Below are 144179 nucleotides of genomic sequence, written 5' to 3' on the forward strand. Positions count from 1 at the left end.
TAATCTTAGTTTATCTAGCTACATATGGAGTGCCTGATAAAAATGAGATGAGTAATGAGTATGCTTCAACTATTTGAATAACTTAGAGAACTGATATGTTTTTAAATTGGACATATTTTTTTAGCTTGGCATCTGTGTTTTAAACTTGATTTATATTACATTTTAGCATAATTTTTAGTTAGCAGGTTTATATTCTTGAAATGAATCGTGGATGGTTAGGTGAAACTGATGGAAGTAGTTCCATTGGTCCCCTTGTCAGTAGAATTAATATTGTTGTAGAAAAATGTATCATTAATATTTATAGTTCCTAAATTCTCTTCATATCCTAGTTATTTTTGTTTGAAATTGTGAACTGATGACCTCCAGAAATTCTGGCAGTATTCCCAGTTTTTATCCTTCTGAATTTGTTTACATGTACAGGTCTTAAAAGATACTTATAAGTAAAATAGAGACTATTTTATGTTGCTTCTCAGTTGCCTGTGACATTTAGAAAATGTACCTTGGGATTACTACTAAAGAGCGAACACTTTTAGAAATTTGTTTTGTTTACTTAGATTTTCTTTCTTTTGTTTATGTATTATAGATCCATCAAGGAAACCAACAGAGGGAAGTTTGCATCGCCAATCTCAGTCAGACCCAGTCTCCTGCTTTGGCCCTCTGATGGCAGTTGGCATTTCGCTGTGAAACTTGCCAAGCTGGACGCCACAGTTTTGAACGACTACTCTTTGGCAGCTGTTGTGCCCTCTCCTGAGACAACTAATCATGCAGTCCTAGCCTGTAGTACAGGCATTCATGAAGAGCACTATGTAAGTGAAGCTGTGGAAAACAATGTGTCAGACTGCAGGGAATACAGAGATGCTGGCACCATTACTGGTATGTAATAATTTTGACCTTTCTGTCTTAGTATTGACAACCTGTCATCTGCAATGTCATTTGGGAGGAGTTTAAACCTTTGAGTCCCAAAGAAGCGAACAGAGACTTTGGTACTGTGGATACAGCCACTTATATTTTACATCTGTGTCCCTTTTGGGTAGTTAAAACCTCCATAGAGGAGGCATTGAGTGGATCTATCAGTGGTAAATGCCAGTTTGATATTACAGAGGGAGGGGTTCCTTTGCCTCTGAAAGGCCCCCCCCACATCAAGAGACGATTTCTATATCCCTCTGACCTGCAAAAAAATATGAATATCCAACCTTCCTATGCCCCAGATTTTCTCATTTCAATATTGCCATCTCATGGGGCAGGGAAAGCATAACGTTTTGGTCGCTGCTCTCTGGAACAACTTTCCCACAAATATATCATTTAAAAGATCTGGCTCTTTCCAGAGTAGTTTGGGTCTAGAGTTCCTTGTTGGCTGCTTTAAATCATTTCATTCAGGACTTTGTTTTGCTCATCTGGGATGTGTGTGTGTGTGTGTGTGTTATATATAAAATTGTATTTTTCCTTAAATGTTTTACACTGCCTAGAATCACCTTGGTTGATAAGGCAGATAAATACATGCGTGACATAAAGTGGGCAATACAGCACTAATTATTATACTATATTTTGTAAATATAAAATGAACTGTATTAATTTTTAACCTGACACAAGAAGATCTTTTCTTGTAGTCTTAAGATATAAGGTTGTCCTTATGATCTGAGAACATCTCATGAACACTTAGATATAAATTTTAGGTTTAGCTGGAGGACTAATATAAGCAAAATCTGTCATTGGCTGGTATACTCATACCACAGAAACCTATGTACATCAGCTTTTAGATTACATGTTGAAAATACATGCTTAGTATATGGGAAACAGTGAGCAGTTTCAAGGATAGTGATTAGAATGTGCTGCTGATAATATCTGCAATGAAAATATTTTTAAATCCATAATCTGTATAATATTGGTAGAATCCATATGTAAGTATTTTGTGGTACTTCAGGTCCAAGAAACTAGCACAACACAGGTAGTTGATCAGGATGGTGTGTTTATTGCTACTTGCCTGTTGACAAGAATCTTGCCAGACTAATTTACTCAGTAAGGAAACCACTAGTCAAATTCTGCCAGTTTTAGGGAGGATTTGCTTTCCGTTGCTTCCTCCCTCTTAATGATTCCAGGATAATCATTCTTTTCATTCCACCCTCACTTCAGCTCCAGATTCCACCATACAATGCAATTCAATGACTAAAGGTCAGATATAACATAAAAATAAGGCAAATGGGTATAAACACAGGTATTGGGTTTTCCTAATAGCCAAACTTTTGCAAAAAAAAGTAGTTCTTTTTCAAAGGCATGTCTAATGCAGATCTATCAAAACATGGAACCTTGCTGGCATATATACCACTTTTTTTACTCTACTTCCTGAAGGAAATATTGCAGAAGTTGTCATTTTGCAAGAACTGACAGGAATGTAAGAAGCCCCAAAATGTTAGGGATTATTTAGGAATTTATAGCAAAAATGTAAAAAGCATAGAGAATGGACTTGAAAGGAGGAAGAGCTGCTGTTAAAGCAGTGATCAAGCGAAGAAAATAAGTTGAAAAGATTTATCAGATAAACTCTCCCCTAGTTCACATAATTGTTCCATTGATTAATTGTTCTTACACCAACCCAGTGCTACCCTCAATGTGATGTCCCGTTGCCTGGAAGCGGTACAGATTTGGATGGGAAAGAACAGGCTCCGGCTCAACCCGGCCAAGACTGAGTGGCTTTACGTACCGACATCTCGTTTAGTCCAAGAGGTTCCATCTTTGACTATAGGAGGAGAGATGTTACCTCCCATTGATAGAGCACGCAATCTGGGCGTCCTCCTAGATTCACGACTCAGTTTTGAAGATCATATTGGAGTCGTGGCTAGGGGGGCATTTGCACAGATTCGCCTTATATACCAATTGCGCCCCTTTTTGGACCGAGATGCCCTACGTACAGTCACCCACGCACTCGTTACCTCCCGTATAGATTACTGTAATGCTCTCTACATGGGGCTGCCCTTGAAGACCACCCGGAGACTTCAGCTGGTGCAGAATGCAGCTGCACGGGTTGTGATGGGAGCACCCCGATACTCCCATATTACACCCCTCCTGCGTGAGCTGCATTGGCTACCAGTTGCCCTCCGGGTGAGATTTAAGGTGCTGGTACTTACCTTTAAAGCCCTACATGGCTTAGGCCCGGGATACTTGCAGGACCATCTGCTGCCGGGAACGAATTCCCATCTCCCAGTACGCTCACACAGAGAAGGCCTCCTCAGGGTACCGTCGGCTAGACAATGTTGGCTGGCGACCCCAAGGGGAAGGGCCTTCTCTGTGGGAGCGCCAGCCCTGTGGAACCAGCTCCCCCCTGAGCTTCGGATGGCCCCAGATCTCCAGTCCTTTCGCCGCGGCCTCAAAACACTCCTTTTCCACCTGGCTGACCTGGACTGACAGGGATTTTAATTATGTTTACAATTTTTAACTCTAATTTTTAATTTATTTTAATTTTTAATTTTAATTTATTGTACAGAGGCCTTTAATTTTAATTTTATCTTAATTTCTGTGTTTATTGTATGTTATTGTTGTTAGCCGCCCTGAGTCCTTCAGGAGATAGGGCGGCATATAAGTCCCATTAATAAATAAATAAATAAAATCTTAGTCCATTTTGTTAAGCTGCCTAAAGTTTATATTTGGGCAGGTATGAGATTATGCAGGTATGTCTGGTCTGATAAAATTATGTTCAGAATTGATAGAGATTGGGTATGCATATCTCCATTTAATACGATAGTGTTCTTTTCCTTTAAATTATATTTTATCTTGACAGATAGCAACATATAGATACTTTTTACTGCCAACAGCCCCATCCCCCCAAAAATTGAATAGGCAGTGTTAAAAATATATGTATTTAATACATTAATAAGCAGGAAATAATATTGATTATCCTGATGAATAGAAAGCAAATTATTTTTTACTTTTTAGATTCAACTTCCCAAATTTGGAAGCAATAAGTTTCAAAGAAATAGAACTGAATGAGATTAAATTAAGATCCATTTATTTGTACAAGGTATCAGATCATCAGAAACAGCATAAATAACAAATCACATTATCTTTACAAAAATTACATATCAATATAAAAGACACTAACCCAATCCCAGTTTGTATATGGTAGTTTTTCAATGGCATTTTCCTATTAAATATGTTCCTTTCTTGATAAAATGTAATTGTTGTTTTAACCATTAACCATTTAGTCGTGTCCAACTCTTGTTGAATTTATAGGCAAGTGCTCTCCATGCTACCCTGTATAAGTTGGATGTTCAACTTTGTATTTGATGTTATCAAGCCAGTGTATTCTTTGCTTTCCCCTTCTTCTTGTTCCTAGCATCATTGCCTTCTCCAATGAATTTGCACACATACATAGCCAAAATAAATTAGATGTAATCTTATGATTTTAGCTTCTAGTGATGTGTCTAATTTTATGCAATTTCCATGTTATAAGCAATTATTTATGCCAGTACCACAGTTCAGAGGCATCAATTTTTCTTCAATTAGCCATTCTTAAAGTCCAACTCTCATATCCATATATCATTATAGGAAAAAAACTATTGTTCTAACTAACTTACTATTTGTATTCATATCAATATCTTTGCTTTTCAAGATCTTATTCATGTTAATCATGAATATCCTGCATTTAATTTCAGGACTACCTTCATGAACAGTTTTGGATCCAAAGAAGATAAAGTCTCAAACTAATTCAATTTCTTCCTTGTTGATTTTAAAACATCTCATGTCTGTCTGCAGCTGCTGTCATTATCTTTGTTTTCATGTTAAGACTCAATCCTACTTTTTCACCTTGGTCCTTAATTTTCCAGGTCATTTGTTCCAAGTCTTCCTTATTTTCAGCTATTTTCAGCTACAAAAATATAATTACAGTTTGCATAATTTACATTGTATACATTGTATGAAATCAGTCATAATCCTACAGTTCTGAATGCCATTGTTAAGGCATAGAATTATATACAGGTGAAACTCGAAAAATTAAAATATCGTGCAAAAGTTCATTTATTTCAGTAATGCAACTTAAAAGGGGAAACTAATATATGAGATAGACTCATTACATGCAAAGCAAGATAGTTCAAGCCGTGATTTGTCACAGTTGTGATGATTATGGCATACAGCTCATGAAAACCCCAAATCCACAATCTCAGAAAATTAGAATAGTGTAAAAAGGTGCAATATTCTAGGCTCAAAGTGTCCCACTCTAATCAGCTAATTAAGCCATAACACCTCCAAAGGGTTCCTGAGCCTTTCAATGGTCTCTCAGTCTTGTTCAGTAGGAATCACAATCATGGGGAAGACTGCTGACCTGACAGTTGTGCAGAAAACCATCATGGACACCCTCCATAAGGAGGGAAAGCCTCAAAAGGTAATTGCAAAAGAAGTTGGATGTTCCCAAAGTGCTGTATCAAAGCACATTAATAGAAAGTTATGTGGAAGGGAACAGTGTGGAAGAAAAAGGTGCACAAGCAGCAGGGATGACCGCAGCCTGGAAAGGATTGTCAGGAAAAGGCCATTCAGAAGTGTTGGGGACTTTCACAAGGAGTGGACTGAGGCTGGAATTAGTGCTTCAAGAGCCACCACACACAGACGGATCCTGGACATGGGCTTCAAATGTCGTATTCCTCTTGTCAAACTGCTCCTGAACTACAAACAACGGCAGAAGCGTCTTACCTGGGCTAAAGAAAAACAGACCTGGTCTGTTGCTCAGTGGTCCGAAGTCCTCTTTTCTGATGAGAGCAACTTTTGCATCTCATTTGGAAACCAAGGACCCAGAGTCTGGAGGAAGAATGGAGAGGCACACACTGCAAGATGCTTGAAGTCCAGTGTGAAGTTTCCACAGTCTGTGTTGATTTGGGGAGCCATGTCATCAGCTGGTGTTGGTCCACTGTGCTTCATTAAGTCCAGGGTCAATGCAGCCGTCTACCAGGAGATTTTGGAGCACTTCATGCTTCCTTCCGCAGATGAGCTTTATGGGGATGCTGACTTCTTTTTCCAGCAGGACCTGGCACCTGCCCACACTGCCAAAAGCACCAAAACCTGGTTCAATGACCGTGGGATTACTGTGCTTGATTGGCCAGCAAACTCGCCTGACCTGAACCCCATAGAGAATCTGTGGGGCATTGCCAAGAGAAAGATGAGAGACATGAGACCGAACAATGCAGAAGAGCTGAAGGCCGCTATTGAAGCATCCTGGTCTTCCATAATACCTCAGCAATGCCACAGGCTGATACCTTCCATGCCACGCTGCATTGAGGCAGTAATTGCTGCAAAAGGGGCCCAAACCAAGTACTGAGTACATATGCATGCTTTTACTTTTCAGAGGTCCGATATTGTTCTATGTACACTCCTTGTTTTATTGATTGCATGTACTATTCTAATTTTCTGAGATTGTGGATTTGGGGTTTTCGTGAGCTGTACGCCATAATCATCACAATTATGACAAATCACGGCTTGAACTATCTTGCTTTGCATGTAATGAGTATCTCATATATTAGTTTCCCCTTTTAAGTTGCATTACTGAAATAAATGAACTTTTGCACGATATTCTAATTTTTCGAGTTTCACCTGTGTATATATATTTATATATTTATAATAGCAGTTGCAAAGTGTACAAGACTTTCATTTTCTTGTTCTTTTAAGATTGCACAGGAAGTTGAATGGTATAGCAGCTTATACTCATAAAAAGTCTGGAAGTGAGTACTACTAGTGTGTTTTGTTGAAAGCACAGAGATATGGGATTATTTATGTATGTTTGTCGTATTCGCATTTATTTTGCTTGTGAAACATTAAATAGTAGTAGATGGTTTCCCACAAACATTAAAGCTGTGCAGAGGCCTGGATTTAAATGGTGGTGCACATGCAGCCCTAGTCAGAAATATCTGAGATCTGAGAGATGTGCATTCTCCTGAGATCATGTGGCTGCTGCAGAGAACTCGGGAGAAAGCTGAGACTACTTTAAAGATAAAGAAACTGAATTTGTCATTCTCACAAGAAATTATATATGCTCTGGGCATGTTGTAACAAAACTGTTCTTGTGAGTCATTTTTTTTTTAAAAAATTCCCTTGAGGTCAGGAAAAAATTAACTTAAACTGTTCCGGTTTGTGTGCAAGAACAGCTCAGCTCTTCAAATATGATCTCTTAATAATGTTCCATAGAATGAAATGTAGGTATCTTCCTTATTTCATGCTCTAACAATTGAAAAATAAGAAATTGTTCCCATAACATATATCCATAAATACACTTTTTTCTTCTACAAAATAGGCAACAAATCCATAAAAGGTACAAAAACCCCCCACTTATTTAGGGCCATTATATAGAATGGGATATTTGTAGCAAATAAGCCAGAGGGATAGATTTTACATGTTTAACATAAAGATCTTGTTAAATAATTGAAATCTGTTTCTGTATGAAGTTACTCTTCTCTCCCCCCCCCCATATTCAGGTAATATTCTATATTATTTATTTGCAAAATCTGAAGAGAGAAACTTTTATACCTGCTGCAAAGATCCTAACTCAATCAATCTGATTGTTACTGGCTTTCCTTAAGTGCTATTTCCCCCTTCTATCAGTTCAATATATTTTTTGTTTTTTTTCCCTTCTACATACTGCTATTATTGTCTTCACAGTTTTTGAACTAACCTCCTTGCTGTCCTCAAATCAGTCAGTTTTGTCCTCTTGAACACGCTGCCTTGCAATCAATAGTTCCACATGAAGAAAACTGTTAATAGATATTACCACTTCGTATTGCTGAAGGTCAAACTCTGTGATTGTTGCCATTTTGGTTAGTATTTGCTTGCACGAATTTCACTTTCTTTTTTTTTTCAAAATCAAAATTTCTTTAATTGCTTCCTGTCTTTTTAGAAAACTTTTCCTATCTTATTACCTTAGTAGAGCTTCCTTTGCCCCATATCTCTGCTTCATATTATAGAATTAGAATCAAATTTAAGAAAATGTTTGTTAACTGTATTTATAATAGGTAAGGGAAATCTGCATACCTTTTTCTTGTTATTCAGAGAATCTTATTTTTTCAGCTGCTTATTAATTTTCTGTGGTTTGGAATTCCTTCTGTGGAACTTCTTAGAGCAGAGGTCCCAAACCTATGGGCTGTGGCCCACTACCTGGCCGTGGTCTCTTGGCTACCGGGCCGCATGAGTGGCTGGTTAGTGCACCCCCTGCCCTTGCGTCAGCACTAGCCGAACTGTGAACTTCTGTGTTAGAGCATCTTCTAGGTAACGTCTTTTATCACGTGGCAAGTGTTTGAGGTTATAGTTTAATAACAGTTGGGACCAGAATTTCCAGTGCTAAACAAGTCAAGTGAGTTATGCCTGATTTACAGTATGGGTTTTTTAAAACCACAATTGTTAAGCAAATCAATGCAGTTAAGCCAATCCAGCTTCCTCCCATTGACTTTGCTTGTTGAAAGTGGAATGGAAAGGTCTCAAATGGTGATCAGATGAATCCAGGAGACTCCAACCATCATAAATACATACTGGTTGCCAAGCACTGGAAATTTCATCATGTGATTATAGGGATACTGCGATGGTCATAAGTGTGAGAACTAGTTATAAGTCACTTTCTTCAGTGCTGTTATAACTTTGAAGAATGGTTTTAAGTCAAGGTACCTATAAATATCTACCCCAGGTATATGCTCTTAAAAATTAAAACAAAGCAGGAACAAAGAAATATCAAATATATGCAGCCAGGGTGTTACAGTATTTGGGTAAGAGTTTATAGGAGCTCTGCTGAAAAGCTACTGCTTCTTTTGAGCTTAAATGGACTCCAGAAGATGGTAGAGGACAGGAAGGCCTGGAGGAACGTTGTCGATATGGTCGCGATGGGTCGGACACGACTTCGCAGCTAACAACAACAAGGTTGGAAAGTAAATGACATAGAGCATATGTCCCTTGACATAACCTTCCAACTCATTTAGACAGATACAAGTTTCTTACTAATTTAGGAGCAGAATATGGATTATACTAACAATTATATATTACTGTGGTCTGATTACTTTGTGATCAAATTGTATCTTAGACCTCTGCAAGGGATGAGACCCTATTAAAATGGTCTGCTTCCAGAACCAAATAGACCAGGGTTTCTTAATAACTTGATGAGCAGTATTGTTGCACATCTGGGCAGTCTCCAGAACACAGAGCAAGCTATGTTGCTAGATGAAATCGCCTTTGAAAGGTTTCTACTCCGACCCTAATCCTAAGCAACTCTTTTTTTTCCTGAGGGGGAGTATGAAGAATCAGAAAAGATGCTAGTTGGGAAGATGAGTAGGACAGTATCTTGAGTTTCAATTTATCCTGAGCTTGCAAAACAGGGAAAAGAGGGTATCATCGTCTTTACTACTGGAGACGATGCTACCTGTGAATTAGATTTCTGACGTACTCACCTCCTTCAAGTTGCTAGACAAGTCATTTGCTACTGGATACTATAGATGGTGAATGCTTCTTTTCAGATGCTCTGCAACCAGCCTTGATGAGGGTGGTTTTACCCCCTCTCTTGAAGAGGCCATATCCTGCTCTGACAGTATTTGATAAATTTCATCCAGTCTTCCTTCTTCTTTAGGAAAAGTTGTTGAGAAGGTAATTAGGACTTAATTGCAGAAGATTCTAGAGGAAACAAATAACCTTGACCTTTTTCAATCAGTATTCAGACTTGGACATGGATGGAAATAGCATTGGTTGCTTAGTGGATTGCCTTTATTTAGCCTTGATAAGGAGGCAAGAGAAATGAAATACTTTCTGAGTGCTGGAAAAGTCAAAAGAAAGGGGGGGGGAGAAAAGAAAGAAAAAGGCTGAGAAGTGTCCCATCGTTGTCTTTAAAAAGAGATAGTGGTTTTGGGCAGACCTTAAGATTCTGTCAATATACCCTACATAATAAAGTAGCATTCCTGAAATTTCTACAATGTCTTGTTTTTTGACCTGATGGTATCTTGAAGGATTCATTGTATGGGGAGAGTATGTGAGATAATAGGAGATCTATTCAGCATCATGGTGGCATTTTGTACTATAGTATGCTTCTGGATTACCTACAAGGATTAGCCACTGGGAGAATTATTTTGCAGTAATTTTATTCCAATCTGGGTAAGTACTTCCAGATTCTAATTATGGGACATGAATGTCAAGTCTTTAATTGCTTCAGTCAAGGTTCCACTGATTCCTTTTCTGTACAATATGATCACAGAGATCATGGTTCCCAAAAAATCCTCCATCAGGGAGGTGAATGACTTTTGACTGGATGTTATGACATCTGTAGTTATGAAGACCTTTGAGAAGTTAGCGCTGACCCACCTGAAAATCATCACAGATCCACTGTTTGAACCCTTGCAGTTTACCTACCGAGCAATAGATTGGCTGATAATGCTGTGAACATGGCACTGCACTACATTTTGCAACATCTTGAATCTCCAGGGTATGCACGGGTCCTTTCTATAGACTTCCACTTGGCATTCAGTACCATCATTCCAGAAACTCTTCACTCTAAACTGATTCATCTAGCTGTGCCTGTCCATACTTGTAGGTAGATTACTAGCTTTTTGACAGACAGGAAGCAACAAGTGAAGCTAGGGAAAATCAGATAGAGCATCCAGACAATTAGCACAGTTGCCTGTCAGGATTGTCTGCTCTCTCCATTTCTCTTCTTTCTATATACCAATGACTGCATCTCTAAGGATTCTTCTGTTAAAGTACTTAAATTTCCAGATTATAAGTCATTGGTCTCATTTGAGACAGTGATGAGTCTGTGTATAGATGGGAGGTTGAACAATAGGCTCTGTGATGCAGCTGGAACAGTCTAGAGCTGAACATGTTTAGAACTGTGTAGAGATGAGAGTGGATTTTAGGAGGATCCCTTTCTATTCTACCATCTCTTACTAAATTTGGGGTTCTATAATCTCCCATAATTTGAAATGGTCACCTAACATTAGAACCATCATCAAAAAGGAACAATAAAGAATGTTCTTCCTGTGTTAACCTAGAAAGTTCAGACTGCCCCAGAAGCTTTTGATACAGTTCTACAGAGGAATTATTGAATCTGTCATTTGTACTTCTATAACTGTTTGGTTTGATATAGCAACCAAATTGGACAGGTACAGACTCCAAGGACAGTTAGGATGCAGACAAAACAATTGCAACCAGCCTGCCTTCTCTAGAAGATATGTATGGAATAAAACTATTATGGTTCATCAGACAGTCATCAGACAGTCAGTCCATCTATTGAGTCATTTCCAAGGACCCGAGAAAAGCAGATCTGGATGTTTGTATGATATTGTTGCAGCTGCCTTTTGCAATTAACTGATGGTAAATTTTTCGATGCCAATGGTGTTCAAGTGGTGCTCCAGTTCTTTTAGGATTGCACCCAATGTGCCTATTGCAATTGATACTACTTTTGCTTGCTTTTACCACATAGTTTCTTTTTGTATGCCTTTGCATTTTGTTATCTTCTCCAGTTCTTTCTCTTCTCTTCTATTCTATTATCTCCAGGTACTGTCACATCCACTATCTCAATTTTTTTGTCTTTCTTATCAACAATTGTTAAGTTGGGGTGTTATGTGGCAGGTGCCTGTCTGTTTGAATTCTAAAGTCCCAGAGCAATTTAGCTTCTTCATTTTCTATGGCTTTCTCTATTTTATGATGCCACCAGTTCTTGCTTGTAGACAAATGATATTTCTTGCAGATCTTCCAGTGCACCATTGTTGCTACTTTGTCATGCTGTTGCTTGTAGTCAGTCTGTGTGATCTTCTTGCAGCAGCTTACCAGATGATATACTGTCTCTTCAGCTTCTTTGCAGAGGTAATACTTACTGTCTGTTGCTGTCTTCTCCATTCTGGCTTTGTATGTGTTTGTTTTTAATGCTTGTCTTGTGCAGCCAGAATTAGTCCCTTGGTTTCTTTTTTCAACTTTCCTGCTCTTAGCTATTGCCAGGTCTTGTTATTATTTGTTTTCTTGCTTTTTTTAATGTACTGACCATGTAGTGCTTTGTCTTCCCATGTCTCCATTTGGCTTTATAGGCCAGTTTGATCTCTCCAGTAGTCAGTAAGCTTTCCTGGCATACTAACATCAGTGCATCTTCTTCATTGCCCTTCAGATATTCTTCCAAAGCCCTTTTTTTCTTCTTCAACCATATGATGTACATTCCATGCTCACCTATTTTCCTTGGTAGGTAGAGTCTGTAAATGTTGTTGCAGGGATGAAGGGCATGATTTATTATCATTATTTTTCTAGTTTTCCTATCCATGGCTTTTAGTTCTGCTTGAGTCCAGTCCACTATTCCAGCTGTGTATTTAATGACTGGAATTGTCCAGGTGTTGATTACCTTGATGGTATTTCTTCCATTGAGTTTGGGCTCTGCTTCACTCTCTTTATGTATGCATCTCTAGTTTTTTTTCTTGACTTCAGTGTGCTTGATGTTGTCAGCTTGAAGGATATCCAGGTATTTGTAGTAATTATCTTCATCCAGACTCTTGAGATTGTTTTCATAGGGCATCTTGATTCCTTCAGTTTTCACTATTTTCCCCTGTTTGATGGTGAATGTGGAGTTTGTCCAATCCAAACTCCATTGCAATATCTTGGCTGACTATACGGCAGCATTTTTATTTCAGATGGTGTTTTTCCCTATAGTTTCAGTTTGTCCATGTAAAGGAGGTAGGACCCAGATTGTTGGGGGCAATTAAGCTGACTTTGTAATAATGCCGCTTGGGGTGTGTGTGTGTGAAAGCCCTAATAAGCAGGCATATACATAGAATGAAGGCTACTGCTAAGTTTGTAAGCCGCCCTGAGTCTTTGGAGAAGGGCGGGATATAAATGGAATTAAAATAAAATAAAAATAATCTGGCAATTGTTTTTGATGTTTGATAGCCATGGCCCGAGTTATTCAGTATGGTTAACAGAGGAGTCAGTGCAAGGACAAATAGTGTTGATAGTGAATCTCTTTGAAATATTGCTCTCGATATTAACCTCTCTCAGTATTTCACCATTGTCCTGCAACTGTGTCTTCCATTGTGCCATCAGTCTTTGTACAAAGCTTCTGATATTTCTTCTGACTCCTGTTATTTCTAGGCACTTGATTATCAGCCATGTGGCAGGGAGTCGAATGTCCTTTTGCAGTCATTCTATGCTACATTCAGGTTGGTCTTCCTTCTCTTTCAGTTTTCCAAAATCATCTTGTCAAATAGGACTTGATCTTTTGTTCCTTTGAAATTGGGGCAGTTTCTGCTCAAATGGAAAGAACTTGTTTTCAACTATATGCATTTGGACTATATCATCTACCTTACCACTTAGCAATTTGATTAGATAGGTTCTACCAGATGTTAGCCACTCTTTAACTTCATCTCCTTGTACTATGTTGTTAAACTGCTTGACAACGAGTGGGTATAGAACAGTTAGATGTTTTAACCAAAATCCATGCAGTTCATCTTCACTTGGTCTCCCTCCCCCAAGCAGAAACCAGCTCTGTAGAAATGCAGATGTAAATAATCCATTCAGGAAGGTTGTAGCCCTCCAGCTAGAAGCTTAGGAAGACAAAGACATCCAAAATCTACATACCCCACCCAAACTCTAGGACAGGACATAATAGGATTAACCCACAGATGCCAAAGAGGCACACTCAAACTCAGGTCAAAGTACATGACACAGGAAATACAAAGCCTCAAACAGGAACAGGAAACAACTCCAAACAAAAGCCCAAGAGGGTATAAAACCCACTCCCTACTACGTGTGCTTACTCTTTTCTTCCAGAGCCATCTTTCTGTCTGGCTCTCCTCTTCAATAAACTGTAACCTTTCTAAAGCAGTTGCCATGTTGTTTATTCCCGGCTTGGACTGAGCCATGATGAAAACTTTTCCTTCAACAATTCCAATAGCTTTTTCTTAACAAAATAAAATGGGTTTTGTTTTTGAGAGTTCCTTGATCTCAACAACAAACACCTTCCTGTTGACAGCAAGGAATTGTTTTATAACTAGACTACACTTTCCAAAAGAATAAATAAAGTAGGAATTCTACTGAGCAAACAAAAATGAAGAGTTTTCATGAAAGTAAAATTCTGCTAGCATGATAGGACTTTGAGAGGAGTTCTGTTTGCATCATCATTGTCATAATTATCTGCAAACCTCATAACTGAGATTGTATATTAATACAGTCATACAATATTCAGCCTTATGTTTAATGTTTTGTGACAAAATGACATTAAATTTATCTAAAAAGTAATTTTTTCCTTAGTATGGAAAATAGAAAGAAATGAAACTTCTTTTAATCTGGTTCTTTCCTACTTCTTTTATGTCATGGTTTAGAACTTCTCAGATCTCATTATTAAATTGAGGGACAATCAAGTTAGAGATAAGGATATAGCACCGTGGTGGCAAACCTATGGCACAAGTGCCACACGTGGCATGCAGAGCCCTCTCTGTGGGCATGCACGCTGTCGCCCCAGTCCTAGACCTTCAGCTGGGTTTTATAAAACATTTTCGCTTTAGGCCTCCACCGCTGTGTGCCCCCCCCAAAAGGTTCAATCAATCAATTTCAACTTCTTGCAGGGGAAAAAAAGATTCACAAAGTTGGAATTGATTGATTGAACTTTTTAGTCTCACCTAGTCTGCCGTTACCACCGCAGTCACACCCACACAATGTCACGTCCACCCCGCACCTGACAATACATAAGTGGATTTTGGGTTGCAGTTTGGGCTCTAAAAGGTTCACCATCACTGATATAGCACCATCTAGTGTTCTTTGGTTCTTGGTGGGATTATACAGTTGTAGCAGAAAGATTGACAAGTTTACAAGTTTTCATTTGTGTAAATGTATCCATAAATCACCAAAAAAATAAAAGCATTCTCTATCAATACAGTATGTGATAATCATGCTTATTTCATCTTGACATTCTTGAAGATCATCTTTATAATGGGATCAAACAAATTGTTAGGCATTCAGAGCTATATTTTAACATTTACATCAGGCTTTATATCATAATACATTTGTGGATCTTTGAAAGATCAGCTTTTACCTGGAGATTAATTTTAGTTTCTTCCCTTTGTGAAGACATTTAATCTTTTTCATACACCTTCAATGTTGTTTTGCAATTTGATTTCACTGTTTAGTTAGGCAGTTGAATAGATTCATTGTTACACTTACATGCTTTCTTTTTATGAACAGCGTATTTGCTTTTTCAGCAATTCCACCATCTGCCTGGACAGCGTGGGCTGTAGAACCAGTGATGGAAAACAAAAGGCTTTAGTCTTTGGTAGTATTGCAATTTATTTTGTTTTGTTTTTCAGCGGATGGTGAATATGAAAAACATATTCTTTTTGCCACAGAGAAATGGTGCTCAGAAAAGTCTTCCATTCCTTTTCTGAATATGATATTTTATTATATTTCTTTCTGGTCAGAGTAAAATTAAGTGTACAGTAGTACTCCAAGCAAAACTCTGATCTGCCATAACTCACCTATTTCATTTTCTGGAAGTGTTTATGGGGTCCCTACGATGATCAGACATTTCTAAAATTAATGTTAATTGGAGCCTGGCATTTGGCTTTGTAGCATGGCAGCTCCCCATTTAATTTAAGAGGCAGAGATCATGGCAGGCACCAATTAAAGTATATCAGGACTTAGGGACACCACTCTAGCGACACTTTTTTAATATATTAAAAAGCAACATGCTTCTTCATTTTCTTAAGTTCTCCATCATAAAGTGCATCATGACAGTGCATTATCAGTAAATCATGCTAAGAAAGAATTGTCAAAGCATCCAAAATCCCAGACTTGTAACATTGGTTAGCTATGTACCAGTGGAGCTTAAAAAATCTTATTATATAGATGAAACAATTTATTTGGGCAGTATATTATGGGTTCACTGCTACCCTTGTTACTTGGCACAGTCTTCCTCAGTTTCCTGATAATGAGAGTGGCTATGTCATCAGTTAAAACAAGATGGACGCATCAAGTTTCAAATATATTGAAAGAGAAGCTAACTACTGATGGTATTTTTGTTTCTGCATCTTTATTAGCAAACCTGAGAGTTTTTGCTTCACTACTAAAATAACTAGGTTGGTTTGGGGTGCAGTACACCTTGGTATAGTGAGATAGAAGAGCACAAATTGTATAATTGTTTATCACTGAAGTGGTTTGAACTGGTCCTGTCTCAGATTGTATTCTGTATCTACTATTTATGGAGGTTTTGGCCACTAGGAGGAGCCAAAAACAGGCAATCACTTTGCAAGGATTTATTCTAGCTGTTTTTGGGCAATCTCTTTGCAAGTTGTGCTTTGCTTGCCTTTTCACATTCTGAGTTCTTTCGTAGATTTCTTTACCTCATGGTTTCTCTTTTTTCTTCCTTCCTGAGTTTTAATCTCTCTTCCCTTTTTGTTCTGCTTGTCCCCAAAGCTTGTAGTTCTTGTTTTCATTATTCTCTATTCTCCATCCTCTTTCCTCCAAGTTATTGCCAGATCAGTAGATCAGTGTGTCAAATATCCAAGATATGCAGAGCAGTATAGATCTACTCAGAGGTAAGTCCTAATCAGCGGGGTTTATTCCCAGATAAGTAGATATGGCATTAGAGCTGAAGAAATGAAGAGGTAGGCAAGAACTGGATTAGCATTATGAGTGGTGTAACAGGATTGCTTAAATTCTTGGCTGGGTAGGTGGCATCTAGACTTTCCCTGAGACAGCAAAATGCCTGTCAAAATAGCATTGCTTTCTTCTGCCTAATGAGAAGAAGTTGTTTTACCTCGAAGCAAGATGATTTCTAGGAATTGTTTGGCTTGGTCATTTGCACCAAAAAGGTATCTTGAGATAGTACCTTAATTCATGCTTGCCCCCCCCCCCCGGCATTTAGAATACAATTTTATCCTAGACAGCTATTTTTTATTTGATTTGGATGATAACAAAGTTCCTGAGCTCCGGATGGCACTAATTAGTTCTCCTGAATTAATATTAATAGAAAGAGATCTTCAGTGGGAAGGTAAGATTTTCTTCAAAATATTTTTTTTTCTAAAACTGCTCGTTCTTTGTTAAGATGACTTAATAATTTCTGAAATATTTAAGGTATTGTTGAATAATTTTCAACTCTTCATGACTTGGTAGATATCATTTCACCAGGATTACCTGCCAGTAATTCCTTCTTTGAATTATTGCAAGCCTATTTGTATCACCAATGATCATATTTTGTGTTTTATGAAATGACATCCGTTTGCCCTCAATTCAGTTTTCCCAGTCATCAAGATCTTCTCCAGTGATTCTTGCTTGCATGGTGCTTCCAGAATATTTTAAGTTTTAATTTCATTATTAGTGTTTCCAATAGGCAATCTGATTTTATATAATATGAAAGAATATGTTCTTGTGGCCTTCTGTTAAGTTATTTGTAATGGTCTTCTCTAAGACTACAATTTAATTACATCCACTATTGCAATATTTTATAACGTAGAAAGGTTAGAATGCTATTTATAGTTATACTTACTATAAACTTATATTTTACTGTTTTCAAACAATTATTTGTATAGGATTTTCCAATGATATTCCACTTTCTGTGCAACAACATTAAATACTGAATTGGGAGTAAGCTTTGTGTTGATAAACTAACGTTTTCCTTGTCAGACAACTTAGAACAATTATAATGTAATAATAATGCAATGACCATAATATCTTTATTATGGCAGATGTTATGGATAACAATTGTCATACGCCTTAGCCTGTATAGCAGACATGTCAAACTCGTGACGGTGCGTGACGTATTGCGACTTTTTCCCCACTGCTGGCAAAAGGGTGGGTGTGGTTTCAGTATGATGTATCTGGCCCATGGGCCGACAGTTTGACATGCCTGCTGTATAGTGAATTCTCAGAACTTATCCAAAACATCCAGAGGGTACCTGCCTCTGCAGATGTTTTCTGCCTCTGTTTTAGATATTCTTCAATTAATATTCAGATTTTACTAAATATTGGAGGAGATAAACCCTTTCAACTTGGATTTTTGGTATAAATTCTTAATTTAATGGAAACTATCCTATTAGCATTTTTATAGCAGGGAAAAAGTATGAATGATAATTTCATTTAAAATGTGTATGATTATTATTGAGAATTAATCTGCCTCACAACAGTAGCAACCCAGGCAGATTGTTTTGTCACATCTCATAAAATTTGGTTGTTATTAGAAGGCCATAATTTTGTACCTTAGTTTTTTTTTCTTCACAAAGACACAGAATGTATTGTTTATATTTATGTGCAATATTTAATAATATTCCCTCCAGTTGCCTTTTAGTTGTTGAAACTAAGGGATCAGTAAATTAATTGCCACTCATACAGAAACAATCTATAAGAAATCTTATCTTCAGTGTACTGGACCTGTTAGTGCTAAGGTGCCTTTTTGTAATGGTATTGGATCCCAAAATACATTCTGTTTTTAATAGTTTAAATTACAGTAATTGTTTTTTCTTCTTCTTCGTTTCCTTGCAAAGCCTGGTACAGTAATAGTATTTCTACACTAGAAGCCTGATCTGTTTCTCAAAACTGTTCATCTACTTTGGGGTGTTTTTTTTAAAAAAGATACAGTCTTAGTTCTTTGGAAGTGCCAAAGATAGTATCAAAGAGTGTACGCCAAATTCACTAAAAATTTCTATTATACTCTAGTGAAAATCATGTGGGAATTTTAATGCTCAACTTATGACCATAGTTGGGATCAGAATTTAAGTTGCTGCATCATGAAGTTAGTAACCATGTGATTAAATCCAAGTTTATGATCATTTTTACATGGCCATTAAGTGAATCACCCAGTCTTTGAATCTGCTTATCCTATTGACTTCGCTTATTAGAAGCCCTCAGGGAAAGTTGCAAATAACGATCAGTTGATCATAGGCCAAGTACCCAAATTGCGATCACGAAACCATGGGGTGATATGATGATAACTTTAAGGATAAGTTTAAGTCACTTTTTTGAGACCATTGTAATTTTGAGCCACTGTTAAACTAATAGTCATCAGTCCTGGCCCACCTGTACATATAGCTTCAAGCATGATGGAAAATATTGGACTGGATTTGGTTCATAGAATTGAAAGTATATTTTTTTGTAAAAATTACATCAATATCCAAAATTGGTTCCTAAAGTTATTCAATAGTTCTCTTTCTGCATTTCCAGCTTAAACAATTGAGACTTTAGACAACCAGTCACACATTTGGTCATTTTTTTTTCACACGTAATATAGGCTTGCACTATTTTCTCTTCCTCATGATCTTCAGGTAAAGGCTCCTCCTCCTCCTCCTTCTTCTCCTTGGCCCTCTCCTTTCCTCTCCTCTCCTCTCCTCTCCTCTCCTCTCCTCGCCTCTCCTCTCCTCTCCGAAGCTGGCAGGAAATTGCAAGTTCAAGCCAATGGGCAAGTGAATGAGTATGGGGTCAATGAAAATCAGGAAGGATGTGCAGGAAGTTCTGTGTGATTCAGGAAGGGCAAATGGGAGTGTAGGTCATGAAGGGTACACAAAGATGTGGCATGGGTAAGAAAAGGTGGACAGGGTCCATGAAAGATACCATGTGAGTTGGGAAGAAGGTGTGAGGGTGTAACACAAGTCCAGAAGGGTGGCAGGGGTGTGAAAGAAACATGTTAGAGGAAGACTTATGTAACTAGGTTGGGCTAGCCCGGTAGCACAAGGATGCAAGAAAGATTCTGCATTGATTAGGACAGGCATACAGGGGATGCTGCAGGGGTGCACAAAAGATCAGCGTGATGTGAGCACAGAGAAGTTTAATAGATAATGTTGGTGGAGGAGACTTACCTGAACAACTTGGAATCTTCCATACTGGCTTTCCCAATGTTGACACTCGTTACCAGCTTCCGCAATGAAGTCCTTTTTTGAAAAAAAACTTATAGGATGTTGATAGTGAGTTTCGGCAATCACAATCAAGTTTAGATTTGCTACCAGCTTCCCCTTTGACCTGTAGGAAACTGGTGGGGAACATTATAAATGAAGATCATGGAATCATGACAGTCCTGAAACAGCAGTGGTGCTGAAATGGCCACAACTTTCCAAAATTTCAATCCCAATGAAGTAACAGGTCCCATATTTTGGACACACTCTGTTACCCTATGATGTACTGTTTCACTCAATTGAAAATTACAAACTAGCAGACACAATAGGCTTAGTACTACATAGGCAGAAGGAAAACCTGTATGGAATTAGTTTGAATTACAGCTAGTCCTCAATTTACGACCACAATTAAAAGTAAAAATTTAGTTGCCAAGTGATGTAGTCATTAAGTAAATCATTTGACCAGACTTGATTTTATAATCATTTTTATCAATGTTCATTAACTGAGTCACATGGTCATTAAGCAAATCCAGCTTCCCCCATCAAGTTTGCCCTTTGGAAGCCAACTGGAAAGATTGTAAATGTGATCACATAACCTGAAGATGCTGTGGCCATCATAAATGTGAGTCATTTGCCAAGAGCCTGAATTTTGACTACATAACCATTGTAAGTCACTTTTTTCAAAGTTGTAACTTTGGATTGTCCTTAAATAAATAATTGTACATTGAGGGCTACCTGTACTTTCAGTAGAATTTCTAATAGTTAATCTAACAAAGCTAATGAGTAAAATGTCTTGGCACATCACAGTTATGATAAAACCTTTCCTTTTTGAGGTATATCTGACTCACATGATGGCAAGGTTACTAATGACAAACAGCATTGCTTTGTCATAAAGGATGAAACTGACACTGCCCTAACATACTTAGGATAGTGTTGATAAGAGCCATGAATTGGGATAAAGATGCAACTAAGCATCAAAAGGTAAGAATTTTATTGGGGCATTTTACATTAATGGTTGATTTATGCAACCAAAAATAGAACAATATTTATCTTTTTATCCTTTGTAAGTGAAATAGATTGCAAAATTTAAGGACAAAATTTTTATCACAGGATAATTGGAAAGCACAATGTAGTAAGAAAAAGTACATACAAATTATACTACAGCATGTAAAAAGGTACAAGTTCAGGATTATAATCACCATAATCCCCAGCCATCATAGCCAGTGGTTGATTTAATTGGCGTTATAGCCTAGCACACCTGGAAGGCAGCATGTTTCCTATCTCTAGTTTCCATTCTCAGAATTATTGTGATATATTTTATCATATATATGCTTTCATATCTGTGTGGCCAAGAACATTAGGGGTTTCCCAATATTTTTCTGTAATTCATATGAAGTCTATTCTGGATGTCTTGGTTGATGTTTTCTCACCCCTAATTTTCAATAATGGTTAGGCTTGTGGTTTCTAGTTTTTAGATATTCATTCTGGGTCAGCTGGAAATATAATTGTGATTTGCAGATCAATAATAATTGGCTTTGATAGCCAGGTGTGGTTAGTTGTTTTTTTTCCTAGCAAAAAACAAGATTTGACATTTGGTACTGGTAAAATGAAACTATTTGATATAAATTCAAGCATGTTTATATTTTAAACAAGTGTTTCACGTTTATTGCTAAGACAATAGAAAAGTAAAAAAAAACCCATAGCAATTATTTCAACTTTTGATTTTACTACATTGTTTATCCTAAAAACAAAGCAGGAAGTTTTGTGACCATTAAGAATTAATGCAAGTTATAGTTAATGTAATTAAATGTAGTTTTTCACTGAAATACTTCAAATGAACACAGTGCTAGATTTCAGGCTGTGTCTGATTTTCATAATAGACTTCTTCATATGAACTTTATTCCAAGTGTGTGTGTGTGCGTGTGCATGTGTGTGTATGGATGGATGGATAGATAGATAATTGGCATTGTAACAAGTTGAGTTCACAAGAATAAATTTATGTGTGAGTACATTGCAAGCATATTTTCATAAAATGTATTACTTTCTATGTTTTTTCTAAAGATACTAGAATTTATTGAATAAAACATTACTTAGCTGGATTGTACTAAATTTAAAATGCACTTTTTAAAAATATAACACATTTGTGTCTTGTTTTTCCCCTCCTCTTAGATGTGTGCAATAGTACTGATCTTCCCGAAGTTGAAATCATTAGTCTGCTGGAAGAGCAGCTCCCCCATTACAAGCTAAGAGCTGATACAATCTATGGTTATGACTATGACGATTGGCTTCATACTCCTCTCATTTCTCCTGATGTGAATATTGACTTAACAACTGAGCAGATAGAAGAGACATTGAAATACTTCCGTAAGTCCAGATATGTTCATTAGTATTCAAATAATTCAGTTATCTTTGAATAATCTTTTTTTCCCAGATTCTGTGCAAGGATTACATTATAAGTAGAACCATTTAAAATGTGCCTTTTTTAACAGCATTTTGTTGCAAGTGGCATAATTTCCATCTAATAAAAATAATTAGAATGTATCTTGCATATTTCAATTTTTAATCTAGGGTTTTTTTAAAATCAAGCTTTAATAAGATAAATACTATCACCATCCTGTATGACAAGATCTGAAATCAAATAATTTCTTCTGATATTATTATCTTCCTTGTTTTTATAATTAAAATGTATGATAAGGCTGTGTAAAACATTTGAAAGAAGTACTTTCTAGAGTACATTAGGATGAACAAAACCCAGCTCTTTGAAATACTCAGACATGCTCTTTGGAAGTTTTGCAGTCAGGGGCACAATTCATAAAACATTCATAGGTGGAGATAGGTGCTTCTCATCGCTTTGCTGATTTAAGGACCCAGAAATAGGAAGAAATCAAAGAGCATCCTTCATAATTACTCCTTCACAGGTTAATTTAGCACCAAAAATTAACTGGTACAATAGCTATTTATTTTATTCAGACTGTATGTATGACTCTATGCTATTAAATCAGTGGAACACATAATTCTTATATAAAGATTAATCACAAGTACTTTGGGGCTGTTAGTTTTAACCAGGAACAACCTATGACTTTACTGACAAATCTTCATCTACTTACTCTCGTATAAGTATAACATTTTGAGTGCCTTATGCACTATATTAAGCATTGTCCCTTTGTGGCCTCTGACCCGGTGCAAGTCCCGACTCGCTCCTTGGTTCTCCAAGGACCTGTGGGAGATGAAACGCCAGAGAAGGGGCCTAGAGAGCATTTGGAGAACCAGTCGGTCTGAATCTGACCGAACACAGTTAAGAACCTTTTCTAGATCTTATCTTGTGGCAATGAGGGTGGCAAAGCGCGCCTACTTCACCACCCTCATTGCATCCGCAGATAACCGCCCAGCCGCCCTATTTAGAGTGGTCCGCTCCCTTTTAAATCAAGAGACGGGAGAGGACCCCCTACATGGACGGGCTGAGGAATTTAGCAAATATCTGGTGGACAAAATTGCTCAGATTTGGGCTGGTCTGGACTCTGACTAGGCAGTATCTGACGAGAGGAAAACGATGAATTCGGCCGAGTACATTTGGGAAGAGTTCGATCCTGTGACTCCGGATGAAGTGGACAAGATCATGGGGAAACTAAGTGCCGCCACATGTTTGTTGGACCCGTGTCCCTCCTGACTAGTCTATGCATCTCGGGAGGTTACACGAGGCTGGCTCCTAGCAGTTATCAATGCCTCACTGAGTGAGGGGTACTTCCCTGCCGCCTTGAAAGAGGCGGTGGTAAGGCCCCTCCTCAAGAAACCGGCATTGGACCCAGCTGTTTTAAACAACTTCCGTCCTGTCTCCAACCTTCGCTTCCTTGCGAAGGTCGTTGAGAGCGTGGTGGCACGACAGCTCCCTTTGAACCTGGAAGAAGCTGAATATCTAGATCCGTACCAATCGGGTTTCAGACCCGGGCAATTGGTCGCACTGGTGAATGATCTCTGGCGGGCCCGAGATAGAGGTTATTCCTCTGTCCTGGTCCTATTAGATCTCTCAGCGGCTTTTGATACCATCGACCATGGTATCTTACTGCGTCGTCTTGAGGGGCTGGGAGCGGGAGGCACTGTTCTGCGGTGGTTCTCCTCCTACCTCTCGGACCGTTCGCAGACGGTGTTGGCAGGAGGGCAGAGGTCAAGCCCTAGGCCTCTTAGTTGTGGGGTGCCTCAGGGATCGGTGTTCTCGCCCCTCCTGTTCAACATCTATATGAAGCCGCTGGGAGAGATCATCCGTGGCTTCGGGGTGAAATGTCATCAATATGCTGATGATACCCAGTTATTCATCTCCACCCCGAACCAACCCAGTGATGCCCTCGATGTGATGTCCCGTTGCCTGGAAGCGGTACAGATTTGGATGGGAGAAAACAGGCTTCGACTCAACCCGGCCAAGACTGAGTGGCTGTACATACCGTCATCTCGTTTAGTCCAAGAGGTTCCATCTTTGACTATAGGAGGAGAGGTGTTACCTCCCATTGATAGAGCACGCAATCTGGGCGTCCTCCTAGATTCATGACTCAGTTTTGAAGATCATATTGGAGTCGTGGCTAGGGGGGCATTTGCACAGATTCGCCTTATATACCAATTGCGCCCCTTTCTGGACCGAGATGCCCTACGTACAGTCACCCACGCACTCGTTACCTCCCGTATAGATTACTGTAATGCTCTCTACATGGGGCTGCCCTTGAAGACCACCCGGAGGCTTCAGCTGGTGCAGAATGCAGCTGCACGGGTTGTGATGGGAGCACCCCGATATTCCCATATTACACCCCTCCTGCGTGAGCTGCATTGGCTACCAGTTGCCCTCCGGGTGAGATTTAAGGTGCTGGTACTTACCTTTAAAGCCCTACATGGCTTAGGCCCGGGATACTTGCAGGACCATCTGCTGCCGGGAACAAATTCCCATCGTCCACTACGCTCACACAGAGAAGGCCTCCTCAGGGTACCGTCAGCTAGGCAATGTTGGCTGGTGACCTCCAGGGGGAGGGCCTTCTCTGTGGGAGCGCCAGCCCTATGGAATCAGCTCCCCCCTGAGCTTCGGATGGCCCAAAATCTCTTATCCTTTCGCCGCGGCCTCAAAACACTCCTTTTCCACCAGGCTGACCTGGACTGACAGGCATTTTAATTAATTATATTTAGAATTTTTAATTTATTTTTCAGTTTTTAATTTTAATTTATTGCACAGATGATTTTAATTTTATTTTTATCTTGATTTCTGTACTTATTATATGTTTTGTTGTTAGCCGCCCTGAGTCCTTCGGGAGATAGGGCAGGATATAAATCCCATAAATAAATAAGTAAGTAAGTAAGTAAGTAAGTAAGTAAGTAAATAAATAAATCTAAGTGAACGAAGAGGGTATAGCAAATGTGCATTCTTGTTCCACTCCTTTTTTTAAAATTTGTGTATTGACTCTAGTTGAACATTTAATGATTTGGCACACTAATCCCCAAGGCTGATAAAAGTCTTGTAGTGCAGATTTATGTGGCAGAATACTTTTAGGTGAATATTCTGAAGACATTCCATGTCTGAAGATGAATCTTACGCATGATTCATCAAATCTCCTCAACTCTTTTCATGGAAGAGATTGGTTATCTTGACTTATTAAATAACATACAAAGTTCAGCTCCTGCTATAAAACTTTACAGTTGCTGTAGATCAGAAGTCCCTAACCTTTTTGACTTTGCAGACCAGCTGGGCAGGTGAGGGGATGGTTCCATGCATGTGATGGACAAGCCCCGCCTGCATATATCTCCATTTGCACGATTGCTCATGTAAATGGAGCACATTTGCCTGCTGCTCGCGCAGGTAGGGATGCTCACGTGTGTGCATGCCTGCCACTTCTGTGGCTTTGTTCTGAAAGGATCAAAACCCAGTAGTGAGTTGCAGGCTTGGGGTTGGGGATCCCTGCTGTAGATAGGTGAGAAAATTATCTATGAATATTCAACAGCCAATGCACACAACAACTTTAAAAGGCAAATAGATAAATATAATATAATATAGGTGGTCCTCGACCGACAACAGTTAGAGTTTAACCATTTTTACACTTAGGGCCTTTGCATCATCACCATGTCATATGACCAAAATTCAGATGCTTGGCAACTGGTTCCTATTTATGATGGCTACAGTGTCCAGAGGTCATGTTATCACCTTTTCTGACCTTCTGAGAATGAAAGTCAGTGGAGAAGCCAGATTAATTTAACAACTTTGTTACTAACTTTACAACTGCAGTAATTAATTTAACAATTCTGGCAAGAAGTCATAAAATGGGGCAAAACAATTATCTGATTTAGCAACAGAGGTTTTGAGCTCAATTGTAGTCATAAGTCGAGGACTATCTGTATAGAATTTTGGCTGTAAATCATGACAGTTGTAAGTCAAGGTAGCCACACAACTGCACCTAATTTTATAATCATTTTTACAGTAGTATTAAGTCCAAATCTATTACCCTAAATGGGTGTTTTTTGCCAGAAATTGGCAAAACACTAACAAATTGTGGTTGTATGACCGTAGGGCATTACAACTAGTAGTTGATGGTTGCCAGGTATCTGAAATGCAGTAATGTGGGGTGGGGGCAGTGCAACATTTTGGGATAGCTAGAAGTGCTTTATGGCTCATAAAGGCTATTGCAACTTTTAAATGACCCTTTATAAGTTGAGCACTACCTATAGTAAATTTTCAAGAGTGGATATATTTGCCTTCTCAAAATTGTTACTTCATATTTTAGCAATGTATAAAATGTATTTACAAAACCAGGTTGTATTATTTATTGAATTTATTTGCAGCCCATCTTGTAGCAAATGACTGGGTAGATTAGACTATTGCTAGGAGTATCACTTTCTATTACAAACAATTTCTTTGCAGAATAATAATAATAATAATAATAATAATAATAATAATAATAATAATAATAATAATAATAATAATAATAATAATAATAATAATAAAGTTGGAAGAGACCTTGGAGGTCATCTAGTCCAACCTCCTGCTCAGGCAGGAAACCTTATACCATTTCAGGCAAATGGCTGTCCAGTCTCTTCTTAAAAACCTCCAGTGTTGGAGCATTCACCACTTCTGGAGGCAGGTTGTTCCACTGGTTAATTGTTCTAACTGTCAGGAAGTTTCTCCTTAGTTCTAGGTTGCTTCTCTCCTTGACTAGTTTCCATCCATTGCTTCTTGTCCTGCTTTCAGGTGCTTTGGAGAATAGCTTGACTCCCTCTTTGTGGTAGCCCCTGAGATATTGGAACACTGCTATCATGTCACCCCTCACCCTTCTCTTCATTAAACTACACATACCCAATTCCAGCAACCGTTCCCTATATGTTTTAGCCTCCAGCCCTCTAATCATCTTGGTTGCTCTTCTCTGTACCCTTTCTAGAGTCTTGACATCTTTTTTACATCATGGTGACCAAAACTGGATGCAGTATTCCAGGTGTGGCCTTACCAAAGCATTGTAAAGTGGTATTAGTACTTCACGTGATCTTGATTCTATCCCTCTGTTAATGCAGCCTAGCACTGTGTTGGCTTTTTTGGCAGCTGCAGCACACTGCTGGCTCATATTGAAGTGATTGTCTACTAAGACTCCGAGATCCCTCTCACAGTTACTACTATTGAGCAAGGTACCACCTATACTATACCTATGCATTTGATTTTTCCTGCCTAAATGTAGAACCTTACTTTTTTCACCATTGAATTTCATTTTGTTAGATAGCGCCCAGTGTTCGAGTCTGTCCAGATCCTTCTGTATCTTAAGCCTATCTTCTGGAGTATTGGCTATTCCTGCCAGCTTGGTGTCGTCTGCAAATTTGATGAGTTCCCCATCTATCCCCTCATCCAAATCATTAATGAAGATATTGAAGAGCACTGGGCCCAGAACAGAGCCCTGGGGCACCCCACTACACACTTCCTTCCATGTAGATGTGGTTCCATTGAGGACCACACGCTGAGTACGGCCTGTCAGCCAGCTACAAATCCATCTGGTGGTAATGCTATGTAACCCACATTTTTCTATCTTATAAAGTAGTAGGTTGTGATCTACTTTATCAAATGCCTTACTGAAGTCCAAGTAAATTATATCTACAGCATTCCTCTGGTCTACTAGTTTTTTCACTTGGTCAAAGAATGTAATAAGATTTGTCTGGCATGATCTGTTTTTGACAAACCCATGTTGACTTTTAGTGATGACTTTGTTTGCATCAAGGTGTTCGCTGATTTGTTGTTTGATTATCTTTTCCAGAATCTTCCCAGGTATTGAGGTCAGGCTGATAGGTCTGTAGTTTCCTGGATATATTTTTTTCCCTTTTTTGAAGATGGGAACTACATCAGCTCTCTTCCAGTCCTCTGGTAGTTCCCCAGTGCTCCAGGATCTTTGAAAAAATATAGTTCAGTGGTTCTGAGATCACGTCTGCCAGTTCCTTGAGAACCTTGGGGTGTAATCCATCTGGTCCTGGTGATTTGAACTCGTCTAGGCTGGACAGGTGCTCACTTACCATTTTCTTGCCTATCTTAACTTGCGTTTCTATTCTGTTTTTTATGGCACTGGTTTGGGTAGGTTGGACTGTTTTTTCCCTTTGTGTAAAGACAGATGCAAAAAACGAATTAAATAGTTCTGCTTTCTCCCTATTGCTTGTCACCCTCTTGCCACTTTCCCCCACTAATGGACCAATCATTTCCTTAACTTTTTTCTTGTTTTTTATATGTTGAAAGAAGCTTTTTTTGTTATTTTTGACTTTGGTCGCAAGCCTTAGTTCATTTTGAGCCTTAGCTTTCCTCACTTCATCTTTGCAGGCACGGGCTATTTGCTGATATTCTGACTTAGTTATGTGCCCCTCTTTCCAATTCTTGTACTTGTCCTTTTTATCTTTCAATTTATCAGAGAGTTCTTTATGCACCCATGCTGCTTTCTTTTGAGAGCTGTTATTTTTCTTCTTTGTTGGTATTGTACTAGACTGGGCCTTTATTATCTCACTTTTCAAAATTTCCCAAGCTTCTTGAGTTGTTTTCCCCTTTAGGATTCTCATCCATGGAATTCTTCCCATGGTCTCTCTAAGTTTATTGAAATTAGCTCTTTTAAAGTCCAAGACTCTAGTTTGGCTGTGTTCTATTGCTTGTGCCTCCAGAATGTTGAATTCCAATATTGCATGATCACTTCCCCCCAAGGTTCCTGTGGCTTCGACACCTTCTATAATTTCATCTCTGTTTGTGAGAATTAAATCCAATATGGCTAATCCCCTAGTTCCCTTCTCTACTTTTTGGGAGAGAAAGTTGTCTGCTAGGTTTGACAGGAATCTGTTTGATCTTCCACCTGGTGCAGAGTTTGTCTCCCAGTTGATATCAGGGTAATTAGAGTCCCCCATTACTATTGTGATGTGCTTCTTACATACCTTAGTTAGCTGACTAGCAAAAAGTTCATCTATTTCCTCTGCTTGGTTGGGCGGCCTATAGTTTACACCTATGGCAATGTCATTTGTTCCTAATCAAAACACATAAAAGGTTTTCTTAGCAATGTTGTTGTTGTTGTTGCGAAGTCGTGTCCGACCCATCGTGACCCCATGGACAATGTTCCTCCAGGCCTTCCTGTCCTCTACCATCTTCTGGAGTCCATTTAAGCTCACGCCTACTGCTTCAGTGACTCCATCCAGCCACCTCATTCTTTGTCGTCCCCTTCTTCTCTTGCCCTCAACCTTTCCCAGCATTAGGCTCTTCTCCAGTGAGTCCTTCCTTCTCATTAGGTGTTACTTAGCAATATTCTTTCTTAAAAGGTCTTTGCATCATAATCTGGCTTAACACTGAATAAGTAATGATCAATTGTGAAAAAACCTTATAGTTAATAGTATAACATCATAAAGGTATAGAGGCTGTGGAGAACTGAACACAACACTATTAATATTAAAGTATCATATTTTAGTTACGAAAAGTAGAATATTTAATTATGAGACATCAATTTAATCATGTGAAAAAATAGTGTATTGTATGGATTGAAAATCTCTTGAATGTGCTTGTTCAAAAAAAGGGAGATTCACTTTCTTGGTAGGTGCTACTATTTTTATTTCTTTAATTGTATAAATGTAGTGCATATCCTAGATCATTCTTTGTAAAATAAAATTAAAGAAAAATGCAAGCTTAGCTATTGTACAGTCAAAATGATCTTAGAATGGAACATCCAGATTCAATGCTTTATTTAAAAGAAAGGTATAAAGTATTTCCAAGATGCTGGGAAGATTGCCAAAAATGTATTCATATAGCTGTTTCCAGAACATTTTGAAGTTTCATCCCAATAAACATATGTATGTGCAAAACATTCTATGCACTGACTGTCATGTACAAGACTTCATCATGCAATTGACCTGATTTTATGACATTTTTTGTGGCATTTATTAAGCAAATAATCATGGTATTAAGTAAAGCCATGGTCACCATTGAATATTATTTTTATTTTGCTGGAAACCAGGGGTAAGATGCCTGTTTTTAGCAAAAAAATAAAATAAAATCATAAATTGCAATCATGTAACTATGGAATGCTGCAAACAGCCATAAATGTGGGGTAGTGTCAGAATCCATTTATATCACATTCATATATGCAGGGCTTTTTTTCTCATAGAACGCTCAGAACGGAGTTCCGGCACCTTTTTTGGATGGAACCTTGTAGGGTAGGCAAGGCGGGTTGTATGACATGTGTGAGTTCCGGCACCTTTTTCTTTTACAAAAAAAGCACTGCATATATGTATGTTTAAAACATCCCCCCCCCTATGGATTCTGCCATCTCCTGAGGAAGGAGGAGCATATGTGGATTCAGCCTGCCTTAGGTTATTTCAAAGGCCAAGGGAACCTTTTGAACTGGGGGGAACAAAAGGGAGGGTTAGAGAAGAAGGCATCTGGCTTGTGTCTTCTTTTAATTCTGGAGAGGAAGAAAGCAATAACCATAAAGATTCGAAGTTCCTTTTTTTCCCCACGAAAGGGATGACATGAAGTAGAAGGATGGGGGATGACCAAATGGGGTTGAGGGAAGGGGGGTTGAACCGGGTACCCTTTATAAAATTTCAATTTGTAAAACAATACTAAGTCCTGTCTTGTATTCCCACAACCAAGCATGTCCTAGTAAAGATTCCTTTTGCACTAGAACTGACTCCAAGAGTTTTTGTTTTTCTAAGACGTGGATGGGTGTGGGTCCTGACAGGTAGTTCCTGAATACCCAAAATGAGATCACATGTCTGTGGGGAGGGAGTCTGCATCAGAACTTTGGATCCAAGTTGTAAGTAGTCCTTGGGCAGCCCATTGTAACTTTAGTGGTTGCTAATCAGCCAGTCATAACTTGAGCTCTACCTGCAGTGGTGCGTGATGGGGCTAAGAAAAGAAAGCTGAAGAAAGGACCTGGAAAGGGAGGGATGAGCAAGACAGTTGAATCCTAAAGATACTAATAAAATTTTCTCACTTCCTATATTCAGATATAGAAAATCACGTATTATAAAAGGTCTAGAGTTAGCAAGTGGTCTGTATTAGTAATTTACCTATATTAAATAGCAAAAATTTTGTATTCTAGAAATTAATATGTATGCATGCTGAGAAATTATTTTACCAAATGTGTTTTAGTTTAAGAAGATTTTATTTAAAAAAAATTGTGCCTGAAAATGACTCACAAAATGACAGGAGAAGGTAGGTAAATATAAATACTAATTTATATAAATTCAATATAATATAAATTATAAATTTATGTACAGTTTATAAATAAATATAAATTTAAATATATAAATTCCTCTTATGTCAATATAAATTCCTTGTTAATACCACATTATTGCCCAATAGCCTTTTAAAGAAAAATGATATATATATATTATGTGGCAAATAGCAATTATTTATGGAAATATGGATGTCACAGGTTTATTTCAGATTAATTCTTTGTGTCATCTATACAGTTTTTAAAAGTTGTGTGTATTTGTAGAAGATCTATTCTTTAGTAAATATGAACTACTCTTTAAAATCAACTATGCTTATTTTAACTGCACTGAAGTTGATTGTGACATGGCTTTAAGAATACCTCACACTAATTTTTAAGATGCTATAAAGATATTGCATACCAAAATAAAGTATAATTTATCACGACTTCCCTAAATGGATTAACTTTAGATGTGCAGATCAGAATATACTTCTACAATCAATACATGCATATTTAAAAGTGATTTTGATGAGATTGACTTTCTGATGTTCCTCAATATAAGCTTCTCTTTATATTTGTATATGTAATTTTTCCAATAATACTAATCTATTAGTATAGTAGCTTACATTGTCTTTTTTTCTAAAGAATATATAGAAAAGTCAAGGTAATATTTGACAATGCTCATGTTTTAATATTTTAGTTATAGGAGATTCCAGTGTAAAATTTGAGGTAATTATGATTGGAAAACATACATTCATTGAAGTTTAAGCTTAGAATTTAAGCTTTAGAATTTTGTGAACATAGGAAATGAGCATGTTTATTCATTTCCCATGTGTACAAAATTCTAAATAATTGTTTGTTAAATTCCAATCTCTTTTCTATAAAATCAATACAAATTTGTATATTTAGCAGGATTTAGAAAGAATGATGGCAAGCAGTATGGAGAGAGATCAATGTTTTAAGTTATACAAAATGGCTGTGGCTTGCTGCAAACATTTCTATGCTTGTCATAGAGGTCAGATATTTGGAAGGTGGATCATTGGTTTGCAGAATAAGCACATAAGCGCTTAAGCATTAAAGAGCTTAAAGGGGTTACGTATATTATTTTTTCTTAAGAATGTAGACATTTAGATGTATCATAAGGCATTTGCAGAGTTTCGTTCATCTAATTTGGGCTGTGGGGGTTATATTAGGGCTGCATTTTAATCATATCTTTTATAAATATTTATGCTGCTGCTTAATGTAAGAATATTTTTCTTATGGAAATGAAGGGCGTTTTTCTGGGTATTGCTCTCTTTAGTTAAATATCCTTTGCTAGCAGTCACAAGCAGCAGTGTGTATTTCCACCCTCCATCTCTGCATCTCGTTCAGAATCAGCCAGTCTCCATGGCAACCTATTAGACTGAAAGAGATGTGAGGAGCAGAATGGAAAAGAAATGAGTTAGAAACCCCAAGTGGTGGTGTGTGCTTCCAACGTCAGCGTCTAAGCCTTCTGATTGGATGATTTTGTTAGTTCCCACCCCCACAGCTTCTCTATAGAGCTTCTGTATTAGAATAACCTGGTGCAGCAGCTTCAACAGCCTCTCCCTTTTGAAGTTACATTTTCTTTTAATTTTTAATTTCTACATTGATTCCTCTTTCTGGTAGAGGATGTTTGTCATATTGTTAGTAATCCCAGAGTTCCTTTTCAACATGGTGATCGGTAAAAGCAAGCAGGCATGGCTGTATTTCACTTGACCTCTGTGATATTCCTGTAAAACCTCTTTCAATGGTGCCTAAGGAGAACAGACTATGCAGAAATTCATTGAAGCAGACTACTACGAGCTGGACTGGTATTATGAAGAATGTACAGATGGTAATTACATAATTTTGTAATAATTCTGTTTTATACTTGTGATCTAAGCTTATCTATCATTGTAGCAGGAGAACCGAAAGAAATAGTGAAGTGATATTGTAGTTAAAGTTGACAGATTTTAGCATTTCTTGGCATAAGTTTGAAAGATGCTATAGGAAATTGTAATTAGGACTTTTGGCCAGTGGGAGTGGCAGCAGAAGATTGGTACTAGACAGTCTTTTGGGGAAAAGGAAATTGCTTATGAAATACTTATTGTGTATGGCTGTTGGTAGAGCTTATACTTAAATCCATTTCTTTTGCTGAGAAGAGTATATTTTAAAAAAACTGGCTAATCATCACATATTATTGTGTAAAATGGAAATCTCTCTCTCTCTCTCTCTCTCTCTCTCTCTCTCTCTCTCTCTCTCTCTCTGTGTGTGTGTGTGTGTGTGTGTGTGTGTGTGTGTGTGCTCGCGCATCTGAATATATAGATTGGGAGTTAACATCTCAGTTTGGGATTAAAAACTTTATTGAAGGAAATAGAACAGTTCCAGCTAAATTATCAGAAGGTTAAATTTAAGAAGTCTGTCTCTGTCACAAGCATCTCTCGAACTTTCTGTTTTCTGCCACATTGGTAATTCTGCTTTCTGGTAAAGCAGGATGTGATCACCAGTCTCATGATAAAGCAGAGTGCAAGGAGGGTTAACGAAAACTGCGCCGCATGTCTTGCGGGAAATTCAAATCTTCTAATTTGGCCTCAGAAAAGAAACCCAAAATGAATCAGAATTCTGAATAATATTTCCTGTCATAGCTTTATTCAATTCAAGTGTTCCTCTTTATAAATAAGAGAGATGAATTTATAGGGGAGCAAAAGAGATGTAGCCATTATTATGAATTTAGCATAAAATATAAATTTTAATATTAGGATTTAGAAGGATTAGGATAAAATGGAAAATAAATACAGAAATGATACACTCTTTGAATACTCTTCTGAATTTGACAGTGTTTATTACATGCAAGGATAACAGTGGTGACTGACATGTAATTTGGGAAATGCTTATTTAAGATAACAGTTGTTTATTGTATGATTTTCTGGTTTATCAGAATGATCTATTTCTGGCTTAATTGAATGATATAGCACTTTAGGTTGGATGGTCCAATGTAGAATATAAAGAAAAAGACAAGTTTCTACTTCCTTATTTAGCTTTAAGCCACACATAGAAAAATAACATTGATAGTGAAGAAATTTTAGTAGGATTCCATATTGCTTGTGTTAATCTGATAAAGAAATCAAATGTTTACTTCTTGACTAGATTTTTCTTTAAGCAACATTTACCATTTTAATTGCTGATATGCTGGACATTTTAGATTTTTTTGATGCTTTAATACTTTGTATACTTCTGTTTTTTCTGTATTCAATACTGCGTGGCCTTGTGAAAGAAAATAGGATAGAATGTTAAATAAAAAAACAAGATATTTGCATCCAAATCTGTTAAGTATTCAAAATTAGAGAGAACATCACTGATTGTATTAGTTTTCTGATAAAAGAAATACACCCAGACATCATGCAACTTTTAACCAATAAATAGTAGCTTAACTCTGGGAAGAAAAAGGATTGATATTGACCATCTAACCAAAAAAAAAGAAAGAAAAAAAAAAGAAAAGAACCAAGTGCTGTAAGAAGTCAAGCAAAGTGAGCAAAACAGGGAAGTATTACTTTGCTCATGGAGACTTCTTGAGTTACTGTATTCTCTATGGAATTTAGTAGCTGATACAGAGCAGTGAGGAATTGTTCCAGCCAGAGGAAGTTGTGCCATCCTGGAAATGAAAGGCAAAATAGAAGGAAGGAACAAAAAGTTCATGACGTCTTAACATAGTATATGGGTTGGTAGTCTCCAGCCATCTCAATTTCAGCCATATACGTATGTACACAGCTGTCATGAAGTATGTAGCCCCTAAACTATTTGTATCTGTAAATATGTTATATATTGGAAGTAGACTTATAATGAATAAAGTTACAGTATATAAAAGGTTATTTTAGATCAGTTACCAAAGTTTGTCTTTCCCCAAAGAGAGCGATCTTTGATCTGGCATGTATACAACCTCCATACATAGCTTTTTAAAACAATAGTGGTTTTTTCTTAGGCTCTCCCCCGTCCCCTAGCAACTCCAAAATACCATTTTGGAGTCAAATCCAAAAGAATACAAAAGTCTAACACTGATTCTAAAGTATGTATAAATATACCGTGGATGAAAATTTTACCATTATCTATAATAAAAAATATCCAGTCATGTTTATAATAAAGGCATAAATTGCATGTTTCTAAAATAGGATCCTGACAAATCCTAGTTAACTCTGAATTTTCAATGGGAACGTATAGTGGGAAAAGGTGGTAAGGTAAGATGTTAAGGGAAAAAGAATACATATTAATTTATTACTGGGTTCCTAGGTTGAAAATTTAAAACAAATGTTCATAGCCAATATTCTCAGCCTATGAGTAAACCTGAAATTCCCAAATTTCACATTTTCCTAGTTCCATTTGTTTCTGTCTATTAGCAACCAGTAGTATAAAGATTATGCAATAGATTGCAAAATAATTTCATGCCTCACTTCAAGGTATAGCATTCTTTGTACCTATGTTTACTTCCTGGTATAGTTGCTATGAAACCTATAGGAAACTACCATTTTTATCTATAGTAGGGAGGATTCTAACAATTTAACTTTTAAATTTTAAAAAAAATCTGCTTTAAAGGGACAAAATTTTTAAGTTCAATTCTATTATGAGAAACATTCAAAGAAAGAGGATTGTAATTTGCTGCTATTTATATTATATGGATAATCTCTAGTAATGAATAAGATATTCTTATGATCTCCTCCCCTGTTCTGTATTTTGCCTCTCCTTTCATGATGATCATAGCATACAGGTTATCCAGCCATACCACTTGAAGAATGTTAAACAAGAAGATTGATTTCTTCTGTATGGAAACCTCATTTGGTTGTACTGCAGATATTGGGATGTTTACCTATTTTATAGCATTATTTTACAAGATCTTACTTGATGATGATTTTTAGCAATGTCACTGAAAGAATCCATATATCAGGATGACAGCTTTGATTCCAGTTGTAACAATGAATGTAAACACAGAAGTTATGAGAACCTTGATTTCTTGGAAGAAGGTATTTTGCCTTGTCTATTATTTTCATAAGAATGCATAAAAATCAGTTGTGTGGTAGTAACACACCATTGATAGATGCCACTGGTTTGTCATTTTAATGGTTTAGCATAGTAAACGTAAATAATATTTTCACTTTTCTTCATTTGATAACTTAAAAGTTCATTCTATCAGTGAAATGCTACTTTATTCTCTTGCAACACAGGGTTAATGTTGTCAGATTTAAGAAAAAATATATAATTTATATATATATGTTTAGTATTAATAGGAAATATCCCAAAGTAGACCAAAACCATTGTAATAACCAGCTACTATATTCTTTATAGTTCCTTGAACTTGAGATGCAGAAGGAAAAAAGAGAAATAAGGAACTATAGAAGCATATCAGAAAGTTCCTTTTCCCTTGAGGAGGTGCAAAATGAGATGGAATTTATACTCTTCTTAGAATACACTTTTTTTTAGTAAGCTCTAATCATTTTGATGTTGTTGTTGCTTCCCAGCAAAGATATGACTTTGTAGTTGTGGGTTGTAGTTCTGCTCAGTGATATTCCCTTAGCAATGTTGTTTAAGTTGCCATCAGATTGTTCTAAAGAGCTACTCTTGAAAGTTTTTTCCCTGTGTGACTTTGTAATTAACACTGCAAAAGGACAATTAAATTCTGTAATGCATAGCTGTTTCAGCAAATAACCATTCTGTGGCAGAATTGTTTCCCCAGCTAAACAAAATAATGACTTGAAAATTACTGCAAAATTTAAATAATTAAGGAACATTAAAGCAAATTTCTAAAGAACTGTTATTTGTTTTTATAATAGCGTATGGCATTTAAAAACGTTATTCCATAGTCTGCTATTGTTGGAAATCGATAATTGATAAATAATCTGATTTTTTTTCTGAACACTTTTTTTGGGGGGTAAATAGTTACTTCTAATTAATGACTGAGATGAGTGTTATCTTCCTTGCACATTCTTGTGGATTTTTGGCACTTTTTAAAGCTTTGATTGTGTTTTCAGCTCAGTTTGGAAAGATCTGAAAAATATACTGCTGGAAGACTCTTCTAAGGATATTACATCTTGTTTCTCTTCTTCTTGTTCCCCATCTGTGAATTTCATAGCTAATATTTTCTTCCTATATTTCTTTTAGGGTTGTTTTTTTTTCCTATTTCTGCAGGTTAGGTTTCTCCCCTGTCTGACTGCAGTCTCCCTAAATTGTCTGGATAGCCTGTTATTACTACATAAAAATTGAACCTTAGAGGTTAAATGTGTTTGTTATATTATACGATTGACAGTATATGATAAAATAGAGCTTCTTATGTTTTAGAAAAAAACTTCCTCACTTGTCTTAAAGGAAAGAAAGGGACCATTTTTAAAAATCTAAATGGTCAGAGCTATTGTTGTGATTCAGGGTCAGCCTGTGGGTTCGGCAGTTGGGTCAGACGATTCAGAGGAGGAGGGGGGGTGTTGGAGAGGTTGCTGAGGGGGTTGGAGAGCTTGCTGATGAGAGCCCTCAGCCAGGCCCCTCCCACCTGGTCACAACGCAGACCCAGCTGTGTGAGCCTGACAGCGTGGATGAAGATGACCCACAGCTGGCCCTGTTCAAGGATGCCCGATGCAGGAGGCAGTCAATCAGGAATAAACAGAGGAAGGCAATGGGGCACCTCGGAAGGAGGCAGAGAGAAACCACTCGCTGAACTGTGTAAAAGGGGAATGCGTGGGAGGGCTGGTTTGCTGAAGACAACCGCTTGAATAGCTCCTGTTTCATGGTTCGTGTCTTGTTCTGTTTGCTTTTGTGTCCATAAATTTGGCAGACTTAGTTCCAGCCTCTTGCCTTCTTGTAAAAGGGGTTGTCCCTGCCTTTTCTGCAGGGCCGGTAGCAGGCTGGTACAGAACAGCTATAGCTTCCCCACCTCCATAAACAAACACACCAACAAACAAATGCAAAACTGAGAGAGAAGAAAATAACTCAAGCTGGACAAGTTTGCTTGGTACTTTATTATGAAAATTAATAAAATTATGTGAGAGGCCATTAAAATACTTTCTAAAACAAAAAGACTGATAGTCCTTAGTTCAATCATTATACCCTCTTATAAATATATTTTGTTGGTATGTCTAATTGGTTAGATAAAGAGCTTGTTGGCAAATCCATGCTTTTAAGCCCTAAAGTCGTTGATATTGTATTAGGACTAGGTAAGGTAAAGGTTCCCCCGCCCATGTGTGCTAATCATTTCCGACTCTAGGGGCCGGTGCTCATCTCCGTTTCAAAGCCGAAGAACCAGCATTTGTCCAAGGACGTCTCCGTGGCCATGTGGCCGGCATGACTAAATGCCAAAGGCGCACGGAACGCTGTTACCTTCCCACTGTAGTGGTCCCTATTTTTCTACTTGCATTTTTATGTGCTTTCGAACTGCTAGGTTGGCAAAAGCTGGGACGAGTAACAGGCACTCACTCTGTTACGCGGCCCTCGGGATTCGACCTGCCAAACTGCCGACCTTCTGATCGACAAGCTCAGCATCCTAACCCACTGACCCACCGCGTCCCTAGTGCATTAGGACTAGCCTGTTGAAATCCCCTTTTTTGCCTAGTAAATATGTTAAAATAATGTTTTGATTCCTAATCTAAAAAGCTTTTGTTGAATAGAGCATATTTCTATATTTTTTAAAACTGTTTTACCCTGAGAGTTTTTCCTCATTGACTTGTCAAAGACTCCAGAGGGTTCACAAATGAAATTTTTATCTGTGAGAGACAGATGTAATATATAAACTGAGGTGTATAATGGTTGATACAAGAACTTTGTTGGGCTTAAATGTCTCATATGCCTTAGAATCCTGCCCATCTTTCTTGCTGGAATGGCTGTTGGTATTGCCAGAGTAGGTAACCATGTTATCTTCCTGAAAAGAAGCCAGTAGACAGTAGTTAGAAATAGTCCTCAACTTTCAACTGGTTGCTTAATGAGTGTTTAAAGTTAGAACAGATTAGAGCTATTTATGTCCCATTTTGGGAGTTACAACCTTCAGCCCCTCCCACACACACATGGTCATGTGATCACGTTTTGAGAATTTGGCAACTAACTCAACTTTATGGCCATTTGCAGCATCTTGCGGTCACGTGATAGCAATTTATGGGTTTTTTTTGCCACTTTCAGCATTTACTTTTGATTTTCAGTAAAAAAATGCCTGTTTGGGGAAAGCAGCTTCACTTAACAATTGCTGTGTTCATTTAATGATTATGGTGTTTGCTTAATGACCATCATTAAAAATGGTTATAAATTTGAATTAATCATGTGATACTTCAACTTATGATTGCAATGGCTTACGACTGTAATTCCTGGCTCAGTTATAAGTCAAGGACTACTTATATTGACTATAAATTAATTGTCTATTAAATGCTACATCATAGCTAATTGGCTATTAAATGATCATCATAGCTAATTAGTAAAACATTTAAGTACATTAGTTAAGGAAAAAATCAATGTATAAACCAGGTCACTCTGAAATCATGGGGAGAGATATTAGTCAATAATTACAGGTAGTTCTCAACCTACAATCACTTGCTTAGCAACTATTTGAAGTTACAATAACACTAAAAAAAATGACTTTCAACCTGTCTGTGCACTTGCAAACTATCACAGCACTCCCCAAGATCATGCAATCAGAATTAGGATGCTTGGCAACCGGCATTTATTTATTTGTTTGTTTGTTTGTTTGTTTGTTTATTTATTTTATTGAATTTGTATACCGCCCTATTCCCGTAGGACTATAATAGATAAAATGTTCCAGGGTCATATGTGATTGCCATTTGTGACCTTCCAAGCCAGCTTCCAACAAGCAAAGTCAGTGGAAGCTGGATTCACTTAATGACTACTTGATTCACTTAATAACCATAGCAAAAAAGACCATCAAATTGGACATGATGCACTTAGCTCCCTTGCTCAGCAGTGAAAATTCTGGTCCCATTTGTGGTTGTAAGTTGAGGGCTACTTCTGAAGTCCTCATTGCTTACATGTTAAAACCCTGGTGTAAGAAGACCTCAGTAAACTCTACTGAGTCTACTTTTCAGAATTTAGTTTTATGTGCTTACAGTGTATGTTTTAATGAGACTATACATTAATGGGTAAGGTTTGTTTTTTTCAGAAGTACTTAATCTCTCCAAACCCAAGTTAGTATCCTTTTAACTACCTCAAGCATGCTTTCTTTCCCATGTAAGTAATATTTTTCTAATAACTCCGTGTCCAGAGATCATTTCTTGCTGTCTGTTCTCCAATACTTGTTTTAATATAAAAATCTCAGACCAAAGAGAAAAACAGCAGTTCTGTCTAGAAGAGCAATGTAAGAGAAGCAAACGGCAGAAATATGTTCTTAACTATTTCTAAATAGATATCTGTCATGACTATTACATAGGCATGGCTCTTTTATTGAACTCCTGCTTTTAGATCTTTTGGTGCCTGGGCAGCTCAGGTGTATTCTTCTTTCAAATCCAAAAATAGTAAAATGCCAAGTCGATCAAAAGATTGATGCTGGGAACTTGGGAGAAAAGGCATTTTGCTGAATGAATGCTTGCTAGGGGTTCGTGAGCTTTGGCATTGTGCTCCTGGGGTGGAAGCATTTGCTGAAGAAAGTCCCTAGGATAGGATGCTGGCCCCAAGTCTGAAAAGGAGATAGCAAAGGCAATGAGGCACTCTGCTTTGGTTACATCACTTGGCATGAAAGGTGAAAGGTCAGTGTGAGGGACAGGGAGAGAAGGCACTGGGTGAACAATTGCTTGCTGGCACAGACTGGGCTGGCTGTGGCTTCCTGCAGCATGGAAAACAGCCCCAGCGCTAGGCACTTCTGAGGCTGCTTGCTGACTCCTAAGGCAGGATGCAGAATAGCTAAAAAGCAGACATGGCAAGATGGGGGGAATTGAGGCAATCCCTTATCAGGGCTGGGGGGACAACCAAGCCCAGAATGGCTTGAATTGGGGTGTACATTCATTTAACCACCCACAACTTGGTAAACTAGCACAACGGGGAGTCCTGGGAGCCATTGTATGTTGATGCAGTCATGTGACACCTCACTGTATAACCTTATTAACTTCCCTATTATGGTTGCAAGTCAGGTTTGTGTGAAGAGCAAATATTTATTCCCCAATCCTTCTTCTAATTATTACCACTAAAGTTTGTCTTGCTCCCTGAGATTTCCTAAACAAGTTGACTATCATGCCAGATAAGCTGTGTGTAGCTGGCCCCTCATGTTTTACTGATCTTTTAAATTCTCCTTAATGTGAAGTCAAATAGCTTTGTTAAAAAAAAGTAACCTAATCATATTGTTTCCAACCCTTATGAGATTGTGAAAAGGATATCTAATCTTGGCTCCTCCCTGTATGCAAACTGTAGAGACACTCAGTCAATAAAACAGTAATGGCAACATTCTTTTAAGATAAGGTGGCAAGCAAAGCCAGCTACAGTCTACAAATAGCAATTGTTCTGTCTTTGTGGTGAGCTTTTATAAGTTACATAATTACTTTGAACAGGAAGGTGGTGTTTCCATGGAATTAATTTCATCATCCATTTATCTGCATTGTGATTCTGATGCATGTGTTTATATACTTATATGATGGGACTAGAGCCAAAATTACATTGAAGTACTAGGAAAAAATGCCTAATGGCGGTGAATCTTCTTTGAGATGGCAGAAAGTACTTCAGTTCACATGTTTTGTACGTGTAATATGCAGACTGACTTATAAGTAAACTAAATATTTTTCCCTGAAAATGGTAGACATTAACAATGGTAGTTTTATTTACAGTGTCAGAAAAACATTAATTTTGCAAGTAATATTTATATAAGAATCAGGGTTAGGGAAACCAGATTTATTTGGCAACATATACTTTGTATTGATTAGTTTGCTTCTTCAAGATTGCATTTTACTGTTGCCAGATGTCTTTTAGGAATGTGCAGTATTATAAAATGTTATTAGCCAGTTGCTTTCTAAGTAGAAGACTGCTGTAAGGTAGATAGTTCTTCATATTGAATTTATCTTTTACAGAATTTTCACTAAGAGAAAATAGAATTAAGTGGAGTGAGCAAAGGGCAGATAAGTGAGCCTTGGTGTAATATTTGAAATATTCCACAGTACAAGTATTGCATGGTACATATACCCTCTTGAGTCTAGTAGAACTCAAATCTAGCCAAGCCAGCTAGACTAGTTGAATAATATGCATGGTTATGTGAATGTATGAGAGAGTGAAGTTCCAAAATAAAAAATAGTAAAAGTTGAAATTTGCAATTGTTTCAGTATGAGTCAATGGATAAGTAACAAATACTACTGGATGTATCATAAAGCTACAAGTAATCCCCGAGTTACGAGGATTCACATAGTGCCCATTTGAAATTATGCGACATGTGCCCCCTAGTTCTTACGAGCAAGTCCCCAAATCACAAATCTTGCAGCACCACGGCAGGCACTCACCCTTACAAACAACTGTAGAGGCTCTGCAACATTCACCCTATTTCCCCCTCCTCACAACTGCCTTCCCCTCCCTTGCTGCTGCTCCGGACTCACTCACCTTGCAAAAATTGCTGCGGTTTCTTTCCCTTTGCGGAGAGGAGAGTTGGCTTGGAAATGCTTTTCATGCTGAGAATGGAAGTTTCTGGAGTCCGTGATCTCACGCAAGTGTTTGAAGTTGCACCAAATCATGGACCTCAGAAACTTTAATTCTCTATGCAAAAGGAGTTTGTGATACCTGTCTCCTGCTTTTGCTCCCAACTCCTTTTTGCCTGAGGGCAGGCCTGAAGCCTTCAACTGAGGGAGAAGGCCAGTCCCCTCGCACCTGCATCCAGACTGCTAGAGCTCGCCACACCGGGGGAGAAAGTGACCCCGTTGACCCAGGAGCCCTCCTCCAAGCCGCCCGGAATGGAGGCTGGGGAAGGTTTCTGCTTACCTCTGGAGGTCAGATCCAGTCCTCGGAGGATTGCTCTAAGCCGTTTGCGCCCGAAATGGAGATCGGGGGAGGCTTCTGCATGCCTCTGGAGGTTGGATCCAGGCCTGCCCCACCCTGAGATACTTCATGTGCACTTAAACGAGCCATGTGCGTCTTAACGATCAGAGAGTGATCTCGTTCAAGGTACGAGATTCACTTCCACGAATTTTTGAGTTACGAATGGAATGGGCAGGCTCCATTACATTTGTAACTCGAGGACTACCTGTAATCTTTAGGACTTCTAATATGTCAGTTGATCTAGGCCAGGGGTATCAAACTGCCGGCGCGTGGGCCAGATGCATCACACGGAAGCTGCACCCACCCCATTGCCGGCAATGGCAAAGCAGTCCCAATATGTCACATAATATCACGAGTTTGGCATGTCTGATTTAGGCAGACCAGATCACCAAATCAATTCTATAGGAAGACTAAAACTATTTGTATTGTGTTTGGCTGTAATAGCAGAATCTTGCAAGTTTGATTGTTCTGTCCGTCCTCCTCCTTAAATATTAGAGCAGGGTGTCAAACTGCCAGCCCGCGGGCTGGACACATCATCCAGAAGCCATACCTACCCCATTGCCAGCAATGGCAAAACCAGCCCAATACGTTGCGCGACGTCATGTGATGTCGCAAGTTTGACATGTCTGCATTAGAGAATTTGGGAAGCATCTGTTTGAATTGCTTCTGTTATTGTTCTAGACTTTAAAATGTTTCAATAGTCTTTGCTTAGGAAATGGTTTCTGCATATTTTTAAGACCATTTCTTTATGTCTGTACAATATAATGTATTGTGTATGTAGACCATGAACCATGTCATGATGTTTATGACCAATCTGCTACTTCACCAATTATGTTATGGTTTGCTTATCTAGAAATCCTAAAGAATCTTTTCCCAGGTCAGTGCTCCACAGATGTAGTTCTATAGCCCATCCATTTGGCTGAAACATTTTAAGATTTGCAGTTGGATACATTATCACTTTGGGGAAAACATATTAAAGCTATGATTCGCTGAACATTGAAAAACTTCTTAATAGTTCATTCATAGTATAATTACTGACTGAAATACTTTTTGAAATTTTCCCTAGGTTTTTGTTGTTGTTGTTCATTTGGATGTGTGTATATTTCCTATGTAGAAAAAAATGTTCACCTGAGTTTTACTATTAACCCTGGAATGCACAGAATCATAGGGTCAAGGCATATCATAAATATTCTCATAGGTTATAATGTGTCGTTCTTCTGATAATAATTGAAAGAAATGGTATTTTTTAAAAAAGGACATTGAAAGTGTTATATTCAAAACAAAAGTTGTCTAACCAAGGACACATTAATGTAAATACAAGTTTTCCAACCTAGTTATTGCCCTAATACACTTGGGACTATGCTTTCTTGGCAGAATTTTACAGATTTTATTGAATCTGCAAAATTGCATTTATGTTAATTATCATCTCTTCTGAAACAAACATGCAAATTCTATTATAAATCTCAAAAAGGAACAAAATTGCAATATTTCATAGTGGTAATCCAAACAATTAAGCACACTGCTGGCATAACTCCCATAGGCACTGAAAGGTCAAATTTAAGAAAAGATATGACATGGTATGTTTTGTTAGATTTTTATGAATTAAAAATGCTTTTGGAATATTTACATGTAAGATTAAGTATCAATATGCAACAAAGGTCTTTTACTGAGATAAAGAAATAAAAGGAAGTAACAATGTGGCTTTAGTACTTACTGACAAAGCCACTTTCTTTAATTGTTTCTATATTTATTGAAAATATTTGCCAGGCCACCTATCTTAGAGCATAATTCTGTGTGGTTCACAATACCAATAAAATTACAAAACAAAAATTGAAAACCTAGCTCCTCAGTCATTTTCCTAGGATGCCCAACAACCATCCATAGTTTTGATGTCCAGTCTGTAGGATAGGCAGATAACTCAGTTTTAATAACATGAGCCACTCTATCCTAGGACCAGTTTCATTGGTGAAATTAAAGATAAACATGAACATCACATATGCTTTTGTTTCTTGTTTATATATATAACTTTAGTTACAGGATTTTGTAAGTCTTCAGGTGCTGTAAATCCAGCATCCTTTAATGCTGCTTTATTTATAACAAAGTGGTGTTTAATCTAGTACAAACTGAGGTCTATGTAGCAAACAGTGACAATTTTGAAGATATGAATTAATTTCATGCATGTTTGTTCCGGAACTCAACATGATGGAGATAATAACATAAAATTTAAATGTTAAAAACATACTTGTATTATACTGTTTGAAATATGAAAATACTTCTCCTTTTGCTTTTTCCATTATACTGATGAGAAATAGAATAAAAACAAACCTTTATTGGATCAAAATGGTTGAGGAATATAGAAACTGGTCTTAGTGGAAATTCTCTCTGGAATATTGGTCATCTGTTTCTAAAATTGCAGGTCCTAAATTATGTGCAACAGTAAACTCAGTGGTATGCCACGGAATATTTTGCTACTTAATGAAATTGTTAGTGAGTTCATTATGGTGCCCCGAGGCATATTAAAGCACAGTTTGAGAATTGCTATGTGCACCTTGCCCTGATAAAGTTTGGGAACCTCTGAACTAATATTTTAGTGGGATAATAGAAATGAGATATTAATTTCAAGATTTTGAAATCTTGTTAGAACTCTTGGAATTACTGGGAACATAAGGTGCTTTCTAAAATGCCCCATCGAATATAATATTAGATTAAGTGAAGCACACTCCACAATTTAACATGATTTATATATGAATGAACTCATACAGAATTGATTATTTGAAAAAATAATTTTGTCTTTTTGGTATATTAGATTTAAATTTATTTTTGTATAGTAGGTAAAACATTACTGTTTTATTTCAGTTTTATGTGCTGAACGAGTGGGCCAGATGACTAAAACATACAATGATATTGATGCTGTTACACGTCTTCTTGAGGAAGTAAGTACCCTATGTTCATATGGTATGGTAACATGGTTGTAACACAGTAGTCAACGTTTGAATCTTTTCAGGCTTCATGAGGTATGCAGGATATTGAAATAATCACGACATATTTGATGCTTCTTTAATTTAGCTCCTGGTAGAAGCATTACTGGAAAACTGCTCAATGCTTAATTCCCAACATGCTATTTATTTATTCAATTCTATTTCAGTTCAATATAATTTATTACTCTGGTGATGTCCATAAGGCTTAATATTAATAGGACTCTTGATTACAGGATTTCCTTAAAATAGTCCTATAAACATTGAACTGCTACAAGTAACTATTGCTAGAATTCAGAAAACGTAATTAGAAGATGCAAAGCCACTGCTTCTGTTCATAACTTTTATTATAGCTGTTTCTTATTTTAAAAAAAAGCTGTCATAAGATTAAAAGTATGTTTTGATCTTTCTGAGCATAGTACTGACTTAGGCTCAGACCTTAAGATTTAATTGCTTCTTGATAGAGGTCAAAGTAGGAAACTATAAACCAATCTAAATCACAGTTATCAGGATTCTGCTAGAAATTTGTGCCAAACTGATCCGCTGCCCTTTTTTTCACTACGTTAAAGGTCCAACCTTCACCTTTTATCTCCACTGAGAAAATCAACATTATGATTGTTATAATGGAACCAATGCTTTGTTTGTGTTCAAATGCATTATTGAAATAACATTGCTTTAGCTCAATTAAGTATTAGTTGTTGGACTCCAAACCTTCAGTATCTTCTGAAAATGAGAGGACCACACCCATGATTGTACCTTGTAGATTAAAAGAAAGTAAATTATATTAAAGCAAAATAAAACTTCTTTCAATTTACATAAAGTCTCTTTCAGTTCACATAAAATTGCCTACAATATCTGTTGATGGATGTGTCCATCTAACTTTTTTCTATTTGAAGTTTGCCATCACCATCTTCTGAGATGTTTTTTTCAATTTCCTAATTAGCCTACACGTCCTTGTATTCCCTATACAGTAAATCTCCCACCAATTATTGAAAAGGTAAAGGTTTCTCCTCTCTAGTCATTTCTAACTCTAGGGACTGGTGTTCATCTCAGTTTCTTAGATTAGGTAGCCAATGTTGTCTGAAGACATTTCCGTGGTCATGCACTTAGCATGACTACACACTGAGATGCTTAGAACTCTGTTACCTTCCCATCAAAATGGTAACTATTTATCTACTCGCATTTGCATGCTTTTGAACTGCTAAGTGGGCAGAGTTGGGGCAAGCCTGAAGCTGCTTCACTTTTAAGATCAATTCTGATCAGTCAAATCCTATATAGCAAACGTATAATTTTACTTTAAATTAACTTTTATTATATGCAAATTAAATCAAATTTAGTCTTTGTTCTGGCCCTGTTCATTTTTTTTTTGCCCTAACCTTTTCTAGTTTTTGGAGTATAGGCTCCAGCATACCAGTCAAAGCCTAAGGGCATCATACAGATAAAACTATGTTGCCAGTCCTTGTCTACTAAGCTTATTCAGGGTCCCAAGCTTTGGTGGTTTCTTAATTTAAAAAACAAAAAACAAATTCAAGCATGTTTGAATTATTGGCAGTATCCCTTGAATGAAAAGAACAGTTTGTCATGTTGCTATGTCAGAAATGTTACTATATCTTTTTGCATAACCATCCAGAAGTTTATTTATTAGAAACTTTACCAGAAATATTTGGTTCCTATAGATATCATCTCCTGCTTTCTAGTTTGGTGCCTTAACTGCTAGACCAAAGTGGCTCTCAACAGGCTCTCACAGTGTGCTATAAATATAAAACAAAGACAACTTCTTAAATGACAATACTTACCAGAAACATTGATTCTCTAAAGCAGGGCTGTCAAACTGGCAGCCTGCGGGCTGTATGTGTCATGGCGAAACCGCACACACCCCATTGCCGGCAATGGAAAAAAAGTCACAATATGTTGCGACACATCACATGACGTTGTGAGTTTGACAACCCTGCTCTAAAGCTACTGAAACACCTAGATTCTTCCATAGTTCTTCCAATTCACTAATTTTCTTGTAACTATTGATATAAGACATATTCTAGCATATGGCTTTTACTATTGCCTGAACATAGCCATTGCATCACCTGCACTACAAACGAAAAGACTTACAGGATTATAAGGACTTAATCTATGTTGTTTAACCTTAAGTCCCTTTTCATTGCTGAGTTATTACTTTGCCTTTTGTCATAGGCAGGTATTGAATACAGAATGTAGATTTTACACTTCGACCTCTAACAAAAAATACATAATTTTGTTATATCTTCTATAAATGCAGTGGTATCTAAGAATTTGTGAACATCCATTTGCCACACAGAAATCTGAAGCTTTGGATCATTTTTCCCAATGGTATAAATTATATTCCTCAAATTAAGTGGGTGTCTCCAGCAGAACACAAAATTAAAGAGGCTGGTTTCAAAAATAGACAAAACAAAACAGATTTTCTAGTTTTTCTTTAGAACATAGATTCAACCTAATTGTACTTTCCAATGATGGTCATTTCCTTTGTGAGCCATGACTCAGATTTCCTTCCTTCCTTCCTTCCTTCCTTCCTTCCTTCCTTCCTTCCTTCCTTCCTTCTTTCTTTCTTTCCTTCCTTCCTTCCTTCCTTCCTTCCTTCCTTCCTTCCTCCCTCCCTCCCTCCCTCCCTCCCTCCCTCCCTCCCTCCCTTCAACAGAAAGAACGGGATTTAGAATTAGCTGCTCGAATTGGACAGTCATTGCTAAAGAAGAATAAAACTCTTACTGAGAGAAATGAACTTCTTGAAGAACAAGTAGAGCATATCAGGGAAGAGGTAAGAATAGTCACGTATGCATTACACAGAATATTTTTCCTTGTTCCTGCTTCAAATGTAACCTGCTTGGCTTTACTTGCTGGTATATAAGTTTTGATTTAAGCAGGTAGTAACAATAGATCCAGGAACTGTTTGACTTTCCAACATTATTTATTTATTTATATCCCATTTTATTGTTTTTATAAATACAGTTGCAAGAAAAAGTATGTGAACCCTTTGGGGTTGTGTGGAGTTTTGCATGAATTGGCCATAAAATGTGCTCTAAACATCATGTAAGTCACAACAATAGAAAAAATACTACACAAACATTAGCTGTTGTCATGTTTTAATTGAACATAAGATGGAAACATTCACAGTACAGGGTGGAAAAAGTATGTGAACTCCTAGCCTAATGACTTCTCCAAGAGCTAATTGGAGGCAGGAGTGAGCCAACCTTGACTCCAATCAGTGTGATGATATTGGATGTGTTGCTGACAGCTGTCCTGCCCTTTAAAAACACACACCTGTTTTGGGTTTACTGGTCTCAAGAAGCACTGTCTGATGTGAACCATGCCTTGCAGAAAAGAGCTCTCAGAAGACCTACGATCAAGAATTGTTGACTTGCATGAAGCTGGAAAGGGTTACAAAAGTATCTCCAAAAGCCTTGATGTTCATGTGTCCACGGTAAGACAGACATTCTACAAATGGAGAAAGTTTAGCACTGTTGCTACTCTTCCTAGGTGTGGTCGTCCTGTAAAAATGACTGCAAGAGCACAGCGCATAATGCTTAATGAGGTTAAGAAGAATCCTAGAGTGTCAGCTAAAGACCTACAGAAATCTCTGGCACATGCTAACATTTTTGTTGACACATCTACAATAAGGAAAACATTAAACAAGAATGGAGTACATGGGAGGACACCACAGAGGAAGCCATTGCTGTCCAAAAAAAATATTGCAGCACATTTGAAGTTTGCAAAAGAGCACCTGGATGTTCCACAGCACTACTGGCAAAATATACTGTGGACAGATGAAACCAAAATTGAGTTGTTTGGGAAAAACACACAACACTATGTGTGGAGAAAAAAAGGCACAGCACACCAACATCAAAACCTCATCTCCACTGTAAAACATGGCGGAGGGAACATCATGGTTTGGGGCTGCTTTGCTGCCTCAGGGCCTGGACGGATTGTTGTCATTGATGGGAAAATGAATTCCAGAGTTTATCAGGACATTTTGCAGGAAAACGTACGACCATCTGTCCGCCAACTGAAGCTCTGCAGAGGATGGGTGATGCAACAGGACAATGACCCAAAGTATACAAGTAATTCAACAAAACAATGGCCTCAACAGAAAAGAATACGCCTTCAGGAGTGGCCCAGTCAGAGTCCTGACCTCAACCCGATTGAAATGCTGTGGCATGACCTTAAGAGAGCGATTCACACCAGACATCCCAAGAATATTGCTACACTGAAACAGTTTTGTGCAGAGGAGTGGTCCAAAATTACTCCAGATCGTTGTGCAGGTCTGATCTGCAACTACAGGTTGAGGTTATTGCTGCCAAAGGAGGGTCAACCAGTTATTAAGTCCAAAGGTTCACATACTTTTTCCACCCTGCACTGTGAATGTTTCCATCTTATGTTCAATTAAAATATGACAACAGCTAATGTTTGTGTAGTATTATTTTAAGCAGACTGTGTTTTTCTATTGTGACTTACATGACGTTTAGAACGCATTTTATGGCCAATTCATGCAAAACTCCACGTAGTCCCAAAGGGTTCACATACTTTTTCTTGCAACTGTACTTCAAGACAACAAACGTACCTTCCTCTTCTTATTTTACCCACAACAACAAACCTTTGAGATGAGTTGGGCTGAAAGAGAGTGACTGGCCCAAAGTTCCCCAATCGGCTATCATGTTTAATTAAGCAGGGACTAAACCTCACGGTCTCCTGGTTTCTAGCCCGATGCCTTAACCACTACACCAAAGTGGCCGTTTAACTCTTGGATATGTTTTCCTTCCTCATTATCAAACTGTTACTGTAATCCCTGCCACACCTTTGTGGACTCATAGGTTTAACTCCTTTTTCTACCAGCTTCTTCTGAGTCATACACGTATGTCAGAGCTTAGGAGGGAAAGGAAATATTCTGAATAGCAGGATTTTTTGAGCTCATTCCGATTCTTCAGCTCTTCTCCATTTACTTTTTATGTCCTATGTACTATATGTACTTTTTATAAGGTATGCTGCAATATTAATTAAGATTACAGGTAGTCCTTAAGACACAATCAGTCATTTAATGGCCATTCAGTGTTACAACAGACTCCCAAATGTACAATTCTATTTCAAATTTAGAGTGGCTGCAGCACCCCGACAATCATTCTCCCTGACGACAGACCATAGGAATGCTGCAATTATCTTGACATATTTCTTTTTTACTTAGTTTTTAAACATCTGGCTTTTGTTTTCTTTCATATCATACCACACATTTATGAATATAATTCAAACTCTTATTTCTTTTCTTCTGTCTCAAAAAGAGGATTGTTTCCTTTCCCAGCTTTAAATAATTGTATTTGTTATTTTACACAACTCTTTCCCATGGTATTAATTATTAAAATTGAAACATACATTTTGTAAGGTTAAAAAAAAGAATGTATGTACCAGAGAGTATATTTTATTACCATGTACTTCAAATATAATCTATGGTTTGTGAATTGTAAATTGATTCTATCAATTGTAAATTTACTTTTTGTTTATCATCTCACAAAGCACTATTGCTAATACAGATATAATGTATTCTTTCCTTGCACAAAGGGCCTAATTCTGTTTCAATCAGCAAGTATGGCCCAGCATTTTAAAATTTTATTATTTTGATTTATTATAGAAGATGTTTTACAGAGGATTTTCTGCTTCTTTATGTGAAATTGCTCTAAAGGTAGATCTTGACTTTTAATTTTAATTGAGCCTGGAATTATAAGTCATAAGTTGAGGCATTACATGAATGGACCTAATTTTTCAACATTTTTTGCAATGGTTGCAAAGCAAATGACATGGTTATTAAGCTAATGCTGCAGTCATCAAGCAAATCCATTTTCTCCAATGGATGTTTTTTGTAAGTGATAAGTCATAAGTTGAGGACCACCCATACACAAATACTTTAACTTTCATCTTCTTTTGTAAGTTGCCCAGAGTTGATCCAATGATGAGATGGCTGGCATATAAATTTAATAAATAAATAAATTTCTCTAGCAACTCCTTGTATATACTTAATGCTATAAAATAGACATTCTGCATATCAATTAAAGCACTAAGGCTTTGTGAAATTTCAGTCATAAAGTAAATTCACTTCACAGGCTTTATATTTGTTCAAAACGGATTTGGTCCTGGTTCTTTGCTTCTCATGATTAAAACAAAACAAAATCTTTTTAAAAGTACAGTAGGACATAACACAGTCTCTACAGTGCTACAGAAAGGTCTAGGCCTTCAGAAAGCTGTGGAAACCACATTAGGGAAGCAAAATAGAGTACTTTGTTCCTTATTTGTGCGACAGCCTTGTGGAAGTGGACGGCATTTTGAACCATCCACAAGTGGAATGCATTAGGGCTGTTAAATGGAGTGTTTATTCCTTTAGCCATATGGCCAATTCCAGAATTGTGCCATGCTGCTACGTGACAAGGCAACCAATTCCTGTGCTATGGAAGGCTTTGTTCAAAAGTAAGTGAGGAGGAGTTTGTGACAGCGGATGGAGTGAGAATCAGGCATACTGCCAGTGGGGAGCCGTTGGGAGATGGAAACGCTTGCAAGGACCTGGTGCAAGGGGAAAAGTCCAGTAGAGAGCAATCTGGGGACGGTAAGGGCCTCTGGGAATCCAAGGGGCTGGAAGTAGAGCATGGGATGTCTGAGGAAGTGAGGGAGACCCAGGGCAGGTGGGTCTGACCAGTTCTGGGCCTCCCCCACTTCTGAAGCATCCTATGCTTTGCTTATTAATGTGTGTTCATTAATGGCTGCATCAGGGAGATAAGTGGATGGTGTGGTTAAGTGAGGCCATTTCACTTAATGACTACCACCACATACGACCATAATGGGCAGGCTCCATTACAATGATCTCTTGAAGAGTGCCTGTCCTTTGCTAAAGCTAAGTTGGTGGATCAGTGGCCCTCCAGATGTTACTATTAGTAGTAAAATAGTCTGTAGTGAGAGATGCTATGACTTGAGGCATGGTAACAGTAGAGGTACAGGTTTTCTGTTCCTGTGCTAAAGCAAACACTAAAGAAACCTTTTTAAAGATTTGGGTGATTTGGCATTTTGAAGCCCATTCTATTAATGTTACTGGGCAGGCATCATACTTGGTTTATGCAATCTAGTTTGAGGAGATGAATAGATTTTATGATTAGAGTTACTCTGAGATAAGATGAGCAACCAATAAAATTTTATAAATAAACAATTAAAATAAAACTGCTAGTGCTTTGTACACATATATTGTACAGTAGCAATAAGAAGTCTTATATTGTGATTTGGCACCAAACTATGGCAAGGTTCAGTTGGTGTACTATAACCTAAATAGCTACAAGTATACAGGTAGTCCTTGACTTATAAGAGTTATGACCTACTTGAGAAAGGGGTCTTATGGCCTTGATGCAAAGTTGCCCTCTGCAGTCACATGACCACATTTCAGGTGCTTGGCAACGTGTCTGCATTTATGACCATTTGAATGCCCCACATTTTACAATGGTTTTACAATAGTTTTTTGAAAACTGGAATTTCAGAACTCAACAAAACCGCACACATAGTAGCATTTACCACCATTACATTTGCTTAATGACAACTACCAAAAACTTATAAAATTGGACCAGTCAGATGCAGGCTCCATTACAATTATAACTTAATTGTATAGATAAAACACGGTGATGAATTAACTGCTTTGAATGAAAAGTTGTGGTAACACTGTAAGTATAGTCTTGGAATTCCTGATCTAAACTTTTTTTCCTGATTTGGAACAGTTTTCTGTTTCTACTTAAATGTAAACGCTTATTGGTATTTTTCCCTTTAATTTGTTTAGGTTTCTCAACTGCGTCATGAGTTGTCCATGAAAGATGAGCTGCTTCAGTTTTATACCAGCGCTGCTGAAGAGAGTGAGCCAGATTCCATCTGTTCAACTCCGTAAGTCTAGGATAGGAAACTTAGGTTACTTAGGTTGTGTAAAACTGTTTCAAGTATGAAATTTCATACAAAGCTCAAAACACTTTCAAAATGTTTGAAACAACTTTATATTTAGTATAGGATGCTTCAGAAGATTGCCCAAAACAGTTTGAAACATTTATTCTTATATATATTTGTGCTATCTTCTTCATTTCTTTATATATGCTCTATTATACGAATATTGTTTTTAAAGATTTTATGAATTCTTTTTTATAATTTCATGTAGTAAGCAGAAATTGATTTTTTTGCTATTTTATAACTTACAGTTCCACATTAAAGGTGTGTAGGAAAAAGGAAATGATATAAATTTAGTTAATCTACCAAAATTCTATGAAACTCTTGAATTTTAAGCAGTATTATTATTGAAAAGTTATTGTGCAACTCTACAGGAATTATAAATAGAGACTATATATAAATGCTTTAAAATATATATTTTACTAGATTGAAGAGGAATGAATCATCTTCATCCGTCCAGAATTATTTTCATTTTGATTCTCTTCAAAAGAAGCTGAAGGATCTTGAAGAGGAGAATGTTGTCCTTAGATCAGAGGTAAGTTTCATTGCTCTTTAGAATTATAAATTTGTCTTCGGTTTTCCTGTATATATTAGCAGCTTGACAAAAAGACATAACTGATTCTTTAATAATACATGTCAACATCCTTATGTATATATTGTCTTCTATTTCTTTTTACAGATGCAACTGTTATAGTTAGGGAAATCAAAATGTTGTTGAATAACAGACTACAGAGTGATGTGTATTATTTATAGCAGAATTATGGGATTTTTCTCCAGATTTAGAGTGGGCCAAATATGTGCTGCATAATAGAGAACATAAACTCACAGCTGAAATGCTGGAGGAAAAAGATACTGAAGAGAAAGAGATTTGGAAAGTATGATTAGAAGGATAAGTCTGAAATAGAAACCTGTCTTCTAGCTATCTGAATTATAAGATTAAGAATAGTTATTTATTGTCAGGGAAGACGAATATAATTTGCTAAGAATCTTCTTGTTTTAAGAGCTAGGAGAATAGTCTAAAACATGGATGATCAACCTTTTGACTTTCCTGGGCTGCACTGAGTGAAAAGCAATTGTCTTGGGCTACATATAAAATATATAATATACACTTAATAACATTAAAATTTATGATCTTGTGTGGCTGCATTACTAGCTGCCTAGGGTCACATGCATCCTATAAGCCACAGGTTAGTCACACCTGCACTGTTTATCTAAGTTGTAATCTTAGGAGAACCTTTAATAAAAGTTAATTTGATTCTTTTTTCAAATATAAAAAAGAGAGAGAGGACCAATGACTATGTTGTTCCATATTGTCTACATTCTACCAACTTGCATTACCTGATATAAATATAAACATAGATACAGATACAAATATATCAATACAGATATACTGTAGGTATATATAAATATGAACCAATGATAATAAATAAATGGTAGTGTGTAAAGTACTGAACTAAAAGCAATGAAATCTGTGTTTCTTGTTTTCCCTTAAGCATAGAAGATAGCTTGGAGACTTTGGACCAGTCATTATTTCTTAACTGTAGACTGGGAAATTGAAAATAATCAATCTATTAGCCTATATACTATTCCTTATCTTAATAAGGAAGCCCATACCTTGCAATAGTCAGAAGCATTGCAAACATTGTAAGTGGTGCAATTTGTGCTTGCAGGTGGGCCCTGTTACCCTGGGTATAATGGGATGGGGAACAGGCTGTGACCTCCAGGGTTCCTGCAGCTTTGCGCAACTATTGGTTGGTCTGGATGGGTAGCTGAAATGGCAGGAAAGACAGGCGGGTGGGGGGATTGAAGTGCCTCTGCAGTCTTGAGTGCAGGCAAACTTCCAAGCACCTGAATTTTCATCATGGGACTGCAGGGGCCCTCCAGTGGCTGTAATTTTAGGCGCAAATTGTAAGTCACTTCGTTCAGCACATTAGTAATTTCAGACAGTCACTGAACAAATGATCATAAGTCAAGGACTACCTGTAGCATTGCATTGACTGATATTGAGCAGTACATTTAATTATCATTACTATTTTATTGCTATATTGTAGGAAAAGTGTTGCTTTGTTCCTATGGTAAGCTTTAAAATGATTTGGTCAGTCTAGAATGATCATGTGATGATCACTTTACAAAATTGTGTAATTCACTTTATATAATTAAATCGTCTTTTGAAGTTTATTATAATTTACATCCAATGTAACTAAAACATAACCATTTAAATGATTCTTGAACATGTTGGCATTTTTTTCAGGTTTGTTAGTGAGCATATTTTTCCCTTTAAGAATTTGTGAAATCACTTTAATCTCCATTAAAGTTTCTTTATCAAATAGATTACATTTTTATATTTCAATTATCCCTGATGTCGAAATTATTTTATATATTTCTCTTTTTAACATTAGTGACAGTTTGTTATTAATTCACAATATTTGCAGAGGAAAAGGGGAAGGATGAAAGTTTTGGCTGTCCATGAATATTCTGTACTGTTATGAAAAACCTATTTTTTAAAAATCAAATAGCAGTGCAACAATAGCAAGATGTTAATTGAGTTTTTCATTTCTTGATATTGTAAACAGGCCTGCCAGCTGAAGACTGAAACCATTACTTATGAAGAGAAAGAACAGCAACTTGTAAATGATTGTGTAAAGGAGCTCAGTATGTTTTCTTCTTTGCTTTCTGGCAGAGTGGATAGACTTTCAGATAATGGGGTTTTGCCCGAGGTGGTGGATTCTATGCCATTTAGTTATGCATCTTTTAAAAAGCGATGTGATTAATCTAGTGTATATTGCCTACAGTTTATCTTCTGGCTGTGAGGGAGGGAGGGGTAATGGATGGACAGATAGATGTAGATAGATAAATAGATAAGATGGATGGATGGATGGATAGATATTTGATTATTTAGTACTTCCAAATTTGTATTTTAAACATGATTCATACTTTGCTTACTTATCTTTTAAGCTCCACAACCTTAAGTTTTGTTGGAGAGGAAAAATTAAGTGCATTCTAATTTAAATACATTTTAAAATAGTTAAATGGCCTCATGCAAATTAAATGGCGGTGGAAATTCCAAGAGCGTCCGGACTATGTTGTATCAAATATAATTTGCAGTGTTAACTTGAAAATGTATTTTTCTTATAGATTTGACTCATTCTTGATTTATAATAGTTCATGTTCACAATTGTTTAAATGGCATAATTAAATGAGTGCATCTATGGATTATGTCAGGTATTATTTTATCAGTAATTAGTACAAATGTAGTGAATGCAATTAAAATATTTTGTTGTGGTTATAACATGGAAATTCTTGGAATCTAATGTTACTTTATTAAGTGAAGCAAAAACTATTTCATAATACTTAAAATCAAACTGTATCTTCAAAATACCATGTTTGCTTTAAATTTTAACATCTGCAGTTAAGTGATTGGAACTATGTGTGATTTGAAAATCATTGGTATAAACTGTACTAGACATAGATTTCTTTTCTTTGTTCAAATGATCCAACTTTCTCTCAATATAATTTAATCAAAATATTAATATGGTATGAACTTATTTTTTAAAGATCTGCAGTTCATCTTTTTTGGAGTTATGCAAAGACTAATTTATAATAGTTTTATAGTGGGCAAAAACTAAGTTTGGTCCAGTGAAATAACACTTCTACTTTATTAAATAATTGTTCAATAAAGTGTCCCTGATTAAAATATTTCAAAATATAGTTTAAGTACACAAAATCTGCTTCTAATGGAATAGTTTTGCCAAACAAATTATGTCTGGATTCAGAGAAAGTTACTCATGTATCTTATTTTCTGCTTAATACAAAATTGCATATTTTAATTTAGGTATAAAATTAGGGATTGTATAAAATATTTTCCAAATTGCTATATCTTATTTTCTTGATAGACCATAAATAACCAGGTTGACTTTTTTTGTTTTTTTGTAGTCTGGGATTAGGATCCCTGTAAATTAATTCTTACTTTATTTTTTAAATCAGTGGAATTTTATTTGAAATATGATAAAAAAGTAAAATTCTGCTCCATTTTTTTTATTTTACTGGCTTCGTGAAAGAGTGATAGAAAAACATCCCATCCAATTATACTATTGTAGGAAAAGAGCCTAATAAATAGCAGCCTTGTATTTAAACATAACTACTTTAAGAATTCAGAAAATGCATTCAGCGGAGCACCCACAATCTTTTGAAAGCAAATGAATAGGCTGACTGAGAAACTAGGGCTAGAATTTAAGCAGGCTACACAAAGTGGAAAGTAATTTCATTCCCAGCACAAAAATTGATTGGACTGTTTCAGGAAGCACAAAACTTTCTGATTCTTATTAGTTTCTTTATATGGCTAAGTTACAGTAATGTTTGCTTTATCAGTATTTTTATCCATGACCGGTTCCATTTGGTTAAAAAGTGATATTGTTATTTCTTTAAGGAGATGCAAATCTTCAGATTGCCAGTATTTCGGAAGAGTTAGCTAAGAAGACTGAAGATGCTGCCCGACAACAGGAAGAAATCACCCATCTTCTGTCTCAGATAGTGGATTTACAGAAAAAGGCAAAAGCTGTAAGTTGGTGATATTTAGCCACAATATGATACAATATTTTTTTTCTATTCCTTACTTTTGAATAAGGTCCTTTAAATCTTGAAATAGAAAATTCATGGGATGATGACCATGTTCTAATGCTTTTGCTGCTGATCCTTTTTCAGTGTACAGTGGAAAATGAAGAACTTGTCCAACATTTGGGAGCAGCTAAAGATGCCCAAAGGCAACTCACAGCTGAAGTGAGTAATAATCAGGATTTAAAAACAGGACTTTTTTTGCTTAGTTACATTTTATTTTCATATCAGAATAATAATTTTTTTATTAAAAAGTAATATTTATATGTTTTTTGCATTCAGATTTTCTTGATTCCACACTGGAATGAAAACCTTTATTGTGAGCATGCCATGCCATATTTGTTTTGCCCTTATCTCTTTATTTTTTTCTTTCTCTCCCTGACTTTGGATATATTCAGAGAGATTATTTTATTTGGCAGGGTGTGCAAGTTTTACAGCTGCCAGTTGAGAGCCAATTAGACCTTTAGGATTCAAAGGCAGTAGACTAGAACCAGTGTAAAAAGATTTTATTAAATAAATGTTGAGATAGTTAACAGAAAAGTTAACATTCCTTCAGCATGTTGTAAACATCTGGAACTTTGGCTACGTTTGTTTTTTTAACAAATAAGAATATAAACAATAACAGCTGGGCATCATAACAATGATGCAGCCTTTAAACCTCACTTATTATGGAGGAATACAAAATTTGTCCCAGCTAGCTAAATAATCATTTTGGACTTTGTATGTTTTGTATGTATGTAGAAAGGGGAAAAGAAGACCACACCACCAACTTCTTGCCAAATGTTCATTTTGTCAATACAAAGGGACAGTGATTTTTGGAATGAATAGCAGTTTTCAAGTAATGAATAATTTTCTTGGGAACCAACTACTTTATTTAATTGATTTGATATATATACTACCTATCTACTTTTCTCTCATTGTTTAGCTAATGCACTACTTAATAGTGCAGTAGCACTAAGAATTTGCTTTCTGAACAAGTAATAATTATGAAAAACAATTATTATGTGTTGAAGAGGATGGGGGAATAAGGATCCTTCTTTCATTTATTGTGTTCTTATTTATATTTTTATTTTATTTTAATTCCATTTATATCCCGCCCTTCTCCGAAGACTCAGGGCGGCTTACAAGCTTAGCAGTAGCCTTCATTCTATGTATATGCCTGCTTATTAGGGCTTTCACACACACCACAGCAGCATTATTACAAAGTCAGCTTAATTGCCCCCAACAATCTGGGTCCTCATTTTACCTACCTCGGAAGGATGGAAGGCTGAGTCAACCTTGAGCCTGCTGGGATGCGAACCTGCACTAATTGCAGGCAGCTGGTATATTATATTTTCTGTATATTATAACAGTATACAGAAAATCTATTCCAGTCTTTATGTAGAAAAGAGAATTTACAAATAAAAACTAAAACAAAAAACAAAATGAAGGATATATATTCTATGGAGTTGTTTAAGAACTTAATATCCTTCTCAGAGTCCAAATACAAGATTTTGCTACATTAAATACTTCATAAATCTTTGAAAAAATAAAATTTAATTGGTATAAACATTGGATTTTTTTTCACATGTGTGTGTCTCTGTGTGTATATCATCTGAAAATTATTTTAATTTAACTGGGCTGTTGTTTATAAGATGAATGTATTCAAACATCAAATAATTAAACATAATATTTTGTATTAATGGAAACATAAGTTATACTGAAGAAGAGTGAGATTTATTTTAAAAGTCAGCATGTCTAGAATTGTGTTACCATTAAAATAGAGATGGCTCTTGTCTGATATTAGGTATTAGGGCTTCACTCTTTGACATTGCTTCTCTTAAAGATTTCTAAATCACGTGTTGTATAAATTATTAATGTTTCTGAATACAGTATGTAAGAATCAAATCTTATTGGCAAAGCCTTATAAATTCAGAAGGCAATAAAAAATGGAGAGCCTTTATGACAGATGTTTCTACTGTGTAGAACTTACATCTCTCCATTCTCTACAGATAAGAATAAATGTAATATAAAAGCATATATATATATGCTCTATATGGTATTTGTGTATGTATCTCTGTATATATTTCAGCTTACAAAATTCTGTCATATCAAGTCTAAATAGGGTTTACTACATTCATCAATAATGGCAGTTGAATTACAGGTAATGACTCCGGTACTAAAACTGCCAGTAGATGGATGTGCTAAACGTTTTGATGTGCTTTTTAAAATCTGCTCTTCAGTTGATGAAAAGTAGCTGTCAGAAAGATTGTGTTATTCTATTTGAAAGGGAAGCCTGTAGTGAATACTTATTTGGGCACTTTAAGCAAAATACTGTGATTGGATGACTGAAATACCTCCAGTTGAAATTCAACTGTCAAGCACAGGAAATCAAGAGTTCAGTCAGTTCAAATGAATATATAGTTTTATTGTATGCTAAAGCTCTCTACAAGAATCTGAACTACTAACAGTGAAAGCGAATTGGCGGCAGATAAGAGTCAACACCCCTTCATGGATTACTGCCTTGTCGTGGCGAAGGAGCTTGTGTGATTCAATGGAGCTATGAGCTATGCCGTGCAGGGCCACCCAAGACGGAAAGGTCATAGCAGAGAGTTCTGACAAAACGTGATCCACTGGAGAAGGAAATGGCAACCCACTCCAGTATCTTTGCCATGAAAACCCTATGGACAGTACCAAAAGGCAAAACGATATGACACTGGAAGATGAGCCCCTCAGGTCGGAAGGTGTCCAATATGCTACTGGGGAAGAGCAGAGGGCTAGTACTAGTAGCGCAAGAAAGAATGAAGCGACTGGGCCAAAGCCGAAAGGACGCTCAGCTGTGGATATGTCTGGTGATGAAAGGAAAGTCCGATGCTGTAAAGATTTTTTCTCCATTGGAACCTGGAATGTAAGAATCATGAATCAAGGAAAGCTGGACGTAGTCCAAATCTATGCCCCAACCACCGGTGCTGAAGAGGATGAAATTGACCGGTTCTATGAAGCCCTACAGCACCTTATAGAACTAACACCCAAAAATGATGTCCTTATCATCATGGGGGATTGGAATGCTAAAGTAGGAAGCCAAAAGATAACTGGAATAACAGGCAAGTTTGTCCTTGGAGTACAAAATGAAGCAGGGCACAGGCTGATAGAATTTTGTCAAGAGAATACGATGGTCATAGCAAACACTCTTTTCCAACAACCCAAGAGACGGCTTTACACATGGACATCACCAGACGGTCAACACAGAAATCAGATTGACTATATGCTCTGCAGCCAAAGATGGAGAAGCTCTATACAGTCAGTAAAAACAAGACCAGGAGCTGACTGTGGCTCAGACCATGAGCTTCTTGTTGCAAAGTTTAGGCTTAAATTAAAGAAAGTAGGGAAAAGCGCTAGGCCAGTCAGGTATGAATTAAATCATACACCTGTTGAATATACAGTAGAGGTGACAAATAGATTTAAGGAATTAGATCTGATACACAGAGTGCCTGAAGAACTATGGACAGAGGTTTGCAACATTGTACAACAGGTAGCAACCAAAACCATCCCAAAGAAAAAGAAATACAAGAAAGCAAAATGGCTGTCTGAGGAAGCTTTGCAAATAGCTGAGGAAAGGAGGGAAGCGAAAGGCAAAGGAGAAAAACAAAGATATGCCCAATTAAATGAAGAATTCAAAGAATAGTTAGAAGAGATAAGAATGCCTTCTTAAATGAACAATGCAAAGAAATAGAAGAAAACAATAGAATAGGGAGGACCAGAGATCTTTTCAAGAAAATTGGAGAGATGAAAGGAACGTTTCATGCAAAAATGGGCATGCTAAAGGACCAAAATGGCAGGGACCTAACAGAGGCAGAAGAGATTAAGAAGAGGTGGAAAAATTACACAGAAGAACTATACAAGAATGAGCTTAACGTCCCTGACAATCACAATGCGGTGGTCACTGACCTCGAGCCAGACATCCTAGAATGTGAAGTGAAGTGGGCCTTAGAAAAGCTGAGCAACAACAAAGCTAGTGGAGGTGACAGTATTCCAGCTGAGCTATTCAAAATCTTAAAAGACGATGCAGTAAAAGTGCTACACTCAATTTGCCAGCAAATTTGGAAAACTCAACAATGGCCACAGGATTGGAAAAGATCAGTTTACATTCCAATTCCAAAGAAAGGCAGTGCCAAAGAATGCTCAAACTATCGCACCATTGCACTCATTTCTCATGCTAGTAAAGTTATGCTTAAAATTCTACAAGCTAGACTCCAGCAGTATGTGGATCGAGAACTACCAGAAGTACAGGCAGGATTTCGAAGAGGCAGAGGAACTAGAGTTCAAATTGCTAACATACGCTGGATCATGGAGAAAGCTAGAGAGTTCCAGAAAAACATCTACTGCTTCATTGACTATGCTAAAGCCTTTGATTGTGTGGATCATAACAAACTCTGGCAAGTCCTTAAAGAGATGGGCATACCAGACCATCTTATTTGTCTCTTGAGAAATCTATATGCGGGCCAAGAAGCAACAGTGAGAACTGGACACAGAACCACTGATTGGTTCAAAATTGGGAAAGGAGTCCAGCAAGGCTGTATACTGTCGCCTTGCCTATTTAACTTATATGCAGAGCACATCATGAGAAAGGCAGGGGTAGATGAATCAAAAGTTGGAATTAAGATTGCCGGAAGAAACATCAACAACCTAAGATATGCAGATGATACCACTCTAATGGCAGAAAGTGAAGAAGAACTAAAGAGCCTCTTGTTGCAGGTGAAGAAGGAGAGTGCAAAACTTGGGTTGAAACTAAACATTAAGAAAACCAAGATCATGGCATCCGGCCTTCTCAATTCCTGGCAAATAGAAGGGGAAGAAATGGAGGTAGTGACAGATTTTATTTTCCTGGGCTCCAAGATCACTGCAGATGGGGACTGTAGCCAAGAAATTAAAAGACGCTTGCTCCTTGGGAGGAAAGCCATGGCAAATCTAGACAGCACACTAAAAAGCAGAGACATCACCCTGTCAACAAAAGTGTGTATAGTCAAGGCTATGGTCTTCCCAGTTGCAATGTATGGCAGTGAAAGCTGGACCATAAGAAAGGCTGAGCGCCAAAGAATTGAAGCCTTTGAACTATGGTGCTGGAGAAGACTCCTGCGAGTTCCTTGGACTGCAAGGCGATCAAACCAGTCAGTCCTAGAGGAGATCAACCCTGACTGCTCTTTAGAAGGCCAGATCCTGAAGCTAAAACTCAAATACTTTGGCCACCTAATGAGAAGGAAAGACTCACTGGAGAAGAGCCTAATGCTGGGAAAGATGGAGGCTAAGAGAAGAAGGGGACGACAGAGAATGAGGTGGCTGGATGGAGTCACTGAAGCAGTAGGCGTGAGCTTAGATGGACTCCAGAAGATGGTAGAGGACAGGAAGGCCTGGAAGAACATTGTCCATAGGGTCACGATGGGTCGGACACGACTTCGCAACTAACAACAACAACAACAACAACAACAAGAGTCAACAGAATTCAAGGTGGGCTGGACTTAAATCTCTTGTGGGCATGAGGGGACTAGAGACTGATGACATGTTTGACCCCTCCCTGGGGCTCAGCCTGATCATCTCCTACATCAACACTGAATACAGTTTATTTGTGGTGGTGACTAAGTAAGTAATATGCATTGTTGGGCCAAAAAAATTAAAAAATGGTGAGCCACAAAGAGCTGGTTTGTTTGATCAAGAGTTAAGTGGGCAACCTTTGACCAGTGAGTTTCACATGGTGAAGTTCGTTGAACTGATTAAAGACAATCACCAAAGCATTTAATGAGAACTTATTATCAAGCTTGGCATTTCACAAGAAAATGTGAATCATTAGTAATGTTCTTTAGTATCAGATGGTTTGTGCCAGAAAAGTTCCTTGCACGCTGACAGCAGAGATAAAAGCATCTAGAATTGAAATTTGTCAGCAATTGTTGCCATGCTTATGAGAAGGAAGGTGAAACATTTCTTCATAACATTGTGACAGCCAACAAAACATGGTCTCATTATTAAAACCAGACATGAAACACCAATTCATGAAGCTTCACTACAAAATAAAAAAATAAAGATCAAGATTTGGCTGGAAAACTTTTCAGTTACATGTTTTTGGAATGCAAATTGCATTTCAACTCAGAGTACTACATTGCAGCACTCAAAACTTTGAAATAATAATTAAGCAGAATTTAGAAGCACATTTTTCCCTAGAGCATGATAGCACTAAGCTTTATCTCTCATGAATCACTCAAGAGACAGTTCCAAAGTTGAATATTTCCTCTTACCTAATTAACACGCAATGCAGACTGGGTGCCATGTGACTTCCACCTTGCCCCAAAATTAAGTAAATACCTTTGTAGGCATCAATTTGACTGAAATGAGGAAATGAAAAGGACTTTGAGGACTTTGAGGTTAAAGAAATAAAGTGTGCATGTCAAGGTTGAATCACTAAGAACTCTGCTAAAACTTCTATTGCTACTCAACTTACCATAGAAAGAGGGCAGGGCTAGGAAGCATAGGGAGGAAATGAGATTCCAAGAAGTTGCCCCAGACCAGGGGTCAGCAACCTGAAACAGTGAAAGAGCCACTCGGAACCGGTTCTCTCACAAAAGGAAAAACTGGGAGCCGCAAAAAAATATGCACACATGCGCGCACATGCGCAGAACAGGGTTTGTCTGAAGAGTGGAACCAAGGCGAGATATGCACCTACCCTGCATATTTGAATTGATTGGTTGAACTTTTTTTAGTCCCACTTTTTTCGGGGGGACTGCACATGGCAGAGGACTGGGAGCCGCAGGAGATGGCTGAAAGAGCTGCATGCGGCTCCGGAGCCGCGGGTTGCAGACCTGTGCCCCAGACCATGAGAGCCTACAAGAATGCCAAGGTCACTAACACAGGTGTGTGACAGAGAGGTGGACTGTTCTCATAAGAGATATGATTGGGCAACATGGGGGTATTAGGGAAGCTATTGTTAACTAGGCAGATTTTCACATAGGAAAACCAGAACTGGTTTTGCTTCTTCAGTTCCAAGATGTGTATTGAATAATGTTTATCTTTTATAGCACTTCAAAGCCTTGAAGATTCCTTGATTTTGAGTTCACTAGTCAGACAGTTGAGAGTGGAGCTTTTTCATGACAGATTTAAGAGGCTTTCCCTTTTGGGCAGTAATGTGTAGTGAATAAGCAAATACAAATAACAGAACTCATTTCACATATTATGTCCCTGTTTTAATTAATTAAATGCTCATATTTAAATTAACATTACAGAGCTGATGGGATTTCTTTTCAGTACTTTTCATTACTTTCAATTCTCATAGGTGTTAGGTTTCTAAGATATCAATACTGTAATTCAAAGCACAATAACACAAGGTTTTCTTTCACCCAATCTATAATCCAGAGGGAAGAGATAATTGTGGTTTGTATCATTTCATCAACATTCTTATTACTCATTCATCCCAGATACATATTAAACAAATATAAGCCTACAACAAGTTGTATAATTCATCTATTTAGAATATATATTTTCCTTTTATAAAAAGTATTTTTTCTTCATTTTAATAAAGGCTACGATGAAGAAAAACATTTTTAGTTATCATTTTAACTTTTTCTTCATTACAGTTACGAGAGCTGGAAGATAAATATGCAGAATGTATGGAAATGCTTCATGAGGCACAAGAAGAACTGAAGAATCTTAGGAATAAGACAATGCCAAATGCTATATCACGCCGTTACCATTCATTAGGCCTTTTTCCAATGGTGAGAAATCTCATTTGAAATAGTTCTCAAAAATTCATTTTGTGCCAACACTTAATGCAACTTTGATTAACTGAAGACAATAGTTTTAGGGTTTATTTCAATATATATATCAAAGAGGTATCTGAATTCTTGGGTTGAACCGACAGTCTTTAGTGTGCTACTGAAGTTATATTGTTGCTGTTCCTTTGGAATATATTATAGTGAGCACTTTGTGTTCAGCGTTTATTAGTAGCATAATATTTCTTTATGTAGATGTCTAAAAGAATTGGCACTGTCATTATCAGGCAAATTTTCTTTAAAATATTCTGATTCATTTCAATTGTATAATGGCATAACTTCAAAAAATATTGCCAAAAATGAATTTGTACTTAAGGGGGGTGTATGATTTACTATGATTCTACAGATATTTGAGCCTGTAGTGTAAAGAAAAAAGTTAGCCATAATTATTTTTTAAATCGGTTTATTGGACTATGATTAAAAAATATCAAGTTGAATATCCAGTGTCCAAAATGAGTAAAGAAAAAAGATATAAAAATACAGACTAAAATTGGTAGAGACAGGAACTCTGCACATACAAATTCGCCATATATATGAAATCACATTGTACTTTATTGCTATTGAGATAAACTATAAAATCCATCTATAAGCATAAAATTCATCCAAATTTGATAGAATTTTCTTTCCTGCTTCATTATTTTAATTGATTTTTTTTTCTAATGTAGCAATTGAAGAAGGCACATCTCAATTGTTATCAGTAGTTGGAGATTTCTAATGTTGGGCAATTTATTTTAGCTACATTTTAGCTAAAATTGTAGATAATGTTCCTTATTTTTAAGTATCAGATTTGGATCTGTAAATACAGGTAGATTCTACTTACTGTATAACCATAATGGTTATCCACCTCTTGCTGTCCTGATGTATTCAACAACTATGCAGGTGGAGGAGGGAGGCCCTGAGAGGCTTAGTGCGGGCCCACATGGCCCAGGCTTACCAAAGCTTTCCCTATTCCCTGAGACACCTTGTGCTCCATTCCCACCCTTCGGAGTCCCCATAGCCATTGGGCCTGTTTCCCCTCCCTCTTCCCCCCAAGATCCCTGCAGGCCTTTCTCCCACCACTTCTGCCAGGTCCCCACAGCCCTTGGGCCTCCTCCCTACGCCCTGTAACCCACTTACCTTTTAAAGATCTCTGCAGCACTGCAGAGTCCTTGAGGAAGCAAAACAGATTGCTTCATTGTAAGCCATGTGGCTTGATTCCAGAAGTGGCTGCCATTTTCCAAATGACTACAATTCAATGCAGCCACTTGGACAAAGATAGCAGTTTTTGGAATTATTCTGCATGGCCGTACAACAAAATGAGCTGTTATGAATCCCTAAGCCAAGCTCCAGAGCTTCAGAGATCTTTGAAATTTAAGTGAGAAGGAGGGTGTGGGACCTGATGGAATGGAAAGGCCCGCAGGGATCTGGTGGAGAAAGTTGTGGGGGGGAGATAGCCTGGGATCTCTGAAGAATCTTTTGGTCAGTTATAAGGACAAATGACATTGAGAGCACTGCAGTGGCTGTAACTTCAGAACTGGATATAGTAAAGAGGTTTCTTGGAATCTGCCATAACTTCCCTAAATGGTATAACTCTTGGGAACGTTGAATTCTTGTGACAATTTTTTCCAAAAAAAATTATGCCAGAAATACCCACCATAAATGAAAGACTCTCCCTTCCTTTTTTGGCAACCTCTCCAACGTTGGAAAAATAATGCTGATTATTATATATGTGCTTGTGAGGCAAAAGAAATCAGGAGCCACAGCAGTTCAAATGAATACAAGGGTAACACTTTTTTACAACAACCTGAGTTACTAACAAAAGCAAAATGGTGATAGATAAGAGTCAAAGGAATTCAAGTTTGTCTGGACTTAGATCTGTTGCGGGTACAAAGAGACTTGAGACTGATGGACGTGCTTGACTCCTTACTGTGCCTTGCAATGAACCTGAAGTGCATCCATATGTCGAGGATTTTCTATACCAAATTCTCAAAATTGGTATTAGGCTAAATTGCTAAATCTCTAGAATTCCAGTTGCTAAAGCATTTGAGTTTACAATAGAATAACCATGGTAATTTAACATCAATAAACTTCTTTATTGGAAAGTTCCCTGTTGCTATAAAAATCTTTTAGTCTGCAAAGATATATTGTCTCAAAAGTTTCGTTTTAGCCAGATCATAGTGATTATCCTCATATATAAATTCTTTACTGAACTAAAAAAGAAATATCCTTTATCAAAGCTATATGTTATTCTTTCAAATTCAGCATATCATTTAGTGAAAACAGTTTCCATCTTAGTTATTATAGAAAAGCATTTTTGATGAACCTGTCATTATAAAATTATTTAGCTCTAAAATAGTTTTAGTTTGAATCATATTTCTGTACTTCTTGCTAATATAGTATCAAATTGGGTATGTCCCAGCTTCCCTGTTTCTATCATGTATGTAAAATCTTTTTTTATTCTTAGTTGTGTTAAAACCCATTTTAGGCTTTCCATTAGGAGGCACTGAAATAGAAATTGAACCTTGCAAGGAGTTTCTTTTCCACAGCTGCAGTTCACCTAAAACATTGAAATGTTTTGAATCCCAGTTTTTCATTTCTTTGCTTAATTTCTTTCAAGTTGGTATATAATTATTAATAAAAATATTAATACTTTGATTAGTAATGCTTAAATATTTTAAAGAGTTAAATACTATTGGAATTCCTAAAATACCTGTCCAGTTTCTAATAATATTTTTTCAAATCTAAAGAATTTTTTGCCTAATGTTTTAATCAATTTGTATAAGTTTAGTGTTCTTTTTTATGCATTATTTTTCTCATCCTCTTCTCCCTCCTATATTTGATCGCCTTATAATAATAATATTAGAATAACAGAATCGGAAGGGGCCTTGGAGGTCTTCTAGTCCAAACCCGCGCTCAAGCAGGAGTTTGACATGTCTGCCCTATACCATTTTGGACAAATGGCTATCCAGTCTCTTCTTGAAAAGCTCCAGTGATAGAAACTCACAAGATCTGGAACAAGCCATTGCCCTAATTGTTTTCTTTGATGAGAAATTTCTCCTTAGTTCTAGATTGGATCTCTCCCTGATAAATGTCCATCCATTACTTCTTGTCCTACCCTCAGGTGCTTTGGAGAATAGATTGACCTGCCCTCTTGTCTATGACAATCCCTCGAATATTGGAAGACTGCTATTAGGTTAACTGTAGCCCATTTCCCCTCCCCCCCATGTGTGCCACATCTCCATGTTTAGCTCCTAATCCTACAATCCCACTTAGACCGAACCTTCCCCCCCCACCCAAGGATCCTTTAAAGATCCATTTCATGGTCTACCCAGGGGGTGACATACTGAGATGCCTTCTTCCCCATTGCAGTCAGTAAGCCCCTGAAATTAATTTATGTATTTCCTTAACTGTAATTTAATTTACATTCTTTTATTTATTTTTTCTTATTTATTGATTTTTTTTGTTTTCCTTTAAATCAAACAGGTCAAAAAGAATTAATAGAATCAGTATAATTTCTTTTACTCCGCAGCTCAGCTTGTGTTTGCACCTACTTTTCACAGCTCCAAGAACAAATGATATGTTGATTCTTTCACCCTTTGAAGAGAGCTCTACCAGAATTACAAGTCAAAACAGAAATTGGTTATGCACTGTTATAGCTTGGAATATACACTTTGAATATAATTACACTCAATAAACTTTTCATTACCAACATATATAGAGTTTGCATGTGGGATTAAAATAACTGTATAGTCTACATTGTTGAGTTGAAGGTATGCATATTTAATTCAGTGAGAATTTTAACCATTGATAAGAAACTGTCTTGAATTTCTTTAGATAGATAGATATCTATAAGAATGCACTATAAATGGTTTCCTGAAAAACAAGGAAAAATATTTAAGTATGTAAATGGTAACTCTTGGTAGCTCTTGTACACAAACCTAAATTCAAAAATCCCCTATAATAAAAATCTCAAATTGATGTTCCACCAAAAATTAAATCCACTGAATATCCATGGCATGGAAGCTTAGAGGCTACCTTCTCCATTCCTTGTTATCCTCCCTTTGATTTTGCATTTTAAGAGAGGAAACGTCAGATTTAATTATACCTCCTAAACAGAAGATGAAGTCTCATTTTCTTTGGCAGGTGAGGACATTTCAGGTCCCACCCCCATAGCAGAATTAGTGGTAATGGTGTAATTGTGAAATGAATCTGTTTCTACACCTGAGATTCTTGATATTTAGCTGCTATGACTTCTTATACAGTACAAGATTTTGGCTTCTTCCAAAGAGGAGCCCATTTTGCTATGATCTAGTTGCAGTTTGAATAATCTTATGGAGGCTAATGATGACAAATTATATTCTCAGATGAAATCAGATTGTGGCAGAATAGGAACAAGATTGGCTCTATGCAAACTAACCATAAAGTTATTTATATGCTGAATAAGATTATAATTACTTTGGGTTGTCAGGTTATGAATGCTTGTCAGTTAAATTGGGCCATAGACACAAAGTGCAGATCCTACATGTGTACCCACTGCCTTCCTATCCAACAGCATCTTTTCTTGGATGTTTGAACTTGGGGATGCCATTTCAAGTTAAGCCCCAGATGACATGATCTCTGTGGCAACCATAGGTTTGCCTATTCTTATTTTGGGCCGCATATACATAAGCAAAACCACTTTGGATCTTGCCTTTCCTTTGGAGCAGTTGCAGTGTGATCTGGATGTGGGGGAAGGTATTGCCACCAAGCCTTTAACATGGTCAGAACACTTCTTGGTGCAGATGCTGCAGTGGATTGCCACCCAAAGGTTCTGTGGAGTCTAATGGATCCAGGTGACTATTGGTGGACACTTAGGAAATTTGCTGAACGGATAAATTCTTTGAAGGTCTGGTTTGCTGTTGGTATTAGGTCTTGGTTAAATGTATTTTGGGTGATCATTTCCTTATTGGGAAGAACCCACTTCACATATACTGGGTTGCTGTGATCAGTTAGCACAATATTTTACTGATGAAGTCATCAGATTTAATTAAGTCCTGACTTGCTTTAGGCAGTATCCAGGAGGGTTATTGGGTAAACATCTTGTTTACTTACCTGGAATTCCTTTCAATCTGGTCTATAAATAGCAAACTTTCTAAAGGGTCATGTGCCACCTATGGGCTTGATCTCTGTCTTTCTTGATTCTTTCAGGCAGCTAAGAGAGCAGTAATTTCCTGCATCACAGATTGTTAATGTCTTGTTGCAACAGAGGATGCCACCAATGATCTTGAAGGAAACTGTGGTCCATTGCCTGGCTCTAACCTTCCCTTTTGAGGGAAATTTTATTAAGTCATAGATGGACAGTCATCTATAGATCACACAAAGAAATTGATAATCTGGATTCTCTGATGATTCAGGCTTGGATATGGAATGCCAATGGCATTGCTTGTACAAATGGATATGGAATGCCAGTGGCATTGCTTGTACAAATGGATGACCTTTTTGGGATTTGGATGGAGTAATCGTGTTTTTTGAATCTCGCAACAATCCTCAATACCATCAACAATTATATCCTGGACTGTTTTCAGAGGTTGGGAATTAGTAGCACTGTATCGTAGTAGTTCTACTCATTCTTTAATAGTTGGTTCCAGTCAGCAGAGGTGGGGCAGCTGAGATTGCCTTAATGGTTATTTTCTTGTGGGAGACTGCAAGAGTTGATTCTCTCCCACTTCTATTTAACATTTATATGAAGCTGCTGAAAGAGATTATCCAAAGGTTTAGAGTTGGTATTATAAACAGGTTGATGATAACCAACTGTATCTCATTATCACCATTAGATTGGTGGTATCATTTAAGTCCTATTTAAGCACATGGAGGCCTAAGGTCTAAATGGGTGAGAACAAGCTTAAATTAAACCTTTAATAAAATAGAATTATTGTTGTGTATTGGAATTATATATCTGCTTCAGATGTTTTCCCCTGAAGGTGTAGGTTTGTGATTTTTTTGGGGGGGGATTTCTTCTGGAATCATGGCTTCTGGTAGACCAGTAGGTCATGCATAAGGTTATCGGAGTTTCAACCATTCTGGACAGGTCTTATCAGAGGAGCCAGACAAAGAATGCCTCTCTCATAAACAATAAGGTGAAATGTAATTTACAGAAACCATACCAGATTGGTCAATGCCCAGGTTAAAAAGGATAGTGCTAGATGTTGAAGTTCCTGGACTCAGTGATTATTGGATGAACAACCAAGGCCAGCAGTTTCAGAACTATTGGAATAAATATGAAATAAAATGTTCACAAAAGCGGAATTGGAACAACTGCAATTATCTATCCAGGGCAAAGACATTGAAGCCATGCCAGAAATAGCTCAGATAGTAAAGGCAAACCAGGGGAAGTGAGCAGTAGAGGAAGCCAACTTAGTTACTGAATAGTTTTAATTCCCAAACTAGGCTGGCTTTCCTCTGCCTTATCCTCAGAACAAAGTTCTACTAGAGAAGAACTAAAGTAAAGAATAACTGATCATCTAGAACAGCAAAGGGACAAGAATAATGTTGCCTGAATTGAAACATGTTCCAAAGAAACAGCTAGCACAAGGATTACAAGATGCCAAAACTGTAATATCAAATATAAGCACTGGCTCACTGCAAGAAACAACCTAACTAATGTACAGCATGGCTACATTATAACCAAATACCTGGATGCAAAATCAGCAAAGAAAAGGAAGAGTGCATCACCAAAATAGAAGAAAGGCTGGAAAACAAGATCAGCAGACTAAGATGCAAGCAAGCTAGATTAGACAAAAGGAAAAAAAATAGTTGAAGGAGAAGAAGGCCAAAGAATACCTGTTCAAGAAATATCACCTAGAAACAAAAACTAAGGAAGCATTATAATAAAGCAGCATATAATAGCTATAGCCAAGATGATCCACAAATACAAGGCTTGCACACTATAGATAGAATCTCAAATTTCAGTCAGATAAAAAATATTACCACCAATCAATCCATGAAGAGGCTGCAGTGGATCAGTCAACACCTGACACAGAAACAGTGCTGTTCTGGGTATAGCTAGGGATAACCTACGACATATACAACAAGAAAGCAACAAGAAGAGGTGGATAAGGATAAAAAATTAAACAATGGAGAAAAGGGCAAGTTTGGGCAACTATAAGCCAATTTCCTGCTTACCAACAACATGCTAATTGCTGATGTCTAACAGCATCTATTTGAAAACAAGCTCTTTCCACCTGAGCAGGAAAGAAGCTGCCTTAACAACGGAATGAATTCCAACTTGACAAGATTATTCTGAAAAACTGCAAGAGAAGGAAGAACAACTTGAATGTAACATGTAGCATGGATTGATCACAAGAAGGCAATTGGCACCATGCCACATGAATAATCAGGTGCTTAGAAATAATAGGAGTCAATAAAAACGTGGTCATATGCAAAGTTTAATGGCACAATGGAAGACATAGTTGCTGGTCAACAGTGATAGTTCATAGAGAAGTTAATAACGAGAGAATGTTTCAAGAAGGCTCATCTCATGATTACTGTTTGTGATTGTACTGATTCCTTTATCAACATTACAGATAATCCTTGATTTATGACCACAGTTGAGTCCAAAATTTCTATTGCTAAACGAAAAAGTATGAGTTTGCTTCATTTTATGGGCTTTCTGGCCACAATTGTTAAATGAATCATTGGAGTTGTTAAGTTAGTAACGTGGTTATTAAGTGAATCTGGCTTCCCCATTAATTTTGCTAGTCAGAAGGTTGCAAAAGGTCATATGACCCTGGGACACTGCAACCATCATAAATACATGCCAGTTGCTAAGCATCTTAATTTTGATCAGTTGACCATGGGGATGCTGCAACAGTTACAAGTGTGAAAAATGGTCATAAGTTATTTTTTTCAACTTTGAATGGTTGCTAAACAAATGTTTGTAAGTTGAGGATTACTTGCATAAACAATTCAGGCCCTATCTGTCAAGCATCAAAAACATCTACCAGATTATCCCATCTCCTTTACATGAAGGATCAGAAGCTGTATAGAAAAACACATCTGAAATAGAATCACTATTCAGCATTGGCCATATATACAGCCAGGATATTGCAGTGAAATTTGAACTTGACAAATCTATATCCCTCACCATCAGCAGGATTAAAACGGAGAAAACTGAAGGATCAAGAAATAACTTCAAGAGTCTGGTTGAGGAGATCACTACAAATACTTGGGCATTCTTCAAACTGGCATTGACCACACCGAAGTCAAGAAGAAGGTTAGAAAAGGGTACATGAAAATGAAGAAGGTTTTAATGTCCAAGTCAATGAAAGAATTACCATCAAAGTGATCACCACCTGAACAATTCCAGTTGTTAGATACACAGCTGAAATATAGTGGGCTGGATTCAAGCAAAACTAAAAGCCCTGAATAGGAAGACGAAAAATAGTGAATCATGCTCCATCCACATAGTGATATTAACATATTCTACTTAATAGGTGGGCATGGAATATTATAAGTACACCAGACAGTTGAATAAGAAAAAAGGGTGCTGGAAAAATATCTGAAGAATACTGAAGAAGACACACCAAAGCTGGTATACCATGAACCTTATTGACCAAACTGTTCTATGAGAAAGATCAAAAGTAGAATATAAAAGACATGGTAAGGCAAAGTATTACATGGGCAGTACATAAAAAAAAGCAAGCAAATAAGACCTGGAGTAAGAGTAGGAAAATTGAGGAAAGAGATAGATGGGTTAATTCTGGCTGCACAAGACCAAACCTTAAGAACAAATAGATACAAAGCCGGAAATGAAGCAGCAGACAGTAAACACTGTTTCGGCAAAGAAGCTGAAAAAACAATGGACCACTTAGTTAGTTGCTGCAAGATTGCCCAGACTTACTACAGCAATGCCATAACAAAGTAGCAACAATGATGCAAAAAATCACAAACACATAGATCTGCAAGAAGAAGTAGAATTAATGTGGCAAAATAAATCTTAAAACAACTGGAGCACAAATTAAACAACATCAGCATTGACCCCACCGGTCAGTTGCAAAAGACAGCCTTTACTAGGAATAGCTTACATCCTACAACGATACTTTTAACATCAAACAGCAGGTTCTTGGGAAAGACTAGTAGATTGATAAAAATGGCAGACTGTGCAATGAACCATAATAATACAATACAGCTAACTATTCCAGTTCAGTTACCTGATGACCAGAAGTTATTGTGTAGAAAATAGTTATGTCCACATAAAGATTTTTCTACTGTTTTTAATAATATTGCAGAGTTTGACTAGTGGTTCATTGATTAACTTTTTATATGTATAGTACTTTGTTTGCTGTTGTAATTTAGTTTCTTTTTCAAAAATTATTTTTCTAGAGCCAATTATTAACAATTATTTGAGATAATACTTTTTTCAAAAAAGATATGAATTAAAGCTGCATAGGTGTTAGAGGTTTCTATCATAATACTTCTTTCCCAAGAATGTCTGTAAATTTTAATATTGAAAAACATCTAGATTCATTTATTTACATCTAATGTGTGTTTTTGGTGCAGATGCTGTAGCAGCATCTAGAAATATTTCTAAATAATTACAGCATTTTCCAAAAATGGTAAATTGACTTCTTCTACCCCACCTTTTTGTATATTGCAAAGAAAGACAGATAAAGACAATAATGTGCTCTCACACCATTCAAAATTGTTTCAACAGGATTCCTTAGCTGCGGAAATTGAAGGATCAATGCGAAAAGAGCTGCATCTGGATGATACTGACTGCTCTGATTTAAAGTATGACCAATATATTGTAATACTTTGGAGAAAAGCTGATTTAACAGTAATAATCAGTAACCTTTGTGGTACATGTAAAATATTTAGACAATCCACTTTAATGATCTTTTAAGAATTTCAAATCTTCATTTAAATTATTAAATATAGGAATATAATTAGATATAAGAAAATGTTGGGAACATTGGAAGGTTTTTATGGTGTTGCATGTAGAATCTTAGCTTTTTATTTGCGGAGGGTTGGTGGAGGGAAGATATGCTACTTCTCAATTAAAATAGAAAAATAACCTTTTTGAGAATAACAAAACTGAAATGGAATTATGCATCAGGAAAACATCATTAAAATAATAGAGGCATGTCTATTTTCTGCATGTGAAAAAAATATTCTCTCTCCATTCCACCAGATGTTTTGCATTTCATATGTTGGTAGGCAAATGATGTCCTTCAGAAATTCTGGACTACAACTCTCATAGTTTACTGACAGTATTATGGCTACTGAGATTTGTGGACTAAAACATCTGGAGTCATCAGATACTTATCTATACCATTTTAACATTGCTGAATATGGTAATATAGGACAAATATATGTTCCATAGCTTAAACTTACCTAGACAAGTTTGTAGTAAGATTAGGTCAACTTAGCTAAAGATAAACAAGTGTGGGTTTGAGTTTGAGTCTTATCTGGAATTCTTTTTATATTGTTTTGCAACTTCTGGAAGAAAGGCAGTATATAAATGGAAGAAATACAACACTAAAAATGGGGGACAGGTTTAAATAGTTCATTATTTTAATCTGTGTACCAGCTTACCATAATTATTAGATTTTTTCCATTCAATCATATTACTCTATATTCTAGCACAATACTTATGAAGGATCTTATATAGCATACATAAATTGCCTGATCCTTATCAAAAAAGGGACAATGTTTGTAGCTCAGGGTATAAAGGGCCCTTGGTACTTTCTGAGCTTGCTTGTTTTCTTGCAAATGTTTTCTTGTAGACGTTTCATTACCCTAACTAGGTAACATCATCAATGCTAGTAAAGAGTGCTGTTTGCTTTCAGTTTATATTCTCGTGTCTTGCCTGAGTGGGTAGGGGCGGTCTTAGGGATTCTTTGGTTGGGCTGTTTACTAAGGGCTCTTGGCAGTTTCTGGATTGGGGCATTGCTTACTTGATTGTTGGTTTGACGTTGACTACGAAAGCAATAACCCAACCTCCCACAAGAGAAGCTGTACAAGGACTTTATTTAAATGAGCCCAAACACACTGCAGCAACCCAGAACAGCAAAAAAAGGAAATGGAGCATCTATACAACACATTCCAACAAAATGGATACCCAGGCAACTTCATCAAAAAGTCCTTGTTCACTCAACCCAATACAGCACAATCAACACAAAACCTAAAAAAAAATTACACTGCCATACATCAAGAATGTCTCAGAAACCGTAAATAGACTGCTACAACCACATGGAATGAGCATAGCACACAAGCCAGCTAAAGCCCTTTAAAAAATCCTAAGCAAACCAAAAGACCCAGCAACCCCAGAAGAAAAAACAGGAGTTCTCTGCAACATACAGTGTAAGAACTGCAGCCAACCTCTATGTAGGACAAACAGGCAGAAGATTGACATAACGCATCCATGAACACCAGCTGGCAGTCAAAAGGCATTATCATAATTAATTTCACAACATATAGACAGATTTAACCATAGTTTCAATTGAGAAAATGTGACAATCCTAGCCCAGGCCATATCCAAAAATGCCAGGGAATTTCTAGAAGCCTGGCACTCTGAAAAATCAGCCATCAATAGACACATAGACATTAACAACATCTATAGATTATGCAAAAGAGACAATCAACCAGTCCCAAAGAGAAAAAGACTCCAGCACCTCTCCACCAGTAATCAGCACTCAGATCAGCATAGATTAACTCCAAGGTCAGCTTCATAACAACAACAACAACAAAGTCTGGATAGTGGATGTGGCAGCGCCTGGAGACAGCAGAATAGACGAGAAAGAACTGGAGAAGATAAAATACGAAGACCTACAAATAGAAATATAAAGACTGTGGCAAAGGCAAGCAAGGGTAGTGCCAATAGTAATAGGCACCTTGGGTGCAATCCCAAAACAACTGGAGCACCACTTGAACACCATTGGCATTGACAAATTCACCATTAGTCAATTGCAAAAGGCGGCCTTACTAGGAATTGCTTCCATCCTGCGACGATATCTATAATACCATCAAACATTCACATCTGCCTATACCAGGTCCTTGATAAGGACTTGATAGGTAAACAAAAATGCCAAATCCAGTCTGTACATCTGGCTGATCAATAATAATAATGTTGGAAGGGACCTTGGAGGTCATCCAGTCCAACCCCCTGCTCAGGCAGGAAACCCTATAGCATTTCAGACAAATGGCTGTCCAGTCTCTTATTAAAAACTTCCAGTGTTGGAGCATTCACAGCTACTGGAGATAGGTTGTTCCACTGATTACTTTTTGTAACTATCAGAGAACTTTTCCTTAGTTCTAGGTTGCTTCTCTCCTTGATTAGTTTCCATCCGTTGCTCCTTGTCCTGCTTTCAGGTGCTCTGGAGAATAGCTTGACTCCCTCTTCTTTGTGGCAACCCCTGAGATATTGGAACACTGCTATGATGTCACCCATAGTCCTTCTCTTCGATAGACTAGAGAATCAAATAAGCAATATCCTAGTCAAGAAACAGCCTGACTAAAGAATCCCTAAGACCGCCCTACCCACCCAAACAGGCAAAACACCAAAATGTAAACTGAAAGCAAACTGCACTCCTTACTAGTACTGATGATGTTACCTAGTTAGGGTAATGAAATGTCTACAAGAAAATAAGCAAGCACAGAGAGTACCAAGGACCCCTGATCCTTATCCTTTAACTATTGTTAAACTACAGTTAAGTGACAGTTGTAACTTAAGTTCTCACATATCAGTCCTTTTAATTTTGTCCAGAGCCAATAAGAATAATCATTTTGTCAGCCATTTCAATATTTTCAGTATAAACCTGTTTACTGAACTTGTAATACTTTTAGGACAGATATTCAGATGACATCATTATTTCTGCAAAACGGGGGAAAATATATTAATACTACATTTTGCTATGTTTCTCTAACCATTTTGCAAAGTATGGCATCCTATGTTCAATGTAGGAACTTCTGATTCAGTTCTTCTTTTCTGTTGTGGGCAGGGGGAAGGTAGTGTTAACATTTGAGCCTGAAAACTATTGCTAGTCATCTTGGAATATTGTCTAGGCAAGTAACCAGGACAATTATATTAAAACTTGGTAGCATTTATGAAAAAGGTACTGTTATATGCCTCTTCCCTTTTCCATACATATAAATAACTTATAAATGGGTACTTCAGTGTTAAGATGTAACATATCTATTCTTCTCTAAGGCTGTTTTTAAAATATAAAAGCATTATTAAAGGAGTTCCTGCAGCTTTTACTCTGCTAATCATTGTTGATTATAGAGGCAGTGCTCATCTACGTTTCAAGACCATTAGGCCAACTCTGTCCAAAGACATTTCTGTGATCATGTGGCCAGCATGATGTCAAAAAGCATTATTAGTTATATTAAAATATAATTACAGAAAATTTAAACCAGGCTGTCATAATATGCTACCTTCAGATATGTATTGAAATTCATAGAATTAGCTGATGAAGGCTTGTTTGAATATTTACTATAATGTGGTTTATATATTATTTGGAAGGATACTAATTATATGTGTCTTTGTCAGCCGTCACAAGCGAGTGTTTGACACTGTACGAAACATCAATCAGGTAGTAAAGCAGAGATCCCTAACTCCATCTCCAATGAACATCCCAGGATCTAACCAGTCTTCCACAATGAATTCAGTCATTTCTAGCTGTGTCAGCACACCACGATCTAGTTTCTATGGAGGAGACATTTCCAATATTGAGCTAGACAATAAGACGAATAGTATCATCCTAGAAACTGAATCCACTGACTCTAGGTTAGTAATCATAGCTAATTTAAAAGTGTATCTTCTTAACAAAAACAGTTTTGTCCTAATTATTTTCTTCCACCTTCTGCTATTATATCCATTGGTTAAATCAGTGTACTACACAACATTATCTCTATATTTAGAAGGAATCTAATTTTAATTCAAGCTGTGCTTATCTTTTTTCATATTGTTGTAATTTAAGATTAATTCTTTTTATTTTAAATTATCAGATACTTTAAAAATATAGATCTAGGTTCTTCCTTAACTATATTTGACTTATAAATCATCAGAGTAAGGTACAGGTAATCCCCAAGTTACCAGCGTTCACTTAATGCTCATTCAAAGTTACATGATGAGTGCCCCCTAGTGCTTATGAGCAAGTGCCAAAGTTAAAAATATTGCAGCACCACGGCAGTCATTCACCCTTACGAGCAACAACAGTGGCTCTGCAAGATTCACTCTGGTTATTCCCTCCCTCCCCACTCCCACCCCAGGTCTTCTTAGGCACCGGGCCTTAAATCCTTCGCTTTGTTGTCCTTTGCTCCAGGCCTTTGGTGCATTTGTAGAGAACAGAGGCCTAAAGTAACACAAGATCACATGAGATCAGTGGGGCGAGATATCACGCTACTGATCTTGCATAATCTCATGGTACTTTAGGCCTCTGTTCACTGCAACAAAGAATGGAATCGAAGCTGGAGGACCCTTCCATATGCCTCTGGAGGCTGGATCCAGGCTTCAGAGGCCTTTTCCAGGCCGCTGCCACCCAGTTCTGAGACCGGGGAATGCTTCCTTGCTTCCCCATGGCCCAATCCAGACTCGAGGTGTTTTCTAGGCCGCTGCCACCCAGATCTGAGGCTGGGGAATGCTTTCGCACCCCCCCATGGCCTGATCCAGGCTCCGGAGGCCTTCTCCAGGCCTGATCAGGCCACCGGGGGCTGCGGAAGCGTCCCTTGCCCTCAGATCCGGGCGGCAGCAGGAACCGTGGCAAAGAGGAGACAGATCTTTTCTAGGTGAGTCCGGCGCACCAAGAAAGGAGGGGGAAGCATGCAGTATCTTAGTGGGTCGGGGAGGCCTTGGGGCCTGTTCCATCACTAGGTCCTACATGGCCTTTCCTACCATGAGATACCTCATGTTCACTTAACGAGCTGTGTGCATTTTAATGATCAAGGGAGTGATCTCGTCAAGGTATGAGATTCTACGAGTTTTTGAGTTAGGCGTGGAATGGGCAGGCTCCACTCGTAACTCGGGGACTACCTGTACGCCAAGCAAATAATTCTAGTTGCTGATATGAAATTAACTTTGAATAATTAAAATTTAATTTTATTCAACTAACAATCACACTGCATTTTCCTGGCATGATGATTGTTTGAATCAGTTTATGGATTTGGAATTTTCCTGAGTCATTAAATTATAATTCCCATAGTGATTTCACGTCAATTAAACAAAGCATCTTTTTCTAAATAAATACCATGATGTTTTAAATAGCTGCTATTGGGTTGACAATTTTTTCTATCTAACTATTCTACTATATAAACTCATTATTTCTGTTATTTGGTAAAATTAAGGACAAAAACTTTATTGTTGTCACTAAAGATTATAGAAAATAATAATTTACCATTTCTGGTTATAGTGCAGGCCTGCACAAATCATCAGGGGAAAGGTCCACATTGAAAACTTAAACATTCTCATGGGCTGCAAATAATAGAAGTATTTGCCAGTCAGCTGTTCCTTGGCTAGCAGAGTGGCAGAAGTTGTAGTGGCGGGCAGCAGTGGCTCAATATTCGCTACTTTTAAAAAAATATGGGCATAAGGCTGCGTGGAGGGCCACATATTGTGTAGACCAGTTTTTATGTGTACCATTTATTAAAACTATATTAAATCAGCTATATTTCTCCTCTATGGTACATAGTAGTTTTTTTCTTTAAATGAGCAGCATGAGTATAAATCATAAACCTCAGATAGATAAAGAAAATTCCTGTTTGCATCTATACCCCTTCTAATCTATCTAGTTATTTCTCAGATTGAAACTGTATGTTACATTGATTGAACTGAAATTTAAAAATATTTATATTTTGTGGGAGGGAGGTCCTTACTTTCTTCTTGTCACCTATATTAATGTGTGTTTGCTCTTTGTTTTAGAAATGAAGAGAAGAACAAGAAACCAGGAATGCCAGGAACACCAGGTTCTTGTGACCTGGAAAAAGCTCTTCGAAGGTTGTCCCTTCGGAGGGAGAATTATCTGTCAGAAAGGAGGTTTTTTGAAGAAGAACAGGAAAGAAAGTTGAGAGAATTAGCAGAGAAAGGGGAATTTCATAGTGGTTCCATTACTCCAACAGAGAGTATTATGTCATTTAGAACACACTCCGGGTTTTCTGAATTTACTGGCTATTCAGGAATATCTATCAGCAGTCGTTCATATCTCCCAGAGAAGCTTCAGATTGTGAAGCCCTTAGAAGGTGATAATAAAGCTCCTCGGCCTTTATCTATTTTCCTTTGTGACTATCTGTGGTCTCTTCTCCATCAGCAAGAAAGAGGAAATCTTTGTAATACATACTCATTTTACTTTAGAGGTAGCCGTCCTCGGTGTTGGTTTGAACTCTTCTGAGGATAGAAATTATTCTTTTTTTAAAAAAAAAAGTAATATATGCTATGTTTCTAATATATTCAGTAGAATATTTATAGTTTTAGGGATTCATTTTGATTTCCTATATTAATTTAGATATTCCTATATCATTCATACAGCAAGAAATGTAAACCTAAATTCCACTGATAGGATGCAGTGATAGTGCATTGAATTTCAACATTATAGGACTATTCACTTTCATGCACTTCTGTGCAAACTAAAACTCTTGCTACATTGCAGTGTTACAGTCTGAAAGTGGTCCTTTGTTGCAAGAAAATTCAAGATAGCACTCAGTTCAAAAGCTCAAGTTGCTTTGTCTTGATCTGACAGGCCATTTGCTTCACCAGAAAAAGGCGTCCATATACAAATCTTCTTTTTAGTATGAGGGTGTCATTTCAAATCAATGCTTTTCTTTCATCATCTGAATAAAAAAAATATCTGCAGCCAGATTTCTCTATTACTCTAATAATACATACTTATATTGTTCCGAAGCAACACACAGCATTTCATTGATTAAAATGTAAGATTATGATAACATAACCTATTTTTCAAAAGAATTGACACACGTTAAAAAAATGTTGCAATAAACGTCACTCAAATGCTTAATTTTGGGTTTGGGGTTACATTTTTGGCATTTTATAATATGGATCTATCAAATCCACCTTACTTTTTATCTGTAAGCTATTTTAATATGTTGCAATTTGCATCAAAATTGGAAGATTCCACCAGCATAGCTGAACCAATATAAATAATCTCTTTGGCTTTTACAGAGTGCTTATTAAAAAAAATTAAAATAGTTTAGAGAAGAGATAGCAGATAATCAACTTTCATCTCTTGATTGCTAGTATTGTATAGGTTTCTGTCATCCAATTTGTTTTCTTCAATAAACTTTCAGTTTCCATTTTTTCTGTTTCTCTTGATTTTTCACTTTAGCTTCTTTATGTATGTAACTTTTTCTTCTTGCATTTTGTGTTACTGATCATCTTTAAATTTTTACTATGTATATGTTATGCAGGAGATAATTTCAGAATCCTTACATTTTTTTAAAGAATGCTCAATTTAAATAATGTTTATAAAATTTGCAAGCGAACTTGGGGAGTAGATAACAGTAAATATATTTGTATCTGCTATCTAGCTGTTCTCTATTTTTCACTTTGCCTATTTTGTTAAAAAATATATAATTCCAAAGGCACATAATTTCATTACAGCATTTTATTAAATCACTTCTAATTGTAGATTAGTAATAGATAATTTGATTTATAGATGATTGTTTATTATTGTATTTTATTTAATTTATAATGGAAAATGAAATTATTTATTACATCTTAAGAATAAATTATTTATTACATCTTAAGAATAAAGGAGAGGAGAGGAGGGAAGAGGAGAGGGATAATAGACACACACAAAAAACATATGTCTAGATCTTCCAATAATATGAACAGAGAAACCTAACCTATCCTATCCTAGCACACATTTTAGGTTATATCTCTGCTTAATCTGCACCATGGGTCCTGGTGCATGTATAGTAGACCTCTGCTTCTGTGGATCTGGTGCTTAGTGCCTACTTTTGTGCTGCTATGGTCAATGCCTTTTAGTCTTTTAAGTCAATGTCTTTTAGTCCGGGGTGAACAACAAGTAGGCTACTAGATTTATTTTTGGTAAAATCAAGAGTGGGAGGTAGGCCCAATGCATAAGAATATTCCATATTACTCTTGGTGTAGTAGTTAAGGCACAGGGTTACTCAGCGTCTAGTGGTCAAACCAAGATCCTGGGAGTTTTAATTCTCCCTTAAGCATGAAAGTCACCTGGATGACATTGCACAATCCCTCTCAGCCCCATCCACCTCAGAATGTTGTTCTTGGGAAAATAGAAAGAGGAAGGAGTTTTAGGTGTGTTCGTTACCTTGAGTTATTTATAAAAACTAATAAGGGTGGAATATTTTTAAGATGGTAAAACTGACATTTTTTACTTTATTGTTTAGTTGTAAGAAATGATGCTCTTTTCCCCATCTGTCTATCTAGCTAAGGTAGCTTAGAAATTAAGGAATAGAACTTTTCAGCGCCTTTTCTCATCCACTTTCCTATCTACATTAAAAAAGGCAGAAATATCACAAAACATTTTTGAACTCAGTTCAATTTTTAAAAATTTTAAAAAACAGAACACAAGCCCATGTTCTTTGTATGGATAATTAGTCAATATCTTTCTATGTAGGGTTGATAATCATTTTTATTACATTGAAGTAAATTGGATATATTTCTTAGTCAACATATCAGAATCATTGATTGAGATGGAGGCCATAAAAATTGAATAAGCAAACAAATAAAGGATGCATTGTGAATTTGGTCTGAGCAAGTTTATGCCTTCAAGTTGGTCTTGACTCCTGGTGATTGCCTGGACAAATCCCTACAGTTTTTTAGCAAGATTTCAGAAGTAGATTACAATTCTCTGCTTGCTAGAGCTGAGAGAGAGTGATTGGACCAAGCTCACCCAGCTGGATTTGTGCTTACAGCAGAACTAGAACTCACTGTTCCCTGGTTTCTAGCCTGGTACCTTAACTAGTACACCAAACTGACTTCTCAAAAACACTATTTCTATTTTGTCCTTAGTAACAAAAGTGATCTAAAACAATATTTGATACTTGCAACTGAAGCTACATTTTTATGAGGTTTACCACTATAATGATTTCTTGCAGAACAGTTTGAAGCAGTTGTGACACTTCATCTGCAATTAAGAAGTAACTACATATAATGAGGATTATAAGCAGTCTGTCCATAATTCAAATTTCCATACTGACCTGTTTGTTCTATTGTTTTCCAAGGTTCTGCCACACTGCATCATTGGCAACAGCTTGCTCAGCCTCATCTAGGAGGCATCCTAGATCCAAGGCCTGGGGTTGTTACTAAGGGCTTCCGTACTCTTGATCTTGATCTGGATGAAGTGTATTGCCTTAATGATTTTGAAGAAGATGAGTCAGGTGAAATTACATACAAAGGCTTAACTACCTCGACACCGATTCAGCACACAGAGACCTCAGGTGAGAGGTCTCAGGCACAAGTGACTGTTTCAGACAGCAAGAATTACCCAAGTCGCTCTCAGGCTTTCCCAGAGGAGATGCAGGAACCTGCAACTGACGATGATGAGGGGTCTGGTGAGGGAACCTCATTAAGTCCAGCACAACTGCCATGTTTGCAGGATGTTGATAATTGGGCCATTCTCACATCTCTCCAGAGCAGCATCCATAATGTTGCTTCATGTTTAACTTCTTCATGACAATGCACACAAGAATTAACATTAGCCAATTTCTGAACTGTGATTTCTAACTATTACTGTTGGTTGTTGTTTTTTCAACTCAAAAGAAGTGCATGATCCCTATTTTCTTTAGTTTGATGAGAGAAGGCTGCTAAAAGGATGCAATTCATTGGTGTTCTCAGAAAAAAAGAAGCCAGTTCTTCGTTCTGGGTTTGCATGAGGAGGTTACAGTTTTGCAGATTGCCATTCTTTTGGTATTGGTGTGTTGTAATGCTTATATTCTAAGATTGTTATTTAATGTTTATCTAAAAACAGGGTAATTGAGAGTAGGTGGCAGAATTCCAGCGTTACCTGTAATAATAGGAATTCCTTGAAATCAACCACCTTGGTTCTTAGGATGAAATTACATATTGACTTAAATGGTGTAAGTTTTTTAAGACTATATTTGATAACTGTGGAGGGAAGACTGAGGCTAGAAGGTTTGCTGTTAAAAAAGAAATATCCAGAATACCTGATAAAAAACCTCTCCTGGGATCAACTGTAAACTGCTAAGACTTTATATATCAGTTCTTTCTTGCTAATATCTAGCTGTGAACTGTTTTGCAGAAAAATTAAGGCCAAACAATGGAATAATATATTTTTCCTGCCAATTATTCTGACTTTTTGGATCAGTCTCAGAACTATTTTTATATATTTTTCTAAAACAGTTAGAATTTTTCTTTATATTCTGTATGCTAAGCAAGGTTATCTGAAGGATAAGGGTTAATTGTGTTGTCAGAATTCACAAGAAATCATGTCCAGGTTGTTGCCTTAATTTTAGCAAATGTAGCAAATGAAAAGGCAGCATAGTTGAACACCTGAGTTTTTTCCCCCCAAATCTTTGCACATTGATGACAAAAGAGTGGATGCTAAAGATACAGAGATCAAATGTATATATTGTTTTTAAGCTTTCTCAAATGAGCTTTCTAGTAGTAGTTATATTCCAATGTTTCAGTATTTTGAGGGCACTGAAATTCAGCACTTTACAAATTTGGGGATTTATAGGACAGAAGGTAAGTATTTGTATTCAGGAAGCCATATTTTTTATTCTTAATTCAGTAGCAAGCTACCTCTGTGTTGCCAGATATCACTCCTTGGAAGTCATCTCGCAGGTGCAGATTATGCAAGAGCAGGTTGAAATTTTCTCTGCAAGGCCTAAACAGAAATGAAACAGAATAAGAAATGTTTCGTTTCATTGCTCAGCAGATCTGTAGGCTACTTTATGGCTTAGAAAAACAACAATCTAGTATTGATTGATCTATAAAATCCAATACATGGGCAATTACCTGCATAAGTGCTTGATGACTTGGGAATAGGGGTAATACTGTATGATATTTGAATTAACTGATAGAATTTAAAATATTGCAGCATTTCAACTTCTTCTTCATTCTGTCTTCTGATTTACATTAGCCCATGTTCAGATGTCCTGTTTGAAAAATCTGCTCATACATTAAATAGAGAACTATGTTTGTTTCCATTGGTGGTATAGTTGACTGCAAAAGGATAAAAAGACAAATTATGAATCAACAGTATAACACATAAGCTGTGACTTTTGCACTTGGATCCAATATTGAGACCCACGTATGAAAGGATATGCACTTTTTGTCATGACTGTGGATTCCTATCTTTGGTAATTGAAAAAGATGCCAGTTTCCTCTTTAAAGAAATAATCTAAAGTGAAACATTTTTCAACACTGGATATAACATGTTCCTAATTCTGAATGGTTACCATTCAAGAGCTGTATTTTTACCTATATTTCAGTAAATGTAGTAATGAAAATGATTTTCATAGGTGTTCTTTTGGCTTTTTTACATACACTTTATACATAGAATTGAGAACTCTTATGAAAATGCAGTTATAGAATGGGAAATTCTTACTGAAATCTAAAATAAACTATTACTATAATTGTATTTTGGTAAATTCAGTAAATCTTCGGTATGTGAATGAAAGGAGATCATTTTATTTTATTTAATATCACTGTGATTTTCTGCAAAAGAAAGTAATTTGAGAAATCATTTGTTGGCTGGAGAAAAGGACAGTCCTTTCAACATATACTTAAGGGTTTTTCCCCCAAAATAAATAATAGCAAAACCTCATTGTCGATCACAGTGTTATCCTTTTTTATATGTTGGACCAAAGAACTTACTGAGCATTTGTTGGAGATTGTATTGGAATTAAAACCTGATATTCTTTTCATTTTTGAATTGTTTGAGATATTGATCACTTACAGGCAGCTCACGGTTTCCTGGCAGAGAATACTGCAGCCATATGAAAAGCTGATTACTGGAGGATGCTGTCCAGGTTTCTCTGAGTGGTATCTTTGCAGGATTAGTCTTTCTAAATGTTAAAAAATTATTTCTCTTTCATAGTCAAGAAAGCTCACCCACTAGGCTCAATTGCTACTTTTAGCAGCCTTTTCCTATCTTGTATATTAATAATAATGAGCTGGGTCTACTTCGCTTATTGCAACAGGTTTCTGCTAATATAATTCCTTAGTGAAAGAAAATCAGTGTTTTTATGAAATGGGTAATGCAGACATGGAGATAGGTGAAAACGTTTATCCATTCTTTAAATAATTGTTTAATCTAAAATTTTCATACTCCTTTATTCTGCTGTCATTTGTTATCTAACACTGCACTGCTTTTTTCTCTCTTAAATTTAGCTTTTCTGTCCATATAATCTTTTGCCATTATTGATTATTATTCTCAATAATTATTATTATTATTCTCAAATATTTTAACCTGGTTACACTTGCACAGGGAATCATGATTGCCATAACCCTTAAATATCAATTAAATGCATTGTTTGCACTAACCCTTGAAGCAACAGTATCATGCATTCTTAAGGCGATATAAATAATTTTTGAACATTGATGCTGTATTAGGGTATTAGTCATTGGAAAAGGCAGAATATCTGAAAGTAGCTTACAGAAATGGAACATTTTTTTTTATTTTGAGCTACCTCATTTTATTAATACTTTCTCTTTAAAAAATCTCCCTATTGCATATGCAATAACACTTTTTACATAATTATCTTCATTATATGTTTATTTTGCTACCGGTTTTATAGGAAATATAGCCACAATAAGCATGTATTTTTCTCAACCTTTCTGTAAATTTAAAAAGATTTTGTGATAAGATATCAGGTTATTGTATATATATCCTATCATATAAACAGTATTTTAGAATGTAGTCATGTCAGAAGAGGCTAAACAATCAGATATGTTTCTTGTACATTTTTAATCATGATAACGTATTGAAGGTTTTTAAACTCATTTGCAATCATGATGACTTTGCAATTGTACTGGATTGCTTCTATGACTGTTGATGGATGCATGACCTTTTCAGTTTGTGAATTGCTTTGCAACCAAGGGTTATACATAAAGTATGTCATGTTAGAAGTGAAAAAATTGGCAATAAGCAATTTATGACACTGAAAACAGAAAGAGTAATGTTGACAAAAACATGGTGCCTTCCCATATTTGCTTTCTTGCTCTAGTCCTATGATCCCAAGAGGTCAGCAGGTGCTTTTCATTTTTTGTGTCTGCTTGCAATTTACGCAGGAACATCCATTTTCCTTAATAATCCTTCATTTCCCAATACTCATAAGTGTTCTTGATAGGTACAGTAGTTGTAGTTATCCTTACTGTATGCAGTGCTTGTGGGTTGTTTTTTTTAGAGATTTGCACTAATTAAAATTATACTAATTATACTAAAATAAATTAGAACTTTAAAGCAATATAGCTTGAAGGAATGATGTAGATCAGTTAGTAGCAATAAAAACAGTATGAAATAATAATACTGATACTCCTTGACTTATGACCGTAATAGAACCTGTGCATTATGCTCTTAAGTCATGGTCGTAAATAGATCAGTCACATGACTAATCTGATTTTACAACCTTTTTTGCAACATCATTAAGTAAATACCATGATTGTTAAGTGAAAGAATGGTTTGCTATGGGCGCAGTTTTGCCAAAAACTGGAAATAAATGCCGTTTTTCAGCAAAAACATTGTAAAACACATCACATGATCATGGGACATTGCAAAGGGCTGTAAATGTATGCTGCATGCTGACGTACAGTCACATGATTATGAGGGGCTGACCATTGTAACTTCAGATATGTGTCATAAATAGCCCCAAGATAGGCCTTTTTAAAATTTTGAATGGTCACTAAGCAACTATTCATAACTCTATGATTACCTGTATTGATAAAAGTGATCATATGGCCCAAGTTAAAAAGCCTGGAAAAATAAAGAAGTTTTATGAAGTTAACAAAACTATGTGCCAGACGAGCCAATGGGAAAACTTTAAGTTAGCCTGCTTTCATTCCTTGTGGCCTGCTATGCTTCAAATACATTGTCAGTGAAATTGTTTTGATATTCAATCACAGAAGACAGGCTAACATATTTGTAGATAGTTAGGTAATCAGTTGTGATGCACACCATGAAGTGCTTTAATATCAAATATACCAACTACCAAAAAATGGTAACTGAGGCCATAATTACTAATTTTAAATAGTATAACGACCCATGAAAGAGCTTCTCTGGAGTGGTGCCTGCTGTATGGAATAGCCTCTGTACAGAGGGCCCCTATCTTCTTAGCCTTTTAGGAGGCAGTGAACACTGAGCTGGTCCCCTAAATGCAGGGCCAGGATATGAGTTGAACCCAGCACCTGTGTTGTTATATACTTAGGGTTATCATGGCACTTTGGCTGGAGTGTGATAGATTTTTAATTGGCAGTTTTTATTTTCACTATTGTTATAAGGAGCTTGATGATTGTTAGCCACCGGGATTATATATATGTTTTTTGCCATGGTTATTAAGCCAATCATGTGGTCATTAAGTGAATCATATGGTTGTAAAATAAATGCTGCTTTCCCCATTGATTTTGCTTGTCAGAAGTGTTCTGAGAAGGTTTCCAATAATGATCACATCGCAAATCAGGAGACCATGAGTTCAAGTCCTGCCTTCACCATGAAAGCCAGCTGGGTGAGTTTGAGCCATCACTATCTCTCAGCCCAACCCACTCACAGTGGTGTTGTTGTGAGGAAAATAGGAGGAGGAAGTTATGTTGGATATGATCTCTGGCTTGAATTATTTGTAAAAATAATAAAGGCAGGATAGAAATAAATAAATGACTTTGAAAATACACACCAGTTGCCAAACTCCTGAAATTTAATCATATGACAATGGGGACACTGCTATAGTCATAACTGGAAAGAGTGGTCATAAGTCATTTTTTCAGCATCATCATTCCTGAAACAGTTGTTAGATAAATAGTTTTTAAGTTGAGAGCTACCTTTACATCACTCAATTGTTGTAAGAAAGCATAGCATGAATCTAAAATACATTCCCGTGAAAAGGAAGATTTCTGGCATTCACAAGATACTTGGCTCTGCCAAAAAGTTTCACGAAGAAGAACACATGTTGGCAGAAAAGGATAGATTTTTACTGAGTATTGGTTGTCTCCTACACTACTTTCTATGCTCTTTTGGATGATTTCCAAGCGTTGTAGAGATGATTTTCAAGAACATAATGAATTACATTATATTCTTTTCAGCACTTCTCACGAGAATATATAGAATTTTAAAATTGAGGAGGTGACTTGTTTAAGATGACATACTTTATGGTCTGTTTAACTGCATTTGCACCCTATAGCAATTTGTAAATACAAATTTGGTTTTTTATGGTTCTATAACCTGTCTTGTTGCAATACCACAAACATAAGCTATTTGTCTTATATTCAGATTGATTTAATTGCTATCTGGTACAGCAGCAGGTGTTTTGTTTCCATTTCAGATGGAGGTGGAAAATGCTGCAGATGGGCAGTAGTGGATCCATGATAATTATGCTGGACACAAAAATAATACATAAACAGTGATCCAAAGCTACTTATTTGTATGTAGCAAAGGTATATGAACCTCTAGATTATCAGTTCGTTTGAAGGGGAAATTATAGTCATGTCTTTCAATCAAAGAGATGATAATCAGATATGTCAGTGTGTCATAACTTGAACAAAGGAGATATCTAAGGACCTCTGAAAAACAGTTATTAATGTTCACCAGGTTAGAAAAGATTATAATACTATTTCTAAAGGGTTTAAATACCAGTCCACTGTCAGGCAGATTGTGTACAAATGGAGGCAATTCAACCCTATAGTTGCCGTCCCCAGGGGTGGTTTGGCAACCAAGATCACACCAAGGAAAAATCCTGCATTCTGACATAAGAATTTTAACCCATCTGTGAAATATAGACTAATATCATTTGTGCCTATTTTGCTACCTCTGGATGAGGATGTTTTGTCACCATTGATGCAACTATAAATTCTGAATTGCACTAGCAAATTCTACAGAAAATATCTGCCCATAAACTCAAGAGAAATAGGTATATAGCGAAACCATAACTTCAAATATATAAATTATTTAACCAAAGAATGGTTAGAACAGGAAAGTTAGTATTTTGGAATGATCAAATTAAAGAGTCTTAGTCCTTGAAGTGGGCAGTTCATGTAAGGAAGCCCATCAACAACCCTAATTTGAAGCTAATCTGAATGTCCTGCAAGCTAATGTGTAGGACTGATCAATAGTTATCAGAAACATTTAATTGATATTAACACTGCCCAAGAACAATACACCAGTTACTGAAAAGAAAAGTTCACATAGTTTTGCCACGTACAAATATGTAACTATGGATCAATAAATTGATGTAAATTGATGAACCAAGTATGTTTTTGACTCCCTTGTTAATTGGGTTCTGTTTATCTAGTTTTAGGGCTTGCCTGGAAAACTGATTATGTGTCAAATCATATTTATGCAGAAATATTAAAAATTCAAAAAGATTCACAAACTTTTAAGCACCGTTGTATGCACTATTATTTTTGTATCCTAAATTTTTTTGGTGTCCCTGGGTCCATTACTGAATCAAAGTGATGAGATACATTTACCTGGATCAGTGTAAAAGAAACTGAAATATACGAGTTCTAGATATTGCACATTTTTATTAAGAGTCAATTATATGTGGCCCATAGAATAAACCTGCTAATATAGATTAAGATATTATATTTATTTTTTACAGAATTAGCACATAACTTCTTTGTCCCCATTCAGTACTTCTAATAATACAGCAATAAGATCAAATGGGTAGAATTTAAATTGTTTAGAATTGGGGCAATTTAGCATGATAAATAACTACATTGTTGCCTTTCCTAAGTGATATGTTTTACTATTGGGAATTACCATACCAGAGTAATAAGTGGGAAGCAATACTTCCTGTTAGTGGCCACCCTAAAACATTTATATCTGCTGAGAGTCCTTACAGTAAGGACTGTCCCTGTAAAACAAAAGATGTGGCAAGTTAACAAGACTCCTCTCGCAGATATTAATATATCAGAGGAGCTAGAAAATAAAATGATTTAGATATGTCAGATATTTATTGCACAGATCACAAGTAAAGTATCATATCACTTTTCCATCTGTTAATCTGAATATATAAAAGTTCTTTTAAGATATAAATGCAAATAATGTTCTCTCTTTTTAATGTAGTACATCATCCTGGGAAGTGCATGTCACAAACCAACTCCACATTTACGTTTACCACTTGCCGTATTCTACATCCTTCCGATGAGCTCACACGAGTCACCCCAAGGTAAGGGTTTTCAGAGAGGTGTTTTACCTTCTAAAAATGCAGAAATGTTAAATCAGCAAGATACATTTAACAATTGTGTTTGACACTGTCTCAATTTAACTTACACGTATATAGCCGTCCAGAATCTGTCAGCTGGTTTTAGTTGATGTACACCCGGTACAAGTAAAAAAATTAGGATGCCACTCTTAATCCATGATATTCTAACCAAAACATTTTTTAAAAAATGTATTTCTATGTCATTGCAATTCTCGTTGGCAGAGTAATAGAAATTGCCTCTTTCCCTCTCTGGTTTACACTCTCTTGCTGCTTCTGTTACCTTATCTTTTCTAGCTGCCTTCCTGCTGCCTCATGTCCCTATTTGCAGGATAAAAATTGCAACTTCTCCAAACATTCCCTGGTGCATGTTAGAACGGCTGACTTCATTACATACATACAGTATGAGAAACTGGACCAATCCGATACTGCTATTTGTTATACTTTTTAGAATAGAAAAGATTCATGACCCCCTCCTGCTTTGCTGCTCAGGTTATCTCACTGATCTTGAGCTGTAGACCCAAAGAGAGGGCTTGATTGGTTCACCTTTCTGCCACTCTTCCTCTTTAGCACTTAGAAGCAGCAGTAAGGCCAGTGGATATATCTTTAAACAAAAACGCAATCTCCAGTACCATGGGATTACTACCTATCAGTATAATGAAATGAAGCCAATGAAGAATTTTCCCAGTTCAAACCAAAAAACTATTTTAAAAATGTGAAAACAGTGTCCCTTGTGCTCCATAAGGGAGCTCGTGAGTGGTACTTGATGAAAACAGGATGACACACCAGTCCCTCTGACCTTCTTAATGCCACAGGAGGCTATCAGATGATGCTATAATAGCACTGAAAAGGGTGTGTTGAAATGTTTTGCTATTTTTTTTTCACCTTTCAGGAGGGTTAAAAGATGAAGATGGGAGCAGGAATGCTTTTATTTATTAATTCTTTATGCCACCCATTTTCTCTGTATGGTGACCCTGTGCAGCTGTTCCCAACAATAAACTCCCTTCATATCCTTAAACCACTGTCTCCCAAATTTAGCCAGTTCTGTTAAATGGAAACAGCAAAATCTCAGCATGTGAAGAGGACATAAATGGAAGGCTGGGAGGATAACACCTGAGCGTAGACTTGGGCTCCTTACTTTTGTCTTGTTTATTAAAACTTAACTATGTTTTGTGCGATGTTCTCTATTAAGTGGAGACGTATTACTAATTTTAATTCATTTTTATACTCTCATAGGTTTGTAACTGATGGTCATCTGTTTTATTATTATTATTATTTCTGTATTATTGATTCAGAACCACAGTATTATCATGCAACTGCTGGAGAAGAGAATCTCCTTAAACTATGAATGATGCTTCTTCACAGGTCATGTGAGGAAGACGATGAAACAGCTTTATGTCACCTTATGCTGAGAGGAGATGTAGGGCACACAATATGACCAGCGTGAGAGGGGGTGAGCAGCACAGTCAGCAACCTCTATGCTGGCGGAGTCTCATAAGAGGAATGCTAGTGTTCGTGGCATCAGCTAACTCGAAGACTTCTTATCAAACTCATTCTCCCCCTTTCCATTTTAACATTTAACATGAAGTGACCTAACAAAAATTTCATAGTGCTGATTTTATAGAATCTAACAATAATTGGGGATGTAAAGGAAGGCCTTCATTTTCTTTCTTTTTTAAGAAAATATTCTGGACATTTCTTCTTTCTTGAATCCTTCCTCCTCCTCCTCCTCCTCCTCCTCCTCCTCCTCCTCCTCCTCCTCTGTATATTAGTAAAAGGACTGTTATCAACCAAGATAATATGTATGTTTGCAGGTATGCTTGACTTACAACTGTAATGGAGAGTACCCATTGCAGTTGTAAATTGTAGTGGTCATTAAGCAAAGTGCCTACATGATCACCTCACGTGATCACTGCCACAATCCCTGCTCTTCCCATTGTGGTCACTAAGCAGAGCATGGGGTGCCACAGGAGTGGAGAAAGCTCTGGGTGGTCTTGCCCAGGCCTTCACTGCAGCACCTCTCCATCTCATACATGCCATTGGGCTGTCCAGGAAGTGGGTGCAATTTGGGAGTGGTCACAATTCATTGGCGCCTGTTTCTAGGATGGTGCCAGACGACCTCTGTGTAAGAAGGCTGTCTGAAGACTTGGCTGCTTCCTAAAGAAGATCTGTGGAAAAACTAAATGGATTGAGTTGTGACAGAGGATGGGGTGGAGCATTTGGAACCCAGCAGAGCAGGAAGCAGAGCAGAGAAGATAGGTGGAGAGCTCCTGCAGCATTCCTGTGGTAGTCATAAGATCAGGGGGATTGTCAAGCGCCCAAATTTTGTTTCTTGTGACCATGTGGATGCTGCATTGTAAATCCCTTTGTTAAGTGCCATTATAATTTTGAACAATAGTTGAACAAATAATTGTCAGTTGAGGACTATTCATAATGAACCAGGTTAGGAATACTTGCTACAATACCTTATGTAGCAGTATCAATGCATTTGACATTTTAGAAAGCTGAGAATTAATCTAGCACTAAAGAGTTTAAATTTTAAATTAGCTTAGAGATTTTTGTTATTATGGGAAGGATTGCAAGAAATACTGGTGTATTAAGGTGATGTTCAACTGGGAAACATGTACACACACTTTGATTAAAAGTACAGCTGTTAAATTTTTAGTAAATACTCTGAAACAGAAAGTTTATGAACCTCAAATTGGTTCTCCATCCATGGGTGACTTCTTAATGGTAATATTTGTGTACAATTATTATTTGAAAGACCTTGAAAAGTTGATTATAGGTCATTGTTGACAAATGCTTGAGGGGATTTGTGTCATGAAATGGCTTAGGCCGCAGTTCAGGCACAAGACACATAATAAAAAATAGGGAGAGGGAGAGAGAGAGAGAGAGAGAGAGAGAGAGAGAGAGAGAGAGAGAGATAAACTGGAATCTTTGAAAAGTGTAGGTCACATTGTGGGACCTGATAGTAAGAGGAATGGCTGAAACTTGGCAATAAACACATTCAACAGTGAATTATAATAAAGAAATGGATAGCATATTGACACAAAATTGTAATTGTCAGTTGCTCAGGACATATACAGGTGGTCCTTGACAATTGATCCCAGAATTTATGTTGCTAATTGAGAAATTTGTTAAGTGAGTTTTGCCCCATTTTACGAGGTTTTATTGCCTTGTTTGTTAAATGAATTACTGCAGTTGTTAAATTAGTAACATAATTGTTAAGTGAAATTAGCTTCCCCATTGACTTTGCTTGTCAGAAAGTTGCAAAAGGGGATCATGTCACCCAGGGATACTGCAACCGTCATAAATATGCACCAGTTCCCAAGTATCTGAATGTAAATCACATGACCATGGGGTGCTGCAATGATTATAAGTGTGAAAAATGATCATAAATCACTCTTTCCAGTGCCATTGTAACTTCAAATGGTCACTAAACAAACTACCTGTACTTCTATAATTCCAGCGAAGCTAAATCTTAAATCCTTGACCTATACTCTCTCCATTCAGAATTCACATCAGACGCCAGGACACAAAGCTACCTCCCTCTAATTTGCATTTTCAATAAGAGCAGCGATTTCTTGGAATGTTTCAACTATGACTTGGTAAAATATTGTGATAAATTCCACATTGTAATTTCTCAAAGACATTTCATATAGTAGTAACTGTGAGAGGGACCTTAGAGTCCTAGTGGACAATCACTTAAATATGAGCCAGCAGCCTTCTGCAACTGCCAAAAAAGCCAACACAGTTCTAGGCTGCATTAACAGAGAGATAGAATCAAGGTCACATGAAGTATTAATACCACTTTACAATGCCTTGGTAAGGCCACACTTGGAATACAGCATCCAGTTTTGGTCACCACAATGTAAAAAAGATGTTGAGACTCTAGAAAGAGTATAGAGAAAAGCAACAAAGATGATCAGGGGACGAGGCTAAAAATAGAAGGAACGATTGCTGGAATTGGGTATGTCTAGTTTAATGAAAGGGACGCGGTGGCTCAGTGGGTTAAGACACTGAGCTTGTCGATCAGAAGGTCAGCAGTTTGGCGGGTCGAATCCCGAGTGCTGCGTAACAGAGTGAGCGCCTGTTACTCGTCCCAGCTTCTGCCAACCTAGCAGTTCGAAAGCATGTAAAAGTGCAAGTAGAAAAATAGGGAACACTATGGTGGGAAGGTAACAGTGTTCCGTGCGCCTTTGGCATCTAGTCATGCCAGCCACATGACCACGGAGACGTCCTCGTACAAGCGCTGGCTCTTCGGCTTTGAAACAGAGATGAGCATCGGCCCCTAGAGTCGGAAACGACTAGCACACATGTGCGGGGGAACCTTTACCTTTACTTTATAGTTTAATGAAGAGAAGGATGAGGGGGGGACATGATAGCAGTGTTCCAATATCTCAGGGGCTGCCACAAAGAAGAGGGAGTCAAGCTATTCTCCAAAGCGCCCGAAGGCAGGACAAGGAGCAATGGCTGGAAACTAATCAAGGAGAGAAGCAACCTAGAACTAAGGAGAAGTTCTCTGATAGTTAGAAAAAGTTATCAGTGGAACAACCTATCTCCAGAAGCTGTGAATGCTCCAACACTGGAAGTTTTTAAGAAGAGACTGGACAGCCATTTGTCTGAAATGGTATAGGATTTTCTGCCTGAGCAAGGGGTTGGACTAGAAGACCTCCAAGGTCCCTTCCAACAATATCATCACCACCATCATCATCATCACCACCCTCATCACCATCACCATCATCATCATCATCATCATCATCATCATCATTATTATTATTATTATTATTATTATTATTATTATTATTATTAATTATTTCCTTTTGGCTTCTGGTACTCCACAGACCCTGTTGCCCAAGCTAACCTTCACCATCTTTTTGCTCCCACTGCTGATGAAGCATGAGCAGCCTGACCCTTTCCAAAGCAGCTGCTGGCCAAATGGGGTTTTATTCCCCAGGTCATGCCTGGTGATTTCCACAGCCATGATGCACCAAGAAGCCCCTTTGGACCATGCTGCTAGCTGGGACTGGGCTTTTGATGCACTGTAGTTCAGGGGCTTCCTGCACTTCCAGAGCTATGGCATGAGAAGAAACCTCTTTGCACTGCACTGCTGGGCTGGGCTGCTTGCTGTGAAGAGCCTTATGTTGTGTTGCAGTCCGAGAGCCACAGTGTATGTATCAAGAAGCACCTGCATCACAGCATAGCTAGTGGTCCCAGGGCTATGCAGTTTATTGCCCCACAGGGCAGAATGCAGGATGGCCAAAAGGGCAGAGATGGGAGGGAGATAGATAGGGACAGGGGAGTTGAAGCCAGTCTCTTTACCTTATCAAGGCTTGGGACTAAGAGACACTATACCCGAATAGCTTGGATTGGGTTTCTTAGCTAACAATCAATGGAATTTGGTTAATTGGGAGTTGTTGGGATTGCCGCTGCAATGCAGTCTTATGAAGTTGCGCTTTATTACTGCATCATTTAGCAACATGATATAAATTTTGGTCCCAGTAGGGGCTATAAGTCAGGGACGTCCTGTACTACCTCATTCATAAGATATTTGAGAATTTATGGTGAACTTGACCCAACTTGGGGTCTTTTTATGTCTGGTTTGAGTAGTAATTTCAGTAGTTGCTCAGGCCTATTTTGAATGCACATATTTGGAGTGCAGTCACAAAGCTTTTTATTTCTACCAGGGCTTGCTAGTAGTGGAGGGGGGGGGGTTACTTTGTATACAAAACCCTGCTTCAGGAACAGTAAAAACTAAAGGCAAGATGAAAACTGGATGACAGTTACAATTTGTGTATGTATCGAGCCACATTTCACAATGGTATATCATTTATTATGACTTAACATAGTTTGATTTTCCACAACATAACAAAACAACTTTGTATTTTGAGAGTGTTTGGTATAAAGAAAACTGCTTCACTTTTCCACTTTTCTCCAAATACAGTGGTGCAGTGAATACCTTTACCACTGCTCCAACAGGAGAACCAAATAAAAGAAACATCCTTTCAGAAATCTCTGCCATGAGACTTGATTGTATTGACAACTACAATGGGAATTACCTGCCAAGAATTAACAGAGGGAAATGTGCAGTGTGGTGGCTTTGTTTTTGTCACCCAAGTTCGTCATACTCTGCAACTCACAAAACCAATTCAGCATGCTTATGAGCACCAATGCCAGTTCCCATGACCCATCACATTGTTTTAAAAACTTCCCCAGATACATCATTACAGATTACAGATGAATTGAACCCTCCACACAGCCATGGCTAAAACATGATGATGAAACTCAAAACCATCCCATTATATCAGTGTCACAGCTGCAGCCTTCTATAAATGCTGCCTAGCATTTAGGAGTTTTATTTTGATGGACAGTGTATTCTATAACACAGTTCTTTATACTCCTGTACAATATTAAGCCAGGAATTTTTTTGGTATTATATTACAGAGAGTCCTTGACTTAAACCAAAATTGAGTTCAAAATTTCCATTGCTAAACAAGACAAGTGAGATTTGCCCCCTTTTATGATTTTTCTTGCCAGTTGTTAAGTGAATAGTCACGTTGTTAAATGAATCTGGCTTCCCCATTGACTTTGCTTGTCAAGGGTCACAAAAGACGATCACATGACCAGGGACACTGCGACCATCATAAATAAATGCTAGTTGCTAAATGTTTCAATTTTGATTACATGACTGCGGGAAAGCTGCAGTGGTTGTAAGTCTGAAAAATGGTTATAAGTCACTTTTTTCTTTGCTATTATAACCAAACAGTCGCTAAATGAATGGTTGTAAGTCTAGGACTATGTATGCTGCATAAGCCATTATAATTTGATATTATATAAGACTAGACCATAATAGTTGGATTTAACATAAGCGTCCCTCCCCAAAATTATAAGAAAATTTTATTGCTTTTCTAGTTTTATATTTAAATATTGGAAAAGCACTGTGGCGGCTGAATTGGTCAATAATTCAATAGCATACAAATTTCTTTAATACAGATCTCAAACTATTTTATTAAATGTTTCCCCTCTTTTCCCCTTAGTATTTACTGTCTCATCTTTAAATTAATACAATTCTTATTATATCGATTAAATCAAAAATAACTTTCTTGCATTTATCAATAATTTTTAGTTTATACATATTTATTATTTATTTTATTATATTTATATACTGCCCTTTCCCAAAGGACTCAGGGCGGTTTACAGGGTGATTAAAACAAAAAATACAAAAGTTAAAAACAGTTTAAAAAAATTATATCCGTCCCTGAACAAATAAAACCCCAGTTAAAATTAAAATTCTCAGCCTGGGCCAGAGCTCGAAGAGCCAGGTCTTCAGGTCCCGGCGGAATGAACGGAGGTCGGGGGCAGTCCTCAGCTCCACTGGCAGCTGGTTCCAAAGGGCAGGCGCCCCCACTGAGAAGGCCCTATCCCTGGGTGTCCTAGTTATTTTAATGTTCAATCTTTTTAGACAATCAATGTCCTGGTTAATTTTTTCCAATTTTTGGTTTCCCATTAATATTTATATTTAACATTTAATAGTTATAATTTCCAAGTTTTAAATAATCCCAATTCCCTTTATCACAATTTATCAGAAGATCTAATGTTCATTCCGCCGGGACCTGAAGACCTGGCTCTTCGAGCTCTCCGGCCCAGGCTGAGAATTTTAATTCTAATTTTAATTGGGGTTTTTTACTTTTTCAGGGACTGTTATAATCTTTTTAATTGTTTTTAATTTTTGTATTTCTTGTTTTAATTACCCTGTTAACCGCCCTGAGTCCTTCGGGAAAGGGCGGTATACAAATCCAATAAAATAAAATAAATAAATAAATGTTCAGAATACACGTCTTATCTATTTGAGTTCTCACCGTCTTACATCTACTAATTAGTAATACAATATAATATTCTTATTTTCTGGTAATTTTTAGATATCTTAAATATAGTAACCAAAATTCCTCTTATTTCAACATTTAATGCTTCCTGTCTTTTTCTCTTAATATCTACTGTCACATAAGTAAAATAATAATTCCTATTATTACCGCTAAGTAGAAAATATTTATTACATTCATTGATTGATTTTTAGCTTATATATATATATATATTACCTTTACATTTAACCTTTATCAGCAAATGAGTGTTCAAATTTAACTATTAATATTTATACTTCTAAGTTATAAATAACCAAAGTTTTCTTTATCTCATCTCATAACTATTAATTTCAAAGTACACATCTTATCTATTTGAATATATTCTATTTTAATTCGCAAAGTAAGTCAAAACCCCAATTTTCTTCAGTCATATTCTAGCTTGATTTCTTTGCCAATTGTCTTCCATGTCTGTGCTTTAGAGTCATCAAACAAATCTCCCTGTAGTGTTATATAGATTGTTTGATGTAGAAAAAACCATCTGGTCGCCATTTTTTTGAGAGGACTAACAAATCATCTCTTTATTTTTCCATCTTGACGTAGTTGTCCTGGACTGTTTATCTTCTCTTCAATTTGTTCTCCTTGATCCTCAGGTTCTTTCTGAATTATGTAGAAAGTCTTTTCCTTTTTCCATACTGTCAGTCCCTTTTCTGGGTTTTTCATTAACTGTATTTGTTGAACAGTTGAATCTTCTGTAATAATCTGTTCCACCTTTTCTGTTATAGTCTGTGTAGTTAATTTTTCAGATGTTATCAAAGTTTGAGTTTGTATATCTGGGCTGACTTCTTGTTCTTTTCTGTAACCTCTTATTTCATCAGTAGCTGTAAGAATAGTTTGATGAATTGCTTTCAACATACAGAGAATCTGTTCCTGAACTTCATCCATATTTTCTTAGTAATGTATTAGGTTAAAAGCTTTACAATCCGAAAATGCAAAACAAAAAAGATTTCGTCACTGAATAAGGAACACAGCTGGACTTCTCTCAGCTGATGTTCAAGGTTGCATAAGTCTTATTGTCTGGGCTGCTGGCCAAGTCTCTTTTAAACAATAACCAATTGTAGTGTCAGGTTTAGCCACAAGATGTCGCCCCTACCCTTAAAAGTTTTCTTTTAAATCTCAAGTTTTTATAATCTTTTCAGTTTTGCTTCTTTCTTGTAAGTAAAAACCCCAATCTTCAATAAGCATAGAAAATCTTTTAGTACACAAACTTTAAAAAATAGAATTCCAATTAGGATCAAGTTATTCTTTCAATGTTTTAAACTCCCTGGGTAGTCAGTCACAGCTGTTTCTAGGGGGAAGGGTAAAATCTCCCCTCTCCACAGGGGGAAAGTACTTAAGGCATCTTATGCAGCTAAAGAAAATAGGATTTAAGAGAGGTAGATCTCACCCAGTCTCATCTGAGCTGCTTTAAAATTGCCTGGTGGTATGTGTGACTTCAGCTGTCTGCAGCCTAGTGATGAGCCATATTGTTATGGCTGGTCTTTCGTACGCCGGTTTGGAGGATCAAGCAGAAGAGCTACCGCCCAACTGTGATCCAACGGGGATCCCCTTCTTGCTGGTCGCACCTACAGGGTGACTTTAGACCCTTTCCAGGGTCCCCCAGCGAAGTGAAACTGAATGTGGAAGATGGAGTTTGCCTTCCAGACATCCATGGTAGCTACCTTGGCAAACCAGAAGCCCCTGCCCCAAATTATAAATTTAAAGTTTAGTCCAAAGTGCAGACATGTACATATCTGTGCCTGTGTTACAAGTTGCCTGTGTGCATCTTGTAATCCTTGGCTATTTTAACTCATCAGTAACCTAACAAGCCTTTCACAGTTTTAATTTTCCCTTGGTATTTAAATTTAATATTTATTTTTTCCAGTTTTTTAATTATCCATAATTCCTTTATCTCCGTTCCTCACATAATCTAGTATTTACAATACACATCTAATATATAGGTTATTATCATCTACCTTAGCAAATTGATAAAACTATAAAATTCTTATTTTAATATTTATACTTCTGAAATTTGCATAACCAAAATTTTCTTTATCTCACACCCTTACAATGTTTTATGAATACATATTTTATCTATTTGTATATATTCTAATTTAGATCTCGTGTAAATCAAAACCCTATTTCTTTTCAGTCTTATTCTAGCTTTTTTTCTTCACCAAATCATCTTCCGTGCTTTTGCTTTTAAGTCATCAAGCAGATCTATTTGTGTTGTTGTAGCTATTGTTTGGCATTGAAAGGACCATCCACTTGCCATTTTTTTAAGAGGCCTAGCTGATCTGGCAGGTCGTCTCCTTGTTTTCCCATCTGGATGTAGTTGTCCAAAAGTATTTATCTTCTCTTTCATTGTTTTTCTTTTAAATCTTCAAATTCCTTCAGATTTATAAGAAAAGTCCTTTCCTTTTTCTCTATTATCAATTTCTTTTCTGTATCTTCCATTATCCGTATTTGTTGAATAGTTGAATCTTTTGTCGTAGCATTTAATTGTTCCACTTTTTCTGTAGACTTCTGTATAGATGATTCTTTAGTTGAAATCATGGTTTGAGTTTCCAAGCTGGTTTCTTGTTTTTTCCTGCCGTTTCTTATTTCATCTCCAGCTGTGAGGAGAGTTTGGATAATCGCTTTTAGAATACAAAGAGTTTGTTGCTGCTCTTCCTCTGTGGGAGAGGTCCATTCCTGTTTTTCTTCCTTTACAGTGTATCAAAACTGAAAGCTTACAGTCAGAAAGTCCACTAAATGAAAAACAGAGTTGAATTTCTTCCAGCTGGTGTTTCAAGGTCGAATATATCTTATCTCTTCTATAAGCTGTCAACAAGTCCCTCTTAACCAATAACAGGTTAAAATCTCAAATTCATCCATCAGATGTCACCCCAGAGTTATTTTGATCTTTTCAGTTTTTTCTTCTTTTTTAAAGGAAAAAACCCCAAAACTTCAGTAAAAATAGGAATAAAAATCAGAGAGCAGTAAAAAATAGAAAATTAAAAATCTTATAATCCACCAATTTTAGGAAATAGAGTTCCAATTAGGATCCTAGTATTTTTTCAACGTTTTAAACTCCCCTGGGTAATTCATTGCCACTATTTCTGGAGGGAGGGCTAAAATCCCCCTTCCCTCACATAGGGGGGGAAATACTTTAGTAGCTTATGAAGGTAAATAAGTAATTAGGATACAAGAGGGCTAGTTCTCACCCAGTCTCTTTCACGCTGCTTTAAGAATGCCAGATGGTAGCTGTGACTTTGGCTGTCTGCAGTCTTGTGGCGGACCATATCTCTATGGTCAGCCTTTTGTCTGCTGGTTTGGAGGGATTCACTGGCTCTAGCAGGAGAGTTGCTGCTCTCCCACGATCCAGCAATGGCCCCTCCTTGCTGGTTGCCTTTTCAGGGTCCCCCAGCAATCCAAAACTGGATGGGGGAGACGGAGCTCATCTCCCAGGCATCCATGGCAGCTGCGCAGCAAACCAGAAGTCTGTCAGACTTACTTTTAATGATCTAGATTAGTTCATAATCTCAATTCCTAGATTGTAGATGCTAACAGAGCCAAGAATTCTGCTGATATGTATACTATGTCCCCATATTTATACGTTTTCCTCTGCCCTCATGAAGGCAACTGGTAAAGGTGATAATTTTATACTTAAATATAGCAGCCCAGTTTGTATACATAACTTGTTGTGAATTAGGAAGATTCTTGCTGCGAGAAATCATCAAAAAGGTATTGAAGCAAGTCATTTAGTGATTTAAAAATTGGATATGCACAGAACATTTTATCCTGTCAAATATTAACCACATACTTAACTTGACAAAAATTGGGAATACTTTCACATAGAAATTTCCATTTAACTTACATAAGGGTTAATTTTAACTATATTTTGAGTATCTGCCTCCTTTCGGGCCATAATAATGGTGAATTATATTATCTGCCACTGTTATTCAAACTCCAGGAGTTTTTGATTTGTAGGAAGTTTTGCACAGGCTGATAACATAAATGTTTTTGTACAAAAAAAACCTGCCTGTCTATCTGTCTGTCTATCGTATTTGTCGTCTGTTTCTGGGTCTTTCTATCAATTATTTTATTGTCCAAGATAAATGCTAACCAGTGGATTTAATATCAAAAAGTTTCAATTCAATTGCATTTTTGTTTTGTTAAATTTGAAATATGGCCCCATTTGGAATTTACTGGATAGGGAGAATCTGACTTTTCTTTTGCATTGTATCCATTCTGAAGGATTACATGATTCGTAACCATTAAGATATTAGAAAGGTTTATATTTCATTCTGTGCCAGAGAAGAACTGCTGTTACTCTTATCCCAAAGGAACTTTTTAAAAAGCAACTGGACTTTTTTGTGTTTTTTCTCTTGAAGACATTTCACTTCTCATTCAAGAAGCATCTTCAGTTCTGACTGAATGGTGAGCACTGAAGATGCTTCTTGGATGAGAAGTGAAACGTCTTCAAGAGAAAACACAGAAATTCCAGATGCCTTTTGAAAAAGTACCTTTGGAACAACCATGACCTGAATGACAGAATCTCCATAGACCAGTGATGGTGAACCTTTTAGAGACCAAGTGCCCAAAAAACGGCCCCGCCCTGGCCCCCACTCTGCCCCTCCATCCCACCCACTTTGCCCCCACGTGTCCCCGCTCCCCCCCGCCCACCCTCAGGGCCACTCACCATCTCCACGGCCAGCCGCAGATTGCCCATGGGACACAGTAGTGCCATGGCAGCCATGCCCTCTGCCTGAGCCCTGCAGCATCAACCACACAATGGGGCATGAGGGCAGAGTCTTGTCCCCACTTCCCAGCTGCCATATCCTTGGCTGCGCTGCTCCACGTGGGCCGTGCCCGGGTGCGACTCCTCTGGGGGGGCTGTTGGGGAGGAGGGGCCCATGGGGGAGGCGGGGCTGGGGTGACAGTGCATGTACCCGCAGAGGTCTCTGAGTGCCGCCTTTGGCACATGTGCCATAGGTTCACCACCGCTGTCATAGACTTGTGTTGCTCTTGTCATCACTCTTATTGGAATTTACTGGTGATAGAAATCTCATTATACTATACTTGAAAGAAAAATAAATCAGAAGTGTGGAGAAAGGAAAACAACTGGAACAATAAAACAAGTCTCTAGATAACCTGCATGCAACTTAATGTGTGCATTGTGTGTTTTGCATTATTTAATAGAACTTATTACTGGTTGGCATTTTCTAACTTACTGCATGGATTTCTTTTTAAAAAATGAGAAGTAAAGAAGTTGGCTCTGAATCGAGATGAATGTCCACTAAGCACGACAATTTTAGACTGTCACCATAACATGAACTTTGCTTTTATTATATGTGGAGAAAATCATTCTCATTATATAACATATATAAAAAATAGAGCGTAACCTCTAGGACTAAAAAACTTCTTTTTTAAATTTGTAGACATGAAAACATAATTCAGCCCTTTTCATCTTTATATTCAGGTTTTGCTTATATTTTTTTATATGTATTAAATAACTTAATGAAATAAATGAACTTTGTAGAAAGAAATATTAAATCTCCTTATATATCTTGAATATTTACCCCGTGACCTCACTTTCTCTTGATCGAAGCCATCTCACAGATTTGCTGTTGTGAGGGGAAGGAAGTGGCAATGTTATTGAGAATGTCTTCAGTTGATTAAGATAAGAGTTGGACGGCTATTATTCACAGAGGAATATGTCCATTCTTCAGATAGTATGTTATCAGCTATACTGAGATAAAATGTGTGCAATTATAGTCTACTTTACTATATTAACAGTCCTCAGTCATGTGCACAAAAGATTAAATTGTACTTTTTAAGATCATACTATGGATGTGGCCTGTTTGCATGGAGCTTATATTTAAAAACCTCTTTTTAATACTATAATTTTATCTTTTGTAAACTTTTCTTCAAGCATTGTTTTTATTTCAGCTGGTAAGTTGTGTTTACATGTGCCTCATTAATTAATTATTGTGAAGCAGAAACTGATTTAGACTTAATTATTTGCTGTATCTGGGATATGCTTATCATATCCATCTTTTTGTATTAGCCAAAAAGAGTTCAAAGAACCTGATAGGAGAGTGAATTGAATTCAAAGTGTGCCTGAAAATGGCTATTGAGAAGTTATTAATTATGTAATATGAGATAAACATGGTCTCAAAAGCCTGCAGTCCTAGGTCTGTTGTTAGATTGTAAGTATTGAAAAGGTTTTTTTAGTAGTAATACAAGTTTTCCATACTGTTTTCCATATTAATATCTGCAAAGACATTAACTTAAGTTTTGCTTTTTCCTTAGCCTTAATGCAGCACCTACTCCAGCTTGTAGCAGTGTTGGCAATTTGAAAGGCACTCCAGTGGCCACCCCATGTACTCCTCGACGCCTGAGTTTGGTAGAATCCTTCACTAATGTTCGTGAATCCACAACTACAATGAGTACATCCTTAGGACTTGTATGGTTACTCAAGGAACGTGGGATATCAGCAGCAGTGTATAACCCACAAAGTTGGGACAGAGTGGGCAGGAGCACTCTTCTGAGCACATATTCTCCAAGAATGGCTGCCATTCCTTCCACTCCTCCAAACTCACCTATGCAGACACCTCCTTCTTCCCCACCATCTTTTGAGTTCAAATGTTCCAGTCCTCCTTATGACAGCTTCCTGGCTTCCAAACCAGCTAGTTCAATTCTGAAGGAAGTAAGGGACAAAAGGAACATCAGAAACAGTGAGAGCCAGACTGATGTGTCTGTCTCCAACCTTAACCTAGTAGACAAAGTAAAAAGATTTGGAATTGCCAAGGTAGTAAGTTCAGGGCAAACACAAGCTCTTAAATTAACTGATGAACAAGGACCTCTTTTCTGTGGATCACAAAAGCCTGGAGGCCTGCTGCCTGAGAGTTTGCCTTTGGGTTGCCCAACTGCTGTGACAACTGCTATTGGAAGCATTCAATTGAACACTGGCATTAGAAGGAATCGAAGTTTCCCAACTATGGTTGGTTCGAGCATGCAGATGAAAGGTCCATCAACTCTAACCCCTGGAATCCTAATGGGAGCAAAACTTCCCAAGCAAACTAGCTTACGATAAATGGCTTAATGTATTTCAAGCTCCTCCTTCAAACACTTTTTCCCCCTTTCATTTGCTATTAAGTTTGACAAATCAACTTTGTGCCTAATTGGAGAAAGTGTAAAATTTGTACAGGATGTAAATATGTATTAGATGTATTATAAATGAATCAGGTCACTGTTTTGAACATTTAACATGCTAAAATTTTGTTTTGTTTTGTTTTTGCACTGAAGAAAGTGATCCTTGCATAGGGAAAAAAGAATGATCAGTTCTCCAGTTAGCCTGACTCAACACTGAGACAGGATCATTTGGCAAGGATTACTATTCATGCTGTCAGAATTGCAGGATTTCAGGATGGGTGGTGAACTCTATGAGGAGTCTTCATTTTTCATGAAGTGTTTATCATAGCAGTAGCGTAACATTTTCACCATTTTCTTTGGCCTTTGTAGTAAAGAGAGGACATTGTACTTCAGGGGTCACATTTCTAAGTGATTTGATTTTTTTCCTTATGAAATAAACTTGAAATAATACGTATTGAGAAGCATTGCTAAGCGTGCTCTGTGCCTCTACTGTTGTTTTGTAGCCTGATCATATTCCATATTATTTTATGCAAAGCTGCCCTGGTTAGAAAGTAAGAAAGTATTTAAATAAACTTTTGCTGAAGACACTGAAAAATCATGATGACACAAAATGAAAGTAATAGCCTTAAAATTATTCTTTGCTTTAGTGAGGATAAAAACACTAAAATAAATATCTCTTTCTTTGGGAGCCAAAGTTATTGAATGAGTTGATAGTAGGCCTCTTTAAAAACCAAATTTAAATCTATAATACAAACATGCCAAAATAGCAAGTGCTTAATGTAAAAGAAATGACATTTGCAGCCACTTCCCACCTCTCTAGCTTTTGAGTTATTGAAAGTTAATAGTTTTATAAACAAAATATAGAACATAATTAGTTTAACTGATGTACTCACCCTTTCTACCAAGGGTGTAGTTACCAAAAATTGGAGTAATTCTAATTTTTGTCCTAGGATTTTAATAGCTTTAGATTTTAAATAGTTCTTTTCTCAAGGATAATGACTTTTTGTTATTGCTAACTTATAGTTAGCTCAATAAGCCCAAATCAAACTCTGATTTCCAATTATTTGCTACTAATTACAACTGAATCAATTTTTTCTCCAGCCTTTGGAGAAAGCATAAAAGTTCTGCTTGACTGAAGAGCATAAATCTGTATTTCTTACTTTTCAACTGTGTTGCATGGTTTATGATCCCAGGTCTCATTCATACAATGCTTAAAGCAGTCCAGTATGTGGAAATTGGGGGGGGGGGACTTAAACAGAATGGAGTACAAAAAGAACTTCACAATCTAAGAGACTCGATGTCATCAGATGCCTTTTAATTTTAGAGGAGGTTATATAGGAAGCACACAAAAGTAATTTTAGAGTTATTTGGAAGCAATTGGTATATATGGGTTGTATGAATACCAGTGTTTTTTGGCTTTAAAAAATCAGTTTCTGTTTATTTATTTAATGCCAGTGCATCAGTCTCCACATTATTGCTATGTATTTCAGTTGTGCCAGACTTAATTAAAATGCGCACACATACACACTTGGTAGATCATTCATTTCGGTACCACAATGACCAGTGAGCATGTAGATGTAGAAGAATGAAAGAAGGTAAGGTACATGCCACCAATTTTTGCATGTGTTTTCAGAGTTCTGTTTATTCCACAAACTTCACCATATTGTTATTGGCTCTACTTTCCCTTTGTGTATGGGCATTTAATTGCAAAAATGTGACATCTTTTTATCTGGATGTATCAGAAAAAGAACTAATAAATTGATAATTTTAAATAAATAATCATGAATGTCTGAAGTAATTTTCATGTATTCTCAGCCCATAATATCATTTGTGAATTAAAAGAAATAAAAAGCAAGTAAATCAGGAAGCATTATTTATGGAATAAATAAATGAGACAGTCTTATTTATCACTTATTCATAGAAGACAGCCAACTATGGGAAGATGAAGTAGTGCAGAGTTCCCCAACATTTCCAGTTTTGTGGACTGGTGGGGCGGGAGAGGAGATGGTGTTGTGTGACCATGCGCAAGCAGCTCCATTTGCGTGAGTGGCGTGCATGCAGGCCTGCTACTCACACAAATGGAGTGTACTTGCTCGCCTGCTTGCACAGGTGATGCACATGTGCGCACCCTCACCGGCCATTTCCATGGCCCAGTTGTAATTGCCCCATAGCCCACAGGTTGGGGCCCCCTGAAGTAGTGCATTAAATATATTTGTATTTTATTTAGAATGAAATAGCGGACTAATGAAGTATATATATTTCCTGCTTTTGCTTTGTGACTACTTTTTCTAATGTCAAAAAATATGTAAAATTACACAAGAGTACTTTAACATAATTCAGCAATCTGTTTAGGCAAGAAAACATTTCCGGGAATATTTTACACCAGATATTTTATTTCATTGCTGGCTTTTGATGATTTTTGAAGTCAATTTCTAAAGTTGGCTTTGATGTATTTCCTAACAATTTGCCAAAAAACTAGTGATAAATACCCAATCATTTGTTTTTATGATATTAAATGAAAAATAATCTATGAGTTTATATATCAAGTATCGTGAAATTATGTCTATATTGATTCCTAGAGAATTAAATATATTCAGACTGTAGGAATATTTTGTTAAGATCCCGAATTTGCATCTAGTGCTAAACTAATTTGTTTAGTAGGAGTTTATCAAATAGAATGCTTGAGTTCGTTTAATGCATTAAGCCAAAATTAAATAACCCATAATATGGTTTGCATGATAGCTAGGGAATATCTGAGAAATGGGGAAAAAGTCTGATCAATTGTAGACTATTATTTTAACTGCAGACATTTATGAGATAGCTCCTGAAGAAGCTGTGTGATGATTTCTCAGACTACATATTCTAAGTATATAATTCTGAATCCCATCTGCTCCACACATATCCAGGAAATCTTTGGAAATTGAACTGGAGTTAGCATAAATATGATCAGATTTCTACTGTTGCCAGTAAAATGTCATAGAATAAAATATCAGTTGATGTCTACTGATTGAGGATCTAATGGTTGCTCCCAGAATGGAAATGTCTTCTCTTAATGATTCATAGAAACACTGTAGGCCTTTTCTGTTGGGCTGATTTTGAATTGTTAAATTAAAACTACTGTTTTTAAAATAAGCACAATTCATTAACAACCTTCTGGAAACATGACACACCATTTCCTTCATTTATGTCATTTTTGTGCTACAGCAACAACACCAAAGACAGCATATAATTTACAATAATAATGGAAAAATGCTAAACACTACAAGAAATAAAACTTTGACTAGTAATTTACTAAGGATCTAATGAAAGAGTTATCCCTTATAAATTCCTAAAGCCACAGGGAGGTGGTTGGCCAAACAACTGAAAGAATGCACTCCAGGACTTGAAAGCGATTGCATCTCCATGTATGGCAAGTATTTTAAAATGCTTTTTCTGAGCTGGCTTCTGTGTGCAACGAAAGTGCATGGAGCTAATCTTTGCTAGCCAATTGTGAAACTTATATGAACTGAACAAGTGGGATAGTTTGGTCAATATAAATGGGGGGGGGGAGAGGTAATGAGAAAGTCTTTGTAGGTGAATGGATTCATAGCGCTTTCTAAAGGCACCAGGTGCTTTTATCTACATATTTCCCCTGTTTTGTATTCATTCACATATCTGTCACTGTATTTGGGGTAGAGAATATTGTTGACATGGAATTAGGGGAAAACAGAATTATGAATATGTGCAGATGGCCCCGCTGTCTTTGGGCACTTGCAGGGTCATGAAAGGATAGCAAGGAAAACACCCAATGTCTCAACCCACCTGAGAACATACAATGTCTTTAGGGAAACACTCAAAAGGAACATTTTTAGCTACTTCTGCTTTCTCCCTTCTTATCTATGGTGTGCCAGCCTTTCTGGGTGAAGTCTTTATGTGTGTCAGGCTTTGCTGGATGTATTGCTTATATAATCAAAAAGTATAAATATAGGTATTTTCTGTAATTCAGGGCTTCTCTCTTTGAGAAGGGCCCATCTTTGTTCAGCTGAATAAAAACGTAAAGCTCTAAGGCAACTTGGTTTCCCATATTTCTTTATCAAGCAACACCTCAGAGCCTGCACAACAATATAACGTTCAAATGGATAAGAAAGACATTTGCTACAATGGCTATATGGCTTTTCCCATTCTTTAATTCTATGACTAAGGAAAAGCAAATTAGAGTTAAATTCTGATTTTCTTCCACGAAAAATGAAATACTTAGTGGATTTCCTTTAAAACCTTACAGATAATATATAGTGGATTGGTTATATTGTATATTTTATGAATTATGCAGTTCATTGCTTATTCCAGAGAAATTTGTGCAATATTTACAATATTTTTCTACTTAATAAATTATTTCAAATATTTTTCAAGAACAAACTTCATGCTGATTGTATATGTCAGTGGGATATTTCAGTCAATTCCAGATTCCTGTGATATATTAAAAGATTCAAGCATGAATTTGTCAGTGGTCATTTATAAATTTTATTTTTCAAAAGAATCTATTTCGAAAACTTACTTTGTCCATTCTTCTGCCATTATTGTGTCAGGAGAGGGCGCTCTAAAACCAATACAAAAAGAAGAGCAATGTAGCAATATTATTAGCTCAGTAGATAACCATCCTGCCAAAAATATAGCTCAAATAAAGCTGTTGGTCTGCTTGAGACTAAATAAATCTATTTTCTTTGCATTCTGCCTCAGAATTCAGTACCAGTAAGTACAAAAATAAATATAAATAAATATCTTTCATGATCAATCCTAAAATAATAAATAAATAATGAATGAGAATCTCAATGCCTCTGCATGAATGTTGTTTTTTGTTGTGAATAGAACAATTTATTGGAAACATTTACTGAGACACATTGGACAAAAGTCTTAGTGAATTTGTATCTCATGCCGAGGATTAAACCTTCAAGATTATTCATGGAAGCTGGACAAGAGAATCAGGCTTTTCCCCACAATGACAAGCCAACTTACTGCCACAGTCAGTTATCTATACCAGAGGTCCCCAATCATTTGGGTACTAGGGAGGTGTGGTTTTCAATGATGATGATGATGATGATGATGATGATGATGATAGTAATAATAGTAATAATAATAATAATAATAATAATAATATTATCATCCCAGGTCCTTGGTAAGGACTCGATAGGTAGACAAAAATGCCAAATCCAGTCTGAACATCTGGCTGACTGTGCGATGATTAACAACAACAACAACAACAATAATAATAATAATATAAAGTTGGAAGAGACCTTGGAGGTCATCTAGTCCGACCCCCTGCTCAGGCAGGAAACCCTATACCATTTCAGACAAATGGCTGTCCAGTCTCTTCTTAAAAACTTCCAATGTTGGAGCATTCACCACTTCTGGAGGCAGGTTGTTCCACTGATGAATTGTTCTAACTGTCAGGAAGTTTCTCCTTAGTTCTAGGTTGCTTCTCTCCTTGACTAGTTTCCATCCGTTGCTTCTTGTCCTGCTTTCAGGTGCTTTGGAGAATAGCTTGATTCCCTCTTCTTTCTAGCAGCCCCTGAGATATTGGAACACTGCTATCATGTCACCCCTCACCCTTTTCTTCGTTAAACTACGCATACCCAATTCCAGCAACCGTTCCTTATACGTTTTAGCCTCCAGTCCCCTAATCATCTTTGTTGCTCTTCTCTGTACTCTTTCTAGAGTCTCGACATCTTTTTTACATCGTGGTGACCAAAACTGGATGCAGTATTCCAAGAGTGACCCTATCAAGGCATTGTAAAGTGGTATTAATATTTCATGTGATCTTGATTCTATCTCTCAGTTAATGCAGCCTAGCACTGTTTTGGCTTTTTGGCAGCTGCAGCACACTGCTGGCTCATATTTAAGTAATTGTCCACTAGGACTCCAAGATCCCTCTCACAGGCACTACTATTGAGCAAGGTAGCACCTATACTATACCTGCGCATTTGGTTTTTCTTGCCTAAATGTAAACCTTACTTTTTTCACCATTGAATTTCATTTTGTTAGCGCCCAGTGTTCATGTCTGTCCAGATCCTCCTGTATCTTAAGCCTATCTTCTGGAGTGTTGGCTATTCTAGCCAGCTTGGTGTCGTCTGAAAATTTGATGAGTTCCCCATCTATCCCCTCGTCCAAATCGTTGATGAAGATGTTGAAGAGCACTGGGCCCAGAACAGAGCCCTAGGCACTACACACTTCCTTCCTTGTAGATGCAGTTCCATTGAGGACCACACGCTGAGTACGGCTGGTCAGCCAGCTACGAATCCATCTAGTGGTGATGCTGTCTAACCCACATTTTTCTATCTTATCAAGTAGTAGGTTGTGATCCACTTTATCAAATGCCTTACTAAAGTCCAAGTAAATTATATCCATACTTCTGTGGGTATATAAATTTATAGGAGTAATTGTCAACCATTGATTGAGACCTTAAATCTAACTGAAATAAACAGAGGTATGTGCAAAATTCACTAGGAAGCAAAAAATATTTGGTGGGCAAAAAAGAAAGAAGAACCAAATGATTTTCTCAAAACATTTGGTTCTACAAAACAGCACATTATTTGGTAAATATTGCAAGGAACTGGTAAGCAAGGAAGGATGATTAGAAAATAGGTGTGTATGGGAGTTCCCTAGTAACCTGAGAAAATAAAAGAGATTAGCCTTCTTTTTTTATAATAGATTATGTATTATATATTCCTGCATCTTTCATTTAAGACTGTCAAAATAGCATCTGAAAAACTTTCTAAACTTGGGTTTCGGCTCTCTAACAAAACTGTTTTTTTAATGAGTTCAGCTGAAATAATAAAGGCCAACCTACACAAGCAACATTATTTAATAGTAGCCCCAATTGTTTACCACAATTTCTGTAAGGTTTTTTGTTAATTGTTCAGGAAGCAGCTATTTGCTTAATTATTTTTGAAGCATATTTCAGAAAGTAACTTCAGCTCTCCATGAGTTACTGCGAAACCTTTTCATCAACTTGGCATATTCATTATTCACTTTAAAGAACATTGTCTGATTTGGAAATAAACAAAAAATCTGGCTAACAACTGATAATTCAGTAGCTTGTCTGTTATAGCTGAAAACTTATGCTATTCAATACTTTAAAACAGGGGTGTCAAACTCACTACGTCACGTGATGTGTTGCAATGTATAGTGACTTCTTTTCCATTGCCAGCAGTGGGGTGGGCGCAGTTTTGGCAGGACGCATCTGGCCCATGAGCCAGCAGTCTGACACCCCTGCTTTAAAACCAAACAGATTGGGAGATTAATCTTTAAGTTAGGTTACACCATAAACCATAATCTAATCCTAATAAGGCCATTCATTGATTATATGGCAGAAAGGTTTTTTTTGACTCTTAGTGACCATATAAATAGATTTTCTCCATGATGATCTGTTTCTAATCTGGTCTTTCAGATCTTCCTCAGTGCATTCATCACAGATGATTGTTTTGTTTTGTTTTTTGCTGCCCATGATATTCTCCAGAGTTTTCTCCAATACCAATGTTTAAAAGTGTCAATGCTCTCCTTATTCTGCTTCTTAAAAGTCCAGCTTTTGCTTTCTTAGGGTATCCAATGGAATATCATTGCTGATCTTTATAGTTTTTATGTAGGTAGATGCATGTATAGAAACATCACAGTATTTGCATATATTTTCTAAAACATTATTTTTAAACACTCCCCCCCCCAAAAAAAGCCCCAACCTCCTGACTTTTCTGTACTTAAAGTTTGCTTTTGCAGGGATCAGTTTGCTACAGATAGCAATAGATCCATTTTCTGAAGTATCCATTTTCCTAATTAAGAATATATTGGGGGAGAGTTGCGTTAGATCGCGGAGGAATGAGACGCATAGGCGATGGCTGGATTATAACCTTTATTGGATGGCAAGGTTGTAGAACAAAGACTGGGGAACTGGGGTTATCTGGGTCCTCTTATACCTGTCCAGGTGGGCACTGACCAATAGGTTCAAACCTTGGTTTCCCGCCTGGCGGTCAACCAATAGTCTTTCGTGGTTTTCCCGCCAGTGCTGCTCCTTACCAGAGCTGTCCAGCAACAGCGCCTCCTGTAGTTCTTTTACTGTAACTTGACCCATACATTACACCCCTTCCCCCATAAGAACAGACAATGCCAATCCACTTTAAACTACCCCCCCCAACATACTTTCACGACCGCATATAGTCTGTGAGGTAGGCTGGGGGCCTGTGCTCCCATCCTGACCGCCTTAGTGTTCCCCCTGAGTCCAGTGTGGTGTTATCTGCATTGCTGTTTTGCCTCGGTGTGGGGGGAAACCCTGGAACCATGTTTGTTTCTGGTGCCCGGTTCCCCTGGCCCTGTTGATGCCCTAACTGTGTTGGTCTTATTGTCCACAGGTCAGTGTCCCCGCTGGACTCTTTTGTGTGTGGTTGGTCAGGTTCTCTGTGTGGTTGATCAGGGTGGTTGGAGTGCGCCGCTGGGCCTGCCCTGTGTGTGCTTCCTGGTACGTTCTCAGGAGCTCTCCTCCTGACCTGATCTATATGTCTTTTCCACTGACGGCCCCCCTCCACCCTTACAAAGAACGACAGTGGCCCTGTCTTTTCAACCACTCCCCTGGCACCCATGTGTGCCCAGAGCTGTAGTTCCTTGCCCAGACCAATTCTCCAATGTCGAGGTGTCTGGGGGGGTTGGGTTTGGGTTGGTCTGTGTCAGCAGCCACACTGTCAGGGTGGAGTCTGCCTAGTTTTGTTATGAGTCTTCTGCCCCAACGTAGTTCTGCTGGGCTCTTTCCTGTTGATGTGCAGGGTGTGGTGTGTTGGTGTAGTAAGAATTGTGATAACCTTTGCTTCCAGTCCCCTTGGATGATGCATTTCAGAGCGTCTTTGGTTGTGCGCATCATGTGCTCTGCCATTCCATTAGACGATGGGTGGAACGGAGCTGTCATGACGTGTCTAATCCCATTGGTCCTCATAAACACCTGGAAATCCTTGGAAGTAAATTGTGGTCTGTTATCAGAGACTAACACGTCAGGGAGGCCATGTGTGGCAAAGAGTTCCCTGAACACTTGGATCGTCCTCACCGTGGTCATGCTACTCACTGGTACCACCTCCAACCACTTTGAATGGCCCTGTCTTTTCAACCACTCCCCTGGCACCCATGTGTGCCCAGAGCTGTAGTTCCTTGCCCAGACCAATTCTCCAATGTCGAGGTGTCTGGGGGGGTTGGGTTTGGGTTGGTCTGTGTCAGCAGCCACACTGTCAGGGTGGAGTCTGCCTAGTTTTGTTATGAGTCTTCTGCCCCAACGTAGTTCTGCTGGGCTCTTTCCTGTTGATGTGCAGGGTGTGGTGTGTTGGTGTAGTAAGAATTGTGATAACCTTTGCTTCCAGTCCCCTTGGATGATGCGTTTCAGAGCGTCTTTGGTTGTGCGCACCATGTGCTCTGCCATTCCATTAGACGATGGGTGGAACGGAGCTGTCATGACGTGTCTAATCCCATTGGTCCTCATAAACACCTGGAAATCCTTGGAAGTAAATTGTGGTCTGTTATCAGAGACTAACACGTCAGGGAGGCCATGTGTGGCAAAGAGTTCCCTGAACACTTGGATCGTCCTCACCGTGGTCATGCTACTCACTGGTACCACCTCCAACCACTTTGAATGGCTGTCCACTATCACTAAGAATGTTTGTTGCTGAAAGGGTCCTGCATAGTCAATATGGACTTGGGACCAGGAAGTGTGTGTGTCCTCCCACTTGTGGACTGGTGCATGAGGCTGTTCCGGCTGGGACCTCTGGCAGGTATAACAGCCAGCTACCTGTTCCTCTATTGCCTTATCTAACCCTGGCCACCACAGGTAACTCCTGGCTAAAGCCTTCATTCTCACCACCCCGGGGTGCCCTTCGTGGAGAGATTGTATGACTCTGTCCCTCATCTTCTCAGGGATGATTACCTGGCAGCCCCATAACAAACACCTCTTGTGTGTAGACAATTGATATTGCCTGATGAAGTATGCCTGGAATTCTGGGCCTGGGGACTTGTCCTGCCACCCTGTGCTTACCCATGTCTGTACCCTACTCAGTGTTTTGTCGGCAGGTGTTGCTGCTGCAATGTCCTTTGCACTAAGGGGGCACTCAGGCAGGTCCTACAATGCTAATATTTGAGATGTGAGAGCTGGGTCGGGTTCAGTGCTGGCTAAGGGCAACCTGCTTAACCCGTCAGCGTGGCCCATTTCCTTGCCTGGTTTATGGACCAGCTTGCAAGAGTATGCAGACAGGAAAATGGACCACCTGAGCATTCTGGGTGACAGAATCTGGGGGATCTGTTTATCTGTGGTAAAAAGATCTAGTAGAGGCTTATGGTCAGTGAATATGGTGAATTCTCTGCCATACAAGTAATCATGGAACTTCTTCACTCCAGCAACTATCGCCAGGGCTTCTTTGTCTATCTGGGCATAATTCTGCTCTGCCGCTGACAATGTTCTGGAGTAGTATGCAGTGGGAACTTGTTTCCCATCATCTTCTAAATGGCTTAGGACAGCACCCACTCCATAAGGGGATGCATCACAAGCGATGCAGATGGGCTTAGATTCTATGAAATGAGTAATTGTGGCATCATCCACTAACAGGTTCTTTAAAGCCTGGAAACTTTTGGCATGAGTGCTTGTCCAGTTCCATGCAGTGTTTTTATCCAGGAGCCTGTGTAAGGGTTCTGCTATGGATGCCTTAATGGGGTAAGAATGCATGGTAGAAATTGAGCAGACCTAAGAAGGCTTGTAGTCCTGCCTTGCTTTTGGGGGTGGGGGCTCCTTTAATTGCCTCCACCTTAGATGCTGCAGGATGGATGCCCTGAGCATCTATCCTGAATCCCAGGAACTCAGTTTCTGTCACCCCAATGCTGCATTTGTCTCTTTTAAGTTTGAGACCTGCAGGCCTGAATCTTTCCAACACAGCCTGTAAATGCTCAGTCAGTACCTCCTCATTTTTCCCTGCAATAAGGATGTCATCGAAGAAAGGGCATACTCCTGGGATGCCCTTGAGCGTTCGCTCCATGATCTCCTGGAAGATGCCTGGAGCTACACTAACTCCGAACTGCAACCGGTCTACATGGAACGCCCCCTTGTGGGTGACTATGGTCTGTGCATTGGCTGTTTCCCTGTCGACTGGTATCTGCTGATACGCTTGTGCAAGATCGAGTTTGGCAAAGATGGCACCACCCTGCAACAATGCAAGGTTGCTGCTGACCGTTGGGACCGGGTAAGCATGCTGATTTAATGCTCTATTTATAGTACATTTATAATCAGCACAGATCCTCACCTCACCATTTGCCTTGAGTGGGGTGACTATAGGAGTCTCCCACTCAGCTCCCTCGACCGGTTTCAGGACTCCCTGCGTGACCAGTTTGTCCAATTCCCTCTCTATTTTTTGTTTAAGTGCAAACGGTACCCTCCAGGGTTTGATTTTTATGGGTGGAACATTGGGGTTTAATTTAAATGTGATTGGTGGTCCTGTGTACTTTCCTAGTGTCTCATCGAATACGTCTGCAAAAGCATTGCAGACAGATTCAATGTTGTGGGCCCGGGTCATATGTATCCCTGTGATACTAATGCCTAGGGCCTTCAACCAGTTTAATCCTATGAGAGTAGTCCTCTGCCCCTCGACTACAAGGACATCCAATTGCCCCCGGAATCCCCCATACCGCACTGAAATTGTTGCCCCCCCCTTAATTTTGATGGGTGTTTGCTGGAAGTCTGTTAGGGTGAGACTAGATGGCCTCAAGGTGGCCCTCTGCTTACTCCGGCTGCATATCTGGGTAAAAGTCTCGTGTGAGATCACTGAGACTGCTGAGCCGGAGTCAAGTTCCATTTTGCAGGGGATGCCCTGGAGCCACACGTCCAGCCTGATATTTGGAGTTAATGGCCGGCGGGTCCCCGTGTTACAGATGGCCCGCTGGCCCTCATAACAGTTAACTGATGTGATTTGTTGTGGAGCCACAGTACCTGTCGTTTGCTGGTCTTCCGCGTCCACGTCGTGCAGGCTGCTGTGGTTACGGTTGAGGCAGATGACTGCGATGTGGCCGGTCTTACTGCACGCCCTGCACTTGGCCGTCCGGAACTTACAGGTAGACCGGGGGTGGTTGCCTTTTCAGCTTGGTGTTGCAGCATGTACATCCGGAGCACTTCTTCTTGTGGTTGGTCGCAGCCGTCTGTTTTTCCCTTTGGTTGTCGCATCGAGCCGGTGGCTGGCCTGGTTTCGTCTGAATCGCGTCCACTCCGGTCTGGTTGTTGGTGTCGCCACTTCCCCCGAACGCATTCACCTGGTGTACGGCTCCCCCCGCTCTGCTAGTTTGGAGTTCTGACTGTTCTGGTCATTCGTCCATGTCGCGGGCCAGGACCTCATTCTGGAGCTCCTGCAGTGTCAGCTTGGGTCTCGCAGAAAGCTTTTGTCTCAGTTTTCGGTCCCGGAGACTGAAGAGGATTCTATCCCTTAAATGCTCTTCCAGGTTGTCAAACTGGCACAGCGATAAAGTTAGCGGCTGACTCACCGGGCCGCTGATCTCGCTTCTCGAATTGGTATCTCCAGGCCAGCACCAACATATTTGGATTAAAATGCTGATCCAACTTGGCCTGGAGATCGCTGTATTCGGCTTTGTCTGGGGCCGTTGGGGCACACAACCCTACTGCTATGTCGTAGACGTCTGAACCACTTATGCAGAGTAGGGCTGCCACCTTTAACTCATCGTCCCTGATACGGTTCACTTTCATGAACATTTCCACTTGACCCACGTGCGACTCCCATCGTTCGGTGTGCGTGATATCAAACACAGGTATCTGATCGATTTGTGCCATCGCAACTGGTCCTTCCTCTTTTCTGCTTCTGGGTTCTGATCCTGCTTCAAGCATCCGCTGGGTTGACCAGTTACGCTTGGCCACTTCTGAGCATCCGCTGGGTTGACCGGTTGAGTACGGTTGCCTCTGCGGCAGTCACTGGGTTGACCGGTTGCGCTCGGCTGCTTCTGCTGGGTTGACTGGTTGTGCATGGCTGCTTCCGCTGGGTTGACCGGTTCTGCGCAGCTGCTTCTGCGGTTGTTGCTTGGTCAACCGGTTGCTAGTGGCTGCTTCAGCAGTTGTCTAGCGGCTACTGAAACAGGATCCCACCTTCGTCGTCACTGTTAGATCATGGAGGAATGAGACGCATAGGCGATGGCTGGATCATAACCTTTATTGGATGGCAAGGTTGTAGAATAAAGACTGGGGAACTGGGCTCACCTGGGTTCTCTTATACCTGTCCAGGTGGGCACTAACCAATAGGTTCAAACCTTGGTTTCCCGCCTGGTGGTCAGCCAATAGTCTTTCATGGTTTTCCCGCCAGTGCTGCTCCTTACCAGAGCTGTCCAGCAACAGTGCCTCCTGTAGTTCTTTTACTGTAATTTGACCCATACATTACAAGTTGTAGTTTTTTAAATGAAAAAGAAGAGGACAGCTCAAGTCCTGGAGACCATTTTCCTATCTTTAAATTTTTCCCTTTCCCAAGCCATCTAGGTTTGCTTCTAATGCCAGATTTAATTAGAGGAAACCAGGTTTTGTAGAAGAGATTGGGGCAGAGTGATCAAGAGAAGTAATTAGCCAAAATTGTCACAGATAATTAAAAAGCCAATTTTATGTAAAGAAGCAAGAGTATATGGTTTGCCTTTCTATATATAATTGCTCTCTGGTTATAAACTAAGAGATTATGGAAATCAGAGTTCACATCTGGAAATCACAAGGTTAGGTGTATATATAGGCAAATATATGTAACAGGTCACAATGACCATCACTACATCAAGTATTGCCTCATTCATGTAAAAGAAAATTCATCATATTTTCCTACAGGTAAGGAGAGTGTGAAATGACTTATAAAAGAACTTCTATTGTGCTTTGCAGTCCTTTATGAGTAAAATATTTACAAAATCAAGATACTCTTATTGAATTGTGGAAGATTAAGCTACCATAAATTAAAATCCACCCATGATAGAGAAATATAGTTCCATCAGTTTTTCTCTCTCTCCATGACATAGAAACTGCAGTGGACACAGGTAGCTTTTATCTGGTTAGGGAGTTAAAGATTCTTGCATGTTAGTTGAAGCATAGTAAAGCTCAGTTGTGTTTTGCGTCCATGTCCTGCCTCAAGTTCCACTTTGGCTGTGGGCACAGCATTATCAAAATGTTTAGTTAATCAATGAAAGACCAGCAATGAGAGATGAGACAGACTTTGGAATTGTGTGGGTGCATCTGATAGAAACAAACGATTGAGAAAGCACTATACTGATAATCATGGTGGTGATTTAGCCTGAGCTTCCTCCCTAATGGCTCAACGTGGTTAAGAATTGTCTTAAAAATGTAATAAACATGTCGACAATGCCCTGAATTTTAATAGATTTAAATTCTCCTATCTATTTAACCTTTGCTTTCAAAAATCCATTGTGAATGTGTATTGTGCACTACACAATACTATCAATAAGCTTGGAAATTCAGAGATCTATCTCTCACTTACGCTCACTTACCTGATCTAAAATGCTGCTTTGTTCAATGTATCTCTAATGATATGTGGGAATGACCTTGGGAGACAGGAAGAAGATTCACAACCCAGGCAGCACTCTGATAAAACAAGATTTGAGATCAACAAAGGAGGGGTGATGAAAGCATTTCAGAAGGGATCCTGCCTAGTTTTTGGGAGAATAAAAGCAAGGAACAGGAACAGTCCTTTCAGACTTGCAAGAACTTGTTAATGTAACCTTACAAAAGAGATAGAGGTAATACTGCTGAGCATGCTTCTGGACTGGACTGGACTGCCTCTCAAGATGGACAGTCCCTTCAGTACATGTTCTGGGCACTGTAGGAAATGCCTAGGCAGCCTTATTTGTAAAAGAACGAATACAACTGTACTAAAAAGAAAACAAGTGTTTTTGAGATGAGCTGAATATGTAGATTTCTGCTTCTCTTTCTCTGTAGCTTTGTTGCATTTATATGGAAACCAACTTTGCTCTACAGTATATAGCAGGAACAGGCAGACTCTTCTGGAAGATGTTTGGGAGATTTGAAGCATATTCATGGTGATTCTTAAACTTTCCACGGCAGCATCGAAAAGAAGGCATCTCCTAATTTCTGAAATTCATTCTTTTATGAAGTTCCACGATACTGCAGCTGTGCCAATGATTAGAAATTGCTTCATAATTTAGATATCAGTGGAAAAAAAATTCTTGACCAGGCTCACTATCTCTGCCAATACTCTCTCGCACAGAATAACTCAGTTATTGTCCTCATATTCAAATATTTCTTTTTTTATTTTGTCATTCTCATATCACTTCTGGTTGATCATATGAGTCTATCATTTATTATTTATTTATTCCTAAATAATATTCTGTTTAATGTGCATAAGATATGTTTGGTCTGAGATGATAGATAGATAGATAGATAGATAGATAGATAGATAGATAGATAGATAGATAGATAGATGATAGATAGATAGATAGATAGATAGATAGATAGATAGATCTAAGTTGTCAGGTAGGTAGATAGGTGGGTAGATAAATAGGTGGGTAGGGATATATATATATATATATATATATATATATATATATATATATATATATATATATATATATATATATATATATATATATATATATATATATATATATATATATTTAAATAAGTGTCTATGTTATTTAAATTTGGCACCAAATGATCCATAAGTATCATCCTTGAACTTGGGCCACCCTTGATTTTTTCAATATCTTTATAGTGCTAACCTGGCAGCTCATCCCTAATCTTCCTGGCACTTTTCCAGGGCTACTGCCAATATTGTCACTATCTTCCTTTCCATCATTTTCCCATTAATTGGCAATCCACCCCCTCTTCAACTATATGTTTTTTAGTTATGAAATATTGCCTTTTCTTCAAGTTAATGCAGAGTTGGAAAAAAAAACCTTTAAAAATTTAACAGTGTAACATCATTTTCAGATTTTAAACAGTGTTCTAATCCCTTCTAGTTATAGGAACATATCCTTATGCTTAACTTTGTGATCAGGAGGAGAGAAAGACATAAGTGCAATTTTGCACTGCAAAGCAAATACAGAGCCACAAAGCAAGGAAAGTTCTGTTTATTCTAGTGTGAATAATTTTATCAGAATTTTCACATTTACTGCACAAAATCAAATAACCAGAGGCCATAACATGCCTAGAAAATTATTTGACCAAATTTTGAATGTATTGGCATAATGACTTTTCTATAGTGTTAATATCTAAATAAACAGAATCAAATCAAAGTTTAATCATATGTAGAGAGGATTCATTGTAGGCAATTCAGTTGATCATGACAAATTTAAAGTCTCATTGATTACAATAATGCTACTTTTGAGTGTATTTGAATCTGACTCATGGGTTGATATTTTCTAACACATAAATAGTTCAAATTAGCAAATTGCTTATGTGTTAAATTGCAAACAATTTTTTTTATAAAGAGATAGCAATATTTGCAATGACAAAATTATCAAGAAATTAATAAAATACATTCTTGAAAACTGCATATGTTTGCAAAATACATATTGTATAGTTTTGCAGACAAATTTACATCAAATACAGATATTTTAAACACCAATTTGTAAAGGATGCCAACATATTTTTTTTGTACGGAAAATTGTATTTCTGTACAAGGATTTTGATTTTCATTTCTTTTAAGCAAAGTTGGACAATCTTTAAGAGGAGTATTCATATTCTTCAGCACTGCGACGTCCAAAATCCATCCAGCCCATGTAGTCTCTGTCCCTTATCCTGTGGGTAGGGTCAAAATTCTGTAAACCCATCACGGAGACCTTTCCAGTAGAACCTAAATATTGGACAGCGACATATAAATAAACAGACTCATTTTTAATAATATGAATTATTTTATATCTTAAACTAATTATAGAACATTAAATATTGTAAAATCAATATCCTGTGATGGTGGACATTATCATCTAAGACAGGAGTGTCAAACTGGTGGCCCACGGGCCGGATGCGTCACGTGGAAGCCGCACCCACCCGATTGCTGGCAATGGAGAAAAAGCTCCGATACATCATGCGATGTCACGTGACGCTGTGAGTTTGACATGTCTGATCCAAGATCATATGAAACCTGCATTTTTACTCCTGCTAACATTTATTGTGCTATACCACTAATTTTAAAGTCAGTTTAAACATTTTAAAGTAACAGTTTATTAGTGTATGTATGTACATATATACATACATACATACATATATATCAGTAAAATTGCTGATGCATGTCCATAATTACAGTGCCAGAAGGATGTGTTTTTGTAAAGCATCATTAGGAAACGGTATTAGCAAAATGCTTTCTAAAATAAAATTAAAGCACAGAATCAAGATGCACTGGTGACTGGATAATTTTAAAATTTTAGTTTCCCAGCAGTAGCAACAATGGATATATTCATTATCTTGTCCTCTCTACATTCACAAAAAAGAAAGGGAAAAAAAATCCAAGAGTGTACTGAAACAAATCACATTGGGCAGAAAACAAAAAGGCAGTTTGTTTGAGATGGTTCTTGTAAGCTTGGTTCTGGTGCTGATCAAAAAATTAATGGCTAAATATGTAGCACGTTTTTCCTTTAAAACTTCATTACCCCACCTTGAACCATTATTTTGTCTCTGTCTCTTACTAGTTTGATATCAGGTTCCAAGTTGGCACACAGACACACAAAAACACAGACAAAGAGCAGATTCTGAAGCGTCCTGATTCCCTCACGTAACCCATTAAACCTGTATAAAGACATACTGGTCCATTGCTAACTAACCGGAGTTTTATCTGTACAGATCTCTTGTCAAGGCTGAAGAAAATAGGGTAGTCCTGTTGATCTGCTGCCTGAATGATTTTTTTAAAAAACAGTTTTTTCTACCAGTATTAATTCAATTTGATAAATGAGTAGTATTTGCTTTCAAAATTTCTTCTCTGCCAAAGGAAAAGAACATTTATTTCCAAGAAATTGTCTTGAACTGGGAGATGGCTGAGAGGTACATGTGAATAACGTAGAACAGACATGTCAAACACATGACGTCATGTGACATTGTGCGATGTATCGGGACAGTTTTGCCATTGCCAACAATGGGGTGGGCACAGCTTCCATGTGACGCGTCCGGCCCGTGGGCCAGCAGTTTGACACCCCTGACCTAGAATGATCTCTCCATTGGGTCTGCAGCCTCCCTGGCACCCTAATAAAAGAACACTTTCCATCTGGCTCTTTAGTAGCTGTTGGGAGTGATTGCCCTGAAGAAATTTACTGAGAATTTCTCTTTCCCAAGAGAAAGAGACTTTTGATCCATTTTTTTTCAAACATCAGAAAACTTCAAAAGGTCATTGTATGCTTCATTCCATATCAGATTCCATTTCCCCAGTCATAATCAGCTAATTCAGGAAATAGTCTAGGAATGGGCAACCTATAGTCTTCCATATGTTGATGGATTACACTCTTCTTTCTCTTGAACATTGGCTATTCTGCCTAGGAGACTAGATCTTAATAAAGTTGGTAGATAGTAACCTCAATCTCTGTAAAAGATTTTTTTCAGTGATCCTTTTAATTATTCAATATTATCTTTATCTTTGAGAAATTTATCAAACACTATTTTTATCAGCTATATTATTTGGTCACCAAGGCTTACCAAGTCCTTGCTGCCACAGAGATACTGAAAGTAGATTTTGATATATGTTTTAAAGGGCTTGTTCTAGAGGAGATCTCCATCACCTTAGTACCGAGCAAATGGTTAAAAAAACACACACACAAGGCAGCTACTGAGAGGAAAATTGCCTTAAGCAAAAAAGGGTCCTAGATTACAAAATGATTGCTCTAAAATCAAACTGAGTACTTCTGTTTTATCCTTCACCTACTAATTTAATCTGCAATTGGAAAGGTATTTATTTGGAAAAAGGTTTGACTAAACACAGTTAATAACAATTCAGTTTGTTTTCAATTAGGGTTTTGGATGTATGGCTTTTCCACCCTTACCCTATCTCCAACTGGGAACTAACCTGCTCCAAGGAAGATATCCTTCAAGTGAGCCTCATCAAGAATTTACAATCAAACTACATTTTATATATAGTTAGTTATTCTTGGATGGACTTTTCTAGTGAGGGGAATCTGTCAAACATACAAATGCATGTGCTGGGATCTTGATAATCTTTATTCCAAGAGAATATATACTTATTTTTGTGGGGAGCAATTGATTCTAGAGAAAATTATCTGTTCAAAATAATCTTTGTTAGCAGTTGAAAGCTCTGTAGAACCACAATTCAGAAAAGGCTGAAGAATGTCTTTCTTACTATCACTTTTTACCCAAATGGCCTTTAGAAACCCCAATTACAAGCATGTACATCAGTTCAGACATTTCAGCTAATTTGCTATGAATGTCCACTTAGATCCTAAGATCGTATTTTCTCAAGTCTCCTTAATGATTTTAATGGGAAAATCTAATCCATTGCAGTTCAGGCTTCCTAACTTATTGCCCTCTAGATATTTTATATTAATGAAGAATTATAATTCTCAAATATATTTAATAAAGTTGACTTGGAATTATGGGAGTTCTAGTTCCAACTTGTCTGGAGAACGTTGGGTGAAGGAAGATTGCCCATATTATGACATTAATTTGAGACATTTTCATTATTGTACCAATTATTTTCTTACCTTATGATAAGTCATTATTTTGTCCTGGTAATAATAAAAATTTCAAATGAACATCAACAATGGAACAAACATTGTTTTAGACAATCATAAAAATTAACCCCAAGCAGGCATACATTTAAATATAATAAGAATTATACAAACATTTAAACCAGGTGATATATATGGACAAACATGATGAAAAATAGGGCAAACAGATGAGTAACCCAGCACTACTTGAAAGCATGTAGCTTGCATCCCAGACTCACAAACTATATCTTTATGAATGAGAGATGTATACTGTCTCAGAAGCATATTTCCCCAGCCTCTACTAACCATATACTGACTATGTAAGAAAAACATGTGATAGGTAGGAATTTTCATCCAGTTTCATTACTGTTTTTCATTTTCTTTATATCTTTGCATAAATTATAACTGGTCTGAATCTAAATCTTGATCTTCTGTGTGGTATTTATTTCCCCTCCAGGTAATTGATGATGCTGTATGAATTAAACAAAGTTACCCAGTTGATGATTCAGAAAAGACTGCAAGGTTCATTTAACTGGATTGGTGGGACATAGAATTCTCTTGACAAAAAACGCTTATGTAAGTGAAAGGCTTATTCTGTTGCCTCTGTGGAAATAAGATCCACAAGTGTGTCCCACTGATGTTCAATCAGCATTTAGTATTTAGATGGAAGCAAACAATACACACACAGTTTCACCATGCTATTTTCATGTAATCATATTAACACCTAAAATTACACCTTTCAGAGTGAAGAGCTACCCAGGCTGTTATTTCCTTTCAGCTCTTCTTCCATAATGTGATTTTTCTTTTTTTCCTTCATGCCATTCAAAGTCATTAACTTATTTACTCTTCCCTAGTTATTCTCTGCTAACATGAAGGCCTACAGATGATAAGTTACAACCCATGTCTCATTATATAATGCAAATAGGGGAACAATCACATTGTGACTGATGCATCAATCATGTCATGATTTCTGATTCAATTTATATCATCCATGCCATTTGCATGATTATATTATGGTACATATAATGTCATAAGCACTTATAGCAGATGCTAATGCTTGCTTTCCTTCCTTCCTATTTGTAAAAAAAATGAAAGACTAAAGAAAACATTTAATGATAACAATTCTACTTCCTAATCTGTTTCACATGGGCCCATCACTGATCTTTAGTCAGCCTTGCAATCAGCTTCCATAAATGGCTCTAAAGGCTTTCAGCATCGACAATCATCTCTTTCTTATTAACTACTGTGTCTTCTGGTGTGGGAAGATATACTACTGAACGTAAACTTCTCATTTCTTTATTATAGCCACTGAAAGGGATTTATAGTGATATTGGTGGATAATTAAGGCAGTCACATTGGGAGAATGAAACTGAGAAAGATGTGATGATATGTGGAAGAGAAGAGGAAGTTTTACTAACCTTCTTCTGCTTTGGGGAAACAGTGATTCCTGTATGTATTTGAAGAGATTCACCTAAGCAAATTCCCATGTTGGCTTGGAATGTTGATATGTGTTGTCTCAACACTTTTGGATGATGCCAGCTTGGGATAACTGCGTTGATTGCTAATAAAAGACAACTTTAATGTCTCTGCCAGGTTCCCAAGCTAGTGTCTTCCAGAGGTGTTGGAAATGCCACATTTATTGTATTCATGTATTGAATTTTGAAAGGGGGTTTCTTTAAAACCAAAGAATGCCTGGAGCAGAAAATGACTAAAAGGTATACCTCTTCGGGCTTGCTGGAGATATTTGGCTAACAGAGCTCCAAGGTTGGCCTTTTGATCAATGCTGCCATCTACCAGCTGGGCAGGTTTTCCTGAGGTTGGAATACGGACATGTCGGTGATTTTCTAACAAACTCTGCTCAAGATTTGTCATTGTATGGTGGGATCCAGATGTTTGCTGTCCCAAGGAGTTCAGGGACAACATAGCCAGGAACAGGAAGATGCAAATCCCACTATACATAGCTAAAGAGGAATAAGAAGAAAAGATTCAAATATTCAGATTTGCAAAGATTGTGCTTTTAAAATACACTAAAATATTTATTCTAGTACTTTTGTGCTTGTTCTTTATCAGTGCATCCAATTTATAAACATTACATTATATATTACATTCACATATGGTTCAGCAGTGGAATTTGCAGCAATACAACATTGCATTTCTTTTTTCATTATGTTTTTCAATTTTTATGGAATTCTCTGCTCCAATTCCAGATCCAAAAATGCATATGAAAATCACAAGATGAAAAATATAGCTCTTATAGGGTTTAATGCTTATTAGATGTTTAATTAGGAACAGTAATTAAAATTGGTGGCTGGGCTTTAAAAGATGTGCCATAATCATGATTTCACCTTATTCTAAATTTGTGAGAGAAAGAAATGAAATTTGAATATTAGCTCTTAATTTGATATATTTTTTGAATATACTGTAATATAGCGTACAATTCCTAGATATCAAAGTATGATCAATCTCTAGCTAAATGTATATAAGATTAGTTATTTTAGTGGAAGAATAGTTTATGTTTTACTGAAATAACAACAACAACAACAACAACAACAACAACAACAACAATAATAATAATAATAATAATAATAATAATAATAATAATAATAATAATAGTTGGAAGGGACCTTGGAGGTCATCTGTTCGAACCCCCTACTCAGGCAGGAAACCCTATACCATTTCAGACAAATGGCTGGCCACTGTCTTCTTAAAAACCTCCAGTGTTGGAGCATTCACAGCTTCTGGAGACAGGTTGTTCCACTGACTTCTAACTGTCAGAAAATTTCTCCTTAGTTCTACGTTGCTTCTCTCTTTGGTTAGTTGCTTCTTGTCCTACTTTCAGGTGCTTTGGAGAATAGCTTGATTCCCTCTTCTTTCTAGCAGCCCCTGAGATATTGGAACACTGCTATCATGTCACTCCTCACCCTTCTCTTCATTAAACTACACATACCCAATTCCAGCAATTGTTCCTTACATGTTTTAGCCTCCAGTCCCCTGATCATCTTTGTTGCTCTTCTCTGTATTCTTTCTAGAGTCTCAACATCTTTTTTACATCGTGGTGACTTAAAGGGCTTTAAGTTTTAAGTCTTTCACAAGCTTAATAATGATATGTCATAATTACATACATTTTCTGTGGTCAGCATTGACTTTTAAGATAAAAGAAAAGTAATACAGTGCCAAATTTTGTTCTGTGTTCAATACTTCCCATAACCAAACCTTAGAAGTTAAAAGTTTATGATGATCATGCTTCTTTTAGACTACAATCCAAATATAGAAATGCATAGATAAAAATCCAAATGATGTAATTAAAAGACTGTAAATAATTAAAGCTTCCTTTATCTAGAGACTGAAGAATAACAATTACTCTTGGTGCAAGATGATTTGTATTTGAGCACAGGATTTACTGCACTGAAAAATTTGGTTGCAATCCATTGTTCCCTGACAGTATACTTTAGAATGCTCATGAAAATTCTTGCCTATCCTAACATGTAGCAAGCAATTTCATAGCCTCCTCCCCAAAAATCAAATACTGTTGCCCAGGGTAAATGTTATGAACTATGTACAATTTGGCTAAGATTAAGAGATGCTTGTTAAGCAATCTTCCTCAATTTTGAATATTGCAGAAGATTTCATTTGCAAAACTATGGAGAGAAATTCAAATGGCATAAACCGTATAAAAATATTGGTCACCCTCTGCTGCTCTATTTTCCCCAATTAAAAGAGTCTTAGCAAAACATTCCAATCTTACCTTCAAATCAAGTGCAGGTAGATCTGCTGACTAGCCAGGACAAAGAATGCTTTCCAGAATGTAGCAAAGCCATTCAGAGTTTCTCCTTAAATAGTCTGGTTAAGTACTTCAGAGGCTGTCATTTGTTTGCACAGATCTGACGCAATTAGGGAAGCACCATACATTTTTCTGTGGAGTGGAGCAAAGCCATTTGAAGGAGTGCTCACTGAGAGTTAAGTGTTGAATGGTGGCAGTGGAGGGATAGAATAGAAAATCTCCCACAGGGGAAAAGCAGAATTTCTGCTGTTTAATCACATCCACAGCATTGGTATACTTCTTTGATGCTCTCTTCTGCTTTACAGGGACTTTAGAACCAACTCGTTGGTTCATGTGCAGGCAATGAAAGTCAAGCAGGGAATAACTCTGAAGCCCCAGTGACTGAATTTAGCAAAATGCTCTTCTTACAAAATAGGCATTGAATTAGACTGCACAGAGTATGCATGCAATCTACATAAATATGATAGAACTGGAGTGGTGATTTTTTTTAAAAAATGAAATGCTTTAAATCCTGACTTTCACTAATAAGAATATACATCCAAATTCACACATATTTGCCACTCTGTAATCTTAAACAGATTCAATTGAAACAATAACCTATTAATAACTTGATCTGAGTACCACAGAATCTTAGCATCAGTGCTCTTAATCTGTTTTATAATTTCATGACTATTTAGCCCTTTTAGTTCACCATGAATGGCTGCTGATAGTGGATTACAGGTAGTCCTTGACTTACGACCACAATTGAGCCCAACATTTGTGTTGTTAAATAAGATATTTGTCAATTGAGTTTTGCCAAATTTTATGTCCTTTTTTGCCTCAGTTATCAATGCAGTTGATAAGTTACTAACACAGTTGTTAAGTGAATCTGGCTTCCCCATTGACTTTGCTTGTCAGGAGGCTGCAAAAGATGTTCACATGACCCTGGGACACAGCAAAGGTCATAAATATGAACCAGATGCCAAGCGTCTGATTTTTGATCACGTGATCATGTGGATGCTGCAAAGGTCATAACTGTGAAAAACGTTCACAAGTGACATTTTTCAATATTGTTGTAACTTTGAATGGTCACTAAATCAACTGTGGTAAGTCTAGGACTACCTGTATTTGGTGAATTACCAAACACACAAAGCATACATGCTTTTTTTATGTGCGTGGAACAGATCCAGAGGAATATATGGACTGAATCCATAGTTACCTATGACTTAGATCTACACCTACTTGTTTCAACTGAATTGAATTTCAATTGAATTGAACCTGAATTCTATTCTATATCACTCATCACAAAGTAAACTTTTTGCATTTTTTTGGATGAGAAACTTAAATGCTTTCAGAATAAGATATTGAGATCAACAAGATTGTTATTTCCCATTCTTGTGACTTATATAAAATGAGGGGTTAGGATTCTTAAGTGGAAGCAGTGCCCATTGAAATCAATAGAAATTCCTAAAAGATTCATCAGCCAATAATCTTTTCTATTTCAAGAATGAATGTTTTTACTTTCAGCGCCCCCACCCAAAGTTCACATCTGTCAATATGTATTTATTGTGGACAAAAATAATAAATGAAAATGAGAAATATGGATCATATCTAGATACTGATTAGGACTAGACAATATTTTGTAAAATAATAACGATTAGAATTTTGCTTACATAGTTTCTCCTTCCAGATGTGTACCAGCCAAGGGACTCCTTGGAGTGGGGCAAGGTGAAAAGTATCTGATGAAAACTAGGTTGAGTCTGTTGGCTGAGAGTAATAGAAACAAACAATAAACTGGACTCAACTGAAAAACAGATGGATATGGCATTAGGAAACCAACCTTTTGGATCAGATTGCAATCCTCTACTTCTAGGAAGGGGAACCTGGGGGCAAGGCAGTGCTCATATTAAGACAATTAGATCTTCTTGATGATTGATAAGCTTATTGCTTGGCTGAACTATAACATCCATTGCACTGTGTGCCATACTGGCTCATGTTGATGTCTGTTATAGTCAAAAACATGTGAAGAGCACCGTTGGGTTGGGGGAGGCCATATTCCTAATATGCCTTCAGGACCTCAATGGAAATTTCCACTGTAAGTTCTTGGGGTAATATGGAGAGGTTTCTGTCAGCAAAGTAGGGGCGATAGGATGAACGAAAGCTCTTCGCTCTTCCGGTAAGGCAGGGCTCGACAGCCATTCGGTTTCTAGAAATCCGGCACAGATTTGCGTAACAGCTGCAATGCTAAGACTTTTGATCGCGGGAGGCGAGAAGGCGGATCCTTGGCGGAAACCGGCAATCACAGCCGTCTCAGTTACAGCCGCACATTGATCAGCGTTGGCGCCGTCCGTCCATTGATCGGAAAGCTAAGCAACCACCCGTCTGGCTCACTCCTCCCGTCGCCGCCCGAAGCGGCATTGATTTGCTGGGCAGAGTAGGGTCTCTTTCGAGGAGATCATCCCGATGGCTTGGAATTCTGAGAGTCTTAATCTACCCATAATGGAGGTCGCTATTTTAGAGAAAGTTTATCTAAAGGGACGGCCATCGCCGTCTTGGTCTATGGAAGATCGCCTTACCTTCCTCTGGGAAACTCTCAGACCTGGGTCATCCGGCTGGCGACCTTGGAGAGCAAATGACAGTCCCCCCCCCCCACACACACCTGAATCTCAACTTTTCAACACAGAGAAACTTGAAGCGCTCCGCCGTAGCAGAGACGAAGGGGAAAACGGTGACCTGAAAGACGCAGCGGGCCTTTTTACTGGGCTTAATTTCAGGAAAGCTTCCAGCCCAGAAATAGCCTGTAGCATCTTATAGTATAGCCCAGGGGTAGGCAACTTCGGCTCTTTTATGACTCATGGACTTCAGCTCCCAGAATTCCTGAGCCAGCTTGGCTGGCTCAGGAATTCTGGGAGTTGAAGTCCATGAGTCATAAAAGAGCCGAGGTTGCCTACCCCTGGTATAGCCCAACAAGTTTAGTATGTGATGGAAACTAAGGAAGTGAGATGGAGGGGATCACAAATGAATAGAGAAGCAAACTATTCCAATGAGTTCTGTACATTATTGTTATGGATGACAAGGAAAAGTAACGTTTTCCACATGGTTTATATTATGACTCACCAATGTCTTGCACTGGTCTTACAGACTGGAGCTGAATTACTGGGAATTAAAAATTTCTTCAGGGCACCAAGTTGTCTCTGCCTATGGTACAAGATTTTGAGCACAGTGACTGCATGGTAGGCTCAGAATTCATACATCTCCCCAGTAAAACTATCTCCTCTATTTGTCCCCTGGTAGTATACCTCCACTTAACCAAATTTAATAATGGGCTCCAATTTTGACAATTCCTCCCAGTCTTATCATTTCTATATGGCTCTTCTATTTGACTCTTTTATTGTTTATTACATTCTTTTTAAAAATCATTTTCAGTGGAAAATTAAAGTCTTCTTTATAATCTTCTTTTTCTTCTCATTGTTAGATATAAGAATTAGTTAAAATAATATTTGAGTCATTTGGACTTTATACATCAAAATCCACCCAGGCAGCAGAATTCTGATTTCTTTCCTCACCTGAGCACTATTTTACTTATGAATTGGTTCACATTCCACATGAAATAAGACTGAATTTTCTGTAGCTTCAAATACAATGATATATTAAATTTAAAGGACTGTTTCAATAAACAATTCACACAATTAAAAAAAAGATAACATTAAAATGTAAATACTTTTATGTACAAGTGAATTGCTAAAAACATGCCTATTGAAGTTTCCACTGAGCATCCTTAAATGTGCAAGAATGGAAAATGTTCGGTCTTCCAGACATTGCTGAAATTCAGATTTTTCATTGATGGTCATAATATCTTGAAAGTGTGCCATTGCCATTGTGGCATCTCTTTGGCACTATAATTTAAATTAAGAGAAATCTCAATGAACATATTGCTTCTGCATTAATCACCCACTGAAAAGAATTTCTGGAGAAGGTTATATACCATTGATTCATTTCATTTCAGCCATGGAAGTTTTACTTCCGACTATATGACAATGATTTGATTTGCTGAAGTATTTGTCCCCATTTTCAGTTGACTGCAGAAAGATAGCCCTATCCCATTCATGTTCAGAAATTGTCCAGGCTGACAATTGAATTTACTTTTAACACAGGTAGATTATTGGAGAACAGCCAGATTGCTTACAGACACAATGGACATCCTTTAGCAAATATATATCTCCTCTTCAAAACTTCATTGCCATTTTCTGTTCCTAAAATCTATTTGGAATACTGTATACAGTTCTGATTAACATGATTTAAAAAAGGATATTGAGAGCCTAGAAAGTGTGCAGAGAAGAGCCACAAAGATGATAGAGAGTCCTGGAGACTAAATTGTATGATGAACGGTGGAGGGAGCTAGATATGTCTAGCTTATCAAAGAGAAAGATTATAGGGGACATGATAACTTGCTAGAAGAGGGGATTGACAATGACTTATTCTCCAAAACACTGGAGGACAATACAAGAAGTAATGAGTGGAAGCTTGTTAAAGAGAGATCTGACCTTGAAGTAAGGACAAATTTTATGACAATAACAGTTAATCAACTTTAAAATAAATTGTCAAGAATATCTGATTCCTAACTGGGTAACAGTGATGGCAAGAAATGACTCTATAACATTATTTAGTATTGAATTATACTATGGAGATGAAGAAAGGTTAAAGTAACCAGTGGCAAATTTGTGTATGGAAGAACTGTGAGTTCCATTCATTCGATCATTAGAAATTCATTCTGGGTATCAGAATACTTTAATTCAAAATAAGTACAGCTTGGAAGACTGGTAGAAAATTAATCTTCCTATCTTAAAGAAAATCATAGAAAGTTCAGTTTAAACCAGTTTGTGCTCTGAAGTTACAAGGACTGGTTTTTTTCTGTCTCCTTTTCCCTGATCATTAAAAAAATATATGAAAATCCCAGTTATTTAAATTTTGGGATACAAATCTTTTCTCTATCACCAAGGTAGGATCCCTAAAAATGTTTAAATTGGATGTTTTATCTATTACAGATAGGCAGTGCTTTTTTTCCTAAAAAAAAAAAAAGGTGCCGGAATTCTCTTGTTAATGTTTTATTTATATAATTTTATTTATATATTTATTTATATAATTAAAAATTATATATTCAATTCTTAACATAAATTTAATTTATTGTATTTAAGGCAAATGTTCATAGTAAATTCCAAAGTTTTGTCCAATTCTCATCCAGCAAATCTTTGAGATTTGAGCCAAGTTTAATTCATAATTGCCTTTAGTTTTTTTTATCTGTTTTTGGCTTAGATGAAGTAATGCATCTTTCAGGCATTCACCAAATAAACTAGAATTTGTTGTGAGCATCTCCTTAAATACAAACAGTTCATAAGGCGGACCTACCTATATTAGCAACCATATTATTGAAGGTTTGTATATATCGTTTTAAAGATACGATCACATTGGTTTAAGTGAATGAGATGCTCCTATAACACAAAATGCATGATATTAATTCATCCCTGCCAAAATAGTTATTTTCATCAGACTTAGTTCATGATGAACTTAGAACTAAGTTCTGTTTTATCAAATTTATCATGAAGACACCATAGTAGGCTGCCATAGGGGTGAAAAATTGTAAGATAGCTCCCCCATGTTTATATACTGCAGGTGGGTATAGTAAAGATGGAATATTATTTTTTGTCTACTTGGAAAATGATGTGTTGCACTTTAGCAAATAAATTGATATTAATACATAAGTTAAACATTTTGTTTTTATTTCTTTACAACTGCTGATAAAAAATGGCCTGGCTATGTTCAAATTATACACACAAGAGAACAGGCTTAGGTGAGGGGGAAAGTGTTACAATTCAATCTATTTATGAATATGAATGAATATATCCATAATTACCCAGTGTATTTTAACAATGATATAGAACTATGCTATCAGGAGCTTACAATTTACATTTCTTATTCTTGGGGAATTAATGACAGAAAGAAAATGGATTTTAAAAAGTAGATGCAAAAGTAACATTAGATAAATATGAGAAAATATAGTTGCATATCCTTAAGTAATTTATGAAAAAAATGCTTAAGATTATGACTTCAGATAGACGTACAAAATCTGCAAGAATCCAGATAACCACTAAAATAGTACCCATGAGACACAGTTCCTGGCTGAGGGAGGTGACCCCTAGCCCCTCCAGGCCACACGGGATGATGTGGTGAAACCAGGTTAAGTCAGTGTAGCAGTTCAGGGCCAATCCATGTGAGGTGATGTGTCTCCCACAATGAACATTGATGGTGCAGAGCTTTCAGTCACCAAGCTAGACACCAGTGTGGGGCGGCAGGCGGCAGCTCCCGTCTCCTCCAGGTATCTTCAGGACTACCGTTAAAAAGAGGTGAAGAGAAAAATTGTGTCTGCCAGGTCTTGCCTCTCCATTGGGCCAAGGGTCTCGCAGAGGGCAGGGTGGACTTGACAAATGTGAGTTATTTGAGGAGGGGGTTTCTTTTCCACTGCATTTTCTCCTTCTGACTTCTGGTCAGCCTGGCTGACATGAGGTGAGCATGAGGCAGACGCACACATGTTTTCCATGCTTTGGCGCCAGGCTTTCCATGCTGCATGGCATGGAGAGCCTGGCTGACACAGGTGAGCATGAGGCAGGAGTGCACATGTACTCTGCTTTTTCAGCAGGGCAGAATTAAGTGCTGCTCCCCACCTCCCACTCCTGGTCCTCTCTTACTTACAATAGGAGATGGTGTAGTTGGGCAGCAGGGAGGGGTGCAAAGTTCCTGCCAACTTGCCCTCGCTGCAGACAACTTGCATGTGCAACATTTGCCGGCCGGGTCTTTTGGCGTGCTCAACAGAAATTCCTATTGGCTTTCGAAAGCCAATAGAGGGAGTAGCACAGCTTGTGCCAAAGTTGAAAAAATCCATCAAAAAAAAGGTGCCGGAACTCCGTTCTGAGCGTTCTATGAGTAAAAAAACCCTACAGATAGGAAAGCATTTGCTCATATGGCCACAGATAAAAGGATTATCCCTAAGTGCTTAAGTAATAAAACATGGATCAGGACTGCTACTTGCTTAGTGTTCCTCTGATAACAGCAATGTTTTTATAATACTTTATATAAAGGATCATAAAAATAAAATCTACAAACAACAGCTGTGTGTAAGATAAGCAAAGTTCTCTGGTGAATATTTAACTAAACTGCATTTCTAACAGAGGATATATAACAGCAAGTAAACATAGTTATTGGTAAACAGCACTTTAAAAAATAATCAGGTCCTGAGGGGAAAGATGAGCTACTTCAATAGATAAAGAAGGTAATGAAACCAAAGAAAGGCAAGGAAACATTTACCTCAGATCAAGTTCAGTGTGCTGAGTCAACATTATTTTGCATTAATAAAACTATGCTTTAAGAATATTTTTTCAAGTAATACAAGGGAGGTCAATTCTAATATGTTGCTGCATATATTTAATGTATATTTTTAAGACAATTCCTCATGTTGGCAAAAATATCAAAAGCCATAGCAGAAGTTCTTACCACACTCAGTTACTTGAATGGCAAAACAGGTGAGCCCATTTAGGTATTCTACAATCAGATGTACACACTGTATTTGCAACCCTGTGTAGTATCTTAATTCTCTTTACAAAATGAACATTAAACAACTATTTTGTAAGAAAAAAAGGTTGCATGAATCCATTTCTGCTTTTGACAATATTAGAATTTGAGTCCAAATATATACTCAGTAAATAGAGTCACATATGCTGATATACTGATCTATTTCCAAATACAAGTATGTAGGAGAGATATGCCTTTGAGAATAAACTAGATGTGGAGGTGTGGACCTAGGGCACGGCACAATGAATAATCAGATTTTTACAGTTTTCCTATAAAGTTAATCCTTTGTATGATCTGATATTTTTGCAACTCATATGAGTCATATATTATTTGTTAAATGTAATACAACATGGTTAGAGTTCAATCAGTCACTAAGTTTAATTATAAACATATAATATGAACATATAAATTAGATAGAAATGATGAATCAAAGCAAACAGGAGTAAGAACATTTTTTCTAGCAACTGGTTCAGAATATGAATAAAACTATAATATTTACAGGCAATGAAACTAAATTCTTCAAGCAGAGATTTTTTAATATAAATGATGAGCTTTACAGTATATTGGAAAATATGTATTCAGATGCTATAAAAATCAGACTACTGCAAGCAATGATATACCCTGTTGATAGTCTATGGGTGTGAAAGTTGAATTTTGAAGAAGCAGGATAGGGGAAGGCTATTGATGCTTTTGAGTTTGATGTCAGAAGGACTCCTAAGAATACTATGGATATTAAAGTAAAATAAATGGATCATCCAACAAATTAATCCAGAATTTTCACTTGAGGCAAAATGACCAGACTCAAACTGTCCTGCTTTGAACACATTTCATAAAAACCAAGTTGTGTAGAGAAGTTTATTTCTGTTGGAAAGGAACAAGGAAAAGAGAAGACAACAGTGACCAGCAGTAAGATGGATGGACTCCATTACAGTGGCAACAGGCACACCATCCTAAGGACTAGGTTAGGGACAAATCTATGTGATTGCTAACAGGGACAAAAACTGGGTGGCACATGACTAGTCAGTCAATGATTGTTATCATTCTTACCATTTTTAGGTAAATAGGGTAAAGTTAATGTCCATTTTTAAGCAGCTTTAAAAAGAACAGAATATTTACCCCATCTTTATCCCTCCTCTTTTTATATGCACAAAGAGATATAAATATATGTGTGTCATCAAAAGGAGGCAACTGTTGAAAGCCATCTGATACTCCAATGTTGTAAGGACTGAAATGGTATGAGAACATGTATGCAAGATACCCTTTATCAATAAATTATATGATTAATCTGGGATACATTTATGTTGTCTGTAAAATTCATTCCAACATGATTTAGAAATCATACTTCATGTACAAATTAACTTTGCTGGTAGAATTATATTTTTCCAGCACTAAAACTGTGTGGACTAGATGCTGTATTCCTTTGCTGAACTTTGCCCCCCCCCCGCCCAAAAAAAGGAGAGAAAGGTGAACCAAGTCCAAATACATCTTGTCTGGAAACTCATTTTGTACCATTTGAACTCCTGTAATATCTCTTTTACTTATAGTGGAAAAGTACTATATGAGCTTTACTCAGAAAGTTGCAGGAATTTGGTATTGTCACATGTAATCAAATTCCAAGTTTATGAAAGGATGTATCTTCAATTAAATTTGTTAACCAATTGGAGACAGAGATTGGAAAATTGAATAAATCTTACTTAAAATAAGGATAGCACTGAGAACCTCATTTAGGGACTTGTTCTGTACCAGCCTGCCACCGGCCCTGCAGAAAAGGCAGGGACAACCCCTTTACAATCGGCAAGAGGCTGGAATTATGGCTGCCAAATTTATTCACATAAAACAGAGCAAGACAAGACACCAACCATAAAACACAAGCTAAGAAGCAGGAACAATCCAAGCGGTTGCCTTCAGCAAACCAGCCCTCCCACACATTCCCCTTAAATACAGTTCAGGGCGTGGCCTCTCTGTGCCTCCTTCCGAGGTGCCCCATTGCCTTCCTCTGTTTACTCCTGACTGACTGCCTCCTGCGTCGGGCGTCCTTGAACAGGGCCAGCTGTGGGTCATCTTCATCCACGCTGTCAGGCTCACACAGCTGGGTCTCCATGGTGACCAAGTGGGAGAGGCCTGGCTGAGGGCTCTCATCAGCAAGATCTTCAACCCCCTCAGCAAGGTCTTCAACACCCCCCTCCTCCTCCTCTGAGTCGTCCGACCCAACTGCCGAACCCACAGGCTGACCCTGAATCACAACAGGACTCATGTAAATTCTGGACAACATGAGGAAAAAATAGATTCCTCCTTTCTCCCTTCAACTATAATCTGAAAAGACACAATATACAGAAGGAAACAAATTAAAAAGAAAAGGGAAAAATAAGAGCCATATAGCTGAAATGCCAGGCCCTTAGACTCAAGTTGATGTTGGTGAACATCAAACCTATGTACAATAAGATTACATTAATCGATGACATACTGGTGGATGATTGTGCAGACTTGGTATGTTTTACTGAAACTTGGTTGAGTACTAATGGGAACCTGGCCATGTCAGAGATCTGCCTTTTTGGGTTTCAGGTTCTGCAACAACTTGTGAAATCGGAGGAAGTGGACAAATACTTGTGGACAAATATTTCCATGTGAATTATATTCTTTGTTATCCAGTTTCTCACAATGTCCATACTGCTTCAAACTTCTGCAATCCCTAGCTTGCCTTGAAATCACAATGAACAATATCACCAATGTACTGATGATATGTTACCTCTGTGGTAAAAAAACATACTCAAGAAAACAGCAACAATTGGAGAGGGTCAGGCACCTTTGTTTTTATTATTCCAAAGCAAGTAAGTTACATGGAGTTCACTGACCTTTTACATTCAGAAGAGACAAGATCAAGACTATAATCTTCAATAGATTTTATTTAGAATGCTGATCCAAAGGTAGTTTGAACAGGCATACATTTTATACAAAACCCAAATACAAGGAATGTATACATATTTCCCTTCCACCCTCTAATAAAAGGAGCCACTAAATACTTTCTAGATTTAGCAATACACACATTGCTCAGATGCCTGAAGAATTCAAAAGAGGTGTGAAGGTGCCAGAATTCAGCCCGCAGAGCACCCCAAACACTTCCTCCGATTTCACAAGTTCAAAAGAATATCAACTTGTATTATAAGACTTAGACCGTTACATTTCACTTGACTCTGCCTAGTTGGCATCCAAAGCAAAAGAGCCACATGGACCATGTTTTCAGGAAAATCCCCAAGCATACTCTGAAAACCATTCTATTGTGTAGTGGGTCAGACGCAAGAGAGACGCCAGCCGGTGTGTGAGTTCAGCTCTTTATTGGAAGGGGAAGTGAACTGAGGAATGAGGGCTACCTGGCCTCCTTATATACCTGGCCAGGTAAGCTAACAGCCTATGGGGTTGGCCCTAGGTTTCCCGCCGAAACTGTCCAGGCCAACGCCCCCTGAGGGCTGTTGCTATGCAGATGCCTGCATACATAACAATTGTTATCCATTAAGTGATTGGGTGGACCATTTGAATGTGTCTGGGGTGCTCTGCAGGCTGAATTCTGGCACCTTCACACCTCTTTTGACCCTCTCTAATTGTTGCTGTTTTCTTGGGTATGTTTTTTTTACCACAGAGGTAACATATAATCAGTACATTGGTGATATTGTTCATTGTGATTTCAAGGCAAGCTAGGGATTGCAGAAGTTTGAAGCAGTATGGACATTGTGAGAAACTGGAAAATAAAGAATATAATTCAGATGGAAATATTTGTCCACAAGTACAGTATCTTAGGGATGTGGAGTTGTGGCTCCTGAGGAATAATAAGTAAAAAAAAATGGTGTTAGATACTGGGTTCGTTGCTTGATTGATGAGACGAGGCGAGTGAGTTCAGCAAAGATCATTGTTTATTTGGTTGCAGGAACTGAACTGAGAAACAGGGCTGCGAAAGCA

At 37.4% G+C, this 144179-nt stretch overlaps 1 protein-coding gene across 5 annotated transcripts; it reads left to right on the plus strand.

Annotated features, from left to right (window-relative positions):
• The first annotated feature begins 599 nt into the window (after positions 1–599).
• TRAK1 (trafficking kinesin protein 1) lies at positions 600–109617 on the plus strand. 5 transcript variants are annotated; one of them, XM_083378336.1, is made up of 17 exons: positions 600–873; positions 21957–22151; positions 46295–46371; positions 49085–49201; positions 54236–54336; positions 54817–54925; positions 56964–57042; positions 58817–58947; positions 59092–59166; positions 66600–66737; positions 76465–76541; positions 80302–80538; positions 82669–82985; positions 85971–86186; positions 93986–94088; positions 95487–95574; positions 108314–108442. In XM_083378336.1, exons 3-16 carry the CDS (start codon positions 46321–46323, stop codon positions 95557–95559), a joined length of 1824 nt encoding a protein of 607 aa, XP_083234462.1. In that variant the 5' UTR covers positions 600–873; positions 21957–22151; positions 46295–46320; the 3' UTR covers positions 95560–95574; positions 108314–108442. The 5 variants fall into 5 exon arrangements, with proteins under 5 accessions (XP_083234462.1, XP_083234461.1, XP_083234460.1 ...); XM_083378335.1 differs by lacking the exon at positions 95487–95574 and having other exon boundaries at positions 601–873; positions 108314–109617; XM_083378334.1 differs by lacking the exon at positions 95487–95574 and having other exon boundaries at positions 641–873; positions 85971–86300; positions 108314–109617.
• Positions 109618–144179: the final 34562 nt, after the last annotated feature.

Source organism: Vipera ursinii, assembly GCF_947247035.1.
Source record: "Vipera ursinii genome assembly, chromosome: Z".
Lineage (NCBI taxonomy): Eukaryota > Metazoa > Chordata > Lepidosauria > Squamata > Viperidae > Vipera > Vipera ursinii.

Bases quoted from the DNA above. Each gene is read 5' to 3' on its own strand.
- TRAK1 (XM_083378332.1), top strand. From the start codon at position 36,372: ATGTCACTGAAAGAATCCATATATCAGGATGACAGCTTTGATTCCAGT. The intron at 49,202-54,235 runs GTAAGAATAGTC...TAATTTGTTTAG, and splicing joins TAGAGCATATCAGGGAAGAG to GTTTCTCAACTGCGTCATGA. The intron at 54,337-54,816 runs GTAAGTCTAGGA...ATATTTTACTAG, and splicing joins GATTCCATCTGTTCAACTCC to ATTGAAGAGGAATGAATCAT.